Source organism: Pungitius pungitius, chromosome 3 (assembly GCF_949316345.1).
Source record: "Pungitius pungitius chromosome 3, fPunPun2.1, whole genome shotgun sequence".
Lineage (NCBI taxonomy): Eukaryota > Metazoa > Chordata > Actinopteri > Perciformes > Gasterosteidae > Pungitius > Pungitius pungitius.
In genome coordinates, this window is record NC_084902.1 from 21,474,454 (window position 1) to 21,618,632 (window position 144,179).

Sequence of the window (144,179 nt, forward strand, 5' to 3'; positions counted from 1 at the left end):
TACTCCTCAGTCTACCAGAACCATGTGATTGTTGAATGTTTGTTTGATTTGTCAAATACTAGAGAACATCGCCAGGTCCAGGGAAGCAGATGGAGAATTCCGTCCACTATGTCCCGAGCAGAGACCGAAAGAGGAGCACAGCTGCTGCTGCATCTACCTCCTCCACCTCCAGCAGCAGCACAACCTCTCCGTCGGCCGCAAGCCGGAGAGCCACGAGTGCATCACAGTACGTGTTCCTGAAGAAGTGCTATTTGTCTCATTGTTAATGTCCTTGTGTGTCATAATAGGCCTCTTGGTTCAGCGCGTACGGCAGCGTTCTCCAGCTGCTGGCCCCTAGGCCTGCATCTACAGGTCAGTCCAGCCTCAGTAATTTACTGACGGTTCACTTGATCTACTTCTACGTTCTGTCTTCATGTGTCTGCAGCCTCCCACTCGAGCCCCCTCAGACCAGCTCTGTCCTCCCCAGAGTCATCCGTGGAGCTTTCACATGAAGAGCTGGTCAAGGAGACGTGTAAGTAAAGAGTTATATTTAGGAAACAATTTGTTCATAACACAAGTACTTATATTGATTGTTGACGCTTTTATTTTACTTTAAAACGTTTATTTATCAGAAGAGGACGCTGACCCAGTGGTGAGACTTTAACATAAATGCTGCTCTGGTTCTGATCTGATTCATCGCTGGATGAAGAGCAGACTACATTCTGTGTTTGTCTCCCAGGTTCTCCGGACAGCAGAGGGGAGAGCTGCTGCCAACCCTGCAGGTGTTGCAGCCACTCCTCTTGTTCCCCTCAAAGGGCTGTCCTTTGTTCAGGTGGGACGAAGACAGCCCGAATGAGCAGCCAGGACCCTCATCCAGTGGCCTTCCTCCTCCTCTTCCTCTGCTCCTGGGTGTCCTCCCTGGTCCTACAGGTCAGCCTCCTCCACCTCCCAAGGTGTCCAGGACCACTGCCTGGAGGAAGAGGAAGGCGGCCGAGGCTGCAGGTCAGATGTTAACACCCAAGAAACCCCATCAGCAGAACACCTGCTCCAAGTGTTGCCAGCCCAAAACACTAGAAACTGGCCACACTCACCTGTATGTCTTTTTTTACTGTGCTGCTGTCAGGGGCTGTGGAGCAATCTTGAGGATTCAAATGGGATTGTTATAGTTTGTTATTTAAGAATTTCAGTTATTAAGGTCTATTTTCTACACTTGGTTGTGGAAATACTTTCATACATAACAAACTATTAGGGTGTATTGAACTATTCTAACTGACCATCATTTAACACTCTTTAGGACCTTCTACTTTGCCTGAGGCAGGACTCGAACCGCAGATCTTCTGCATCATATTGCACATCTGGCACCACTGGCCCCTCCCGTACCTCTTGCAACACGATCCCCCTTTTGCCCCACCTGCTTGTACAGAGAAGAAGGTCCGATAGGCTTGGGTGGACATTTTGGTTTTAAATCTATCCATGGCCCTTTCTCAATGCGAGAACAGACCTGCGTTCCCGCAAATATAGACTCGGGAGTCCTGACTCACGGGAGAACGAAGATTGTTCGTTTCCGCAATTGGAACAACAGACAAGTTTTTTACTATTATCAAGCTTTTTTCATTTCTAATTAAAATTAGAAATGGTAAATATAATATTGAGCACTGTATATATATATATATAATCAGGCAAAATATCTCAATGGATCAGATCAGAGGAGCAGCTGTAGTTTGTGGTGTATGGAATATCGTTTTATTCATTTCATAAGTACACATTTTATTTCATAATGGCGCTGTATTTCATTTCATGTTCTTATATGCAAATCAGGGGGCGTGGCTATCTATCACATTCAGAACAGACAACAGAGCCGTGTGCAAAAGAGGCTGGCTAAGGGACGTGAGAGTGTTGACATAATGGAAGACATCGGTGGGCTCCAAGATAGCATGCTAGCATTAGCGGATCAAATCGATCAACATGGGTTATCTGCAGATACTATTTTGACACAGATTGAGGGTTTTTTGGAAATACTAGGGCTCTCGGTTCCCACTTCGGCAGCTCTAGACTGCGGTCAACTCAGCCGACACTTGAATTTTAGTGCACGTTTATGCTGATTATGCTATATTTTCATTTTCAAGCATATACAAGCAGCTGACCAGACATTAAATATCTTACAGAAAAATATACAATAATTCATAAGTGGATTTTTATTTATTATTATTACAATTCAGAGTTTCTTTGATTACAAGAGTAAAATTGACTCAAATTGAAAAATGTGTTACTCTATTTTGGATAACATTTGGTCCCTCTCTAAAAAGAGTTAAGTTAAGTCTTTCGATAAGAGTTGTTTAATCGGAGTAATTTCTCTTCAATTTAGAGTAAAAATTCTACTCTTTAATAGTACAATTTCAATTGACTCTTACTCTATTGTTACGCCTACTAGAGGAACTACAAATTTACTCCACAGCAATTTACTCCCTTAAAAAGAGTAAACGTTCCTCAATTTTGAGCTCGTACATTTGTTAAAAATGACAAAAGATCAATTATTCTACATGTCTTTTTATTTGGCACCAAATATTTGCTCTCAATAGAAAATTGTCATTCCATTTGTGCACATGCACGCTGTTGAGATCATTCTAAACAAAAAGCATTACATAAAATAAGGGATTATTAACAAATCTGAATTGAGACCAAATGACATTACAATATTAAGACTTGTGGATTCACAAACTACATTTTCACATGGTTTTTACATCTTTGAAAAGTTCATCAACACAAGCCAATGAAGTTGAGGTCTTACAAGGTAGAGCATGTTTGTCGATCATGCAGCAAGTAGGTATGGCTGGAGACTCCCAGGGATGTTGCTCCCAATCTGTGGTTGAATAAGGAGGCATGGTCATTTATTAAGTTTTGGATTCCTTCAAAGTTACAATAAGAGTAAAAAGAGGGCACACTATGCATAACACTTATTAGCGCGTACTCTGAAGACAACGCCGAAACAGGTAAATGCAAATAAGGTCAGTGTTATGCACCTTTTGTTAGTTATTTAAGCATTACCAAGCCCTATTAGCATAATAAAAGAGGAAGTATTTTCCAACCCTTTTTGTTCCACACAAAGCTCACCTTGATGAATTTTATAAGATTGCCATATGCTTGTCTGGCTGAGATTTTCCCTGTTCTTTTTCGGCCTTGAACCAGCAACAGCATTGATGACATGTCATGACATGACAGCAGCCACTTTTGTTTCTCAAGGCAACAGGTTGATATGTACATATAACTCCAGTAACTTTGAGAGTGGCAAAATGTGCCTTAATGCACAATAAAATGGTTATCCCCATTCCATCTAGAATAGTCGAAGGAGAAGACATTACCATCATCTACTTCAGTGGCTTCAGCATTTTGGATGAGGTCTTGTACATCTCCGGTCAGTGTAAGCCCACGACACTGAGTAACAACCTTTGCTTGAAAGTTGGTGGTACACTTCTCCAACATCTTTGCAGAGGTTGCGTCACCGAAAAGACTCCTGAAATCTTGATCAATCTAGTACAAGACATGGCAAATATATTTAGTGTAAGTCTCACAGTAGATGGTCAATGTAGCTACAGAGATAATTTCTGAAGTCTGATCAGGTTCAGCAGATAGCAATCAAAACATGTAAAAGTAAACAAAACATGTAAAAGTAAACAAAGATAAATGTTTTTTTTTTAAATAGTATTACTCAACAAACCTGGACTGTCCAAGAAACGAGGAAAAACAGATAGGATGTCGGCTGAGTTCTGAGGATCGTGCAACAGCCTCATTTTCTCCTTCACTACAACTTCATCCGTAGAATGCTTCATCAGGGCAATTGCTTTTTGACACTGCTGTTCGTCCCACTGGATGTCTTCTTTCAACGGATCCCTGTGTGAAGTTGGCCCACCTGCATTCATCATGAAGTACGACCGTTAACTCTTTTAAGAGTAGAGTACACGCAGTGCACCTGAATCACAAGCCACTCACGTAAAATTAGTCTCCCCACAGTCAACCAATGTGTACTGGACACAAACCAACAAAAGACCATGTTCCATCTAGTCTGCTTACCAAGTTTCCTAAAAGCACAAACGTGAATTGCACTGCATCGGTGTGGTGCACAACCTGTGTTTACTCTTTCCAGAGTTACGTACATGTGGTGCTAAATCATGGCTAGCTAACGTGATACCTTAGCAGCATCTACATATAGCAATGACCATCGTAACTTACATAACATGTTTAAATCGTGCAGCTTCGTTGAGCTTGAATTTGGGAAATATTTTAACTCATCCCCCCTCTGCTTTAATAATCCGTGAATTTCCACTTTTATAAAAGGTGCAACGCGACTCGGCATGTCTTGCGACTGGCATGGTCATTTTAAGCCACACATTTGAAAATAACACAAACCAAAGATTACATGCATCCTGTACGATGAGAACAAAACAAAACTTATGCGGTAAAAAAGACAGTTGATGTATTACTTACGTTTTTATTTTCCTAGGAGACTTTTCTCCAGATCAGTTGTAGGTGAAATGACCATCGGCATAATGGTGGACAAAACGAAACTTAACTGCGTTGTCCTCTGGGAGGAGTAAAAAATATGTCTCCGTTATTCTGATCTAACTCTGCGTGTCTCTCAACTCTTGTTTCGTTCTTTCACCTCAAATCAGAGCAAAAAATACTATATTCGAGTAAAATAATTTTAACTCGGGGAATTTTACTCTTGTAATTTTAACTGTGTAAACTCCAACAGACGTAACGTTACCGGTGAACAACATCAGTCTTCCAGTTGGTCTCAGGAGCAGGTCATAGGTCCTCCAACAGGATAAACACACATCTAAAAACACTGAGTCTTGATCTTCAAACATGAGACAGCTGCAGCAGGTTCCTCAGATGGAGTGGACCAAAACACCTGTTGAAAGGTTTCCCTCAAAAGATTGTGCAACAATTGTGTGTGGAGATGGTAAACCTAAATGGAAAGTCTTCATCTATATGTCACTTACAGTATTTGTTTTTCTATTAGTGCTCATGCGGCACTGAAATGTCTATCTTGTATGTTTTGTAGAGCAGCAGACGATGATGGGATGGATTATTATCAAGAGACATCAACGTCTTCATCCTACAGTGCCTTTTGTACTAATAGTAGTAGTAAGATGTGGGTGTTTTGAGGTTTTAGAAACAGATCAACACCCAAACTTCAAGACGGAACCTCCTGGAGAGGCCTTCTGTAGTGGAAACACCCCACAAACAAATCCACCGTCTTTGGGGAGGTGACACAGGTGTTCTCTGAAAAGAGTTTCTCACAGGTAATGAGTGAAAGCCCCGTTATTATTGGACATGGCTACAATCCGAAGCCGAAGGTGCATTGGGTGCTCGCTCCTGATCTTGAATCTAGAATCGATTGCTCTACCTAAGTGTCCCGGATGTTGGTGTTTTTGTGGCTGAATTTTTGGGGTTGAATTTTTTTGCGGTGTTTTAATGTTGAAAAACATTCAGGTACATAATTTAAATGCATAAATATTCAGTGCTAGAAATTCAATCACCTTTTTATTTCAACCCCCGATGGCACAGATTTACTTCCATAGCTTTTAGGACTGATTGTCCACACTGATATTTATTCTATTGCAACTGGACAGGATGCTGCCGGCAGGTCGGACTTGTGAGTTCCGATGGAGCTCTCGTCCACACCATGTGACAGACCCAGGTTACCAGATTTAGCTCATTGATTGTGGACATGGTCAAACCCTCACTGGGGGTTCCTCCCTCACTGAAAGCAAAAACACTTGACTAGATCACCACTCTTTTCTAAATGGTAGAAGGAGCTCTCTGATGACATCAGGACCACAGAGAGCCTTTACATTTTCAAACTAAAGACACACCTCTTCAGACTATATCACCAACAGACTGTAGACCATAAACTGTTCTTATAATGGCTCTTATCTATAACTAGTTGTAAATCAGCTTATTCACTTTCTTGTTTCTTGTTCTTCTGGGTTTGTTTCTTTATGGTTGAAATGCACTTAATGTAAGTCTCTTTGGATAAAAGCATGAGCTAAATGACATGTAATATAACTAGAAAATGCATTGGAATGTATGAAGTACAGAAAAAGAGAAAAGCTGAAATTAATTTTAAAGAATTGGAAAAAAAACAGGAATGGAAGAAGCTCATATCAATCGGACATAACATACAGAAATAATAAAAGCTGAGAATAAAAAAAAGCTCTTTATTATTTGTGAAGACGCCTGAATCAGTGTGCCAGGTTGTATAAAATCATTGCCACGTTCATTTTACTTTTAGGAAAGTACCACATGGGTTTGAGGATCACTGTTCGGTTCTATAAGATTCTCCCCACCGAACGGGGCATCAGGAGAGGACACGTTGTTCTAACTCGTTTGTAGTTTTTTTATTAAGCCGATTGATTCCACAATTACAGCTGTAATTTTCCACATAGCAGGTTATAAACCTGTATAAATAAAAAGGGGTTACAGTGTAAACAACATTATTTCAAAAATGCAAAATATACCATGGTTCTTTAACATATAGTATCTGGTCTTATAAATATTATTATACTATATATATATTTATCTATTTATTATAAGTGTTAACTGAGTGACTACCAAACATTTAATCATAGAAACACATCAATCAAATTTACACATTAAACTCATAGTCCCAAACCACAAGGGTGTACATCAGTAAACGGGAGTAAAAAGAGTGTAGTTTTAGATAGTGGCGCCGTGCGTAGCAACCCATTAACAAAATAGACCGATTTACTACATTTCCCATCCAGCACCGCAACCAGGAAGTAGTGAGTGTGACAGCGAAACCGCTCCAATTCCAAACGCTTTCGAGCCGACAGCGATTATCATACGGAGCAAATAACATCTAAACCAGAGCAGCGTAACAGGCAAACACACATAAAACAGCTCAAATGAAACAACAGCAGCTTACCGGTGGCGCATCTCTCCTGACGAGACCACCTGCCAACAAATGCTCGCTTCCCCTTATAGCCCGTGACGTCAATCAATTAAGTGAACCACCCACCTGTGTTACCCCGCTGCCCGGTGACGTAGTCAACGCTACACCTCCCACTTGACCGACTGATCATGTGATTTAAGGCGGTCACAGACAACAATTTCATTATATATATATATATATTTTCTTTTTCTTTTTTTTTGGAAGTGAAACAAGAATATATTTATATACACAATTATATATACACATATGTATATATAATTTACATATGTATAATAATCATAATATATAAATTATGTGGCAACACAAAGGCATAAATGACTTGTAGCCATGTAAAAAGTGTTTAGTACAATAACAGTTTGAGTACATAAGCGTGGTCATCAACAGGTCTCGTACCATCACAGATGTTGAGTAGAACTGGTCTCACTAACATCACAAGGTTCGACATTGAGTTCCGGTATCCTAAAATGACTACTCATACACCGCAAAACACATACAGAGGACCGTCACTACTGCTGGTTCGTAATAGCCAACGGAGTTCAAATATTAGCATCAGTTGTCACACGATTAAAAACCTCTTTACAAAGCCCACTTACAGTATTTACTTACTTCCACTGACATCTGTGTCCGGAGTTCAGTAGAATCGTACATTTTATTTTATTTTATTATTATCACCTACACTGGCCAGCAGCCGGTCTACGTACACGTTTGCTGTCTACTCTTTTCCAAAGTTAGCAGAAAATGCAGACACAAACACCAGTTGGGATTTTAGAAGACAAAGCACATTGCAGACCTCACCAAGCGGGTTAATCTGAATAATATAATTTTCCAGGAACATGGAAGACTCTGCTCATTTCTAAAAAACCTATATGTTAGCTTCACAACCACGGGAACATAAAACATTTACAACATTTACTCACCGCGGCACGACACTGGAGACCGGACAGTACAGCTGCTTTACATTACAAGGGAAATTACTGAGTGTAAAGAGAAAAGAGTTGCTATGGCGATCCCATAGAGCAGGGGTGTCAAACATCCGGCCCGCTGGATGAGTGTAAAAATTTATATAATATCTCAAAGAACCATATAATATCCCAAAGAACCGTATAAAAACACTGTCAGGGTGTGGGGCGGCAAAAGATCCATACGCAGAGGGAAATCAAAAATAAGAGTCTTTAATGTTGGTTAACGATGGCACAAAAATAGAACAAAAATGCATTCTCTTGGAGACCAGCTAGGCAATAGGCAGAACAGAAAATAATCCTCTGGACAGGGGAATCCCCTCCATGAGGAGAGAAGCTTGATAGGAGCCCCGTAGGATGCAGCTCACCGCGGCACGACACTGGAGACCGGACATCAAGGCTTGGCTGTGCGCAAAACAAAAGTGGTTTAGAGGCTGCTTAACAGGACAAGGGCTTGATAGAACAAGGGCTAGACATACAATAATCCGACAAGACACAAAGGTAACACACGCTAGATATAGACAGGGTGATTAGACATGACGAGAAACAGGTGTAACAGCAAACGGCGCGGGCACTGATTGAAATGAGCGGCAGCTGGATGTAAAGGCTATGAGAGAAATGGGTGTGTGCTCTAAGGTGAGACTAATGGGCAAACGAGTGTGTCAGTGAATGTATATGGCAGAGGGAAAGAGAGAGAGACCCGGATCCTGACAAACACGTAGAACCATCCAATAGATGAAGTGGCTCTTAAGAAGGTGACAGTTCTTAAGAACCATTTAATAACCTTTTTTTCTTTGTGTTGGATTGTGTTTTTTTAAACACTTGGGAAATAGAGATATTAAGCTGTAAGAGACATTTTATAATGTTTTAGTTTTGTTTCACCTTCCACAACGTGGGGGTTTCGTGGGCCGCTGTGACTGCTGGGTTGAGGGTGTGTGGGTTTTTCGATCGCTCTTAGTCTGGACTCTACCCTGAGACCGGAGAAGGAGAAGGGGGGCGGGGAAACCCACAGGGGAACCCCCAGATGGCGGGTGGTGGGGTGGGGATGGAACTGTCAACCCTAGGTGTTAGTGGGGTTGAAGGGGGGGTTCTTTATTGCGGTGAAGCGTGGGTGGACGGGGACCGGGGGTAGATCGATCAGGGGATGAGGTGAGAGATGAAGGAAGGTGTTACTGGCGTCCAGTCTCAGGCACGTTTATGTTTCTTCTCTCTATTTCTTTGACTCCTGCAAAAATGCCTCTTCTTTTTTTTTAAGTCGAGGCAGATGTTCTCAAGGAGTGTTTTGTCCTCCTCTAAATCTTGCTTCTTGGTGATGAGGATCTGATCTCCTTTGACGATGATAGTCTCGGCCAGAGCCTCTTTCTCGATCTTGAGCAGTTTATGTTCTGCTTCCAACTGGTGGTTTTTGGCCCGCTGCTCTTGCAGCGCCTCTTGAAGAGAACTGTTGGTGGAGAGTAGGCCTGTTACTTTAGACTCCAAGGAATGTTGTTGGTAATTCAGTTCAGTGGATGTCTTTTCCTCCAGATCGTCACACTTCTGCTGGCAAGTCGTGTTGTTGACCGTGACCGTTATTGCGGAGCCCTCGTTGGGTTCATTGGTTAACCTGCGTAAGGTGGATTTGTTAGCGGTAGCGGACCACTACAATCTTACGGATGAAAGGCAGGCTCGTAAAAAGAAGTTGGTAATGGTGATTTATTGAGTCTGTCTAGGGCAGGAGTTATGGCTGTGGAGGATTTGTGGTACTAGCAGCAGTAGAAGAAGTAAGTACTAGTTTCAATAGTATTTGAAAGCAATTGTGGTGTACCTATTGTTGAGGTACAGATAATCATTGAGGCTTTTATTTTGAAATAATGGAATTGGGTGGGAGACAGAATGTTATTCAATCCAAATGGACTTGGTAAAATAGATTTGTACAGCGCTCTTCTAGTCTTCTGACCACCCAAAGCGCCTTCACACTACATATCATACACCAATGACACATTGACATGCAGGTTAGCCGGGCCTGGGATCAGACCACCAACCCTCTGATTGGAGGACGGCCGCACTCCCCACTCACCTACAGTCGCCCTAAGCTAAGAAAACTAAAAAGTTATTAATTGATGGGCCTCAAACATTCCAGTAAGAATTCCCTTCATGGGGGTTGAAATACTAGTAGTACTAGTAAAAGTCATTTTAGTAATAATAGCAGTTGAAATACTAGAAGTACTAGAAATATTAGTAGTGGTTGTAGTACTATTTGAATTTACTGAGAGCTTCGTGCTGGTCTCATAAAAAACGCCCCTGGGTACTTCCGGTTAAGTCATGTGTTGATGTCATAGAGGTGCGCCGTTTTGTGAAATAATACAGCATATACGCCAATACAGCGCCAACGACTAATATTAGTACTACATGTTTTACTTGGACAATTAAATGTCAGTGGACACACACAAATACTACAGCCTCCATCACGATTACAATTGTTCACTCCTCAGTGCGTAGTTTGCCCCACCAGAGGACCCCTCCACCCCGGCGGTCCGCCCGCAACTTTCAATGTGCTTGTTATCCGACGGAGCTTCTTGTGTTCTGCGAAAAAGGTTATTAATAGTATATATTAAGTTGACGCTTTGTTGCGTAAAATAAAGACCAAAAGAAAAGAAGCAAACGATCTGTCAATTGCGTAAGAAAGAAAACTCACGTGCCTGCAGCTTAATGACAACAATTCAATTCAATTTTATTTTGTATAGCCCAAAATCGCAAATTACAAATTTGCCTCAGAGGGCTTTACAGTCTGTACACATGCAACATCCTCTGTCCCGAAACCCTCACATCGGCACAGGAAAAACTCCCCAAAATATGAAGAAACCTTAGGGAGAACGTCAGAGGAGGGATCCCTCTCCCGGATGGACAGACTGCAATGGATGTCATGTGTACAGAATCAACAATGTAAAAGATGTACAATACATTCAATTTCTCTAACAGAAATGATACAAGTAATTGCAAGTAGCAGAACCACTGCAGGGACAACCACCATCAGGTAGAACCACCATCCACAGAGGCTTCTGTGGGGAGGGAGAGCAGAAAGATGTTGGTTTTTGATGACAGTAATATGAATCATATTTAAAGTAATGATGATGGCAGCAGCAGGTGTCAGCGGAGCCATGACAGGAGTCAGAACCGGGGTCCGCACGAAACTATGATCCACGGAGACCTGCTAGGCGAGAAAGCACAAAAAACTCCCGGAAAGAAGCTTAATTAGTAATGTACATTAATAAAACATGGATGATTGTGGGAGGAGAGAGTAAGAGTGTGAGAGTGAAAGAGGGGCTCGGTGTGTCCTAAGAAGTCCCCCGGCAGTCTAAGCCTAAAGCAGCTTAACTAAGGGCTGGTCCAGGCTAACCTGAGCCAGCCCTAACTATAAGCAATATCAAAGAGGAACGTTTTAAGCTTTATCTTAAATGAACTGACCGAGTCTGCCCCCCGGACTGAAAGTGGAAGCTGGTTCCACAAAAGAGGAGCTTAATAACTGAAGGCTCTGGCCCCCATCCTACTTTTTAAAACTCTAGGAACCACAAGTAGCCCAGCATCTACGGAGCGCAGATGCCTTTTAGGGCAATACGGTGTAACAAGCTCTTTAAGATAAGACGGTGCCTCAACAGAAAGTGCCTTGTAGGTGAGGAGAAGTACCTTAAATTCTATTCTTGATTTAACAGGAAGCCAGTGCAGAGAAGTTAATACAGGAGTTATATGATCCCATTTCTTAGTTCTTGTTAATACACGTGCTGCAGCATTCTGAATCAGTTGGAGAGGTTTAAGCGATTTACAAGAGCAGCCTGATAACAAAGAATTACAGTAATCCACTCTAGAAGTAACAAATGCATGAACTAGTTTTTCTGCATCACTTTGAGACAGGAAGTTCCTGATTTTCGATATATTCCGTAGATGAAAAAAGGCAGTCCTTGAAGTCTTCTTTATATGAGAGTTGAAGGACATATCCTGGTCGAAGAGAACTCCAAGATTTCTGACGGTGCTGTTGGATACCAGAGCAATTCCATCCATAGAGACTGTATCACGTGACAGCTGACTTCGAAGGCGCTCTGGGCCTATCATAATAACTTCTGTTTTTTCCGAGTTTAACATCAGGAAGTTGCAGGTCATCCAAGTTTTGATGTCTCAGAGACAATCCTGAAGTCTAACAAGTTGGTTGGTGTCTTCTGGCTTGATCGATAGATACAGTTGAGTATCGTCTGCATAACAATGAAAGTTTATGCGGTGTTTTCTGATAACGTCGCCCAAAGGAAGCATGTACAGGGTAAATAGAATCGGTCCAAGCACAGAACCTTGTGGGACTCCGTGACCAACATTGGTGGTCCTTGATGATTCACCGTTCACAAACACAAACTGGGATCCATCCGATAAATAAGATTTAAACCAGCTGAGTGCAGTTCCTTTGATGCCAATACGATGCAAGTAGAAGATCATTTGTAATTTTCACCAGTGCCGTTTCTGTGCTGTGATGCACTCGAAATCCTGACTGGAAATCCTAGAACAAAGCATTGTTTTGTAGAAAGTCACATAATTGATTCGTGACAGATTTCTCCAGGATCTTAGCGAGGAAGGGAAGATTAGAGATGGGTCTGTAGTTAGCCAACACCTCTGGAGCTAGAGTAGGTTTCTTCAGAAGAGGTTTAATTACAGCTACCTTGAAGGACTGTGGTACATGTCCTGTCAATAAAGACAGATTCATAATATCCAGTAGGGATGTGCTAATTAACGGAAAAACTTCCTTAAGCAGCTTAGTTGGAATCGGATCCAGGAGACAAGTGGAAGAGTTGGACTTCAAAATTGTAGAAGTCAGTTGATCAAGGTTGATGGAAGAGAAACCATCCAAGTAGGTATCAGGGCCCACACACCGACGGAACAACATCACGCCCCCGGTTTAAGTCTCCAGCCTCGTTAGCAGTTTAGCTAGCTAGCACTTATCGCTCTCCCATGTCCCAAATATCTAACCGTCCTGCTCATCCCGGGTCTCCGTCCCAACTCACGACACACGTGTCCATGTACGGTTAGCTAAACACTGTTAAACCTACACGTCCATGCACAGTGGAGGACTCCTGAGTTACGTCTTTATGGCCATCGATCACCAGCTGGTCACTAATGAGCTCAGAGCGAAGAGATTTAGACAGAATCCACACCTCCAAACGAATGCTTCCTGGAGCAAAACTATTTGGAGTAGCCAAAAAATAATAGCATTTTGAGAGACACAAGACTCTACCAAACGCATGAGTGTAGTTTTTATGTCTCTGTGTTTTAAAACTGCTCAAACAGCAGTTTACAAAAAGTGTACCTTCTGTGTATTTTTTTTAAATGTTGGCAGATTTGTATTTAAGCTTATGGGGCTCGGGGCAGACTTTGTCTCACTATCGGGCTCCTCACACAAAAAGTAAATAACTTTTTTTTTTTTTACCGGATTCTGAGATGGCTCCCTAAATTACGGGACATTCCGGAAAACTCAACTCTAACTTCCAAAGGGATGAAAAAACTGATATCAACAAGCTGTTTTTTAATGAAATTGTTAAGACTTGTGTCAACATTTTAAAGTTTAAATGGTGTCTCTAGCTGAAAGATTGGAAAAGCTGAAGAAGTTGAGGATTTGAAAATTGAATCCATGTTAAAAATGTTGATTTTAATTTATATTAAGAGCTTCAAAGCTGAAAAGTCATAGCACCCCTCCTGAATGAGCTGAACATTTTAATATTTGAACGGTTTAAATAGCTGAAAGTATGAAGGAGTTGAAAGGGGGCGCGGAAGAAATATAAAAATACTAAGTTGAATAAAGATGTGAAGACGATACTTGGAATGCATTCCAACAATAAAGAATAGAAGAACAATACTCGGAATGCATCAATGCATTCCAACAATAATGAGTGGAGGCCGTGTATGACCCGGAGCACACAAACATGTTGCTAAAAAGGTTCCTAAAGACTATATAATCCGAGCGCACTTTGTATTAAGCGCCCTTTCATTGCTGTTGCTAGACAGCTTTGAAACAGGTCCGTGCACGTAGGACCAGTGGCGATTCTGGGGGGTGGCCACCCCTGAAAGCTCATTGGCCACCCCTTTGGCCACCCCAGATCTGATAGGTAGTTGGTCAAGTTCGTCAACACAAGAAACAAGAGAAATGATGTCAATCAATGATGACAGCCGAACAACTGATTTAGGGCCAGTTTTACATTTTTAACTAACAAGGTAATGGTCGTACTGAGGCTGTGAGAGCTGATTTCAGTTCAGCGGACGTTTGGCCATGCAGGTCACGTGACCCATGAGATGAGCGCGCTGCATCTGCCGCTGGTCCGTGAACAGGGGCCTGTTTCAGAAAGGAGGTTAAGTGAAAACTCTGAGTATGTTAACCCTGAAATGAGGGAAACTCTGAGTTTTCTGTTTCAGAATGGGAGGTATGTTAAACCTGAGAAAGCAGAGTAAGTCAAGCCTGTTTCAGAAAGAGAGGTAACTTATACTCAGAGTCAGTTACCATGGCAACTTACTCTGTGAACCTAACCTGGTCGGGAGCAGGTTTTCTTCGGGAAACCCAGAGTTTATTTCGTCTCCTCCCCTTTTTTAAAGAGGAAGTGGTATTTAATCACCTCATTCATTCTTTCGGTATTCATTCATTGCGCACATTTCAGTCACGCAGAGCGCATCAAATCAAGTGAATGAAATGGCATGTCCTTTTATGGACGATCCTGTGGATGAAGAGGCTGCATTAATCCGTAGGGAGTTGCATTTACGTCGGGAGAGGATTTTGAGACCCAGAGTGGATTTTTTGTCATATCCATATTCATTTTTATTTGAGCGGTACCGTTTTTCTTTACAGTCAATAAGATACATCCATAATCTCATCCATCCTTACATCAGAAACATCAGCCATCGCGGCCGTGCTCTAACATCCGAGCAGATGCTTTGCGTTGCATTACGTTTCTTTGCAAATGGTAGTTTTCTGTATAACATTGGGGATGCAGAACATATCAGTAAGGCTACTGTTTGCAGAGTTGTATGGAAAGTGTGCCTCGCTCTTAAGCGCTTTCTCCAAATTTTTGTGCTGTTTCCTGGGCACAAACCCGTGAAAGCCATCAAAGAGGAGTTTCACAGGATTGCAGGTCAGTGATGTATAAATCGGTTTAAATGAGGCTAACCTGATAAATGACGTTCAGTTAAGAGCATATTGCTGCGACCCCTGGAAGTAAACTAATAATAGAATTCCTTTTAGGATTTCCGAATGTGGTTGGATGCATTGATGGCACACATATTCCCATCATTGCACCTTCCGAAAATGAAGCGGACTATGTCAACAGGAGGTCCATCCACAGTAATAATGTGCAAGATTGCACCTACATGAAAATTAAAATTAGGTTGAATAACACACTCTTCTTCCAGTTTCACTTCTGATATTATAACAGTTGGGCAAGTCACTTATATTACTAACTACAACTGGCTTCTTCAACAGTGTAATTAGATTAATGTAATAATGACTATCTCTAGAAAGTATTGGTCTACTTATTACTAATTACTTTCTAAATCCCATATCAACTTCAACCACTTGAACAATACAAGGAGAGACAAGAAACTGCACTTTTAATGCTTTCAAATAAACATTATACAATTGCATGAATTATTCTTGAAAAAATATATCTTTTAAAATTTGATGTTAAATCCACTATTGTTTTATACAGAATTGCTTTATAGTTTATGCAGCATTTAATGCAATTACATCAGATTTTACTTTAAATTACGGAATTAAATTACAGTTTTTAGATTACATAGAAATGAATTACACACAACACTGTATAACAGTAATTCAAATGTAAACTTACGCATTGACTCGAGCAGCTATTTTCTCCCAAGCTAACTCTCTGTCCTTCGCCGCTGCAGCCGTGTTGCTTTTTTTTAAAATATATGTTCGTACTCTCCATATGCTTGCATAAGCACATCCAGTTCTGCTGGTGAAAAATATGAAGACCTCTTTTTGTCTGGCGCTGTTGCCATGATGACTCGTAATATCTGCGCTCCATTGATAATGGCTTTTTATAGTTGTGGTGCACGCGCTTAACTCAGAGTAGGTCAACTCAGAGTTGATTGAACTAACTCATTTCAGCTGTTCTGTAACCGAAAACTCAGAGTTTCCCATCTCAGGGTAAGTCAACTCAGAGTTCAAGTTTTAACTCAGAGTTGGTTGAACCTCCTTATTGAAACAGGCCCCAGGAGGACGGTCACCGTTTACTACAGCGACAACAACAACGATAAAAACGCCGGAATCTGTTGATTGAGAGGTATGGTAATTTAATGTTTAGTTATATCATTGTTCCCTCTGAATGTGTAGGAAAACTTTATCTAGCACTAAGTAGCAGCTAAAAGTCGAACTACACTGCACTAGCTGGCTAGCTTAACAGCCTGCAAGCCAAGTTAATGAACGTTAGCATTTTATTTTTTTTAATTATTAGGATACCGCCATGAAATATGAAACGCTGTTTTCTGGACTGAAAACTGAGGGTGTTTGTTTGTAGATGTGTGTTCAATAGAGCTAACAGTGTCTGAAATATAGTGTGACAGTCTAGAATAAAGTAGCTATAACACAAGAACAAGCTGTAACTTATTTATTTGCTCTGTGATTTAATGGCTGTTTAAAGACTTTTTGCTCTTGGAGATAAAGGACTTTTTGTTTGTATCAATTAGCTCATCTTCACAGTTCACATATTTTTAGACGTTTAAATAAGCAGAGGCAGAGCAAATTGCATTCAAATGCCACAAATGCTTGAGATGCAATATGTTATTTGTTATTAAAAGTCAGTGGTAGTTGTGTAAAAAGAAACCTTTTGTAGATCCTATAAATACACATCATTAGGCACATTGTTGACACCTCCTTTATTTTTGACATTTTAATTGAGTCAAAGCTGTTATTTAAGGAGTTCCAGAGCCCCACAAACACCTGTATTTTGCACACTGATTCTAACCCAATTTGACAATGATCCGCTTGCTAGTTATTGCTATTACTTCAAAGTGAATTGACTGACTGATTGAGTGATTGAATTACATTCCCCCCATGGTTAGGGTTAAGAGAATAGTTATGAAGAGAAGCAGAGATATTCAGAGCTTCTTCAAAAAAAAAAGAAAAGAGTCAGAGCCAGCCACAGCTTCTACCAGCAGCAGTGAAAAGGCTCCGTCAAGTCAGCAGCCTAGGTACAGTAGTGATGAAGAGCAGTCAGATGAAGAGCAGTCAGTTCCTCCTTCACAGGATGGTAAGTCATGCTTGGATAGTTTGAATTTACCATGTCTTCACATTCAAGTTGTTTGTCACTCCAGTTATACAATTACAACTGTCTGAAACATCACTACACGAGAACAATAGTTAAAACAGTTTTAAAAGACAGAAGAACAATAATAAAATGTGCATAATACATACATACATACACACATAATCCTCTAATGTATGATTGTGTGAGTGTAAAAAAATAAATATAAGCCAGAACCTCCAGCCTATTGATGTCTCAAATTTCTCAGATATCTCTGTATCCCCACAGCTGACCAGCCACACCCAGAGGATGATCCAGCAGTGTCTGGAGCTCCACCTGCTAACCATGGTATGTCAAGTTCTGTTATGTCCAGATATGTCATTCATGAACAGTTACCTGAAGTTGTCGTGTACTCTCATACTTTACTTTAATTTAACACTGACACCAATCTGTCCACGTACAGTCTATGGGTGTAATGGTTATTGTTTTTACTACTTCAGGTACTTCATCTAGTGAGCAAGGTGATTCAGAGGGCATGTCAGTAGGTAGCTCCTCATGTTGCACAAGTATGTGCTGCCCCACCTGGACCTCACGGTATGTTGTGACATTTTATCTTTCACTTTACATGACATTATGAGTGCCTTCCATTTAAATATCATGGAAGTTGTAAAACTGACCACAAATTAACTTTGTAATTAAGAATTTGAATGAAACTTCATAAAAACTGAAGTAAGAACTGATCATGATTTTTTATAATTTACAGATGTTTCACAGTCCAGAGCAGTAGGTAACACAAAACATTGCACAACGAGGTCACCGTGAGACAGAAGAGGCAGATAACAGAGGAAACTTTTTAGAAATCTTGGAAATGATTGCAAAGCATGACCCAGTGGTACAGAAAAAAATGAAGGGAAAGCAGAATGCCACGTACACAAGCAGTGTAATTCAAAATGATATCCTAGAATGCTTGGCAAATATGGTCCGTGAGGAGATAATTCAGGAAGTGAAGGAAAGTGAAGTGTTCTCTGTGATTGCTGATGAAACCAAAGACCTGAAAAAGAAGGAGCAGCTCTCACTGGTACTTAGGTACTACTACAATGGGGCAGTGCGCGAAAGTTTTCTTGACTTTCAACAAGCCACACGATTAGATGCGGAAGGACTCAAGGACAAAATCATCCACTGTTTGGAAAGATATGGACTTGAGTACAGATCCAATCTTGTTGGACAAGGTTATGACGGAGCATCAATAATGAGCGGGAAACACTCTGGAGTGGCAGCCAGAATAAAGACTGACGCAAAACATGCAGTTTATGTACACTGTAACGCACATTGCCTGAACTTGGTACTCATTGATACTGTGAAGGCAGTCCCAGAGGCTGATTGCTTTTTTGCACTACTGCAGAAGCTTTATGTGTATATGTCTGGATCCTATGTTCACCAGAAGTGGCTGGATGTGCAAAATGAAATGTATGAAAGTCAGCCGAGGGAGTTGCAGAAGCTCAGTGACACGAGATGGGCATGTAGATACTTGGCCTGCAGGAATCTAATGGACCGATTACCTGCTGTACTTCGTGTTCTGCATGACATTGCCATAGAAAATAGTGGGGAAAGATCTGTAGATGCTCGAGGTTTGCTGACTCAGCTAGACCTAAGCTTTGTCAGTCTTCTTGAAACCATTCGAAGGCTCCTTGGGGATGCAAAGGTGCTGTCTGACACCCTCCAATCTCCTTCACTTGACATTGCCATGGCAGTGGATTTAGTAAGTGCACTCAAAGACTCATTTCAGGAGTACAGAAGTGAAACATTTGTTGACAATCTGTGGAAAAGTATTTTGGACACTGCCACAAAGTGCAATATAGCCATTGAAAATGCAGATAAAAAGAGGTCTCAAAACGTGAATTCCAGACTTGGTGGGTCTGTCATAACCTCCACATTGGGTCGGCGCAAATGGAACGATGGTGACAAGGATTCCTTTAGGAGGACGATCTTCTACCCCATTGTGGACACCATACTTGGAGAGTTAGACAGGCGCTTCTCCAAAGACAATTGTGATATAATGAGAGGAATACAAGCTTTGGACCCCAAAAGCAGATGTTTCCTTCAAGACGAAGCAGTCTTTCGCCTGGGAGAAATTTATAAAGGTGACTCGGAAGACCTCAGTCATGAACTCCACCAGACAAGGAGGCTTTTGCAAAGGAAACAGCAAAGTGGAATGCCGAACTTGTCCGGTATTGTTGACCTTGCAGTGTTCCTTGAACCTCATAAAGATGTTTTTCACGAGCTTTTCCGTCTTTGCAAGATAGCCATTGAACTTCTTAAACTGATCAAAACCCATTTGCGCACAACAATGGCAGATGACAGACTGAGCAACCTGGGTGTTCTCAGCATTGAGGCTAGAAGAGCAAAGTCCCTTGACATGGACAAATTTATTAAAATCTTTGCTACTAATCACCAAAACAGGCGAATTCATCTGATGTAACCATTGTCTAATGGTCTTGTTTTTGTGTTGTTAAGGTTTGCTTGGTTTATGTTACAACTGTTTATCTATTGTTCATGAGAGTTTAAAGGTTTACATGACATTACTTCATAGTATATACTTTGTTTGGGTTTTGTTACAATTGTTTATATATATGTAACGGATTGTATATAGGTTCTGTTAAATTGCTGCTTAAATGGGGACAGCGCCGTCTACCATGGCCACCCCACACTAGCTTTGTGTCCCATCTTGGCCACCCCTATAAAATTGTTCTGGATACGCCACTGCGTAGGACGGCATGACAAACATTGTCATATTGCTTTGATACACTACACTGCTGCGAGGACGCGGTCATTAGAGTGTGTAAAAAAAAAAAGTGTTTAAATTGGCTCAGGAACCAAAATCAAGCACCAAAATCTGCGTTGCTTTTCTGTATGGTAGGTACAGGTCGTGCTATATTGGTACCGGTTCTCGGGACCCAACCCTAGTGGGGGGTGCTGCTGCTCACGATTTGACCGGCAAACGGTCCGGCTGACGTGGGTCGCAAGTCTGGTGTATAGTGTAGAGATCTGCCTCTTCAGCTCTTTGTGAACCTCATGTTCTGGAGAAATGGTAATATGTGTTTAGTCCTCAGGAAACCCAAACCCAGAGAGGGAGACCATATCACCACAGCATTCATCTGAGCTACTGAGGCATCATAGCACAGAAACGGCACTGGTGAAAATTACAAATGATCTTCTACTTGCATCAGACCAAGGACATGTCTCTTTTCTTGTATTGCTCGACCTCAGTGCTGCATTTGACACCATCGATCACCGTATCATCTTATTTATCCGATGGATCCCAGTTTGTGTTTGTGAACGGTGAATCATCGAAGACCACCAATGTTTGTCAAGGAGTTCCACAAGGTTCTGTGCTTGGACCGATTCTATTTACCATGTACATGCTTCCTTTGGGCGACGTTATCAGAAAACACCACATAAACTTCCAATGTTATGCAGACAATACTCAACTGTATCTTCCAATGTTATGCAGACAATACTCAACTGTATCTATCGATCAAGCCAGAAGACACCAACCAACTCGTTAGACTTCAGGATTGTCTTGGAGACATCAAAACTTGGATGACCTGCAACTTCCTGATGTTAAACTCGGAAGTTATCATGATAGGCCCAGAGCGCCTTCGAAGTCAGCTGTCACGTGATACAGTCTCTATGGAATTGCTCTGGTATCGAACCGCACCGTCAGAAATCTTGGAGTTCTCTTCGACCAGGATATGTCCTTCAACTCTCATATAAAGAAGACTTCAAGGACTGCCTTTTTTCATCTACGTAATATATCGAAAATCAGGAATGCAGAAAAACTAGTTCATGCATTTGTTACTTCTAGACTGGATTACTGTAATTCTTTTATCAGGCTGCTCTTGTAAATCGCTTAAACCTCTCCAGCTGATTTAGAATGCTGCAGCACGTGTATTAACAAGAACTAAGAAATGGGATCATATAACTCCTGTATTAACTTCTCTGCACTGGCTTCCTGTTAAATCAAGAATAGAATTTAAGGTACTTCTCCTCACCTACAAGGCACTTTCTGTTGAGGCACCGTCTTATCTTAAAGAGCTTGTTACACCGTACTTTCCTACAAGGCATCTGCACTACGTAGATGCTGGGCTACTTGTGGTTCCTAGAGTTTTAAAAAGTAGGATGGGGGCCAGAGCCTTCAGTTATCAAGCTCCTCTTTTGTGGAACCAGCTTCCACTTTCAGTCCGGGGGGCAGACTCGGGTCAGTTCATTTAAGATAAATCTTAAAACTAGAGATGAGCCGGATACTCGGCTGAAACGAGTATCCGGTACGGATAAAGCACTTTTGCCGAGTATGAGTATTATACGAGTAATACGAGTCAATATCTGTGCTCGGATTGAATAAAAGTCCTCATTGGGTAGCTGTCTGTGTCTGCGCTCTGTGATTGGCTGGTAGTCAAGCGCCCCTCCCCTACACACATACTGTCTTTTGCTGTGTTCCGCTCGGCTCACTCACACACAGAACACTGAGAAGTGAACAGATCTCTCTCCCTCTCTGTCGTCAGGTTCAAGGGTCTTTGACGGGATTTCTTCGGCTTCAGATAAAACACTTTTACTTCGGTTGTTGTTAACTAGTAGAGTTTAGGTAAACGTGGGGTTTATTAAGACGTGGTTCGTAAGAATGCGACTCGCGTTGCGTCTCTGCCTGTCGGAGAGATTTTTTTTTTTAATTTGGCTCGAACCAGTTTTTAGTTTTTTTACTTCACGCACTTTCCTCTCTCTGCTGGCTCTCTTCACACACACACACACCACAATAATTAAGAAGGAATGCTGTTTTAACCGCAGAAATGCGTCAGTACAGTGCACGGTTTTCAAAGTTCATGTTTTATATTGGTCATATCACCTGTTAATCAAGCTCCCTGCGAAGGGTCAATTGCATGCTTAAAAAAGAGCATAACTGTTAAAGCCCAGCCCATTTCAAGACAACCCGACAATTTACGGGTAAAAGCCGTCCTACTTCCGGGTTAAGCCCCGCCCAATCCGAGTACAGATACGGATACAGATAATTCATATGGTTCAACAGATACTGATACAGATAATGCGGTACTCGCTCATCCCTACTTAAAACGTTCCTCTTTGATATTGCTTATAGTTAGGGCTGGCTCAGGTTAGCCTGGACCAGCCCTTAGTTAAGCTGCTCTAGGCTTAGACTGTCGGGGGACTTCTTAGGACACACCGAGCCCCTCTCTCACGCTCACACTCTCACTCTCTCCTTCCACAATCATCCATGTTTTATTAATGTACATCACTAATTAAGCTTCTTTCCGGGAGTTTTTTATGCTTTCTTGCCTAGCAGGTCTCCGTGGATCATAGTTTCGTGCGGACCCCGGTTCTGACTCCTGGCATGACACCTGCTGCTGCCATCATCATTACTTTAAATATGATTCATATTACTGTCATCATAAACCAACATCTTTCTGCTTTCCCTCCCCACAGAAGCCTCTGTGGATGGTGGTTGTCCCTGCAGTGGTCCTGCCGTACACCTGTTCTGCTACTTGCAATTACTTGTATCATTTCTGTTAGAGAAATTGAATGTATTGTACATCTTTTACATTGTTGATTCTGTACACATGACATCCATTGCCTTCTGTCCATCCCGGGAGAGGGATCCCTCCTCTGACGTTCTCCCTAAGGTTTCTTCCCTTTTTTCCCCCCATTGAAGGATTTTTTCATATTTTGGGGAGTTTTTCCTGTGCCGATGTTACATTACATTACATGTCATTTAGCTGACGCTTTTATCCAAAGCGACGTACAATAAGTGCATTTCCACATAGATACAAACTCAGAAAACAAGTAACAAGAAAGTACATTTTTCATCAAATAAGCAGTTACAAAACATGTTATAGAAAAGTGCCATTATAAGTACAATCATTTGTTAGTGCTACGGTTTGCTCGTGTTTTAGTCAAGGTAGAGTCTAAAAAGGTGTGTCTTGAGTTTTCGACGGAAGATGTAGAGGCTCTCTGCAGTCCTGATGTCATCGGAGAGCTCATTCCACCATCTGGGAGCCAGGACAGCAAAGTGTCGCGATCTTGCCGAGTGCTTTTCTCTCAGTGAGGGAGGAACAAGCCGCTTGGCAGATGCAGATCGGAGTGTGCGGGTTGGGATGTAGGGTTTCACCATGTCCCGGATGTAGACTGGTCCCGATCCATTCACAGCATGGTACGTCAGTATCAATGTTTTGAACTGGATGCGGGCAGTCACTGGTAACCAATGAAGTAAACAGAGAAGCGGTGTGGTGTGGGAGTATTTCGGAAGGTTGAAGACCAGTCGAGCTGCGGCATTCTGGATGAGCTGCAGTGGTCGTATGGCGGTACCTGGGAGACCCGCCAGCAGAGAGTTACAGTAGTCAAGGCGGGAGATGACAAGCGCCTGAATCAGGACCTGTGCCGCCTTCTGAGTGAGAAGGGGTCGTATTCTCCTGATGTTGTAGAGCGTGTATCTACAGGATCGTGTCGTTGCTGCAATGTCGGCAGTCAGGGAGAGTTGGGAGTCAAGTGTCACGCCGAGGTTCCTGGCACTGAGTGGGCGTTAACACGGAGTCGCCGAAGTTAACGGTCAGGTCCTGAGTGGGCGAGGTTTTTCCAGGGAAGAAAAGTAGTTCGGTCTTGTCGGGGTTGTTCTTTAGGTGATGAGCGGACAGTCAGACATGCAGAGATCCGTGCCGCCACCTGAGTGTCCGAGTCGGGGAAGGAGAGAATTAGTTGGGTGTCGTCGGCATAGCTGTGATAGGAAAAACCGTGCGAGCGAATGACGGAGCCAAGGGAGTTGGTGTAAATTGAGAAGAGGAGGGGACCCAGGACGGAGCCCTGATGAACTCCAGTTGTAAGGATCTGGTGGTTTACTGTGTCAAATGCTGCAGAAAGGTCCAGTAGGATGAGCACGGAGGAGAGCGAGGCGCCTCTAGCAGCGTGGAGAGCAGTCTCTGTGGAATGGCCCGCCTTGAAGCCTGACTGGTGGGGGTCTAGGAGGTTGTTACAGGGGTGTGAAACAGGGAAGTGAGGGCGATTGGGGCGAGGTCTGTGCGATATAACTGGAAGGAGGTGGGTTGGAGAAGGAGGAGCGTATGTTATCTATTTTTCTGGTAAAGTAGGTGACAAAGTCTCCTGGGAGAAGGGTGGAGGGGGAAGGAGGACTGGGAGGTTAGTGAAGATGGAAAATAGTTTTTTGGGGTTGGAAAATGAGGACTCAATTCTGGATTGGTAGAAAGCACTTTTTGCAGCGGAGATGGAGGCAGAAAAAGATGACAGAAGCGACTGAAACGCATGCAGGTCATCAGGTTGTTTGTATTTTCGCCATTTCCTTTCAGATGCTCGCAGAGTGGCTCTCGTAGCACGCACCGGTTCAGTCAGCCACGGAGCTGGCCAGCCCGTCGAGTCTTAAGCGGACACAGCAATGTGAGGGTTTCGCATGTGTACAGACTGTAAAGCCCTGAGGCAAATTTGTAATTTGCGATTTTGGGCTATACAAAATAAAATGAATTGAATAGGCGAACAGAAATATGATACAGACCCATAAATAAAGAAATGTAGAAATAAATATATGGTATGCATTTGTTTATGATCGGTTTTATCATCAACCTTTATTTATGGTTACGTTCATTTAAATATCGTCAGGACACAGATGCCGGGTGTTGGCAAGACTGTAGTCCTCCAAGGCAGAGTAAAAAATACAGGCGATGAACCTTATCTAATACACACTTCTTCCACTAAATAGGTTAGGAAGAAGTGTGGCTTTAAAAATGATCAACCCAAAAGTCACCCCACTCAGTGTTAGATAATTTAAAAAGAGAAGGATCGAAGGAACGTGTTCAAAAATTGGAAGCCTGGATGGGGACGTCTGGAAGAATTCAGCCAAACAACATCTCGTTCTGGTAGATTTATTCGTCAGATCACAGGTCAAGTATAAGCGCTGCGTTTGCAAAGGCAGGAGCAATCCTGCCGGCTCGCAGGCCGGAAGAACATCATGTTTTATAACCCTTGAAAGACAGAAGGAAAGATTTCTATTGGCCCTAAGCTGGCGTAGAGGAGGATCTTCCACCCCCCGCATCTAAAGATCCGATCATATCCAATGTCCAGAACTCCTGACTTAACGTAAACAATGAACAGAGTGAGCGTTGTATTTTGTGGTGTGACTTCCAACCCCCCTCATCTGGCACATCTGCTGGTTGACTCGCTATCTAGACCTACAGAGAAGCTTGATTGTCAGTGTGTGTCCTCGTGTCGGCCTGCTATGCACATCCTGCTTCCCCTTACTCTTAAACTCTTAAATCAAGACGAGACAGCGAACTGCCAACTAAGCACTTGAAAAAGAACTTTTGTTTATCACTAGAAGGAAAACAAAAAGGCTTTTAACTTCATCAAAATAACGGGTACGCACTCTTTCAACGGAGGTAACGTCACTAAATAAATCACTCCTTACGGAGGAAACAAAAAGGACTATGTAATTTTAACCTTACAACTAAACCTATAATACAAACTTAACAAAATCAAAATCACTCGCTTGAAGGTAAAATCCATCCAAAGTTGGATCCTAATCAGACCAGGCACTCCCCAAAACGTCTTCCAGTGAACAACGTCTTACTGCATTTACGTTTATCCTTAGCCAGCAGTTTAAGATAAGACTCAATGTCGCCCGCTTTGGCCCCGGGTATACAAGTGACTATGGCCCCTGGTTTCGCTAACTTCACGTTCCTCAGAATGGAGCTACCTATCACCAGAGTTGGCTTCTCAGCGGGTGTGTTGCTGAGTGGGGAGAATTGGTTGGTGGTTAACCGTGTGCTTCGACTTAGACTTATGCTTACTCCGGACAGTCACCCAGCCTCCCGGCCGCTCGGGGGTTGCCGGGGGACGGTTAGCAGGAGCAATCGATACGTCTATGTGGTCCGCACAGACTATAGGAGATGGTGGTTAACAGCAGCTACTGACTGAGCCTCCATGGTGCGGAGCCGTGCTTCTAACTCACTAAGCCTCGCCTCCAACCGATCAAATATACTACACTTCTTACATGTACCATTATCCGTAAGGGAGGCAGAGGAATAGCTAAACATGTGACACACCGAGCAAGAAAGAGCAGGGGAGGTAGGGAGGGAAGACATCACAAGGTTAGCTGCTAAGCTAAAAGAGGTAGCGTTAACGCTAAACAACGTCTAAGCAACTATTCGTTTGAACGACAAAGTGCTGGACGGTGAGGCGTTTAACAATGCCTCACGTAGATAATTTGCCGCTTGTACTGACAATATCACGACAGAATCAGCTTGGTATCACTAGAGCTTTGAAAAAGTTCAATGACATCAAACACGCTGTCGACAGGAAGTGACGCAACAGACTCACCGCACCCGTATTAGTGATGAGGACTCAGATGCAGAGACAGAGAGAGACGAGTTGTTGATAGGGAATCAAAAAAGGTTTTTTGACTTGAATAAGGCAGATGATTCCATAATGTATGACAGCAACACAATACTTCCAGACAACTAAAAACAAAGTCTGGGCCATTAATAAAGTAAATAAGGGTGTCCTAAAAAGGATTAACAGAGGTAAAGAATCTAAGCAGCAGTTCTCTTAACAACTCATGCGGCTCAGATCAAGGGGTCATCTTCCAAAACTCGCCAAACACAAAGAAACTCAGGTGGCTTTTAAAGGCTAGCAAATAAGGCACAGGTAAACACAATGAAAACAATCAAGACAACACACATGACAGGAATAACTAACACTGAGGACCCCACATGGTCCTTCAGGGAACTGCAGTCCAAAAACCATGAAAGAAGGCACAATCCTTTCAGGGTTTTTTTGTCCTGCAACAGAAAACTGTTCGAAAGTCAGCCTTGGTTTTACACTATGGTGGTGCCCAACAACTATCTAGCTTCACTCATCAAAGTAGAACTTTCCATGATTACAGTCTTAGATGAGTTTTTAGCATGGTGCCTCCATATTTTACAGAGCTAGATTAGTTAGGGATTTCTTTCAGGTGATCCTTTTCAGGCGATTTTTGTTATTGTTTGTCGCTTCATGCCCAAAACTCTTGATCAGCACTCAGCATTTTTATTGTTGTCATTAATCTCTTGTAAGTGTGTAAAGCTCCCTTTGTGTGAAAAGTGTTGCTCATTGTATATACTAGTGCAGAGGTGTAAAGCTCCACCGAGGACCATGTACCTTACCGCAAAACTTCCATTTAGCAAAGCTTTTGATATGGCCAACAGAAATGTCATGGTCCTTTATTTTTTCCACTGTGAAATTGCTTGTACCAACTACAAAAAATCCGACATTCAGTTTAATACATTATTTTCTTGGTTGGATCATAAACCAGCCATTCTCAACTGGACCTCTGGATTTTAAGGGGTCTGCATCTCTAGGCCACATCTTATCCATGGCTAGAAGGACTGCTTTACCTGCCACAGCCGGACTATAATTTCTACCTCTAGTCATGCTTTTCTACTTAAATTCCTTTCAAAATTCAGTGACCAACATTGGTAGTCATCGAGCGTTTACCGTTTACAAACAAAATAAATAACCATGAACCAGTTGAGTGAGGTTCCTTTACTACCAAATTGTCAACTTGTGATAAGTGTAATTCGGGTCGGCATTTCTTGTCTCTGAAATCAGACGATTTAATTATTTACCAGTCTCCTCATCGAACATGGATGGAATTAGAATATTCCCCTATATTCTGTCTAAGCAACAACTGCAGGGGGGTTATATTTAGAAATAAGCACACCACACACTCAGAAAATAATGTCCTTATACCATAATAGTCTAGCATTCTTCGGAGCTCAGGGCCAAAAACAAAGGGCGGATACAGCTGCTGTAAAATACACATACAGCATGAGAAGGTTCTCATTAGTGCACAGAAATGAGGCCAGATGATGGACACTAGAATCGGATAAGGTCTGGGGAAGCTGTTTTCAGTGACTGAAAAGGTTTCAAAGTAGTAATTGCATCAGTTTTGTGTATCATAGCCCCACAAGTCAAAATGAAAGTCACCATCAAGCTGACACTTAGAGCATGCTGCTTTATTAGGCTGCATTTTTACAAAGGACTTGAAAAGGCACAGAAGCACATGAGTAAGGTGAGTGCTCACACACACAAGGCTCATACTGAAACCCTCTCTTGACTGTAGTGGGTTGTGTAAGAAGATAATGGCTGAGCCAAAATCAGCACACTTCAATCCATAATGACACATGTGGTGTGTGTGTCAGAGGGGAGGAGAGTATACCACAGCTGTCCTTCTGTAGGGTTGGTAACACACACAAATACAATATTACTCTTCTCATGTTTTTTTTTTTTTTACATACACTCCAAAAAATGGCTGGCTGTCCAATTTACTTGATTGCAAAATGTTACGTTAGTTTTATGTTTGCAAGATAAACGTGACCACATTGTGTTCGTTTTACAAAATATTCAATCACAAGGATATTAAGTGATAGATTTGCGTTTCTGCACAAGGCCCCCGGTAATCACCGAGAGAAGTTGTTGCTTTCAATTGAGTGACACTTCCGTTCCACGCATTTTTAACCACGTGGGCATCCGCTCCACGTGTGGAAGGATGCTGTTCTGTAACAATTTTACTGCGCTGTAAATTTATTTATTTAATTTTAAGTCATTAAGCTAACGCTAGTGGTTTTTATTACGTCGTCAAGTTTTCAGTGTTTCTGTGTCAAGCTAACCTAGCTAGCAAGTATTGGGATTTTCTAATCCCTCCGAGTTGGTTGATGACAAGAATCCAACACTTTAATGTTAACGTTTAACATTTAGAGTAGAAAACCATACATTGAGCAATTCCCCCCAGGTATACCTGAAGACTCTTCCTTTGAAGAGTCTGCCTGCTGTCCAACTCTGACCCTATTTATAATCTCTTCATGCCCTTGAAAACAATTCATGGTAAAAAAAGGCAGGCTAGGTCAGACCAGAATATCAGGGTAATTGCGAAACCCTGGAAACCTTGACATACACACAAGACAATCTGGAAGAGGGCAAGTGCAAGTGTGCGGACCTTAATAGTGAGGGATTATTGAGGGAATGGGCTGCAGGTGGGAAGGGCATGAGGACCAGGTGAAGAGAATGAGAGATGATCTGTCACGGTTTGGGTTCATGTCCGGTTTTATTTTGTAGTTTCATGTCTCTCATGTCCCAAGGGTTAACTTCACTTCCTGCCATGTCCCGTCATCCCCTGTGATTGTCTGATCCATGATTGTTTCCACCGGTGTATTTAAGCCCTGTGTGTCATGTGCCCCTTGTCGCTTAATTGTCTGAATTTTGTCACGAATGAATCTTGCATGTATCCACTGCCTGAGTATCCTTGGATTTTCTTATTGGTGGTTTGGAATTTTGTAGTGATGGTGAGCTGTAGCCTCACGAGGCATTGAACCACTATAACCGATTGGTTCGAGAAAGGGTTCATTTCTCGAAGCTTCATGTGCACACGAAACCACATAATGTGAAGCATGGAATTGTTGTGTCTGTTATGGCTGTTGGCAATGACTATGGATTACAAAAATGTGTGACCAAATAATTTCTGTGCATAAATTATCACATGGTCGTGTAATAATGTTATTCAGACACTTTAGAAAAATGCTGGCAGAACAGTGAAAGTGCTTGTGGAACTAGGAAGAGGGGACTGAATATTCTTGTATAACTTGGACAATGATGTACGGGACATTTTATTCAGAAATAAGTTTCTCAAGAGTTTTGGGTTTTAAACGATTTGTTAAACGAACAAAAACACAAGAGCAAGTCTATATACATTTTGATACAGTAATTTCTGCCTCTCCGAGTACTGCAGAGGGTTTTCCAGCCTGCTTATATTTGGCTCTGCCTTCCGCTGGACCTCCACAGTGGCATCTGCTGTTACATTTTTAGTCTTTCGTGCGTCCATGACGCTAGTGTCTAAACGATAGGAATAACTGATCTTGAAATAATAATAATAATAATTAAAATAAATCTATTACCTCCTGTGTCATCACGAGAGGTGGATGCCTGGGGGATTTCCTCTCTTTGTTTTGACCGTATAATGGTGGCACGCATGTTGTAACCCAGCTAAGGCTGCTCCTACTGGTTCCCTTTGCTCCACCAATCGTTGCAGCATCAAATATGTGATGTTCCATCTGGTCTCCACTTCTTGCATTAGCTTCATGTTTGCCATCCCAGATGAAGTTGCACTTATGTAAGCTTCTCCTCCTTCTCCGCAATTAGTAGGGTTGGATATCGTTTGAATTTGAGCGATTCCGATTCCTGGTTTCGATTCCGGTTCCCAGCGATTCTCGATTCAGATTCTTTTAAGAGGCAGGGTCAAAAAAAGTTTAAGATATTTTTTGCCCACTTTTACCAATTGACTTGAACTTTTGCACAGAGGTGCTCTTGGATGTGCTCTACAAAAAAGTCGAACATGATATGCAAATGCCCGTACCGATTTTTTCTGCTATTTTGAATTTTGTGAAAAACTTGTTTTTGCAAACTACTTCCAGACGCTAAATGAGCAAAATGATCATTGGCTCAATGCCATTAAAGTTATAGACCAATGAAGTTTGTAAGGGGTGTGTCCTAAAAAGGAAAGACCTAGCACTTCAAAAGTATAAGGCATGTTCTCACCAAATCATCAGGACATTTTCACATTGCATCCTAGAACATCCCCAAATCATTCATATTTTTTTTGGTGTGAATATTCCCTCTATTTTTGCACTTCACAACAAAAACTATATTGACAAAAATAATAACCTAAAGAATTAAAAATTAACATTTAAAGAACTAATAGCTAAATAACTGCAAATAAATAGTCCCGACGAATGGAGATGATCCAACCTGTTTTAGTGACGTTTTGATTTCAATCACAAACGCTGATATAACAAAGGAAGCCATTTCACTCTCCTTGGGGAGGTTAATGACTTGACTTTACTAAGTCTTACAGTTTAAACATACAGAGCTCTCTGTTCTTCTTTATCTTTAAAAGAGAACTACACACATTGTAGATATATTTACCCCCAATATACAATACACAACGACATGCTGTCCATAAATATTACAAATTGAATTACTAAATACACAACAACAAACCGCAGCAACAGTAAGAACAGGAACATTGAAGTACAAAAATAAAAATCTTCTTGAAAGATCTCCTCTGTATCAGGATCCGCCTCAACCATCTCGGTGTCCGTCAAAGCATCTGCACTGATTAAAGAGGGAGAATTTTACACCCACTCTTTGATAATGCCATTAACAAAAATTACACCCTTACAATTCACACAGCCATCAAAATATTCAGTTCATGAATTTTCATTCAACTTAACTTATCGTTCCTACTCTTTATAATGTAATAATAATAATATCACATGGTTAACCTGTCTTGGAGTTTTGATAGTTTGAGATGTAACAAATAATATGACATGTTTTTGTCTTAATCCTAGTACTTGTTATAAGTCACTTTGGATAAAAGCATCAGCTAAATGAAATATTATGTAATGTAAGAACTGCTTTTGAGCTTCAGTCCACTCCTTTTGAGCACCATGTGTACTGCTCAAATAAATAAACAAATTCAAATTCAGTTCATTCATTGCAGATTGTCACACTTACCATCACCATCACCACAGTGTTCCTTCTCTTTGAGCATCAATTTAGCCTTTGAGGCTGCTGCCTCTCTTCTCAGGTCCACCATTTCCCTCTTCATGGCCTCCACCTGCTGTTCAGCAGCTCACCGCCTCCTGACCTGCCTCACCAGGACCTGCATGACTTTCAGATTGCAATTTAATGATTGCACATACTGTCAGAGAGGATTGCTGGTGCAGGCAGAAGGGAGGACTTAAGCGCAGGATTCAAAGTTCTCCAAACGGTGCTCTTTATTTAGCACAAAACCAAACCAATCCACAGGACCGTGCACCAACGATGGGAAGACATAGACAATGACGTGACAAAGGACACCTGGCACACAGGGCTTAAATACACAAGGGAGGTGCAGGTGATTGGACACAGGTGGAATCAATCAGGCAATCACAGGACAAGGCAGGAAGTGAAGTTACCCAGGAACACAAGAGACATGAAAACTACCAAAATAAGACAAGAAGACCCAAACCGTGACCCATACAGGTCCTGGCGAGATACCGCCTGATCAAGGCACGCATACTGAAATTAAAAACAAACAAATGTACATATTGATGATTTGGAAATACCAACTTTGTTCTATGGTGCATATTATATCATATCAAAAGGATTATTATGAACTACAATATCTGTGTTCTATATTGAAGGATTTCTTGCAAGAAAAATATGTTTAAATATGTTAAATGCATAACTTCTACCACGATGCCAATGAAGTATCATTATTACCCCTCAATAGATCTATAATGTTATACAAACTCAAATAAATATCAACACATGTACTTACAGTTTGAATTTGGCAGGCCTGCCTCCTCTTCTCCACCTTCTCATCATTAATTTGGGGGAATCTTGTTGGACTTTGCATTTTCTAATGAACAACAAAACATGGTACATAAAAGATAACTCAATAGGCCAAACACTACATACCACATTTTCAACATTCATTTCCACAGATTCCAATGGATAAGAGAGGTACTACAATTTCAGGATTAACTACTTTACCTAACGAAAAAAAAAGCGAGTGAGCCTCTCACTCCAACCACCGTAGGCAGACAGCTAGTTGCACGATCCGGCTGCTAACTGGATTGTGACAGAGCTGCATACACAATTTAAGTGTCACCATGTAGAACGCAGTGGCGGCTGGTGATGGAAAAAGTAGGGGGGGCTGAGGGAGATTTCTGCTGTTTATTTATTACATTAACACCAAAGTAACGATTTAAAAACAAATAGCATCTAATGTAATTATTAAACTATGAATTTAGAATGTCCTTGTAGATTTCAAATATTGTTCTTTCAAAGACAAGGTCATACCAAGTCATACACATCATATTAGGAAACCAAGACATACAAGGTGAACTTATAATTGCTGTAATTTGCGTCAATATTCAATATACACAAAGAGGCAAATAGTCGCTGTTATTACATGGAGTAACCACTAGATGAAGAAGACTGTGCATTACCAATTGTAATGGTGAGCAAGTCAATAAAAATTATTTACATTGTCTCCAGTGGCACCCCGCATAACGCTCGCTCCGTCATAAACTTGAGCTATTAATTTTGTCTTGTCTTTGGGTGGGATCAATGCACTCATCCTTTCCAAAAGTGCTTGAGCGATGTTTTCAGCATTCGCGTTTTCAATCGGCATGAACTCATAAAAGCGCTCTTGAATGACGTTGTAGCGGTCGATGTAGCGAAGTACAAGGGCAAGTTGGCACTGGACAGACACGTCAGATGTTTCATCGGCTTGAATGGCAATATAATCAGCCGCAGTCACCTCCTCGTGAATGTACTCCTTAACAACAGTCAGCATACAGTCCAGCAGCTCATTCTGAATCGTTTTGGACGTACCTCTGAACACAGTAGCTCCCTCCAAGTGCTCCATCAGAGCAGCGTCCAACGACGAGGCGAAGTTAACAAGGCCCCTAAAAATGCCTGGGTTTTCAGAGGCTTCAGTCTCGTCGTGGCCACGCAAAGCCAATTCAAAGGCACCACAAAATTTAACACAGTCAATCAGTTTAGAAAGAATATATCGATTCTTGTCCACTTCCTCATTGTGCCTTCTTATACAAAGTCGATGGCCATCATCCAACTGAGTAGCAATGTTAGCCTTCCCCAGCAACGCAAATTTCAGGCAGTTGTCCATATGCGTCTTTGTGTGTTCGTGTTTTTTAATTTTTTCCGAAAAATGTTTCATGTCCTGAACACCGTTTTCACACCAGGCTCGATCGGTCGCTGCAGTTTTAAAAAGCAAACAAGGGAAGCAAAACAGCGAGTTAGTTACTCCACAGCCGGTTAGCCACGGCTTCCTAGTGTACCATGTCCGCGAAAAGCCTCTAGTGTACGACGCTTCCTTGTCTTTCACCTGCTGTCTGATGTTAATTTGTGGCTGGTCCGGTCCCATTTCTTTTATTTTTTGTTTTTCAGCCAGTGGTCTTCTTTCAAACGGAGTTTGAAGAAGAGATTGCACGGTTTCTTTCTCGTGTGACGCCGGCGCCATTGTCAACTCGAATCTCACTGCCGCGTGACCACACAAAACTCATGTTATTCTCCGATGGGCGCAGAGGCAAAGCGCCCATCGGAGAATTATTACTGCGCGTCACTGATTGGTTGAATTGATCATATTTAGTGACGTGTTATAGCATATCAGAGCTCCATTGGTTAGATAGTGAGGGCGCCCTTTCTCGGCGCCCCGAGCATAAAACTACTATAGACTGTAAAAAGAAAACTACACATTTATGATGTTATGCGGCACATGATGAAGCTGGCAAACAAAAAGACCCCCCCCCCACCCCCCACCCCCTCTCCCTCATTCTAGTGTGAAAAACACGTACAGAAGAAAGTCATGTTTTTTTTTTTTTTTTTTTTTTTTTTTTACTTGGTAGGAGGGGCGGCGCCCCAGCGCCCATAATAGATCAGCCGCCCCTGGTAGAACGGTAAGTGTGTCTTTCTCAACATTAGATATGTTGTGTTCAAATAATGAAGAAACACCAGACGGACGGGAGAAATCTTGGAATGAACAGTTAAAATCAAAAGTATTTAATAAAGGAAAGGTTGTTGTGCTAAAAAGAACATCTCAGCTGAGGAGCCACTGGTCTCCGCAACCAACAATCCAATCCACTTTATTTGTATAGCACAGTTTAAACAAACAGCAAGTTTACCAAAGTGCTTTACAGAGATACATATATAACACTAAAGAAAGACAAACAAACCTCGATAATGATAGTGACAGCGACCCCAAAGACTACATCAGCTCTCATGGTGAATCAAAAGCCAGGGAATAAAAATATGTTTTTAATCAAGATTTAAAAGTGTGGAGGGTGGGCGCTGCTTTAAGGTTAGGTTATTCCACAATTTGGGCGCTACTGCTGAAAAAGAGCGGTCACCTCTGGTCTTCAGCCTGGTCCTGGGCACAATCAGCCGCAGCTAATCCCCAGACCTCAGTGACCTTGACTGGGTGCCAGTGTGCAAGAGTTCAGAAATGTACTGAGGCGCCAGCCCATTTAATGACTTAAAAACAAACATTAAAATCTTAAAATGTATTCTAAAATATACCAGGAGCCAGCAGAGCGAGGCCAGAATGGGAGTAATGTGCTCATGTTTCCAGGTAGCTGCATTTTGGACTAACTGAAGGCGTGATATGGAATTTTGGTTCATGCCGATATAAAGTGCGTTACAATAAACAAAACGGGTCGAAATAAAAGCATGAATCACTCGCTCAAAGATATTGAAAGATAAAACAGGTTTAATTTTAGCTAAAAGCCTCAATTGATAAAAACAGGATTACCACAATGTTTATCTGCTTGTCAAGCTTGTCACTGTCAATTTTTATGCCAAGATGGTAACTACTGGCTTTACATATTGCTGCAGGGAATCAAGGTTTACAAAAGTGCAGTCACTAGCCCGGCTAGGTCCAAACACAATGATCTCAGTTTTATCTTTGTTTAACTTAAAAAAATTACAAGACATCCAGGTTTTAATATCCTTGAGACATTCAAGTAAAGGAGTCAGGGAACCGTTTGCGTCTCTTCTCAATGGTAAATAAATTTGCCAGTCATCCGCATAAAAATGGTAAGGAATACCATGTTTTTAAAAAATATTTCCAAGAGGGAGAAGGTACAAGGAGAACAGTAGTGGTCCAAGAACTGAACCTTGAGGGACTCCACAGAGAAAGGGGGCACTAGATGATGTAAAGTCACCAGGTTTTACAGAAAAAGATCGGTCAGATAAATACGATCTAAACCCCTGCAGGGCAGTAGCTTGTATGCCCACACTGTTCTAAACGAAAGATCAGAATGACGTGATCAATTGTGTCGAAAGCAGCAGTGAGGTCTAAAAGTACAAGAATAGCCTCCTGGTCCTAAAGTCCTCCCCATCTGAAATTAATAAAAGATCATTAAAAACTCTTAACAGTGCAGTCTCGGTACTATGAAAAGCTTTAAAACCAGATTGAAAAATGTCTAAAATACCATTTGTGTCTAAATAGGATTGTAATTATGTATAAACAATTTTTTCTAAAATTTTAGAAATAAGTCAGACTGCTGTTAATAATTTTTTGAAAAGAAACAGAAAACTGAGCGTCAGTGGTTGGCTTAAACCGGTGTATTTGATTTAGATTTGGGACAGGACAAGTTCAAATCAAATAAAACCGGCATGTGATCAGAAAATTTAGCATCCTGTGTCTGAATATTTAAAATAGGGAACTTGTATTATCCTATGGTTTGCCTATCAGGGAACTCGAGCTGCGTAAAGACGCTGTGGGAACGCCCCTGCGTGACCGCGTCATGAAGCACGTGTGAAACCCAACCAATGGCGAGCTGGTACGTCATAGCGGGGACGCCGGACCAGGGCGCTATAAAGGGACCCGAAGGGCAGGACCATTCATCTCTGTGCCTTCATCTAGTGCGTGTGAAGTTTTTCCACTGAGATAGAAATGGCTGAGCGGTTTGTCCAATGTGTTCCCCCTTGCAGCCGATTTATTACGGGCAGAGACTCACACGACCTGTGTGCCCCGGTTGCCTTCCTGGGGATCACAAATGGATCTCACGGAGGATGCCGGGACGGCTGACGCCTTTTCCCCGCCCTTCACCATGGGATCCAGGCGCTTGTTTCCGGTGGCGGAGGCACTCTCCGCGGCTTCCTCCACCCCGGACGAGGCGCCGCTCTCACGTTTTTCCGGCCCCCGAGGAGCTGGACGTGGTGAGCGTAGAGGCAGCGGAGGCTGACGCCGAGGCGACTCATTCCCTTGCTGCCGCAAAAGAATTGCTGGAGGTCCTCACCTGAGCCGCTGACAGATTACTTATCAGCTGGCCGGCGGGTGAGCAGGAGCGGTTCTTACCTTCCCGCAGAGCGCCTCCGCGCCGGTGTCTGCCGTTCTTCCCAGACGTCCACACTGAGGTGTCGGCGTCCTGGAGTAGGCCGGTGTCTGCTCACGTGTACAACCCGCGTACGGCATTGTACTCGTCTTTAGCTGAGGCTAAGCGTCATGGCTACGGAAGTATGCCGGCCACGGCGGGGCCCTGGCGGGCCATGTTTCCCCCACGGCCGTGTCGCTGAGGACACCAGTACTGCCCACCAAGCCTTCGAGGACTACTTTGGTTCTAGTGGGCAGGGCTTACTCGGCGGCGGGGCAAGCGGCGTGCTGCGTGCATACGATGGCGCTTATCCAGGCGTATCAGGCAGAGCTGCTGATTCCTTCCCCGACGACGCGGGGCCGCTCATAGGCGGGCCCGGCCGTCAACGAGCTCACACCACCTGGCGCAGCAGGCCGGACTGGTCTGAGGACGGCCGCCAGCGAGCGTGAGCCCGAGGGCCGTTCACCCCCTCTAAGGAGGGTTCCGGCTCTACTACATCAGCGCTTCCCTGCCAGTATGCTGTTGCAGGGTGCGGTGTCTGTAGACCCGGGATTTCCAGAGACCGGCCCCGAGGGGCCGGAGCCCCTGAGAAACTTTTTGGGTGTGAGGCAAGCCCTCCCCAACGTATCTCAATGGGTCCTGCACACAATCGATGTCGGCTACGCCATCCAGTTTAGGTGGCGGCCGCCTCGATTTCGGGGCATACTACCCACGGTGGTAGACCCCCAGCAGGCTCTGGTCTTGGGACAAGACGTACAGGGCATCTGTATTTTGAACTACTTGGACGACTGGTTGATTTTAGCGCCCTCCGAGCGCCTGGCGGCCCAACACCGTGATGTTGTGCTCGCTCACATCAACTCGGGGCATACTACCCACGGTGGTAGACCCCCAGCAGGCTCTGGTCTTGGGACAAGAAGTACAGGGCATCTGTATTTTGAACTACTTGGACGACTGGTTGATTTTAGCGCCCTCCGAGCGCCTGGCGGCCCAACACCGTGATGTTGTGCTCGCTCACATCAACTCGGGGCATACTACCCACGGTGGTAGACCCCCAGCAGGCTCTGGTCTTGGGACAAGAAGTACAGGGCATCTGTATTTTGAACTACTTGGACGACTGGTTGATTTTAGCGCCCTCCGAGCGCCTGGCGGCCCAACACCGTGATGTTGTGCTCGCTCACATCAACTCGGGGCATACTACCCACGGTGGTAGACCCCCAGCAGGCTCTGGTCTTGGGACAAGAAGTACAGGGCATCTGTATTTTGAACTACTTGGACGACTGGTTGATTTTAGCGCCCTCCGAGCGCCTGGCGGCCCAACACCGTGATGTTGTGCTCGCTCACATCAACACCAGGAAAAGCGTGCTGTCCCCAGCACGTAGGACCACCTTCCTGGGCTTAATTTGGGATTCGACCACGATGCGGGCACACTTGTCTCCCGCTCGGGTAGTTTTCGATCCTCTCTGCTGTTCAGCAGGCTAGGCTAGGCCAGCCACTCACTGTGAAACAGTTTCAGAGACTGTTATGTCCCCTGGCAGCGGCATCCAATGTGATCCCTCGCGGCCTGTTACACTTGAGACCTTCGCAGTGGTGGCTCAAGACCAAGGGGAAACCAGCACCACTTGATCAAGGTCACTCGGCGCTGCCTGAGGGCCCTGGTCATATGGAGGCACCCTGGGTTTCTAACCCAAGGGCCCGTTTTAGGGGTGATCTGTCGTCAGGTCATCCTCACGACAGGCGTTTCCCTCACGGGCTGGGTGCGATCATGCAGACACCCTGTCGAGGCAGGGGCCGAGGACCGGGGACTGGAGACTCCACCCAGAGGCGGTGGAGTTCCTTGGGGTCACTTCGGCCGCGCCGATGTGGACTTATTTGCTACCGCAGAGACAACTCATTGGCCCTTTCTCAATATGCGTTCTTGTGTGGACTTTTGTTCTCGTGGACTCGTAAAACGTCATCACTCGCAGCCCGAGTACTGTTCCAATTCTAGGTCCGCATCTGTCCGAGAGCGGTCAGAATACCCGAATGTGACTCTCCCCGCCCATTTTACCGGGCATGCATCCGAGCAGGTTTGTCTGTTCTTGTGAGAGACAAATATCCCAGAATGCATTTCACCTCAGCAACAGGCAACAACGACAGAGGAAAATAAACTGTGTGCTAGCAACGCCATCAGTGGCGGATCCCAACTGCTGTGTGTTCCAGATCTCTAGACTCAGACTCTATTACGCAAGTATGACTTTTCATATGGTGGCTATTAGAGATGAGCGAGTACAGCATTATCTGTATCTGTTGAACCAAATACAAACTGTATGAGAATGTGTTGACTACTCAAAATCCCTCCTCCCAGCTGTAACTCAAACCTGGGATCACGAAAGTTGAGCAACACACCAAACCTGGTAACTGAAATATAACATGCCATACTGACTCAAGGAAATGTAATTAGCAACTCAAGTGCACTAGAGATGTCATATAAGGAACAATGCAGATTCATCACAGTTTGACTTCACAGAAAATAAACAGCAGTGACCAAAACAGAATACAATTAACGTCACTGATCAGTGTCCTCGCGCCCAGTAGTTTTAAACCAGGAAATGGTGTCAGTCCAAGCAATGAAAAACCGGTTCCCAGTGAAAATGTTCTTTGACAGTCCGGCAAAATGTTCAAACCCCGTTCTCTTGGTCCACAGGAAGACTGCAAAGTAACAAATAAATCGGGCCAGCCAAAACGGTCCAAGCACAACAACAAAAAAGTCCGTTCAGCACGAGCAAAGCTATACCTCCCAGCTATACCTCCCTGCTTAATATCGAAGTTGGGTTACTTCACCTCAGGTCCTTCCCTGTGCACACTCTGTACCTGGAGCACACAAGCCCAAGATACATTTGTTAAAAAAATCACCATACTTGTAAACACATGTCGACCGGCTTTTAGCGAACATCATGAGAACGTATCGAACAGATATAACAAGATCTTAAACAAAACGTACCTCACTGGCTGCACACATCCAAGAGGGAATGAGAACACTAGTTCAGAAACTATTACTACTGTGAGAGCTACCTTAAAATGATGATCCCGTTGCTGAGTTTTAACTTAAGACTTCACATACTTGTTGGCTCTGCGACACTAAAACATGCCCCCCGAAACTAACCACGTAAACATAGTTCCTACCCCACAAATAAAACAAATATTTCTGAGCACAAACCACACAAAAACAAATATTTCTGAGCACAAACCACACAAATAAATCAAACAAATAAACAAGTTCATCAATATATAATACAAACGACACAAATTACATTCACCTCACCAAGGAGAGTAAACTGAATCCCTTTGTTCGTTAGATCAGCCGGACACGCAGTTAAAAAGAAGAAAAACAAATACACACTATGCCTCTATCGGGAATCAAACTCGAGTCAACCAAATGAAAAACCTGTGACTATCCAACTCGGTCACGGTCTCTACTGTGATTGCGCATTTAAAATGTGACCTAAAGAGGTTAATTCACTTACATTCCGTCAGGGCAGAGTATGCGATCTGTGGAGAGCATTTTTTGCAGTCATTTAGCTATTCATTCTTAAATGTTATTGTTTAATTCTTATCCATTTCTGTATTCTGTATAAAATATATATATTAAACCGTGAGAGCCTTAGTAAGATAAGGCTGCCCCGTCCAGAGCATTCCGCCAGTGCCCCCCCCCCCACCCCCTTTGTCGTTGCTGCAGTGAGCAGAGCAGAGACAGTTTATGGAGATCGTAGAGTAAACGTGTTTGCATCTCCACCCGCATGTGGCAGAATACTTGTATTGAAACCATAGATGTAATTATTAGGGATGAGCGAGTACAGCATTATCTGTATCTGTATCAGTATCTGTTGAACCATATGAATTATCTGTATCCGTATCTGTACTCGGATTGGGCGGGGCCTAACCCGGAAGTGGGCGGGGCTTAACCCGGAAGTAGGACGTATTTTACCCGTAAGTTGTCGGGTTGTCTTGAAATGGGCGGGGCTTTAACCGTTATGCTCTTTTTTAAGCATGCAATTGACTCTTCGCAGGGAGCTTGATTAACAGGTGACCAATATAAAAAATGAACTTTGAAAACAGTGTACTGTACTGACGCATTTCTGCGGTTAAAACAGCATTCCTTCTTAATTATTGTGGTGTGTGAGTGTGAGTGTGTGTGTGTGTGAAGAGAACCAGCAGACGGTAAAAAAAACTCCGGCAGAGAGAGGAAAAGAGTGAGAGGTCAGTGCGTGAAGTAAAAAAACTAAAAACTTGTTCGAGCCAAATGAAAAGAAAAAAATCTCCGACAGGCAGAGACGCAACGCGAGTCGCATTCTTAAGAACCACGTCTTAATAAACCCCACTAGTTAACAACAACCGAAGTAAAAAAAATAAATTTGAAATCCTTTAAATTTATGGCGAAAGACCCGTGAACCTGACGACAGAGAGGGAGAGAGAGAGCTGTTCACTTCTCAGTGTTCTGTGTGTGAGCCAAGCGGGACACAACACAAGCAGTATGAGTGTAGGGGAGGGGCGCTGTGACTACCAGCCAATCACAGAACGCAGACACAGACAGCTACCCAATGAGGACTTGTATTCAATCCGAGTACAGATATTGACTTGTATTACTCGTATAATACTCGTACTCGGCAAAAGTGCTTTATCCGTACCGGATACTCGTTTCAGCCGAGTATCCGGCTCATCTCTAGTAATTATATTAAACTGCCGTGTTATTTGTCTAGGTTACATGTGTCGAACTCGCAACGTGCGCCCCCGCCCCCTCTCCCCTCGTCAGCTGTTTGCATCGATCGTCTGTGCCCGGCAGCAGTATCTGGCCCGACCCTGAAATATGTTTGACACCCCTGCTCTAAAGTGTGAAAATTTAAGTCAATCAAAGCTGCGAGCAGCGATGAACGGGCCTTCGCCTCTCCTTGCATGTCGGGGGGGCAGCGGTCACCAGGACACGCGGTCAAAAAGAGACTAAAGAGACAAAATAAATCACTCTTCCGGCTGGTATTCAAACCTGAGTCTGTTGTTTCATAAACGGAATCCACCAGCGCTAGGCTATTGCCGAGCTTCAAAAGACCTGCAAAAAGTAAGTGAAATGTAGCAGAGACAGTTGATGGAGATAGCAGAGGAATTGTTACGGGTCTCAGGCACGATGACCACAATAACGAAAAGATGTATTCCCGTAAAATAAAGGTAGTCAGAAGAGCAAGAATCACAGCAACACTTGTCTCGTTCTTCAGATTGCATCTGTATAATTGATTACACAAAAAGGGTTTACGCCTCTTACAGGGAATATTCACGCCAAAAAAATTATAACTGACTTCCTGTTTTATAGCATAGCCCTCCGAGTTTTTTAAGTCTCCCTGTAATACATTTGTTCAAAAATCACCGTACTTGTAGGTCAAACAGGGTGCCGGTGCTGTTTCGTCAAAAACGTCCAGGGGGCGCTATGGAGGCAATTTTTCACTTTTGATCCAAAACTCCACATCAGGTCTGTAAAAGTCAGCACCTAGGACAATCACGGAGCGTTTTCCAGAAGCTCAGAAGATGTGCTTGAACTTTCATGTGAAGATGGTGTCGTCACGGCAACAAAATTGGTCCAAAACTCCCAATATTCACTGACCTATCATCCCAGTCCTAAGGCTTATATTCACAGATTTGAAGTGGATCAGATTAAAGGGCTAGGAAATGGACATCTGACTGTAGAAATTTTGCATTGACCTAAGCCAATAGGTGGCGCTATACTTCACTGCAACGGCAATACTTATAGGCCTACACAAGCATCATGATTAAACATTTCAAGCCAGAAATATCAATGTTCTTTGGAGTTATAACATTTTACATTTTGAAGAAAATCGTCCAAACTGGACGCAAGATCACGCCCAGGTAGTTTTATGAAAACTCTTGATTTTAATAACTTTTGACCCCACGTTTGTCAGGATCAACTTGCCTGATTTTGAAATGGATCGGATTTAAACTCTCGGAGGAGTTCGTTCGTTTGTAAATGCAAAAAATGAAGAAAAGTGCAAAAAAATATAATCACTATAGCGCCCCCTAATGTTCAAATATTCCTGGAAAAATTGGGGATGTTCTAAGACTAAATGTCCTATAGCTTTGGTGAGGACTGACCTTATATTTTTGAAGTTATAGGTATTTCCTTCTAGGCCACACCCCTTACAAACTTCATTGGTGAGTAACTTAAATGAAAAATGAGATATCAACATTCTTTCAAAAACTCTTGATTTTAATAACTTTTGATCCCACGGTTGTCAGGATCAAGTTGCCTGATTTTGAAATCGATCAGATTTAACCTCTCGGAGGAGTTTGTTTGTTTGTAAAACCAAAATACGGTGAAGATTGGAAAAAAAAGCAAAAATACAGAGAATCACTATAGCGCCCCCAAATGTTCAATTTTAAATAAAAAATGTCAGGGGTTGTTCTAGTACCCAATGTGAACATGTTCTAAAGATTTGGTGACGACAGGCCTTTTACTTTTAAAAGTTATTGGTCTTTCCTTTTTAGGCCACATCCCCTACAACTTGATTGGTCCATCAATTACAGCATAATGCGTCTGGAAGCCGGCCCTTGAGGGGGGAGTGGGGTCAGGGGTTGGGCCTCAGACTGCCACGCAGCCGTAAGCCGCAGAGCCCGGCGCCCTACGCCTCGCAGCCGGAGCCGCACAGCCCGGCAACTTCACTTCCTGCCTTGTCCTGTCTTCCCCGGTGATTGTCTGCCGTGCCTGATCGTTTCCACCTGTGTCCAATCACCTGCACCTCCCTTGTGTATTTAAGCCCTGTGAGTCTCTTGTCTTGTGTGGCGTCATTACATGTCGACGTTCTTTCAGTCGGCTCAGGCCCTAATAAATACATTATCACAGGCCTACCACTGAGAGAGGAGCCTGCTTACAATTTCAGTCTGGGGGGCAGATTCAGCTCATTTAAGATAAAGTTTTCCTCTTTGATATGGCTTATAGTTAGGGCTGGCTCAGAAAAGGGGCAAAAAAATGCCCCCATAATTTCCTCCAACAATAATGACAATTTAGTTAACCTGTCAAAAACATGTAGCCGTAATAACACGGTCCATTTGCCACAGAAGGTTTTGATTCTCGCCTTGACTGATATTGTGGGAAGAATCAAATGTTCTTTAAAAAAAAGCGCTTCTTGACTAGACCTCTAAGTTCTGGAGAGCAAATCCAGCCTGCGTCACCATTTCTTGTTCAAAAGAAAAAATCCACGCACCTATCGACCATTGAAAAATGGAAGACCACAAGAGAATCACTCGCACTTTTTGCAGGGCTCTCGAGGCAATCGAACTTTCCAAAAACGAACTGACAACGTCGTTGTCAACCAGTACCACAAATTATTCTGTTAACTTCATCACGGAGAGCGAAAACATCAAGAAATACGTGTCCTTTTGTCACCAGACGACCGAGCAACATACCATCGCCTACGGTGAGTAAATTATTTCAATGTAATTAACACTTAGTTAACTGTCTGGTGGTTTCAGCATACAGTGCGATGTACCACCCCCAGAGGAAGGAGTCCAGGTTATTTCCACGGTGCGAAGGTCTGCAGGAATCTTTTCTGCCGATTTCCCGACTTTGAAGCTGTACAGGTCGATGAAGGGCAGGCTGGGGCCAATGGTCACGATTATCTTCTGATAATATTCACCGTTTTTTTTCATATATATATATGGCATCCACCTGATTCGTCTCCTTTGTCTAAAAGATGCCCTGGGTTGTAGCTAGCATTTCCCAAAACCTATTACATGCAATGTTTTTAGACTTTTTTTAGACAATAGCCACGAGCTAAAATCAACTCTGAACTGAACACTGATATGGAACACTCAGGAGAATGTAAACAGCTGTACAGTACATTATGGCTCAACACAGTACACCCTGTGACTCGCTCTAAACCAATCAGAATGCTTTATTTCATCTAAGTGTATTATAAAAATATACAATACCGGATATGAAACATAACCACTAGTCAATGTGCAATTAGCCAGTTGAAAGGTGAATTTGTTGCTACTATGCTTGATTTCATATTCGTGAATGTGACTTTGAAAGAGTGAGTGCTTTCCCAGCCACAAACCTCACATAAATTAAGAATGTAAATTTAGAGAAGCAGGATTGTGAGGAAATGCTCAGAAACCTAAACAGAGATTCAGTCACTATGGATTGGCTGAGGAAAATGACATCACAGTCTCTCTCTCTCTCTCTCTCTCCACCCCCATCCCCCTCTCTCTGTCCACCACTCTGTAAATAAGTGCACCGCGTAAGGATCAGAACAGATTCCTCATTAAGAGAGAAGACAGTTGATCGAGGTTTTCTCGTGTTTTTTGCCTGTTCTCCATTTTCTTTTCATTTGAATCCTGAGACAGAGAGGAAAAGCAAAGAGTACAAACTGGTTGAAACCCTCTTAAAAAAAGGGAACAACACACAGTCCACGCAGACTCTCCAGTCCTCCCCGGGAAGGAGGAGAGGAGATAGAGAGTCAAGAGTAAGGACTACGGGAGAACCGCAGGTAGAACACTTGGAGCACAAAAAGCAGGGGCGGGATTGGGAGCGAGCAGTCTTGTCTGCATCTGTTTGTGCTCCAACATGCACCATGAGTAACGGCAGTAACGGGGTCGAGGAGCTTCGGCCCCTCTGGAACTTCACCGGTGAGTGACAAACTATGCATTTCATAAACTCAAAGCTGTCTTAATCACTCAGACAAAGACATGTCCATATGCGCATGAGGTAAGTTGTGAGTTCCATCCCTGTCACTCATATACTGCTCCATGATCCTCATTGATTGAAGTAAGGCTGTTGATTGATTGATTGTGAAAAACAAACAAATTGACGATTTAATAAACATTGATACGTTAATAAAAATTTCAATAAAGAAACATTGTGAAAGAAATCCAACTATCTAAGGCAGGAGTTCTGAGATGTGGTGTCTTTGGGAATGTTTGAATAGATACATGACAACTGTTTTTTGTCCATGATATTTCGTCATTATTAACCAATAATATGTTCTTGGATGAGCGATGTGAGTGATGATTTGATTTATGATAATCAATAGTCAACATTCTTCTTCATTACCAAGTAACAACAATTAGATCAGCAGCAGCTTTTCCTCAGGAGGTGCTAGATGATGAGAAAGAGGAGGAAGGTAAAAGTGGTGACAGTATGACACAGAATTCGGTTTCTCGCCCTTCAAATATTTCTTCTCCTCATTCTAGGAAAGCAGCACTAAAGCTGAGAAGTAGCAAAGAGGATTAGTTCCGAGTGTATGGACTAACCATCCAGCATAAATGTGAAATTCTGTGTATAAAAATACTCACTTTCTGTGTTCTTTTCCTGACTGGATGACAGCTCAGTTATTGATAACATGATTATACAGATACAGAGTGGAGAAATAAATATCATAATGCAGATCTCAGTACATCAACATTAAGGGGTGATGGTGGGTCCCGGAGCCAGACCAGTTGAGAACCACTGCGACACCTCATAGCTTTGTTTCAGAATATTACACTATCATGGTATGTGATTGGAGCTATTATTCATTACATATTTACATTTACATTATCCCTTGCTGGATATTCTGTGACAGACTTTAGAAGCAAGTCAATTTGTGGTTACCCATAAAAAATGAATCTCGCTCCGAGAGGATGTTTGACAGCGGTGAGCTGTAGAGAAAACAGCTGATGTTACATTCCTCCTCTACCCCATTTTCTCTTCTTTCCCTGTCTCCTCCTTTCTGTCACCCGTTCCTCTTTTTTTACTCACTTCCTTCTCCCCCACTGCTTCTCCTCCAGTGCTCTCCCATTTCAATGTAATGTAATATTCACATCCAGGACCCCTCTGGTTACATGGAAGGTTATTTGTTTATAAAGAACGTCGAACATAAAATCATGTTTATGATTTTTTTCTATGTGCTGGTTTAATGTCGGTGGATTAAATCAAGTCGTCTATGTCCTGCTCCACATCACTGCATTTGTATTGACTGCCAGTCCTTGCTCCACTAGAGGACACTGTATCTTCATTCTCTGTGAAAAAGAGGGACACCTATAGCCATTGAGCTACAGTGTACCTCCCCCGCTGGTTATTGGGAGCTAACCCATTAACAGATCAGTAGTGATAGAATGCGCTGGTGTTTTATGCCATGAAACACTTGTCACTATATGAGGTGATGACTATGCTCTGACACTAATTGGGCTTTTTGGAAAAACGCATCGCAGAATGCAATCCTCAATGTTGACACATAATTCTTTATAACACCACTATATCATTATAAACTACTGCTTCTGTATTGGATTGAACCAACAAAAACAACATTTTAATTTCTCAGTTCAAGAGATACCAAGATATACTTCTAGGTAGATTATCTTGTATTGTTAAGCACTTTGTAACTTTGTTTTGAAAGGTGCTATATAATCATTTATCTTTCACTCCTATTTCCAGTTGTTATGCTAGAGGGCTGACATGAGAATCATGTGATTTAACTCAAGGTCACATGTTGAAAAGAATATAAATAGACACATTTCCTTAAACTTCTCCTTGTTTCTCTGGTTAACTCGATAGAAATGTAACACCTTGGTAGCCTCAAACAGGGGTTTTCCTGATTACTCATTCATCTCACCTGTATCAAGTCTCTACCCCTGGTGTCCCTCTGTCAAACCCACACATATAAACTTGCCTGCTTTCCCTGATCCCCTGTCAGATTGTAATTGTTCTCCCCAAAGAGTCCCCTGCTTCAAAACATTGTTTATCCTCAGCCAATAGACCCCCTGCATTATGGACCTTTGCCTGTTTTTCCAGATTTGTTTGCCCTGACTGATCACACATGTATGACATCCTGCTCTCCATTAAATAAGAACTTGCCTGCTCCCAAGACCAGGGCCCTGTTCCTCGTACGTGGTTAACTGAGTTAGCCGAGTAATTTTCAGGATGAGATGACGTAGATCAGGCTTTCGGTTCCCCAAAGCAGGTTTCGCTAAATCACCATAGCACATCGAAAAACTTGAACCTGCTCCAGCACAGGTTTATTTGTGCTGTTGGATTAATTTACCACTCCCTCGGGAAAAAGGGGCAGCTCACTTCCTCATTGATTAAGGAGTGATATCAGTAAGATTGATGTTTTAACAATGACAAATCTGAATAATGGGAAGACACCTATCGGGAGACAGAGGAGGAGCCTCCCCCGGGATGGACGGACTGCGATGACTTATAGAATGAACAACGTAAAAGATGTACATTGTGTTCAATTCATCTGACAGAAATAATTAAAAAACACATCTCATATGCGTCAGAGAAGAAATACGCTCTTCCTTTAAGTTTATTTGCCATTGTAATGTACTGCAAACATCCACTCTAGGGCTGTCAATGAATATTTCATATAATCGAATAGTTGTTAAAAACAGATATTTAAATGTATAAATTTGTTGATCGGCTGTAGGTACGGTCCGTAAAAAAACTCTGTAAATTTTAGCTGCCACTTCCACTATGAAATAATGACATAAACCACCGCTACCGCTCTCAGCTCTCCACCTGCACGCTAACTCTCAGAGAGAGAGAGAGAGAGGTCTGTGGTCGTGGCCATTAGTTCATTTATTTTTGTGTAGGTAATATTTTGTTGAATGTTTAAAATTACCTATACAAGTTATGTCTTGTTGTATTAATTGGTCCTGTTATTGGCATGCCTAATGCGCTAGGTGATATTCTAATATGTTTGAATGTGGTTTTTTTTAAAGCGAATGTCATTTTTGAGCAATTTTGAAAGCCCTAATCCATTGTAACTTCTCAAACTACAGCAGAGTAGTGCTCCTCCTCATCATATGTGGCTATGAGAAGAAGTGCCTAAGACAATGTATTAAATGTAGAATGAAGCATGTTGGATAAACAGTGAATTTGGCTGCGGTACAAAGTATCTTATGTGTTAACAGTCAAAATCCACTGGACATGCTGCTTTTTTTTCTAGAAGGAATACAACATCCATTGATGAAGTGAAAAAAGAGGCTACAGCTTTGGCTTCAGTAATAACATACGCTCTTTCATGGTAGAAGCCAATTAATTTCCATCAACTGAAATAAAGAAACTGCTTTGATATGACGCACAGCCACATCCATAGAATAACATTAGGGTGTACATTTATGAATGTACTCACGCCACACCATGAGACCTTGTCTGCTGTCAATGCTCATAGTCTTACTAATCTGCAGACAGATGTAGTCACATTCCAGAAGTTGGCTCGTAGGTGATTGATCTTTATTCATCATTCACTAGTGTGAAGTGACCTAGGTTCACTTAATTTAGCTCCAGACTCTTGCTAATTTGTGAGAGAGGTCTGCAGTAGAATGTCACCACTGTTCTCAGATGTGATGCAGTTGCCTGTAATTGGTTTGTATGCTACTGGATGTTAATTACCTGTAGAAAGTTAGAAATAGGCCATACTCTCTCTCTCAAATATATATACACGCACACATTAGAGAAATTGAATGTATTGTACATCTTTTACATTGTTGATTCTGTACACATGACATCCATTGCAGTCTGTCCATCCCGGGAGAGGAATCCCTCCTCTGACGTTCTCCCTAAGGTTTCTTCTAGAGTTGAGTATCCGGTACGGATAAAGCACTTTTTCGTACGAGTATTATACGAGTAATACGAGTCAATATCTGTGCTCGGATTGAATAAAAGTCCTCATTGAGTTAGCTGTCTGTGTCTGCGTTCTGTGATTGGCTGGTAGTCACAGCGCCCCTCCCCTACACACACACTGTTTGTGTTGCTGAGTCCCGCTCGGCGCACTCATACACAGAACTCCGCTCTCCCTCCCTCAGTCATCAGGTTCGCGGGTCTTTCCCGATAAATTTAAAGGATTTCTTCGGCTTCAGGTTTATTTTTTTTAACTTCGGTTTGTTGTTCTTAACTAGTAGAGTTCAGGTAAACGTGGGGCTTGTAAGACGGGGTGCTTAAGAATGCGACTCGCGTTGCGTCTCTGCCTGTCGGAGATTTTTTTTTCAGTCGGCTCTAACCATTTTTTTTTTTTTTTTACTTCACGCACTGACCTCTCTCTCTCTCCGTCTACTGGCTCTCTTCACGCACTCAGTGTCTGACGTTGACTAGTTGTGTTAAATAACAAAATATTAATATTACAAATTAAGCCACACACACACACACACTTCCCCTCTCTCTCTCATGATCATCAGTGATCAGAATAATGAGTGATAAACATAAAGGAACATAAGAATTCAGAAGGAACGCTGTTTTAACCGCAGAAATGCGTCAGTACAGTACACTGTTTTTCATGTTCATGTATGATTGGTCATATCACCTGTTATTCAAGCTCCCTGCGAAGGGTCAGTTGCATGCTTAAAAAAGAGCATAACGGTTAAAGCCCAGCCCATTTCAAGACAACCCGACAATTTACGGGTTAAATCCTTCATAATTCCGGGTTAACCCCCGCCTACTTTCGGGTTAGGCCCGCCCACTCCGAGTACAGATACGGATACAGATAATTCATATGGTTCTACAAATACAGATAATGCTGTACTCGCTCATCTCTAGTTTCTTCCCTTTTTTTCCCCATTGAAGGGTTTTTTCATATTTTGGGGAGTTTTTCCTGAGTTTTTAGGGTTTCGGGACAGAGGACGTTGCATGTGTACAGACTGTAAAGCAGTGTTTCTCAACTGGTGGGTCCCGACCCACTAGTGGGCCCACTAGTGGGTCGCGGACCCGTTTGTAGTGGGTCGCGGGCCATTGCATGGAGAAAAAAAAAAGTTAAAAAAAAAAATAATTCATCCTGGGATTTTATTTTGAAGGGACTTTCTCTAATGCAGCGGAGCGTCGGGGTTTTTCCGGCTCGTCCGTCCATGTTTTCAGTCAGCGCGGCAATTAGAACGCGGAAGCACCCCCCACCAGCACACCCCCCGTTGACCGATCGAATTGGGTCGCGGCTTGTCATTAAGGGGTAAAGGCAGCCAGACAAGTTGAGAACCACTGCTGTAAAGCCCTCTGAGGCAAATTTGTAATTTGCGATTTTGGGCTATACAAAATAAGATGAATTGAATTTAACATACAGCGGGTGAAATAAGTATTGAGCACGTCACCATTTTTCTCAGTAAATATATTTCCAAAGGAGCTATTGACATGACATTTTCACCAGATGTAATGTCACGGTTTGGGTTCTTGTCTTGTTTTACTTTGTAGTTTCATGTCTCTTGTGTTCCTGGGTAACTTCACTTCCTGCCTTGTCCTGTTTTCCCCTGTGATTGTCTGCCATGCCTGATTGTTTCCACTTGTGTCCAATCACCTGCACTCCCCTTGTGTATTTAAGCTCTGAGTCTCTTGTCATGTCATTGTTGTCTACAGGTCTCGTCATTGTCTTGCCAAGTAGTTCATGGTTCATGTTTTCTTTTGTAAGGTGTGCGTTTTTACCCTCCTTCCCCTTTTTTCGGCGGGGAGTGGTGGTTGAGTTTGATTTTTGGACTATTAAAGTCGTTTTATTTTGCACACTCCGCGTCTGCGTCCTCCCTCCATGCCCACGATCCTGCCCGTCCTTACATGTAACAACCCAAGTAATACATACAAAGAAACCAAGACAAAGAAGTTCAGAAATAAAGTTATATGTAATGTGAAATGACACAGGGAAAAAGTATTGAAGAGAGGTGCAAAAAAGGTATGGAAAGCCAAGAAAACAGCTGAAAACTATCAGTAATTAAAAAGCAATCCAGACCTGTCAGCAGAACCGTGCAAATTAATATAATCTGGTTCAGTTCCAACTGCTACAAAAAGGTCTCATTGCCAAGGTGTCACACAAGACACATCCCATGATGAGTAAAAGCAAAGAGCTGTCTCAAGACCTTAAAACCTAATTGTTGCAAAACACAATGGTGCCATTGGTTATATATGCATTTCAAAGCTTCTGAATGTTTCAGTGAGGACATTGGGGCCATAATACGGAAGTGGAAAGACAATCCTTTCACCATAAATCTGTTTCGACCAGGTGCTCCTTACAAGATTTCTGACAGAGTGAAAAGAGTAATCTGAAGAGCCAAGGACCACTTGTGGAGCGTTTCAAAAAGACCTGCAATTAGCAGGTACTATTGTCTCAAAGTATGCACGTTCACCACGCAAGACTCCATTGCTGAAATAAAAGCTGAATCTCGTGGTGCACAACATTTGGAAAAGCCAGTGAAATACTGGGAGAATGTAGTGTGGTCAGATGAGTGCAAAATTAAACTGTTTGGTTTCAGCCAATTACGCTCTCTGCAGAGCGGATGACATGCTGCAGCCTACCCTTGTCCTTGGCTGTGGCTGCAGTGTACGACACGGTGATAGAGGAGCAGAGGATAGACTCCATGATGGCCATGTAAAAGTGCAGCATCATTGTCTTTGGCAGGTTGAATGTCTTCAGATGCCTCAGGAAGAACAACCGCTGCTGGGCCTTTTTGGTGATGGAGCTGATGTTCAGCTCCCATTTGAGGTCCTGGGTGATGATGGAGCCCAGGAAATGGAATGAGTCCACAGTGGTGACAAGGGAGTCATACAGGGTGAAGGGGCAAGGTGGGGCTGCATACTTCCTGAAGTCCACAACCATCTCCACTGTCTTTAGCGCATTGAGCTCCAGGTAGTTCTAGCTTCACCAGGTGGTCAGACTCCCAGCTGTAGGCAGACTCATCCCCACCAGGGATCAGTCCAATGAGGGTGGTGTCATCCGCAAACTTCAGGAGCTTGACGGACTGGTGACTCGAAGTGAAGCTGTTTGTGTACAGGAAGAAACGCAGAGGGGAATGAACGCAGCTTTGGGGGGAACCGGTGCTGGTGGTCCGAGAGGTAGACATATTTCCCCAGCTTCCCCAGAGCTGAAGTCCACAAACAGGATCCTGGCGTAGGTTCCTAGGGAGTCCAGATGCTGGAGAAATTCCCACATTTACCCATCGAAAAGTCCAACATCAGATTAAAAGCTTACTCAGAAGGAACAATTCCCCTTCTTGGCTATGTTCAGGTCCCAGTGCAGTATGGCAGACATTGCCTCATTACAGTGAAAGGAAATAGGCCTGCTTTCTTTGGCCGAAATTGGTTGGAGAAGCTGAAGCTGGATTGGAAAAACATCTTCATGCCGGGAACTGAAACTAAGCATGGCGACCCGGAATTGCAAGCACTGCTTCAGCACCATAGAGGATTTCAGGGCAACCATATGAATGCAGCCTGGAGCCCAGCCAGTCTTTTGCAAAGCCCGCCCTGTGCCATATTCACTGAAAGAGGCTGTAGAAAAAAAACTGGATAGGTTGTAAAAAGAGGGAATTGTTTCCAAAGTTGATCGAAGTCAATGGGGGCCCTCCGATTGTGATGGTACCAAAGGCTGATGGCACCGCATCTGTGGGGACTACAAGGTCACATTAAATAGCCAATTGGAAGTAGAGACATACCCCCTGCCCAACACTGAGGATTTATTTGCAACCCTAGCTGGAGGGAAATGGTTCTCAAAGTTTGATCTCTCCCATGCTTACCAGCAATAGATATTAGATTAAGATTCTGAACAGTATTTAACCATAAATACCCACGGATGATTGTACCGCTACCATCGCCTTAGCTATGGGTTTGCCAGTGCACCATACATTTTTCAATCAGTGATGGATCAAGTTCTGCAAGGCCAAGAAGGGGTGACTTGTTTTTTGGATGACATCTTAATCACAGCCAACACTAAAGCCCTGCACTTGGAAAGACTGGAAGCAGTGTTGGGCTGTCTGGCGCGTTATGGCTTGAGAGCAAAGTTGGCCAAATGCAGATTTTTGCAGACGAGTGTGGAGTATTTGGGGCATCGGATAGACCATGAAGGCCTGTACCATACACAGCCTCCAAAAATTGCCTCCAAAAAGTGGAGGCAATTGTGAATGCCCCTAAGCCCACAAATGTCTCAGAGTTGTGGTCCTATTTGGGACTGTTGGACTATTATGGCTGTTTTCTGAAGGGCTTGTCCAGTGTGTTACAGCCATTTCATGCTCTGCTAAAAGGGGAGGAACATTGGAGCTGGACACAGGCATGTGAGGAAGCCTTCAAGAAAGGACAGAGTACCTGTCAGATAATAATTCAAGCAGTTTCTGTCCAAAAATGGAATAAAACACTGGTTCCACCGTATCATCCAGCCTCCAACGTGCTCATGCACAGGGTTATGCCTCACTCAGTCACAGGTCGCGCTCCAGCTGAGCTTTTCTTAAAGCGTGAGATACGGACCCGCTTCAGTCTGTCGAGACCAGACCTGTCACACACGGTAGAAAACCAGAAGGAAAACCAGCAACGGTATCATGATAAAAAGAGACTGAAATTGAGAGAATTTCAGGAGAAGAACGGACCACATACAATTTTCATTAAAGAAGCGGTTTCAAAACATGTTATAGAAAAGTGCCATTATAAGTACAACTTAAGTGCTACGATTTGTTAGTGTTTTAGTCAAGGTAGAGTCTAAAGAGATGTGTCTTGAGTTTTCGGCGGAAGATGTAAAGGCTCTCTGCGGTCCTGATGCCTTCAGAGAGCTCATTCCACCATTTGGGAGCAACAGAGTTGCGATATATTATTTTCTCAGTCCTGTTACATGAAATCGAATCCTTTTTAGATCCCAATGTTGGCATGAGTGAATGAGCTTGAGGTGAGACAGGCTTGAGTGTCAGGTGAGGGTGATCGTGACAGTAATTTTGTGCCAACACAAGATTACAGCAGCAAATATTATATATCTTCTGTCTAGATATAGAGAAAACCCTATCACCGCAAATTAAGGCTGTGGACCCAAAAGCACGCACACAACAGTGTGCCAATTAGTTTCATTTTTCCGCCGTACCAAGGAGGTGAACAAAAAACAAAACAAACTCAAAAGGCAGATATTCAAAAAGGGAAAACAAGGTGCTCCTCAGGCTCAACAGAAGTTGGGAGGGCAACTCCACCGACGTCTTGTCAGAGGGGATGGAGCAGGGTTCTGGTGTGGAAAACCCAAGGTCCGACACCATAATCAAAAGTCTCATACAAACGTGTACTCCGTGGTACTCCATTGTTCTGGCACTGCAGTACCCGAAAACATAAAAGGTGAACAAACTCTACTTGATACGAAAACTCACCTTGCACCAGCCTGGAAGAACTGACGACAGGCCTGGGAACACTGAAGCCTTTATACCCACCACAGGTGATCTCTGCAATGAGCCACAGCTGAGCTCTCAAGAGAGGGGCGGGGCCGAAGGCGGGACACAGAGGTGGAAACTAGGGCCCTTTCTCAATACCTAAGACGGCGAGAACGGACTTGCGCTCCCGCGAGAATAGACTCGGGAGTCCTGACTCGCAGGTTTGGGAGAACGGACATATCCGCAATTGGATCAGCAGCTTACTTGATGACATCACCACGTCAGCTGGTCCTGCTAATACGTTTTAATTTAGTTTTTGACTCAAGTATTTTACTATTAACAAGCTTTTGTTTCATTTAAAATTAGAAATGGTATATATAATATTGAGCACCAGTATAATCAGTCATAAAATAATTAGCTTAATCATTTTAGGAGGAGGAGGTTGGATACCGTAACAAAAAATAAACTATTATACTAAAATATTTTAATGCACACACACCTACCGTTTGTCTTGTTACTCAAACATCAAGAGGCTGATAATCAGTGTAGTGGTCCTCGTACAGCAAGCAGCTAACCACACATCAAAGATCTTGGAGAGAACTATACAATAATTCTTATGTTGAATTTTATTTATTATTATAATTCAGAGCTTCAGAGTTTCTTTGAAGCTGAAGTCCTGCTGCCGATATAGAGTCTCGATGACGGTCTCCTCATGTCCTTTAATTAAAACATCGTTTTATGAAGACTTGTTATAGTACAGTTAAATATGTATAACCGCTACGGAGACGTGAAAACCGGCGGAGCATTTCACAAAAGACTCGCCGAAAACAGGCTGCTCTGTGCGGGCTGAGATGAGCTGACCGCCCGGTGCTGGTGGCTTTAACTCTGTACGCCATCAGTGTGGCAACGTATGAAGAAATACATAGAAGAACATATAATGTTCACCCTGAACCAAAACGTTTGCTTGCCACTGGCGATATACAACTGTATTACAAGTATACAAATCAGCAGAACATCCTACAAGCTTGGTTGGCTGAGTGTGTAATGCAGCCGCTTTGTGGCACAGCGTTGTTTTGCTCGACAGGGTTCGAATCCAGGTTGTGGTGAACTTTTAATAAATGTTCTTTTATGTATTTCTTCATACGTGGCAGTGACGTAGTGCTCACTTATACAATCGTAATCGCTGCAATGGATATGGGATGCATTTTTGAACATTTTCAACAATATGTTTGCAAATGTGTGACGACTCAAGTGACGGAGGCAGACAACATGTGCCTGTCGGGGGAAAACAAACAGGCACGCGTAGGAAAACCAGTAGTTCAAAAACCAGTAGGTTCAAAAACCAGTAGGCATGTAACACCGTCACTGAAAAATGGGTTCTCGTTTCAGACTTTATGAGCAAATACAGTATCCCTCTGAGTTAAATTCTAAAGCCTCGCATTAAGACGTAGGCTACTTCCTTTTATTTAAGACTCTGCGCCACTTGCAGGTCGCTGTGTTGTGCCAGATCCTCAATAAAGTTTACCCATAGTCATGAAGATACTCATTTAATGTTACGTGGACTTTGAATGCCGCTTAATACCCAACTGAGATCGGCTTGTGCCGCTCAGAAAAAGAATTCTTCCACCGACCACTTTCCACACTCGGCGCTACTGCGGTTATTCCTGCATGTCCTGTCGGGTTTATGCATCTGCACGCTCCGCTAAAGCCGCTGCCCTCGCCCCCCCCACTACGCTACAGCGGCTCGTGTGCCTCTTCAAGCGTGTTCCTGGTTTCAAAACTCCGGCAATCACTCCTAACAGCTTGTATCCTAAGGATCTCAGCATCATTAAATTAATTCAAAACTAGAAGAAGAGGCATATTCTGACCAGCTGTACGCTCTCGTTTAACTTCTGCTTAGTTCATGTCCAATACAGTCTGTTAATGTACAAATGTCAGCTGTCTATTATGGAATCTTAGACACAAACCACATTGATGGCATAAAGAAGAGTTAAAGCCCCGTTATTATTGGACATTGTTACAATCCGAAGCCGAAGGTGTATTGGGTGCTCGCACCTTTTGCTTGACGCACTCTCCTGATCTTGAATCTAGAATCGATTGCTCTGCCTTAGTGTCCCGGATGTTGGTGTTTTTACGGCTGATTTTTTTGGGCTGAATATTGTAACCATGATTTTTTTTGCAGCTGATTATTTTAACAGTGATTTTCTTTAGGTTGGATTTTTTGCAGTATTTTAATGTTGTAAAACATTCAGATACATTATTTAAATGCATAAATATTCACCTTTTTATTTCAACCCCCGATGACACAGATTTACTTCCATACTCCAAGGAATATTCTCATTTCTGGCCAAAATGTTGCTAGTGTAGGCCTGAAGTATTCCCATGCATTGATTTTCAAAAAATTATAGCGCCACATATTTGCATTGCAAAAGTTTTACATTTTGGTGTGCATCTCATATATATTTAATCTGATCAACGTCCAATTTCTGATGGAAAGCCTTAAGACGTTGATGACAGTCCACCATGAATATTAGGAGATTTTGAAAGTAGAGATCTGTGCAATTAGGAAGCCACTTACATTGTCTTACAGATTTAAATGATGGTGTCCTTGCCAGACATATTTAGTGTGTTCAGTTTGCATAATATATCTGGCTCTTTTCCTTGACTGCATGGAGTTGATGACTTAAATGATTTAATTACTTTTTCAACATAGTAAGATGTGTACTCCAGTGCACTGTTTCTCAACTGGTGGGACCCGTTTTTAGTGGGTCGCGGGCCTTTGCATGGGAAAATAAAAAAATAAGTTCATCCTGTGATTTTATTTTGAAGGGACTTTTTCTAATGCAGCGGAGTGTCGTTTTTTTGCCGGCCCGTCCATCCATGTTTTCAGTGAAGCTGAACGGGTATTTGAACGGGAAAAGATAAGACTAGCGCCGCAAAGAAAACCGCTAGCACCCCCCCGTTGACCGATCGATTTGGGTCGCGGCTTGTCATTAAGGGGTAATGGTGGGTCCCGGAGCCAGAGCAGTTGAGAACCACTGCTCTAGTGACTATATCTGGGATTACCAAGTGGATGTCTTGTGTTTACATACTATACTGGACTAAAATATATATTTTTTCTGAACGTTGGTTCAGAACCAGAATACACTAACAAATTTTAGCACTTAAATTATTTACTTACTAATAATGGCTCTTATTTATAGCAAGTTTTAAATCTCCTTATTTGATAAAATTGCACTTTTTTGTTGTTCTCCTGAGTTTTCTTGGGAAAGTTCACTTTCTACATGAACTAGTTCAGTTCATAGTTCAAACTGCAAGCTATTATTTTTCAAAATTATTGCCACAGCCCATATAGAACTACAGACAGCAATTATTTGATCAGTTTTAACACTGAAGCTATGCATCAGATTTAATCTTCATATCCAATTTTGAATCCTTATCCAACCAGGGTTTACATTAGCATTGAGGGGACAGCATTTCCCCATTGTTGCTTTAATGTTGCTGTCCATTCACTCCATACTAGCAGCAGCTGCAGCGTTCACCCCTACAGTACATTCTCAAACACATGCTGCTTGAATGGTCTTTTTTAAATAAGCAATTATTAAAAGAAAAACAGGAGAGTAATCATTAAGGTGCAAATGTTTGCAAAGAAAGGTCAGATTCCTCCCATCCTCACCGACCTTGTCAGTAACTTCATAAAACTCATTTAAATTATTATACGCCGCCTCTTTGCTACACGCAGCTGTCGCCTCCATGCATTTTTTTTTTGATGACGCATGCGCGGTGCGACGCTGGTGGCTGGTGTTGCAAGATTGGGTGTTTTTTCCGCTACTTATTAAGGCGTGTTTTCTATAGAAATCTGTCACCCCATTGAACGATGTTAACCTGAAAGAAGGCGCCGTTCACAGACACCAGAATGAACGAGTTCACAATGACGTTTATCAGGCATTAATACAGTACGTTCAGTTAACGTTCGCCCAAAATATGAACGAGTTCATGAACTATCGTTCAATGAACGCGTTCAGGCACAACACTGCTCCTGAGTATCCTTATGGTTGAATGCACTTATTGTAAGTCACTTTGGACAAAAGCGTCAGCTAAATGACATGTAATGTAATCATCATCTTCTGTGTGCAGGAGGAGTTCTCTGTTCAACTCGGGTTCACTTTGGCTCCGAAACAGGCATGTCCTGAGTTGGTCTTAAATAATTTAAGGAATTTTTGAAAACAACACAGTACAACAATGTGTTTGGCTGAATGGTAAAGTCTGGCATCAGTGAGTCTCGGACCATGCATCCCATTATTTTTTTTGCCCATTTTTCTTTTTATTCCCACTGTGTGTCTGTCCGTCGGTCCGCTTTTTCTGGTTGTAACTGTTCAACAAACACATTGGAAAAGTTAAGAGTTGTTTTATGTCAGGGAGAAGCTCTTTCACATTAAAAGGAGACCAAGTTGCTTTTTAAGAAAGGAGAAAAGGGAAATACAATCTACTGTATATGTCATCAGCATTAATAACTGGTGCTTGCCTTTAAATTAAGTTATAGGTCATCTGCCACTATGAAGATGACGACTCATATTTTGGTTTGTCCATTTTTTTATCTCTCACTTTCTATCTTCCTGCAGGGTCATCGGTCATCCAATCAGCTGATCTCTTTTCCAACGGTTCATGCAACACAACCTCGAATGATTCAACATTCTGCACTGTTGTGGACAAAGAACAGAGTCCAGGGGGTTCATATAAAGCTCTGGAGATGTTTTTCATTGCACTGGTTACTGGATCGTTGAGCTTTGTGACCATCACAGGGAATATTTTAGTTATGCTTTCCATTAAAGTAAACCGTCACCTACAAACTGTCAATAACTATTTCTTATTTTCCTTAGCATGTGCTGACTTGATCATTGGTGCTTTCAGTATGAACTTATACACAGTTTACATCATTGTTGGCTACTGGCCACTTGGGCCGGTGGTCTGTGACCTGTGGCTAGCTTTAGATTATGTTGTCTCAAATGCCTCAGTGATGAATTTATTGATCATCAGCTTTGATCGCTATTTCTGCGTAACTAAACCCCTAACATATCCAGCAAGAAGGACAACTAAGATGGCAGGGCTGATGATCGCAGCTGCCTGGATCCTGTCGTTTATCTTGTGGGCTCCTGCTATCTTGTTCTGGCAGTTCATCGTTGGACAGCGAACAGTGCCGCCTGGAGAGTGTTACATTCAGGTACAACAATAAAAAAAAGCCAATATCAAAGTTGCAGCCACTTAAGGTCAGACGCATCAGTGACATTTAGTTTGCTTAGGCGATCCAATTACATATCATTTACCTGATGCTTTTATCCAAAGAGACTTACAATAAGAGAAGAGGTATTAGACTGGTAGTTATCCAGAATCAATGTAACATATCCGCATCAAATCAGAATCTTTAAAGTTTGCGACCGACATCTTTGACTCCATTTTTTTTTTAGCCCTAAGGCACCAGCTTTTCTATTTACTAGTATGGTTACTCTAATACCTCAAATATATATCTATGGATATTCATAACACACTTCCAATATGATGCAGTAAAACACAACACTTTGAACAACCTTGACAGTTGTAAGAGAAATGCAGTGTGAACATAAACCACAAAAGCCATGATTTATTTTATTTGAGTGTTGGATTCAAATAGACTGTCTTGAGTTTATAAACTAGCGATTCAGTGTATGTATTAAATGCATATGTATAAATTTTTCCTATGAATCACAGAAGGGTTTCTTTCTTTTTTTCGCAGTTTCTTTCGAACCCTGCAGTGACTTTTGGGACCGCCATAGCAGCATTCTATCTTCCTGTTATTATTATGACAGTCCTGTACATCCACATTTCCCTTGCCTCGAGGAGCAGGGTCTCCAAACACAAACCAGAGAAAAAAGAGAAGGGAATAAAGTAAGGAAAAAAATGCACTAACCAATTCTCAATTTAAAGTTATGGATATAACCATGGATCAATCAGATAGAATCATGACCATCACCCTGAGTTGTGTCATCCTCTCGAAAATGTATCTCAAGAAAGAGTTAAGACAGACCTTAGCGCTTAAAGCTTGGCTCGCTATCTAAGAGAGCATCTAGCCTTTTTTAAAGACTTAACTGCTCAGTAATAAAGCTCATAGTCAGCAGGGGGGTGTTGGGACAACAGGTGCACTGTTCTTGACGTTGAAACCGCACTAAAGACCGCACAACGTACTACAGAATTACAGTTTGAATATTAAAATCACACATTAATATAAACTAGAAAATATATATTTATATATAAAATATGATTTACCTTAAAATTGCAATGAAAATTGTTAATTTGTTCGTATAGACACACCATTATATAATGGTCTAGATCACATGTTAAACTCGCGGGCCATGGGCCAAGCCCGGCCTGCCGGGTCATCCACTGCGTCCGCCGCTGGTGATCGTCGCTGTTCGCCGGATCGTCAGCGCTTTCCCACCCTGTGATTGTAATGGGCTGGCCCGCGTTCGATTGAAGTGGGCAGTATCTGACCCAAACCTGAAATTAGTTTGACACCCCTGACCTAGATATTTAATCACAGGTAATTTTTGTCATTTTACATACATTTTTAGTTAAAACAGTAAAATACTAAATAAATAATACAGTAATTGTTTTGAACAAATTACAAAAGGACCATTTGCAGAATTATATTTTTATTTATATATTGTGGATGCCTGAAAGTCAGTGATTTTCTAATGCTGTTTGCTTTCTGAAAAATGCTTTTTTTCTAGAACTCCCAGCTTGATGAAGAGTCACCTATTTAAGCAGAACAACAACAATGAGACCAGTCCTCAGGCCAGTCCCCGCTCTACTCCCAAGCTCAGTGTAGATTCCTCAACCACTGCACTCGAGGCTGTGAAGAACGGCAGAGTGCAGGAACCGAAACTTGTTCAGGCTCCAACACAACCCAGTCCGGGAACCACACAGGTGCTAACTCACGAACCATTAACTTGAATTGTGTGTTAGCTGTAGTTAATCAGAAGCTTCATAGTTAGTGTGCTATTCATCTATCTATCTATCTATCTATCTACCTACCTACCTAGGAGGAAAAAGAGAGCTCCAACGATTCATCCACAGCCTTTATTCCTCCCACAGAACCAAAGGACAACACCAACAATTCTGTGATATCTGAGGTGGGTATGCAATGGTTGGATATCTGCTTTTATACCCTGACGGTCCCCTTAAGAGGGATGGAACTGAGCCAGAACCGAACTATCGTATACTCATCATGAACAAATGCTTCACCTGGTTTGAAGTGTTAGAGTCTTGGCTATTTTTTTTTCTTCCACTTTTCGAGGGAGGTTGACCTCTGTTGTGACTTGCGGAATCACAGTCTTAAAACATCGGGGATTGATACAATCGCACCCTTCACAAGTTCATTTGCGGGTATTGTACCCCTGTCCTTCATCTCCTCTGGTATGGAAGTAAATCTGTGTCATCGGGGGTTGAAATAAAAAGGTGATTGAATTTCTAGCACTGAATATTTATGCATTGAAATTATGAACCTGAATGTTTTTCAACATTAAAACGCCGCAAAAAAATTCAACCTAAAAAAAATCACTTAAAATATTCAGCCGCAAAAGAAATGACGGTTACAATATTCAACCCCAAAAAATTCAGCCGTGAGACACCAACATCCGGGACACTAAGGTAGAGCAATCGATTCTAGATTCAAGATCAGGAGCGTGCGTCAAGCTAAAGGAGCAAGCACCCAATACACCTTGGGCTTCGGATTGTAGCCATGTCCAATAATAACGGGGCTTTAACTCTGTACGCCATCAGGAAACAGGAAACGTTTATTGCCATAGTATGTTGTACATACATGGAAATTGTCTTGGCGGAAGGTGCATGAAGACAGTACAATAAAGACAACATAGTGCAAATGAGATAAAAATAGAATAAAATAAAAGTATAATAAAATATAAAATATAAGCTATGGGTTAGTACGCTAAAAACTAAAGCAAAAGCTATGGGTTAGTAAGTTAGAGGAGATAAGATAAAATTAGGAATAAAAATAAGGATAAAGTGCACCAGCTAAACAAAGTGACGGGTGACAGGTGAAAGTGACACAGTGATGATGAGCATGGGAGTCAGAGTCAGTTAGGGGGGGCCCGGGCTCTGTTGATGAGCCCGACTGCCGAAGGGAAGAAACTGTTCGTGTGGCGGGACGTCTTAGTCCTGATGGACCTCAGCCTCCTGCCGGATGGAAGGGGCACAAACAGTTCATGTCCAGGGTGGGAGGGGTCGGCTGCAATCTTTCTGGCCCGCTTCAGAGTCCTGGCAGCGAACAAGTCCTGAAGAGACAGAAGATTGCAGCCAATCACCCTCTCTGCAGAGTGGATGACACGCTGCAGCCTGCCCTTGTCCTTGGCTGTGGCTGCAGCGTACCACACGGTGATGGAGGAGCAGAGGATGGACTCGATGATGGCTGTGTAGAAGTGCACCATCATCGTCTTTGGCAGGTTGAATTTCTTCAGCTGCCTCAGGAAGAACATCCTCTGCTGGGCCTTTTTGGTGATGGAGCTGATGTTCAGCTCCCACTTGAGGTCCTGGGTGATGATGGCGCCCAGGAAACGGAAGGAGTCCACAGTGGTGACGGGGGAGTAACCCAAGGTGAGGGGGGAAGGTGGGGCTGCGTTCTTCCTGAAGTCCAAGACCATCTCCACTGTCTTCAGGGCGTTAAGCTCCAGGTTGTTCTCACTGCACCACGTCACCAGGTGGTCAGACTCCCACCTGTAGGCGGACTCGTCCCCACCAGAGATTAGTCCAATGAGGGTGGTGTCATCAGCAAACTTCAGGAGCTTGACGGACTGGTGACTGGAGGTGCAGTTGTTGGTATACAGGGAGAAGAGCAGAGGGGAAAGAACGCAGCCTTGGGGGGAACCGGTGCTGATGGACCGAGAGGCAGAGACGTGTTTCCCCAGCTTTACGTGCTGCTTCCTGTCGGACAGGAAGTCAGTGATCCACTTGCAGGTGAAGTCGGGCACGTGCAGCTGGGAGAGTTTGTCCTGCAGTAGAGACGGGATGATGTTATTGAAGGCAGAGCTGAAGTCCACAAACAGGATCCTGGCGTAGGTTCCTGGGGAGTCCAGATGCTGGAGGATGAAGTGGAGGGCCATGTTGACAGCATCGTCTACAGACCTGTTGGCTCTGTAGGCGAACTGCAGGGGGTCCAGGAGGGGGTCGGTGAGGGACTTTAGGTGGAATAGGAGTATCCGTTCAAAGGACTTCGGTCAGTGCGACGGGCCTGTAGTCATTCAGTCCTGGGATCCTGGGCTTCTTGGGAACAGGGATGATGGTGGAGGCCTTGAAGCAGGCTGGGACGTGGAGGTGTTGAAGATGGCGGTGAACACAGGAGACAGCTGGTCAGCACAATGCTTCAGGGTGTGGGGCGAGACCGGACCGGCTGCTTTCCGGGGGTTTTGTCTTTTGAAGAGCCGATTGACGTCACTCTCCAAGACAGAGGGGCAGTGGGGGAGGGGAGAGTAATCCAAAGGTGTGTGCACCTGATGGGTCGGGGGAGGTGGTGGAGTTGTGGGGTATGGAGTCAGTACATTATTTTTCAAATCTGCAGTAGAACTCATTCAGCTCATCTGCCAGGCGGAGGTCATTCATGGAGTGGGGGGTTTTCGGCTTGTAGTTTGTGAGGTGTTTAAAGCCTCTCCAAACCGAAGCAGAGTCGTTAGCTGAGAACTGATGTTGGAGTCTCTCTGAGTACAGTCGTTTAGCGTCTCTCACCGCCTTGCTAAACCTGTATTTAGACTCTGTGCACAGGTCTTTGTCCCCACTCCTAAATGCCTGATCCTTCTGCAGACGTAGTTTCCTGAGTTCCGCTGTGAACCAGGGTTTGTCGTTGTTATAACTCACCCTGGTGCATGATGGTACACAGATGTCCTCACAGAAGCCTCACATGTAGGAAGTTACAGCCTCTGTGAACTCATCCAGTTTGTCAGAAGCAGTCCTGAAACCATCCCAGTCTGTGCAGTCAAAACACGCCCGAAGATCCTCTAGAGCCTCGCTGGTCCACTTCTTGGATTCCCTCACCACTGGTTTACAGAGCTTTAGTTTCTGCCTGTATGCAGGAATCAGGTGGACCACGACGTGGTCGGAGTGTCCGAGGGACGGCGTGATAAGCCCTGCTTGCTGTAGTGTAGCAGTGGTCCAGTGTGTTCTCCTCTCTGGTCGCGCATTTAATAAATTGTTTGAACTTCGGAAGTTCATGGCTGAGGTTTCCTTTGTTAAAGTCACCGAGGACAATAACCAAAGAGTCCGGGTTGGTCCGCTCCACACGTCAGTGTGGCAACGTATTAAGAAATACATAAAAGAACATATAATGTTCACCCTGAACCAAAACGTTTGCTTGCCACTGACAATATACAACTTAATTACAAGTATACAAATCAGCGGAACATCCAACAAGCTCGGTTGGCTGAGTGTGTAATGCAGCTGCTTTGTGGCACGATGTTATTTTGCGCGACACGTTTCGAATCCTGGTTGTGGCGAACTTTTAATAAATGTTCTTTTATGTATTTCTTCATACGTGGCAGTGACGTAGTGCTCACTTATACAATCGTAATTGCTGCAATGGATATGGGATGCATTTTTGAACATTTTCAACAATATGTTTGCAAATGTGTTACGACTCAAGTGACGGAGGCAGACAACATCTGCCTGTCGGGGGAAAACAAACACGCACGTGTAGCCAAACCAGTAGGTTCAAAAACCAATAGGCACGTAACACCGTCATTGAAAAATGGGTTCTCGTTTCAGACTTTATGAGCAAATACAGGATCCCTTTGAGTTAAATTCTAAAGCCTCGCATTAAGACGTACATACCTTTATTTAAGACTCTGCGCTACTTGCAGGTCGCTGTGTTGTGCCAGATCCTCAATAAAGTTTACCCATGGTCATGAAAACTCATTCAACGTTACGTGGACTTTGAATGCCACTTAATATCCAACTGAGATCGGCTTGTGCCGCTCAGAAAAAGGATCCTTCCACCGACCACTTTCCGCACTCGGCGCTACTGCGGTTATTCCTGCATGTCCTGTCGGGTTTATGCGTCTCCACGCTCCGCTAAAGCCGCTGCCCCCCCACTACGATACAGCGGCTCATGTGCCTCTTCAAGCGCGTTCCTGGTTTCAAAACTCCGCCAATCATTCCTAACAGCTTGTCGAAGGATCTCAGCATCATTAAATGTATTCAAAACTAGAAGAAGAGGTGTATTCTGAGCAGCTGTACGCTCTCGTTTAATTTCCGCTTAGTTCATGTCCAATACAGTCTGTTAATGTACAAATGTCCGCTGTCTATCACGGAATCTTACAGACACAAACCACACTGATGGCATAAAGAAGAGTTAAAGACCTGTTTCTATTGGACATGGCTACAATCCGAAGCCCAAGGTGTATTGGGTGCTCGCTCCTTTAGCTTGACGCACGCTCGTGATCTTGAATTTAGAATCGATTCCTGTATACACCTGGCCCCCCTCCTGGTGAGGCATTGAGTCACCCAGTTCTCCACGGTGGTAAAGTCGTATTTTAAGAACACTCTAAACAGAACTTTAACAAAAGAAAACATCCAATCGAAACAAGTCCAGAAATTGTGAACTTGGCGGTGTAAAAAGAACAATCCGTTGATGCTAAATGCGGCAAATAGCATGAGGGAATGTGTTGGATCCATGCCCCATCCTTACGATTTTTCTCAGGCAAACAAAGTTTAGACTTTTGCCTATGTAAACATTGTCATGAACTGAAGGAGGACTCTCTCTTCACAAGTTGTTGCAAATGCTGGCAACATTTCCTGCATTTGCTTCTTCTATGACCAATTCAACCTAAGGATGTTCCACTTGACACAAATGCACCTCCTTCCATTTGTGTCAGTGGCTGCTATGTTGAGAGATAGTTTGCGTTTGGCCTCAGAGTTTTAATCTCTCATCTTTCAGTCCCCTGCAACCTAGAACCCCTTGTTATAGGTACCATTCTCCTGAGCGTTGATGGGCTGTAATGTCCAAATAATCCCCTCAACAGTTGTGATCCTAAAAAAAGTTGATTTGTTTTCTAGCCATCATGCTGTTCCTACCTGGCAAAAACTAAATCCAATTTCTGGACCAGTTCATCCTCAGGCCAGTCCACATTCCTGTTTATCACAAAAGCATTGCTAAGTTTATTCAATTTTTCGTTCCATGAATTCAGACGCTTTGAAGATGGCCCGTCAGTTTTCAGCCAAACCCCTGTCTAACTACTGGCTGGAATCAGGATCAGGAATCACGAAACATTTATTACCATATGTCAGACATACAAGGAGTTTGACTTATCGGTCGGTGCATGACAGCAGACAGTTCACCGGACAACAAAACAACATAGTGCTATGGGTTAGTTTGAAAATAAAAAATAAAGTGCACCAGCAAACAGAAAGTGACAAGTGTTTGTGCATGTGGAGTTTGAAGAAAGTAAACATGGGATGATAAGTCAGTCAGTGGGGGACAGGAAGAAACTGTTTGTGTGGCGTGACGTATTAGTCCTGATGGACCCCAGCCTCCTGCTGGTTGGAAGGGGCACAAATAATTTTTGTCTGGGGAGAGAGGGGTCGGCTACAATCTTTCTAGCCCGTTTCAGGGTCCTGGAATCAGTCCTCAAGAGACAGAAAATTACAGCCGATCACCCTCTCTGCAGCCTGGCCTTGTCCTTGGGTGTGGCTGCAGGGTACCACACGCCAACACAGGATGGACTCGATGATGGCCGTGTAGAAGTGCACCATCATAGTCTTTGGCAAGTTAAATTTCTTCAGCTGCCTCAGAAAGAACAACCTCTGCTGAGGCTTCTTGATGATAGAGCTGATGTTCAGCTCCCACTTGAAGTCCTAGGTGATGATGGAGGCCAGGAAACGGAAGGACTCCACAGTGGTGACGGGGGAAGGTGGGACTCCGTTCTTCCTGAAATCCACAACCATCTCCACTATCTTCAGAGCGTTGAGCTCCAGGTTGTTCTGGCTTCACCACGACACCAGATGGTCGGACTTCCATCCGTAGGCGGAGATCAATCAATCAAATGTCATCCGCAAACTTCAGGAGCTTGACTGTGACTCGAGGTGCAGCTTTTCGTGTACAGGGAGAAGAGCAGAGGGGAACCGGTGCTGACTGTTCGAGAGGCTGAGACATGTTTCCCCAGCTTCATGTGCTACTTACTGTCAGGAAGTCAGTGATCCACATGCAGCCGGAGTCGGGCACGTGCAGCTGAGAGTTTGCCCTGCAGCAGAGACCGGATGATTGTGTTGAAAACAGAGCTGAAGTCCCCACAACAGAATCCTGACATAGGTTCCTGGGAGTCTAAATGCTGTAGGATGAAGTGGAGGGCCATGTTGACAGCATCGTCTACAGACCTATTGGCTATGTAAGCGAATTGCAGGGGTGGGACAGGACTATCCGTTCAAAGGACTACAGGAGGTCAGGGTGACGTGTCTGTAGTTATTCAGTCCTGTGATCCTGGGCTTCTTGGGAACAGGGATGATGGTGGAGGCCTTGAAGCAGGCTGGAAGGTGGCATGTCTTCAAGGAGGTGTTGAAGATGACAGTGAACACCGGAGACAGGTGGTCTCTGCACAATGGACAATGCTTCAGGGTGCGGGGGGAGACAAAATCTGGGCCGGCTGCTTTACAAGGGTTTTGTCTTTTAAAGAGGCTCGTATGGTGCGTTTCAACCAAGCGGTGCGGTACGGTACGGGTCGCTACTCTTTTGTTTGTGTCTCCACTGCCAAAAGTTGAGAAAAGTACCAAAAATCCGAACCGTACCGTACCACTTTTGGCTTACCCTTCCGTTGGGGTACCTGGCACAGTTGTTTGGTACTAAAGGGTGGAGCTAGACTCACTGCAAAACGTTGATTGGTTGAAAGAGTTTCGTCATTCGGCTGTATGTCGTCCATTGTTGTTTGCGGTTAGCTTTCCGGGTGATCAGAGGCGTGAGCCCCTTATGGGCTGGGGGAGGGAGGTGGTGGAGCTGTGGGGCATGGAGTCAAGACATTGTCTATCAAATCGGCAGTAGAACTTGTTCATCTCTTCTCCCAGGCGGAGGTCATTCATGGAGTGGGTTTTTTTTGGTTTGTAGTTTGTGAGGTGTTTAAAACCTCTCCAAACCAAAGCAGAGTCACTTGCTGAGAACTGTTGGAGTTTCTAAGAGTACAGTCATTTTGCTTATCTCACCCCCTTACTAAATCTCTATTTTAACTCCGTAAAAATCGTTGTCCCCACTCCTAATTACCTTATACTTCTGAAGTTGTAGTTTTCTGAGTTCTGCTGTAAACCAGGGTTTTTTGTTGTTATAACTCACCCTGGTGTATGTGTTACGCCCCTGTAAAAGAGGAAATATGAAATAGGATACGGACAGTGTTGTCCATAGTTGTAATGTACATGAAAAGCATAATAACACATTTATACACTCAGTATCGCACTTAAACATGTTATTTTCCCTTTGCGGTAATATGAGATTATACAATTAAGACAAATACAATTCGATCAGTTATGGCTCCATATTACTCAAATGACCTGAGCCAGCCTTTAAAGTGAGTTACCAAAATATCAAATATGTTTGCAACATCGTAAAAAAACATGGGAAAATAACCTTGAAAAAAAGTACAAGACTCTTTCCGTTTCACATTAAACACTCTCTCTTTAGCTTATATAACACAAATACACACAGAGAAACCGGCACTTGCAGTGTTCTATTAAGTCCCGCTTTGAGCCCAGGCTGCAATTGCCGCCATCTTGTCTACCTGAGGACGTACCTGCCCACTCCCCAAGTAATACCCCAAATACCGTACCTCCCTCCATCCAACTGCAATCTTCCCCGGGTTGGCGGTGAGCCCGGCCCGCCTCAGCGACACCAGCACCGCGTCGCTCCGCCGCACATGCTCCGTCCAGGTAGGCGGCCGCAAATGCGTCGTGCGGACGCAGCACCCTGTCCATGAGCCGCTGAAATGTGGCCGGGGCACCGAATAAGCCAAAGGGAAGCTTGGTGAATTGGTACAAAGCACACAGAGTGGAGAAAGCCGTTTTCTCGTTAGACTCTGACGACAGAGGAATCTGCCAGTAGCCCTTAGTCAAATCCAGGGTCGTAAAGAAGCGTGCAGTGCCCAGCCGGTCCAGGAGTTCGTCAACCCGGGGCACTGGGTAGGCGTTGAATCGTGATACGTCGTTAACCTTGCGATAGTCCACGCAGAACCGTACAGCCCCATCTTTCTTGGCCACCAGAATGATGGGACTACACCAGGCGCTGTTGGACTCTTCTATTACCCCCATCTCCAACATAGCCAATTCCTCCCGAACCACTTTTCTTTTGTGCTCGGGCAGTCTGTAGGGTCGTGACCTTATAGTCACCCCCGGGGGAGTCTCGTTTCGGTGCCTTATCAGGTCGGTACGGCCTGGCAGGGGGGGAGAACCCATCAGCAAACCGCTTCTGCAACCGGGCAATGTCTGCCCTCTGGTCCTCACAAAGACAGCCCTCACACGGGAGCGGGGTGGGATTGACCGCTTTTGGCACCTCCGGCCCCAGGTCCTCTCTTTCCGATAATGTGGAAACCAGAGAAACAGACTCCGCAACGGGGCCCGCGGAATGGCTGGTGAATTAACCAAGAAAGCGTTAATCGTAGACAAGCTTGTGGAGCGAAGGAGCCGTAGGGTTAGTTTCCTGTTGGTGATTGTGTGGAAGGCTGGAGAATATAAGGCCTGGAGCCGATTGTCGAGATGCCTTTCATCCGTGCAGGTCAATTGGTGGGAAGGACACCGCCCAGACCACGACAAATATGACAAAGAAAACCATTTTGCAGGACAAATTAAGCGTTGGGCTGCTCTGAATAGAATGATTGTTCTTGGTGTTTTCAAAATTAGAATGGTGTTTCGGAACATATGTTTAAGCAACTTATAAAAAGTTTGAATCTAATGGTTTTTTACTCCTTTTTTTAAATGGTGCACAATAACTGGCTAGAACTTAGAACAGGTCACTGTAAATATGGAAGTTTCTAACAAACTATTTTGGTTTTGTTTCAGGCTGCAGCAATTCCCATCCCAGTTGGTACTACAAATCCTGAAGAGTCCAAGATGACCTCTACCTCAAGGTGGTCCAAGATAAAGATCGTAACAAAGCAGGCCGGAGACGAATGCATCACAGCCATAGAGATCGTCCCCCCTGTAGAGGGAGCCGAGAGGCATTCAATTCCAATCAGCCGACCCCGGACTGTTGCAAGAAAGTTCGCAAGCATTGCTAGAAGCCAAGTGAAGAGGAAAAGACAGATGGCTGCCAGAGAAAAGAAAGTATGTTTATGCACACTGCATGGCTATGAGGCGTTACAGGATAAATAATATGCGGCTTGCTAACTTGAGAGATGTTTATTACATGAAACGTCTGCTTATAGTGGGGACAACATCTTCTTACGGTTACATTTTTATAGTTTACATTGCAATTAATTTATTGCACTGGCTGGACATTCCAATGATAAATAATTATGTGGATATTGGTTTATAATTTTGTTGATGGATTATCAGACAAATATACAAAATTTAAACTGCTGTTTCCCTAAATGCGAAAATATGAGCAATACTTCTCCATAAAGCAAATTATTTCCCCACTAATCATCCATATAACGGGAAGTATTATGACAACAAACAAAACAAAAACTGGGGGTTTTGCATGACGGTGTACAATATTTTTGTTGATTACATGTGGGACTACCTAGTTCACCTCTGTGTAAATCGTACAAAACCGCTTGAGTTGGAGTTGAGTCTCAGTCGCCTCATTAGCTATCAGAATGACAGATGGCATTTGTAAAAGTCTCCCTACGCTTAAAAAATTAAAAATGAGCATGATCTCAGACCCCAGTTTTTGAAAAGTGTTTTAGAAAATAACCCAGCAAGGATTCCAGTAGGAGCCAGCCCTAATTGTAATCAATTAGTTTACTAGAAATTAAATGAAATAAGAAATTCAATTGTTGTTGCAGAATAAGATTATTCCATTGCATACAGTAGAAAGTACTAAATCAATATACAAAATTCTTAAATTTGACGGTGCCTGCTTTGTGGGCCTCTTCTCAAAACAAGAGGCCCACGAACCCCCTCGAGAAGCTCCCTCATTATTTTAGCATGAGCAGAACGAGGAAAAAATATGGATTATACCTCATTGTCTCACAAGCAACTGACAATATGCCCATTCAAATTGTCATTGTGTTGTGTCTCTTCCGTGAGAGTTTCTACAATTAAGAGGTAAAAGATGCAGGCCCGCCAGGGGGTCCAGCTTGTACGATGGAAGCCAAAGGCCAGACTCAAGCAACGATGAGACCGGTAGATTTACTCTAGGCAGCGTAGTGCAGTCTCCATTTCCTGCACTCCACCTCACCATTTGCCTGCAGATGGACTCCAGAAGACAAGCTGACATTGGCCCCAGTGGCCTGCAAATTCAGACCAAAAATGTGAGGTGAATTATGACCCCCGATCGGAGACCACATCAATGGGTAGACTATGCAGGCAGAACACCTGTAGCAGTAACTCAGCTGTCCCTATAGCAGAAGGCATATGGCTGGGCAGATTTGGAGAAGCGATCAATAACTGGCAGAATAACTGTTACCATCAAAACCCAAGAACATCATTTACCAGCCCCTGAAAAATGGCAGGGGCATTGAGTGAGGCCAAATGGCATGACCAGATACTCATACTGTCCACTGGGAGTATTGAAGGCTGCCTTACACTCATCCAACCTCCCTAATCCTGACCAAATGTTACGCATTATGTAGATCTAGTTTAGAGAAGATTTTAGCCGCTTGTAGCAACTCAAAAGCAGAGGAGATAAGTGGATACCTGTTTTAATGGTGATGTTATTGAGTCCTTTGTAATCTATACATGGTGGCAGGGTTTTGTCCTTACTCACAAAAAAGAACACAGCCCCTGCCAGGGATGACGACAGTCTAAGTCCAGCAGCCAAAGAGTTGTTAATATACTTCTCTATTGTCTTTGTCTCCGTCTCTGGAACAGACTTCAGGGAAAACAGTTGGCCTCTAGGAGGCGACATGCCCGGGAGGAGCTTATTCGCACACTCATACGGGCGGTGAGGTCGTAGTGAAGTGGCCTGGGCCTTGTTACACCTCCATCAGGTCATGATAGTCCTTGGAAACGCCGGTGAGATCTGGGTACTTAGAAGCCAGACGGACTAAGAGCAGGTGAAAGAGGCCTAATATTTTTCCAGTAGCTCAGTCAATATCGACAAGGGTACAGCCCCCCTCACATATCACAAACACCTGATCACTCTGCATGTCCATAAAGTAGTCCCATTACATTACATCACCCTTTCTTTGAGTCATTTAAGACATGCTGCAAAAAAATGTAAACATCTTCTGCATGACTAACTGTCCTTCGTAAAGTCAGAACAAATGTTTTATTAAGTAACAGTTTCATAACATATTTACTTGCAAAATGTATTCACGATTTAAACGTTTACTTGCACTTAAGTTTTATTTATTTAAGGAGAGAACCATTTGACATAAACCTGAACTATTGTTATCTGGGTGGACTACCAGTCACCAACATAGCTGCAGTGGATTATTCTGCCATTTGATGCAGGCTATATTCTAACTACTGAACATACTCTCCGTATTGGTATAGTGGTTTTACAACTCTGCCGCTGTAGGTTGTGCGTGTTGCAGTCTGTGTCGTTGCAACAGGAGGTGTGTCTGCATCAGGACCAGGTGTTTGATTCTCAGTCGTTCACCATACATCTATTCCTTCCTTCCTAGAAAGTCTCTGGAGGACTGTGGAGAGGTCTCGAATTCTCTGCAGTACGCCATTATCCGTCTGGACTAGATAGAACCGCGGTGTGTCACCTCGCTCAAGGACGAAGTGGGGTTGCTCTGTAGACCAAGAGGGCTAAGAAAGCATCAGCTTGTTTTAGGATCCGTTTGGCTGTCTGCCCAGCTCTTTCTGCCTCACAGGGTGTAGTGAGGGCTGGAAATGATGTGTCTGAAATCATACTCCTTAGAAAATTGCATGAAAGCCCTGCCTGAAAATTGGGGACCATTGTCCGTAATGAGTTCGTTTTGGCATCTCCATCTAGCGAAAATGTTCTTCAGATTAGCTCTTGTGGTTTCACCCAACATGTCATTGAGGTAGGCTATTTCTAATTATCGTAATAAATAGTCTACAACCACGAAGTAGTTCTGTTTGTTCAGCTCACATATATCAGCTGCTACTCTTTCCCATGGGCGATTGGTTAGCGGAGTAGTCATCAGGTTCCTTGTTGGTTCCTTTTTCTGTGTCAGCTTAGACTCGTGACAGTCCTTACATGTGCTGACAGCATCCTGTATATTTTTGCTTACTCCAGGCCACCACACACTACACCCAGCCCACTCCCGGCATTTCACACTGCCTTGATGTCAATCATACTGTATATGCGCTGTAATAACTCAGACCTTATCATTCGTGGCACTACTATTCTATCATTACACCGGTCCTTCTGAAACTGAGAGGTGATGTCTGGAACTGTAGTAGTCTTTACCTTGTCAGGGACCTTAACAGCATACCTGGGCCATCCCGACACCACGTAGTGTTGAACCATCTGCAGTTCGGCGTCCTCTAAGGTCTGCTGTTTGACCAGGTCCAGTTTGCTGGATGAAATGGGCCAAGACTTGTAGGTTGCTTCCTCATAGTCTTCTGATTTCCTGTGTGACAGCAGCCTGGGGATGTCTGGACAATCTATCTGCTATGATAAATTGTTTTCCCAGCACATAAAGCTGTGGAGTTGTAACGCATCAATTGCAGTAACAGTCTTTGACACCTCATTGGCACAGTTGAGATCTTTACAGTTTATTAAGATAAATAAGTGGCTTGTGATCACTCTGTATAGTAAAGGAATCTAATTCATAGAGGTACCTGGAAAACTTCTCACAGGCCCACACTACAGCGAGACACTCAATTAGCGCATAGCGATACTCAACATCTGTGAGTGTAACGGTATGCCGGGTGGATTTGGTTAAGTCTACATGATTTGATTCAGGTTATTGTGAGTCAAGGTTGTTACTTGGACAACCATTTCACAGGACACCAAAGAAACCAAAGAAATCGGATCTGCCCGGCCAAGAATTAAAATCCCCTTTTTTTGCCACTTCATTCGCACATTTGAGGACTTCATATTCAAAAACTTTTGCATACGCTTCAGAAGTGCAAACATTTTTAATATTCTTGGGGTTACTCAATTAGGGGATACATAAAAGTGCTCTCTAGCGCCCCTGTAAGTGCTCTCTCTGGGGAAATTTTTGCCCACTTTTACCGATTTACTTGAACCTTACCACACAGGTGCTCTTGGATGTGCTCTACAAAAAAATCATAATATGCAAAGAATGTTGATTCATTTTTCATTAAAGTTATGGACCAATGAAGTTTGTAAGGGGTGTGGCCTAGAAAGGAAAGACCTATAACTTCTATAGTATAGTAGAGAAGGCTGTTTTCCACTCATCAGACCGCGATAGTCTATGCATGGGCGAAGGCCCCCATCTTTCTTTCAACAAAAAAGAACCCGGCCGAAGCGGGCGAAGTAGAAGGCGTAATGAACCCCTTAGCCAGCTGCTCCTCAATGTACGCCTACATAACCGCGGCCTCCGGTTGGGAAAGTGAATAGACTCTACTTTGCGGTGGTGCTGCCCCAAGTAAAAACTCTATAGCACAATCACCTGTACGGTGGGGGGGCAGGTGAGAAGCCTCCTTCTCGCTGAAGGCCAGAGCTAAGTCGTAATACTCCACCGGAATCTCTTGAAAATCCACACCCTGGAGCGCCGCGCTGATTGAGTCAGGACCATGGACAGCGGCTTTGCAGTTCGCCTGACAGAAGGGAGACCAACGAGTGATTCCCCGGTCTGACCAGGAAATCTGAGGGTCGTGTCTCTCCAGCCACGGAAATCCTAGGATTATGGGGTGAGTTAATCGTGAAGAATTGAATCGTCTCCGTGTGCTGAGTCCCGAAGCTGAGCGTGAGGGGTTGCGTGATGTACTGCACCTCTCCGGACCCCAGAGGTGGGACAAAGTCATTGTTATGCAAGTCACAAGTAAGCCTCAAGTCGTTGCCCTCGAGTCCCGAGTCAAGTCGAGTCAAAGATGAGGCAAGTCCCAAGTCGAGTTCAAAGTCTTACCATTTTAGTTTCTAGTCATTTAAAGTCCTCTTATTATAGTAGGGACGGGGAACCCTGGGTGATGGTGCGCTGCCTCACAGACCTAGACTACGAAGGGAAGGGTAATGGCGGATCGACTGTGACTGTGTTATAGTACTTTAAAACGGACGTTGACATAATGTTGGCGAGGATTTCCATCGGAGTCTGAATCCGGGTTCAAAAATCCTGATTTTTGTAAGCATGAACGAGCTGTCTCGTTGATACGGTAAAATGGACTGCAGTGATTGGATGTCGCGCGCTCTCTGCATACAGGTGGCGCACATTTTTTTGACAGCAGATAAACAGAGCGGCGCGGCCATGTGAAAATGTTTTCCCCCAGTTTTCATGGGAAGTAGCAAGTCTTCTCGAGTCAAAAGGCTCGAGTCCAAGTGAAGTCACGAGGCATCGATGTTAAAGTCCAAGTCGAGTTGCAAGACTTTGTACGTTTTGTCGAGTCGAGTCTGAAGTCATCAAATTCATGACTCGAGTCCACACCTCTGGGGAACGCCCATCCAGCGCCTCCACGGTCACACCAGCCTCACATGCGAGGAGAGAAACATGATGAGATTTGGCAAAGGAAAAGTCGATAAAAGGTGGCCCTCAGATGTCCCGCCTCACCACAGTACATGCAGAGATGATTACGGAGTCTCCTCTCCTGCTCAGCCGTCGAGAGGCGGGTGTAACCAATCTGCATGTGTTTTGACTCGGCGCTGGGGGAGACACACTCAAGAAGACGAGGTCCGAGTGGTATGCGTTGTGAGCGAATCAGGTTGTCGAGGCAGATGGCAAGTTCCATTATTTGGTTCAAGGATTTACCATCGTCGCGGCACGCCAGCTCTCCCTGAAGATCCGAGTTGAGGCCCTTGCGATACAGGAGCTTTAGAGGTTCGTCCTCCCATCCGGTTTGGGCTGCCAGGGTCCGAAAGGAGAGTGTGTAGTCCGCTGCCTCCCTGGCGTAGCGTGACCAATAATTCTCAAGGATCCCTTCCTGCCGCTGCATGCTCGAACACCTCTCTAAATTGGGTTAAGAAGTCATCATAGGAGGGGAAAGACAGCTGACCTCCATACCAGAGGGCAGTGGCCCACTCCAGAGCCCGGCCAGTGAGAAGGGAACAGATGAATGAGACGCGGCTCGCGTCAGTGGAGTAGGACCGACTCTGTTGGTCAAAATATAGGCTGCACTGCAACAAAAATCCCTTACACGCAGAGGTTGAGCCATCAAACTTCTTGGGAAGGGATAATTTGGGTTGGTTAGAGTCGTTACTCATGGCAGGTGGAGCAGGGGGCGGTGCAGCTGGACTCGGAGCTCGATCCTCAGCCGCGTTTGACGGAGAGAGGGTTCAAACGGATCTCACCAGTTCCTTAGTGAGTGCGGTTAATCTCACCAGCTGTTGCCGATTCGCGGCCAGCTCAGACCCTTGAGAAGTTACCTCGGTGACTAGTTGATCTGCTGGATCCTGTTTTGGTGAAGTCTTCTGTGACAAAGAGGCATCCGGATCCATTCGCAGCACTTTATTCAAGCAGGCAGCGAAATACCAAAATAAAACCCAAAAAGCAGCCAAAGTGCAGGAGCTACCCCGTGGTCAAAAGGCAGAGCACACAAAGACCCGGGGTTCCAAAACTATAACCGAGTCCCAGTCGAATTCACAAGCTCCAAACAGAAAGTACTCTCAAGACAGGGCATAGGTACGACAAGACTTCACAAATGAACAGAGGACGGGGGAGTCTAGATAAAGGGGAGCTGGTGGCACACAGGTGGTTCTAATACAGTGATTAGGGAGGGTAACGAGAGCAGAGGTGGATGATGGGAGATTCAGTCCTAGTACTCAGGAGAGAGGGATCTAGTGGAACCAGGAGGAGGCGTTGTCGGGCGTTCCGTGACATTTACAGACCTGATGTGGAGTTTTGGATTTAAACGTGGAAAGATGCCCCCATAGAGCCCTAGTGATTTTTGAACAGATGTATTACAGGGAGACTTAAATACAGCTCTTGGGACTATACTATAAAACAAACAGGAAGTCATTCATAATTTTTGTTGGTGTGAATATTCCCTCTATTTTTGCACTGCACATTTATTGCAACAAAAACTATATTGACAAAAATGTTATTAAATTGACTATGAAAACTCTTAGTCTTAATATTATATCAACCTAAAGAATTAAACAATAATATTTAAGAATGAACAGCTAAATAATTGCAAATAAATAGTCCCCACAGATCGCATTCTCTTCCCTGATGGAATGGAGGGGATCCAACCTGTTTTAGTGACGCTTTGATTTCACAATTGCAAGATGCCCAAGTGGTTAGCTACAAGCCTTCCATTTAGTAGACCTGGGTTTGATTCCTGTAAGTCATAGTTTTTTCTTTAACTGCGTGTCCAGCTGATATAACAAACAAAGGAAGCCAGTTTACTCTCCTTGGTGAGGTTAATGACTTAACTTTCACACTTTAGAGGTTCACTAGTATCTTACTAAGGCTCTTGTGGTTTTATTTACAGTTTATACAGAATACTGAAATAGATCAAAGTGAGCCCCGGTAGACAAGTTATCAACCTGAATTGACAATCCATTGACAACGTTGCTGGAATCTCCTCTGCCTTAAGATTGCAAAAATTACTTTTAGCTGAAAGTACATGCACTGCAAAAAGCCAGCTTAAAAAACAAGAAAAAAGTACCTAAATTAGGTGAATATTACATAAAATGATCCAACAGAACAAGACCATGACTTGCAAAGATTTTCTAAAACAAGAAAAAATATCTAACCTCAACAAACTCACAGATACCTTAAAATTAGTGTGTTGTCACTGATAACAAGTGCATTTGCCTTAATACAATTAAAATATATAAGAATTATTTTCTCAATATGTTGGAAAATGTTCTTAAATAGAGAAATTCTGGTGCCATAATCTTGTCATGAAGCAACATAATGTAGCGACCCTGTTGGGGACTCGGTCAGGTAGCGTCACTCTCGGCGCTCCGGCCAATCAGACGGGACATGGGAGGGTCTGTCCGGGGAAGCATGACGTAGTTCCGGTTGTTGTGTTGTTGGAAGTGTTGACTGAGTGAGCTGGAGTTACTGTGTCGGACGCTGTGGTGTTTCGCTAATAAAAGGATCTCTGCCCGGCAACTATTCGTCTCAGCGTGTTAAGTATTCCACCACGCCCGGACGTTACATTGGTGTCAGAAGTGTCTTCGTACGGACGATATCGTTGAACCCGGTGGAAAGCTAGCGGTTAGCCTGCTGTGGGCATGGATCGTGTCGGCGGGACGAGCGGCTACGTTACGGTAAAGGAAGAGAGGAAAGAAGCGGAGGAGGGAGCTAGCGGGTGGTCGAAAGACATGGCCAGAAGTTTCGACGGAGCTACTAGGGGCGCGAGGGCTCGTTTGAGAGAGTCTGCAGTGAGGATGGCTAGGGACGCTGGCATCAGTCCCGCGGCGGATTTTCCCGCGGTTTCTCCGGGGAATGTAGCGTCAAACTACAATGGCGGCGCCCATCGCTCGGCAGTCCCTACGGTAAAAACACCGAAATACGACGGTAGGACGCCAGGGGAGGCTTTCCTGGCTCAATTTGAATTGCTGTCGCATGCAGGGGAATGGTCCAATGAGACTAAGGCACTTCAGCTGGCGTTGTGTCTCACGGGGGATGCGCTGTCATGCCTGCTGCTGCTGAGCCCTGAAGACAGACGTCGTTACCCAGCGCTGGTAGGGTCGCTCCAGAGGCGTTTTGGACAATGTTTGCAACCCGAACTCCTGCGGAATGAACTAAACAATCGCTGCAGAAGACCGGGAGAGCCGCTGCGGGCGTTGGCAAACGATGTGGAAAGTTTGTCACGGAGGGCTTATGCCCACATGCCCCCTGAAGTGCAGAGCGAGCTGGCGCGGGACCAGTTCATCAGGGCAATTGTTCCCACAGAGCTGCGTGTCCAGGTCCAGCTGCAGCACCCACAGTCATTGCAAGCGGCTTTCGAGTTGGCTGCGGAGAGAGAGCATGTGTGGGGTGCAGCGCCTGGAGGCTACCATAGTGAGGGAGCACCTATGGCCAGGGCGGCGATGGCGGTCCCTCCAGAGGCAGAGAAACCATCGTGGGTTACGGAAGTGACTGAACTGATCAGGGCTGTGTCACTACAACAATCACACCGGCCGCGACCCAGAGTCTGCTGGGGGTGCGGGCAACCAGGGCATTTGGCCAGAGAGTGCCCCAAACCAAACAAGTACCAGGGAAACGGCCCGGGGTCCGCATAGAAGGGGATACGCGGACCCCGGCCGTAACCCCGACCACAGCGCCACGAGCCTCGGCAACAGAAGATGACAACGCCAGCATGGAGCCCGTCGTGGCGGTGGGGCGCACTGGGGAAGGTGACTCGTTCTATGTGCCGGTTACCGTGGAAGGACTGCCCTGCTTGGCACTGGTGGACACCGGTTCGACAGTAACTCTGGTAAGACCAGACATGATCACAGACTGGACTCATCTTGACCCCACCTCAGTGCGACTTCGCACTGTTACCGGAGAGCTGGCACCCATGAAGGGCAGAGGTCTGCTGTCTTTATCGGTGGGAGGGGTGACGGTGTGCCACCCGGTGTGGATAGCTGCAGTTCAGGACCCATGCATTCTGGGTTTGGACTTCTTGAGGGCCACGGGCTGCCATCTAGATCTACAGCAAGGCACAGTGAGTCTCCAGGGAGGGCCTTCCGTCACCTTGCTCTCCACCCCCAACCCGTCCCTACCCCCCGGGCCTCCAACACCAGCGGCGAGTACGGTGGTGACGGTCCCCTGCAACGCTATCCCCCCCGCCTGCCCACGCGAGTCATCTAGGGTCTTTCTCCCGGACGTCCACACCATGAGCCGTGCAGTGGAGGCGCCAGCAGCGATAAAGGAGGTGTGGAGAAAGAACTGTGTCGGCCTGCAGCCGCAGCAGCAGGAGCAGCTGTGGCACCTTCTCCTGGACTTCCAAGGCAGTTTCGCCAAGAGCGAGGATGAAGTAGGGCAAACTCACCTAGTGCAGCATGAGATTGACACAGGGGACGCGCGTCCCATCAAGTGCCGCCCCCGCCGCCTGCCGATGGCTCGTCAACAGGCTTGTGATGACGCGGTCACCAACATGCTCCAGGCAGGTGTCATCGAGCCGTCCGACAGTCCCTGGGCAGCAGCAGTGGTCATGGTCCCCAAGAAGACAAAAGGATGGCGACTCTGTGCGGACTACAGGCCAGTAAATGGGGTGACCAAGAAGGATTCTTATCCGCTGCCCCGCATTGACGAGTCCCTAGACCTGGTCTCCGGGTCGTCGTGGTTTTCGTCCTTGGACCTCCGCAGCGGATATTACCAGGTGCCACTGGCCCCGGAGGCCCGTCCCAAGACTGCTTTCTGCACTGGGCGGGGGCTGTGGCAGTTTAAGGTTCTCAGTTTTGGACTTTGTAATGCCCCTGCCACTTTTGTAAGACTGATGGACAAAGTACTGGCGGGGATCCCCCGGCAGCAGTGCCTGGTCTACCTGGATGACATTCTGGTCCATGGTAAAACATTTGAACAAGCCCTGGCGTCGCTGCGGTTGGTGCTGGAAAAAATAAGAGCGGCAGGCCTGAAACTGCATCCGGAGAAGTGCCATTTCATGCAGAGGGAGGTGTCTTTTTTGGGGCACCGTGTAGGTGGCGAAGGCATTGGCACCATGCGAGAGAAGGTGCAGGCCGTCGCAGATTGGCCCACCCCCACCAACCAGAAACAGTTGAAGAGCTTTCTTGGCCTGGCCTCATACTACAGGAGGTTTGTGCGGGGGTTTGCTGGCACTGCTGCACCCCTGTTCCATCTGCTGCAAAAGGACCAAGAGTTTTCCTGGACGGGGAAATGCCAGGCGGCATTCAACAACCTGCGGTACGCCCTAGTAGAGGCCCCGGTGCTAGCCCCAGCCGACCCCAGCTTGCCCTTCACGCTGGACACGGATGCTAGCGGATCAGGCATCGGCGGAGTACTCTCTCAACCTTTCCCCGAAGGCGAGCGAGTGGTGGCTTACTTCAGCCGGGCGTTCAACAAAGCCGAGCGAAGATACTGCGTCACCCGCAGGGAGCTCTTGGCGGTGGTGCTGTCAATCCGGCATTTCAAGTACTACCTAAGTGGCCTGAACTTTACGGTGAGGACAGACCACTCTGCCCTACAATGGCTCATGTCATTCAAGGAGCCAGAGGGGCAGGTGGCCAGGTGGTTGGAGGAGCTCCAAGCGTTTAATTTCAAGGTGGTGCACCGGGCTGGGACACGTCACACTAATGCCGATGCACTCTCACGACGGCCTTGTGCCGCAGGAGGGTGCCTCTACTGCGACCGGAGAGAGACCCGCGAGCGGGAACTGCAAGAGGAGGAGGGAGTCGGTCCGTCCGTGCGGCGGTTGGAGGAGGTTGTGATCCAGGATCGTCAGACGGTGGAACTGTCAGAATGGAGGCGACACCAGAGGCATGACGTGGACCTACAACCGGCAGTGCAGTGGGTGGAGGCACAGCGGCGCCCCCCCTGGGAGGAGGTGGCAGTGTTCTCCAGGGCAACCAAAGGGTTATGGTCACAGTTTGAGTCTCTACGCCTGAGCCAGGGCGTGCTCCAACGGGCATGGAAGGAGCCAGCAACGGGGGAGGAAAGGTGGCAGATGGTGGTTCCCAAGGTCCTGCGGGGTTCGGTGCTGGAAGCCATGCATGGAGCTGCAGGGGCGGGACATTTTGGAGTCTCAAAGACACTGCGGCGTCTTCGGCAGGGATTCTACTGGGGACAGTGCCGAAGGGACGTGGAAGACTTCTGTCGCCGCTGTGACCCCTGTACGGCACGAAAGGGGCCCTCAAGTCGCTCCCACGCCCCGCTGCAGCAGTTCCCCGTGGGGGGCCCAATGGAGAGGGTGGCTGTGGATGTGGTTGGTCCGCTGCCACGCTCAGACGGAGGAAACCGGTATGTGCTCACCGCAATAGACTATTTCACAAAGTGGCCAGAGGCGTACGCTTTACCAGACCAAGAAGCAGAGACTGTTGTTGAGGCCCTTGTGGGTGGCATGTTCAGCCGGTTTGGCGTGCCGGAGACCATACACAGCGACCAGGGAAGGAACTTCGAGTCGCGGGTGTTTGCCACCATGTGTGAACGGCTGGGCATGCACAAAACACGCACCTCCCCCCTGCGGCCACAGAGTGACGGACTTGTGGAAAGGTTCCATCGCACTATGGGCCAACAGCTAGCCATCCTCACGTCACAACACCAGCGAGACTGGGACAGGCATTTGCCACTGGTGCTCATGGCTTGTCGCTCTGCAGTCCAAGAGACCTCCTCCTGTACTCCCGCCCTGCTGATGCTGGGAAGAGAGCTCCGCACACCGGCAGAAATGGCTTTTGGGCGCCCCCCGGAATCCTCAGAGCCCCCCTCAGGCTCAGAATATGCCAGGAGGCTACAAGACCGGCTCGATTCAGCTCATGTTTTTGCCCGTAAGCAGCAGCAGAGTGCTGGCGTGAGACAGAAACGCAACTATGACATGAGAACAAGAGGAAAGCATTTTCGCGCTGGAGAGCTGGTCTGGGTCTACAACCCCCAACGAAAAAAGGGCCGGTGCCCGAAGCTGGACAGTCAATGGGCGGGGCCCTGCACAGTGTTGGAGCGGGTGGGTGAGGTTGTGTACCGGGTGCAGCTACCGCCCAAAGGCAGGAGAGTAGTGCTGCATAGGGACCGGCTCGCCCCGTACAGAGGGGTCGCCTCCCCGCTGCCAACAAGTGCCCGAGGGACGTCCTCACGGGGTGTTCCCCTGGGGCAGCCCCCGCCAGGTGCCTCGGGGACAACGGGAGAAGCTGTTGGGCCCGAGTTTCCAGCCGGCTTGGCCCTGTCGCCACCCACAGATAGACACGGACTCCTGGGGGGTGAGGTGGGGCCTGACATCGCCACGGGTTCAGGGGGCACGACCCCCCCGGCGGCGAGGCCGCAAAGACAGAGAAGGCCTCCGGTCCGGTTCGGAGACAGCGGAATTTAGGGAGGGGAAATTAGGGCTAGCATACACCTTGGGTCTTAGAGGTGGCTGTATTCTTCTGCAAAAAAAAAAAAAAAAGCGGTGTTCTGTTTTGTTCTGTCCTGTGTTCGATTGTAGGTGCATGGTTCCATTTTTCAGCAGTTCCTTGGGGGCAAGGACCTTTGTAAGGGGAGGGTAATGTAGCGACCCTGTTGGGGACTCGGTCAGGTAGCGTCACTCTCGGCGCTCCGGCCAATCAGACGGGACATGGGAGGGTCTGTCCGGGGGAGCATGACGTAGTTCCGGTTGTTGTGTTGTTGGAAGTGTTGACTGAGTGAGCTGGAGTTACTGTGTCGGACGCTGTGGTGTTTCGCTAATAAAAGGATCTCTGCCCGGCAACTATTCGTCTCAGCGTGTTAAGTATTCCACCACGCCCGGACGTTACAATATTTTCTTGATACAATAAAAGCAGTTAGGTGTTTTTTCTCAATATGGAGTATAATTTGCTTGAATTTAGCATCTACCTCTTTACAAAACTCTTAAATTAGGCAAAAGAACTGAAATGTATACATCATATTAATGCTTAATACCAATAACTTTACTAATAGTAAATGTGAAAGGCTTGCCTACAAGATAAAGATAAGAGTCAAATATCTCATCACAGCTTTATTTTTTTTTAGGTGCAAGTAAGCAGAACATACATGAAGACCACTGGTCAAGGCTGAAAAGCTGAATGGGCAAAATTAAACAATAAGCATCTGACAGAGTAACGTGTCTTTAACTTTCCAAAAAACATCAGCTCCACCAAAACACACATGTATCTGGGCTGGACATCTACATTAATGTCCACACCTATTCAGTGATGAACTTCTTCCACTCAGCCATAGTTTTTTTATAATGACAAAGTCATATCTCGGTCATGGATGGAGTCCATGAGGACTTGTCTGCAGCACAGAGAGGAGTGTGGCAAGGCACTTGGGATATGTAAGATGAAAGGTGTAGTAACACGCAAGGATGTACATCACACTGACAGAAAGGTCCACCTTCGGGAAGATCAACACAGGCATGTTTCCAATGGCCATTATGCAGTTCGTTTCACAGACAATCACAACAGGGCGGGAGATTGGTCTCGTCTGAAGGAAGGTGTTGCGTTCTTCTGTAGACTGAAACAAAAATAATGACTTAGTCAATTCACTGTTAAGAGCATATGATCAATTACCGTATTTTCCTGACTATAAGTCACAGTTTTTTTCATAGGCCTGTGTTGATAACTTCAACACAGCCGTTGCAGCCCGTGGGAAGATGGCGGAGCGCTCCCGCAGGAGGTGGTTGTTGCGAGATTGTCTTTTGTCCATGTTAAGCTACCGTGGTTTGGGTATGCTAATCATAGATGCTAACTGTTGGAGTCTAACGCATAGCTTATGTTACTCTGGGCTGTTCATATCATGACAGTGGTGAAACCAAAACCTGCAGACTTCTCGGATTTATCGTAGGACACATGCAGGCCAAAAAACGGTACTTAACTCTGTTCTCTGCCGGCGCGTGTCTCATTCTCAAAAAATGCGACTTATATATGTCTTTTCCTTCTTTATTATGCATTTTATGGCTAGTGTATTACGTTGGTCTGTTTTTAGTTTTCATTTCGTGGTTTCTAAAGGAAAAGGCTTTAATGCAACCAGAACATCAGTCCATAGTAAAGTCTTACTAATTCACTTTTGATAACATAAAACAACTGTTTCTCAAAAATTCTAATACTAATAAAATAAAAGTACTTTTTGACTGCTCCAGCTCTGTGTCTGTGTATACAACATACTGTGGGCTTACAAGTTGTACGGTTCTGCTGGTACCATGTTAGTTTCTTGGGTTTGAAGAGAGGAGAGGGGTGGAGGAGGAGGATGGGGAGTTCAATGGGGTTGAGATTGAGGGAACTGTGTTGGCATCACAAGTTCCAGAGGAGGAGCCTCGTCTAAGCTGACCTGACTCTTCACCCTAAAAAAACATTTAATTATAAGTGAAGAGCATTGAACCACAACAGGGCCAGGATATGGGTTGTTGATATCAAGCTGATATCACAGTATGGTTATCTCACATCCCAAAATGTTTAAATCGAACATTACCTCATTTTCATCATGTGTAATTCTCCAAATGTCTCTCCTTTTGAAGAAGTGCTCAGGCCCCGGAAAGAGATCACGCAAGTCCTCCTTGGAGAGACTAGGAAGCATGTCTGCGCTTATGCTAGCAGCTGGAAAACACATTCAACCACACTGTAAATATAAAATCTAATAACATTAAAAAAACTAATTATTAAGTTACATTCTGTATTTGAATGGATCAGAAGCTACTACAGGATGGTGGCAAGAGAGAAGCACCACACAAGCAGGAGCAATGTTAGTATTTAGCTAGCCCTTAATGTTACACTAATGACAATTAATATAAGGTAAAGTTAGGCCTTCCCTTTCCACTAAATTCATGAAATCATTTTTAAAACACCAACCATTCTGACATTAGCCAAAAACAAAATTGGCTATGAGAATGCCTAACATCATATCATATATCCGGCAGGTTATATCATTATGTTGACTGATAACATTAGCGAAGCCACAGTAAGTTACAAATAATAATGAAACTGCGCCAACTAGCTAGCGTTAGGCCAAGCAAAAACAATGCTAAAATTAAGGTTAACTGAACAAACTGACTAACTTTAAAGTTACCATTTGCTCTTTAACACAGTTTCTGTCCATAAAGTACTATTAATACATTTAAGACATGGCTTTTCTTGTGGTTATTAGCTGCTTACAGCCAAAATTAACACGATTTTAAAATTAGCATGCTATGACTTAGCTACCCAACTTCACAATGAACATTAGCTAGCTTAGCTAGTTTGCTAAAATGTGCCAGAACAAATAAACAAACTAGAAAATGCATTTCCTGCTGAAAATGCGTTGGAATGCAAGCTGAAAATAATTTCTAAAAGTTGCTTAAAGTACAGAAATGAAACCAGCTGAAATTATTCTAAACATTGCTGAAAGAATAGAAAAAGCTGAAATACACTTAAAAATGGCTGAAAATACAGAAATGAGAAAAGCTGAAATGAACTTGAAACAATTGCAAAAAAACTGAAATGGGAGAAGCTTCTATGAATTTGAAATCACAGAAATAATAAAAGCTGAAATTAATTTCAAAAAGTTGCTTAAAATGCAAAAAGCTGAAATTATTCAAAACATTGCTGAAAGAATAGAAAAAGGTGAAATACATTTAAAAATGGCTGAAAATACAGAAATGAGAAAAGCTGAAATGAACTTGAAACAATTGCAAAAAAACTGAAATGGGAGAAGCTTCTATGAATTTGAAATCACAGACATAAAAGCTGAAATTAATTTTAAAAAGTTGCTTAAACTGCAACAAGCTGAAATTATTCAAAACATTGCTGAAAGAATAGAAAAAGCTGAAGTACATTTGAAAAGCTGAAATGAACTTGAAAGAATTGGAAAAAACAGAAATGGCAAAATACAGAACGAAAAAAGCTTAAATTACTTATAAACATTGCTGAATCTTTTTCATTCAAACTAAATGAACTTGGTAAATGGACGTGTACAACGCTTTGCTAGTCTTCTGACTACTCAAAGCGCTTTAATACTAGATGACATCTCTCACCCATTAATACATTGATGTCACAACCTACCATACACAGTGGCACCTGCCCATTTGCACAGAATAAACAAGACAGGAGAAGATCCTGGCAACAAGTCAAAATAAAATATAAAAATCTTTTTGCAAATAGTGTAGAAATTACCAAGAGCTTTGTGGCGGTCCCATCAAAAACGCCCCTGGATACTTCCGGATAAGTTAACAGTCATGTCTTGATGATGTCATAGAGATGCGCGGTTTTGTGAAATAAAGATGGACGCATACAGCGCCAATGACTAAAATAAGTACTAAGTGTTTCACTTGGACAATTAAATGTTAGTGGACACACACAAATACTACAGCCCCCATCTCGATTACAATTGTTCACTCCTCAGTGCGCAGTTTCGCCCACCAGCGGACCCCCTCCTCCCCCCCTAACCCCGGCTGGCCCACCGTAACTTTTGACTTGCTTATTAACTGACGGACCTTCTTGCGGTCCGATGAAGGTTATTAATAGTATATTAGGTTGACGCTTTGTTGCGTAAAATAAAGACCAAACGATCTCCTGTCATTCGCGTAAGAAAACAAACTCACGTGTCTGCAGCTCAATCACCGAAGGAACAACGTCACGCCACTCCCCGTAACTTTTGACGTGCTTATTAACCTACGGACCTTCTTGCGGTCCGCGAAAAGGTTATTAATAGTATCACTCGCGTAAAAAAATAAACTCACGTGCCTGCAGCTTAATGACAACACCGAAGGAACAACGTCACAACCACGGTTTAAGTCTCCAGCGGGGAGTAGCCTCGTTAGCAGTTTAGCTAGCTAGCAATCTAGTACTTATGGCTCTCACATGTCTCAAATATCTTACGGTCCAGCCTCCACATTACTTACGGTCTGCTCATCCCGGGTCTCCGTCCCAACTCACGACACGCACGTCCACACGTACCGTTATCTAACCACGGTTAAACCTGCACGTCCCTGAGCTGCGTCTTTATGGCCATCGATCAACAGCTGATCGCTAATTAGCTCGCAGTGAAGAGAGTGAAGAGATTTAGACAAAATCCACACCTCAAACAAATGCTTCCTGGAGCAAAACTATTTGGAGTAGCCAAAAAATAATGACATTTTGAGAGACACAAGACTCTACCGAACGTTTGAGTGTAGTTTTTATGTCTCTATGTGTTTTAAAACTGCTCAAACAGCCGTTTACAAAAAGTGTACCGGCTGTGTTTTTTTTTTTTAAATGTCGGCAGATTTGTATGGAAGCGTATGGGGCTCGGGGCAGACTTTGTCTCACAACCAGGCTCCTCACGCAAAAAGTAAATAACTCTGACATTCCAAACTTATACGAGTCCAACCAGCACAAGCACGGCTAATGTTTTCTTTTTAAATGAAGGCTGAAAAGTGAATATTGTGGCCGTAAAGATAAAAGTGCCTCTTTTTTTTTTACTGAATCCTCACACGGCGCTCACTCTAAATCGCGGGACAATCCGGAAAACTCCACTCTAAATTCGAAAGAAACCCCAAAACTAATGAAACATAATTAGTGTTTATGAAAAAACTATAATAGATATCAACAAGCTGTTTTTTTTATAAAATTGTTAAGACTTGTGTCAACATTTTAAAGTTTAAATGGTGTCTCTAGCTGAAAGATTGGAAAAGCTGAAAAAGTTGAAAGTTGAAGAAGTTTTGAAAGGATTTGAAAATTTAATCCATTAGGAAACCATGTTAAAAAGGTTGAAGATATTAATTTATATTAATTCAATTATAAGAGCTAAAAAGCTGAAAAGTCATAGCACCCCTCCCCTGAATGAGCTGAACATTTTAATATTTGAATGGTCTTAATAGCTGAAAGTGTGAAGGAGTTGAAAGGTGCGGCGGAAGAAATAGAATAATATGAAGAAGATGAACTAGAAAATGCATTTCCTGCTGAAAATGCGTTGGAATGCAGAAAGCTGAAATAATTTTTAAAAAGTTGCTTAAAGTACAGAAATGAAAAAAGCTGAAAGTATTCTAAACATTGCTGAAAGAATAGAAAATACATTTAAAAATGGCTGAAAATACAGAAATGAACTTGAAAGAATTGAAAAAAAAAACAGAAATGGGAGAAGCTTCTATGAATTTGAAAACACATAAATAATAAAAGCTGAAATAATCAAAATAGGAAAAGCTGAGAATTAAAAATTACCTTTTTTGTAGTAATATAAGGTTTAGTACTATAGTTGTAATTGTGCTACTAGTGGTACTAGCAGCAGTAGAAGTAGTAAGCACTAGTTTCACTAGTATTTGAAAGCAATTGTGGTGTACCTATTTTTGAGGTACAGATAATCATTGAGGCTTTTATTTTGAAATAATAGTACTAGTGGTACTAGCAGCAGTAGAAGTAGTAAGTACTAGTTTCACTAGTATTTGAAAGCAATTGTGGTGTACCTATTGTTGAGGTACAGATAATCATTGAGGCTTTTATTTTGAAATAATGGAATTGGGTGGGGGGGGGGGGGGGGTTGGGAGACAGAATGTTTGTTATTCAAAGCAAATGGACTTGGTAAAATAGATTTGTACAGCGCTCTTCTAGTCTTCTGACCACTCAAAGCACCTTAACACTACATAACATCATTCACCCATTCACACACCAATGACAGGACCTACCATACACAGTGGCACCTGCCCAACCAGTAACTAACATTCACACACACTGTAGTCACAGCTAGAGGAACAATGCTGGGATTAAGCGTCTTGCCCAAGGACACATTGACATGCAGCTTAGCCGGGCCTGGGATCAGACCGCCAACCCTCTGATTGGAGGACGTCCGCACTCCCCACTCACCCACAGTCGCCCTAAGCTAATAAAACTAAAGTTATTAATTGATGGGCCTTATCAAACATTACAGTAAGAATTCCCTCTATTGGGGTTGAAATACTAGTAGTACTAGTAATATTAGTAGTAGTAAAAGTAATTTTAGTAATAATACCAGTTGAAATACTAGAAGTACTACTAGAAGTACTAGAAATATTAGTAGTGATTGTAGTACTATTTGAAAGAGCAATACGTATTCAACAAAACAGCTTTATCCTAAGCTTCATGTTTAAATAACATAATCATTGCAGCTTTCATTTTGAAATGATGGCATTGGGGGAGTGGGTGGGGGGGTGGGGGGTCTAGAGACAGTATATATTATTTAATAGGCCTCATCAAACATTACAGTAAGAATTCCCTCCATTGGGTTGAAATACTAGTAGTACTAGTAATATTAGTAGTAGCAAAAGTCATTTAGTACTAATACCAGTTGAAATACTAGAAGTACTACTAGAAGTACTAGAAATATTAGTAGTGGTTGTAGTACTATTTAAAAGCCCAATAAGTATTCAACAAAACAGCTGAATCCTAAGCTTCATGTTTAAATAACATAATCATTGCCGCTTTTATTTTGAAATGATGGTATTGGGTGGAGGGGTGGGGGGGTTGAGAGACAGAATATATTAATTAATAGGCCTCATCAAACATTACAGTAAGAATTCCCTCCATGGGGGTTGAAATACTAGTAGTAATAGTAGTAGTAAAAGTAATTTTAGTAATACTACCAGTTGAAATACTAGAAGTACTACTAGAAGTATTAGAAATATTAGTAGTGGTTGTAGTACTATTTGAAAGCGCAATAAGTATTCAACGAAACAGCTGAATCCTAAGCTTCATGTTTAAATAACATAATCATTGCAGCTTTTATTTTGAAACGATGGCATTGGGGGAGTGGGTGGGGGGGTGGGGGGTTGAGAGACAGTATTATTTAATAGGCCTCATCAAACATTACAGTAAGAATTCCCTCCATTGGGTTGAAATACTAGTAGTACTACTAATATTAGTAGTAGTAAAAGTCATTTAGTAATAATACCAGTTGAAATACTAGAAGTACTAGAAATATTAGTAGTGGTTGTAGTACTATTTGAAAGAGCAATACGTATTTAACAAAACAGCTTTATCCTAAGCTTCATGGCTAAATTACAGATAATCATTGCAGCATTTATTTTGAAATGATGGTATTGGGTGGGGGGGTTGAGAGACAGTATATATTATTTAATAGGCCTCATCAAACATTACAGTAAGAATTCCCTCCATTGGGTTGAAATACTAGTAGTACTAGTAATATTAGTAGTAGTAAAAGTCATTTAGTAATAATACCAGTTGAAATACTAGAAGTACTACTAGAAGTACTAGAAATATTAGTAGTGGTTGTAGTACTATTTGAAAGCGCAATAAGTATTCAACGAAACAGCTGAATCCTAAGCTTCATGTTTAAATAACATAATCATTGCAGCTTTTATTTTGAAATGATGGCATTGGGGGAGTGGGTGGGGGGTGGGGGGTTGAGAGACAGTATATATTATTTAATAGGCCTCATCAAACATTACAGTAAGAATTCCCTCCATTGGGTTGAAATACTAGTAGTACTAGTAATATTAGTAGTAGTAAAAGTCATTTAGTAATAATACCAGTTGAAATACTAGAAGTACTACTAGAAGTACTAGAAATATTAGTAGTGGTTGTAGTACTATTTGAAAGCCCAATAAGTATTTAACAAAACAGCTGAATCCTAAGCCTCATGTTTAAATAACATAATCATTGCAGCTTTTATTTTGAAATGATGGTATTGGGTGAGTGGGTGGGGGGGTGGGGAGGTTGAGAGACAGAATATATTAGAAGGCCTCATCAAACATTACAGTAAGAATTCCCTCCATTGGGTTGAAATACTAGTAGTAAAAGTATTTTAGTAATAATACCAGTTGAAATACTAGAAGTACTACTAGAAGTACTAGACATTTTAGTAGTGGTTGTAGTACTATTTGAAAGCGCAATAAGTATTCAACGAAACAGCTGAATCCTAAGCTTTATGTTTAAATAACATAATCATTGCAGCTTTTATTTTGAAATGATGGTATTGGGTGAGTGGGTGGGGGGGTGGAGGGGTTGAGAGACAGAATATATTAATAGGCCTCATCAAACATTACATTAAGAACTCCCTCCATGGGGGTTGCTTTGAAATGATGAGAGAAGATGGAGAGAAGGAGGTCATGTCAGGCTGCACTAATCAGCTAATGAGGATCAGCTGTGAGTCACAGAAAGAGCCCCAGCTCGTTGGCGCGGCAACGGAGCAAGGTGCACTTAGCTCACAGAGAGTTACTGAGAACCCACACCTCAAACAAATGCTTCCTGGAGCAAAACTATTTGGAGTAGCCAAAAAATAATGACATTTTGAGAGACACAAGACTCTACCGAACGTTTGAGTGTAGTTTTTATGTCTCTATGTGTTTTAAAACTGCTCTACCAGCAGTTTACAAAACATGGACCTTCTTTTGTTGTCTGACTTTCTCCTCACTCTAGCGCGCACTGTAAATTCAAAAAGAACCCCAAAACTAATGAAACATAATTAGTGATTATGAAAAAAGTATAATAGATATCAACAAGCTGTTTTTTTAATAAAATTGTTAAGACTTGTGTCAACATTTTAAAGTTTAAATGGTGTCTCTAGCTGAAAGATTGGAAAAGCTGAAAAAGTTGAAAGTTGAAGAAGTTTTGAAAGGATTTGAAAATTTAATCCATTAGGAAACCATGTTAAAAAGGTTGAAGATATTAATTTATATTAATTCAATTATAAGAGCTAAAAAGCTGAAAAGTCATAGCACCCCTCCCCTGAATGAGCTGAACATTTTAATATTTGAATGGTCTTAATAGCTGAAAGTGTGAAGGAGTTGAAAGGTGCGGCGGAAGAAATAGAATAATATGAAGAAGATGAATAAGGCGGAATAAAGATTAGAAGAACAATACTTGGAATGCTTGAAGCATTCCAACTAATAAGTCGGAATAAAGATTAGAAGAACAATACTTGGAATGCTTGAAGCATTCCAACTAATGACGTATAAAATAAAAACAATTACCTTTTAATACTGCAATTGTTGTAGGATCCATACCCGGATAAGCCCTTGTATTTTCATCCATAGTTTGTTAGTGTCCAGATGACTTGCGGAAGCTTTAAAGTACAATTGCATGCAGAGAAAAGCTAATGTCGGGTGATAGCTATAACTGACCGCCCGGCCTTGACGTTTTAGCGCGCAAAAAAAATAGTTTCAGCGCGTCCCGTTTGGAACGTACCATGTCATAAAATGGGGGTGACTTACATACTAGAAACAGTGTACAAACGGAGAATGTGATGACTTGAACGTCATTATTTACAATTCATAAAATATATAACTATTTATCACACACAAGATATTTTACAATAAGGATTATGATAAAGATAAATAAATCAGACTTAATTCACAGATCAACCCTATGCTGGTATACATTTTTCATGGACTGCAGAGGAAACCTCGTTTTGTAAAGTATTTTGTAGAACATCAAGATGCTTTGGCGCTGCTATCTGCCTATTAAATTATTAAAAAATTTTAAATGGTCAAATCATTGTACTGCTAAGGATATTGCCATTTGTTTTGGAAAGCTTAAAAGCCAATGCATATGTGCATCTGATCATTGAGCTAATAGAGATCGTGCAAATAGTGTTTGCACCTGTTCTTACGATTGCAACAGTTTTTAGATTGAAGTCAATAATTGAAAATCATTTGAAAAAATGGAAGGAACTTTTTCCAGCAAACAATATCACACCTAAGCAGCATTATATGGTACGTTTGCTATCACAGATTAAGTCAATGGGTCTGCGATTTGAGTCTAAACATTGTTTCTTTAAACAATGGGCTTCGAAGCTCAATTTTAAAAATATTTGCAAGTCTTTGATTAATCAGAATCAAATGTATGAAAGCTACCAAAATGCCGACGCCTCAATGCACCCAATCTTTTCAAATGAAAGAGAGATGAGACCTGTATCTGAGGTTAAAGATCCACAATATTTACATGGAAAAATAAGAGACTTCCTAGGTTATGATGAAATAAGCATTGCTGTATCAGTCATATGGCAATAAATACATAACTCAAAAGTCAATGATTCTTGCCAAAGTAGTAAATGATAATATGCCAGAATTTGGACTAGTCAAAAACATATTTCTTGTTAATTCTAGGCTTTATTGTTTAGAATACCAACCATTTCAAACTATACACTTCGATAGAAATATGATGGCATATCAAGTTGAGGTCCCGCATCTTGCACAGGATACTGAGTTAGTGGATGCTGAAAAGCACATAATTGAGTACATAATATATATTGTCTGTTTGACAATAAAGCAAAAGATTCCACTTGGATGTTTTGTTTGTAATATGTGAAGAGTTCAAATTATACATAATAATGTCATCATTTTTAAATTTCTTGCTTAAAATAAAAATAATAATAAAAAATATGACTTTTGAGAGGATCAAATTGATGGACATTCTAGTTTCAAGCATGCAGATACACAGAACAAGTCATAACATCTCACTAACAAGTTAAAATATCTTATTAAGATAATTTAGGACCTCAACACTTAAAACAAGTAAAATACTCAAACATAAAATCTGCCTGGTAAGTAAAATTTCTTATCAGACAAAAATAAGCATATAATAACTTGATTTAGGATATTTCATCTTACATAGATTTCTGTTTTTGCAGTTAACGACAGCAGTGGAGGTAAAGCTGATGACTCAAGCAGGAAGTCCGACATTTGTAGACATTTGTAGCTCCGACCGTCCCATTGCAGTGTCACGGTTTGGGTTCATGTCTTGTTTTATTTTGTAGTTTCATGTCTCTTGTGACCCTCTGGTAACTTCACTTCCTGCCTTGTCCTGTCTTCTCCTGTGATTGTCTGCTATGTTGATTGTTTCCACCTGTGTCCAATCACTTGCACCTCCCCTGTGTATTTAAGCCATGTCAGTCTCTTTTTCTTGTCGCGTCATAGCATGTTGCCTGTGTGCTCGTCTGCATGCCGTCTGTTTTATCGTGTCCTCGATTTTTTATTAAAGTAATTTTTGTTTAAAACTCTGCATCTGAGTCCTGCTTCCAGCCTCTGCCCACACCCGCCCTGACAATCAGTGTTTACCTTTACAGTTACCTTGCTTGTCCACACAGCCGATATTGAAAGTAAATTCATTGCTGCCTTTCTATCTGAGGATTATCGGGAATCAGGAAATGTTTATTGCCATCATATGTCAGACATACATGGAATTTGACATGGCGGTTGGTACATGACTAAAGACCGTACAATACTGGACAACAGACAACGTAGTGCAGCAATAAAATAAAAAATATAATAAAAAATAAAATGTATGCTATAGGTTAGTACACTAAAGCTATGGGTTAGTAAGTTAAGAAATAAAGATAAAGTGCAGCAGCTAAACCGAAAGTGACAAGTGAAAGTCACTGTACATGAGAGTGAGAGTCAGTCAAGGGGGGACCCGGGCTCTGTTGATGAGGTAGACTGCCGAAGGGAAGAAACAGTTAGTGTGGCGGGAGCTCTTAGTCCTGATGGACCTCAGCCTCCTGCCGGATGGAAGGGGCACAAACAGTTTATGTCCGGGTTGAGAGGGGTCTGCTATAATCTCTCTAGCCCGCTTCAAGGTCCTGGAACCAAACAAGTCCTGGAGAGACGGAAGATTGCAGCCAATCACCCTCTCTGCAGAGCAGATAACACGCTGCAGCCAGCCCCTTTCCTTGGCTGTGGCTGCAGCGTACCACACGGTAATGGAGAAGCAGAGAATGGACTTGATGATGGCCGTGTAGAAGTGCACCATCATCGTCTTTGGCAGGTTGAATGTCTTCAGCTGCCTCAGGAAGAACATCCTCTGCTGGGCCTTTTTGGTGATGGAGCTGATGTTCAATTCCCACTTGAGGTCCTGGGTGATGATGGAATCCACATTGGTGACGGGGGAGTCACACAGGGTGAGGGGGGAAGGTGGGGGGCGTACTTCCTCCACAACCATCTCCACTGTCTTTAGGGCATTGAGCTCCAGGTTGTTCTGGCTGCACCACGTCAGCAGGTGGTCAGACTCCCATCTGTAGGCAGACTCAGTCCAATGAGGGTGGTGTCATCCGTAAACTTCAGGAGATTGACTGACTGGTGACTGGAGGTGCAGCTGTTGGTCTACAGGGAGAAGAGCAGAGGGGAAAGAACACAGCCTTGGGGGGAACCGGTGCTGATGGACCGAGAGGCAGAGACATGTTTCCCCAGTTTGACGTGCTGCTTCCTGTCGGACAGGAGGATGAATTAGCTGAGAGTCCGGAGTTGGGTACGAGGAGAGATTTCTAGACTTTGCATTCATGTACAGATCTCTGTGTATGTGTTGGAAGCCCGATAACAGAGAGGGGCGTTCTTAAACTCATTCTAAAGAATAGCAATCCCAAACTGACAAGCCAACTCCAGAGCAGCGGAGTAAATACAGTCGATGAATTGGTACAACTCGGTCAATAGTTTGAAATTAGGCAGAATGAACCTGGACATGAGCAAAGAACCCAACCGGGGACGAGACCGCAAATACGGCCGGACAATTGTCCAAAATCCCCCACTACTGTTGATACCCCCTCCATCTCCAACCCCCTGGCTGGTTCTGCTGGCGATACAAAGGGACCCACGCTCCGGCTTCATGTTCATTTGCTGATGATGGGAAGAATGGAAAGGGAAACCAGCCTACCGTCAACACCCTAACACACGCTGAGAGGTATCCCGTAACAACTGAAAATTACCCAGGCCAGTTGAACTCTGTCTCACCCCCACTGTGGCACCACGATGGTGCCCTTGAGACTAGGTCCGTGAAAGGGTAAAGCTATTGTGGATACTGGTTCCTCTTTCACTGTGCTGAATCAAGACCTCTGGACAGAAGTTAAGGACACATGGAAACACCACTTGATTCCTAGGTTAAGAGGAAAAGACTGATGAACAATGACAGACGCCAACCTTCTCTTCTGACCGTACGATCCGTTACTCTGACTTCTCATGGACTCTTCTCCACTTCCGCTTTTGTCAGTCCATTCATGCCAGTGAAGCAAACGGATTGGTTCCTGGTGAGTGTGTGTGTATTTTTATTAGGGCTTTTAGTAGGGATAGCAGATCTCTGCAAAAGGCAGAATAAACCTTTCCCTCTTCACTGCTTTATTCAGGTATTTAAGATCAACACAAATCCTTAGTGGCTCTTTGTTCTTTTTAGGTATGCCAACCATCGGAGCACACCTATATTTGGGCTCCTTGATCGGCTCTATCACCCCACTGGCTACGATGTGGTCCAGTTCCTTTTTCACCTTAGAGAGCATTGGTACTGACACCCGGCTTGTTGTAGTCACACTGTAGGGTACAGCATCCTCCTTCAGTCTTATTTTGATTGGCTTAATTTTCAGTCTCCCTATGTCTGTTGGGATGGCTTCGATCCAATGCACTTATTGTACGTCGCTTTGGATAAAAGCGTCAGCTAAATGACATGTAATGTAATGCTCTGTGCCTTTGCTCTCTTCTATTTGCTTGACTAAGCCCATGGCGATAGCTCCATTACGGCTCAACATGTTACTGCCACGAGGCCCCTTGATCATGTTTACTTTAAACCTGAACATTTGCTTTTCCACCTCGTTGTAGCTGTGAAGTAACCTTTGCTGTTCACTCTACCTCCTGGGCTGCCTAATTTGGTTATGGCAGTTTTCAGTTGTGGCTTATTTCTCAGCAGGTTAAAATCATTTTCTGAAATGACACTTAAATCTACTCCTGTGGCAATTTTAGATTCAATTTGAATATCTTGCAGCGGCAGTTTTACCATTCATGCCTTGTTTGAGTCGTCCATGTCTGTAATTTCCCCATAGGAAGTGAACGCGTCTTTTGTCTCCTCCCTCGTAGGGTGCCGTGACCTGCCAAATGTCCCAGCTTCTTACATTTGTGGCATTCAGCGTCACATGCAGCACATCTTCTTTAGCATGTACTCTGCCACATCTAGAACATTTGTGTCCCTTATTGTAAACACCTTGTTTTCCTCTTATCTCTTTTGTTTGCTAGTGTTTCTGTTTTTGATTACTGTCACCTTGCGCACACGGCTTGTAAGCTACTTGAATTACTTGAGAACAGTTAGCATTAGCTCTCTGCTGCCTAATGTGCCCTTTTACTTGCTCTGAATGCCTAACTAGCGCTACAGCTTTATAGAGCGTCAAGACGGGTATGAGCTGTAGCTTCGCTGATTTGATCTATTATGATTATATCACTTTAATCTAATATCCCTAAGAATAACCTGTCACAGATATTTTCATCTTTCACGTTTGCAAATGCAGAGGTATCAGCTAGCTCATACAGGCTTCTCCAAGGTTTCTCCGTGCTTTTGTGTGCGTTGATGAAAACGTCCTCTTTTGTGAATCGTATTCACCTTGGGTACCAAATAACTGTTCAGTTTCGCCATTACAGTCTCATAGTCATCTTCATCTTCCTCATCCTAAACGTGAACGTTTTTGTTACGTTCCCACCTAAGTTGGAACTTGTTGGAGGTGGGGAACGTAAACGCCTGGGCTGGCACACCCTGTGTAACCAGTGGTGGACAGTGAAGTAGTGTGGGGGGGGGTGCAGCTGACACAAATCAAGAGGCATGACACCCCGAAACTCATGTTTGGTCCTCGTGGGAAATTTAGTAATTAAGACAGAAAAAATCAAAAAAGTACACACACAACCAAGGAAGGGAGAAGGGGATTGTTGGGACTGGGGTCAAAGTAATGAAATAAACAAAAGGTCCCTTCTGTTCTACACACTTTTCCCTGCCTAACATAATCTATCCCTAACCAGCTTACCTCTCTTTGGCCAAAACTACAGGGGTGACCCCCCACCCAGCTACCATAGTGTGCGTAACAAAGATTTACCTACGTGATGGAAATGTACACCCATGGGCAGAACTACCTTCCCCTTCTCCAGAACTCAGGTAGAGCACAACGGGGTCTCAACCGACAGGATTCAAAACAATATTTGACAAGCCATACAAGGCCTCTCTCTCTCCTTTCTTTTTTTTCTCTGCAACAACCAGGCTGGTTTATATAGGCCACCAGCTCGTTAGCCGATTACTCCCCAGGTCTTCCCCAGCCACGCCTCCTCGCCAACAGCCAACCAGCACTGCACACCTGTGAATCGTGAAAAAAACACTCACCCCACTCACACAGTTAAAGGCACAGAGCAAAACATGGGAACATGTAACAGTTTTGGCTTCCTTTCCCAACGAGTATAGAAGCATACAGAGCTGTACTTCTCCGTGCTCTTTATTGAGCTTCGTCGCTATCCTGAAGCGATGAAACTGTTGGCACCACTCCGGCCATTCATCCGGGCGCGAGAAGTCAGAGAAGTTTTGGTGGGAATTTCACCTTCTGTCACCATGTCCTGTTATGGGTTCATTACGTTTTCAGGCGGTAATATCTTTAGCTGACTTTATTGTATTAGTCGACATTAACATAACACTGGGACTACGCAGGTTCGTACAACTCCAAGTGCCGACCGACAACGGTACACGCCCCGCTCACATATCACAAACCCCTGATCACTCCGCATATCCATAAGGTAGTCCCATTACATTACACCGGTGAGGGCAATGAACTGATGATGTGGCAGGATCTGAAATGACAGGAGAGTTAGACAACATGCAGGTAAGATGAAAATAAACTATGATGTAATCAAATGTGGCGCGAAGTAAGCAAAATAATTACAACTGGTCGGGCGAGTAAAGCTTTGCGAAAATTCGCTTAGCTTTTGGTGTGAATGCAGCATTAGAGCACAGCGTTCCGTCAAGCAGCAGGAGCGCCCCCCGTCTACCGGAACATCGCCCATGATTCCACCAGTCTGGCTCGCTTTTATGTGGCTTCCTACATCAAATTAATTTGACACCCCTGCTTTAACCAGTAGAGAAGTGTAGGGACATGGTCATCAAGCAAAATCAGCTTTATGTCTGCTTATCAACAAGATACATTTTATTTTTCAGACTTATATATCTGATCTTACACTTGTAACTCTCCCTGTCATATTTGAAAGCAATTAATCATTTTGTACCTTTACAGTTTTTATATGGACTTCTCAATAGTTGGGCAGAACATTTAAGCATTACCAAGATAATGAAAATCTTCTCTTTTGTATCTGCTGTCTTCTTCAAAGATTGAAACCATGACTTCAGACATCTACTGAAATCAGTTGTACATTGTCACGAACCAAAGCTCCTCTTCCCCAGAATATGGAGGCCTGAAGACCGGGATCCCAAATCCCCCTCTGTTTACGGCTGTGTTGGTTTGTGCCATTCGGGATCAGCCCATTGAGTGGGCATGGCCACTGCTCCCGACGCACCTGTGTCTCGTCACCCATCAAGAGGGCCTGTATATAAGCTCCTGACTCCTCAGAGCTCTTTGCGAAGTCTCGTGCATGTTATTATCACATTCTGAGCGTTTTCCTGATCTCCTGTTCTTGCCTCTCGTTGAAGACTCCTCGTTCCCGCCTGGCTGATCCCTGATGGTGCCTTTGCCCATCTATGCTCTCCTGGATTTCGACCATCTGCCTGTTTACTGGACACGACTACTCCTAACCTCTGTTTGCCTTTGTTCAATAAATCGATACAATTTCGAAGGGTAAGGTCAAGGCAGTGGTGAACTGGCCTGAGCCCCAGACCATTAAGGAACTTCAACGGTTTCTGGGCTTCGCAAACTTTTACAGGCGCTTCGTTCGCATTTTTAGTTCAGTTGCAGCACCCCTAACATCTCTGTTAAAGGGGTCCCCCAAGAGGCTCTGCTGGAATGAGGCTGCCGAACTGGCCTTCAGGAAGTTGAAGAGTATGTTCACCTCAGCGGCTGTCCTCAGGCACCCGGACCCGGATCTCCCCTTTGTTGTGGAGGTGGATGCATCAGAGGCAGGAGTGGGAGGAATCCTCTCCCAGTTCCATGGTAAGCCCGCAAAGTTACACCCGTGTACGTTGTTTTCTCGCAAATTGACCTCGGCAGAAAGGATTTACGATGTGGGAAATCGAGAACTCCTAGCGGTCAAACTGTCCGTCGAAGAATGTCTGCATTGGCTGGAAGGCACCAAGCACCCCTTTTTGGTGCTAGCGGACCACCGTAACCTAGAATACATTCAGTCTGCAAAACGGTTAAATCCACGCCAAGCTCGTTGGTCTTTGTTTTTCACCCGGTTTGATTTTACTCTGACCTATAGACCAGGTTCGAAGAATGGGAAGGCAGATGCACTCTCGGCTCCATGTCTCTGCTTCCTCTTAGAACACCCCGAGGCCGATCCTGCCAACTCAACACACTATCGCCCCCATCAGATGGGATGTTATCGTACAAATTCAACAGCCTTGCCAGGTGATCCTGCCCCCCAGGGGAGCCCCGGTGACAAGACCTATGTCCCCACAGCGGTTTGAGCCCAGCTTCTTCAGTGGATGCACTCGTGTCCCAGTTCAGGGCATCCAGGTATCCAAAGCACCCTTTCACTAGTCAGAGATCAATTTTGGTGGCCATCGGTGCAACAGGATGTCATGAACTACGTCAATTCGTGTGCTGTTTGTACACAAACAAGATCTCCCCGGAAACTACCCTCGGGTCTCCTGGAACCCCTCCCCATACCTAACAGGCCTTGGTCCCACATGGCTGTGGACTTTATTACTGACCTCCCCTGTTCTCAGGGTTTTACCACCATTTTGGTGGCGGTGGATAGGTTATCCAAGGCATGTCGTTTGATCCCTCTCTGCCTTGGAGACTGCGGAATCCCTATTCCACCATATTTTTCGGACCTTCGGCCTACCTGAGGAGATCAAGTCGGACAGAGGGGTCCAGTTTACCTTGAAGATATAGTCATCGTTTTTTAAACTGTTAAACGTGCAAGTGAACCTGTCATCTGGGTATCATCCGCAGAGCAATGGGCAAACAGAGAGGTTAAACCAGGAGATTGGCCGGTTCCTCCGCGCCTACTGCTTTCAGCAACAGGGGGAGTGGAGCAGGTTTCTGCCATGGGCAGAATATGCTCAGAACTCGCATAGGAGCACAAAGATCACGCCGTTCCAGTGCAAAAATCATCGGAAATCATGGCGGTGGATGACTGGTTTAGATGGTCTGGGACGCTGCTCACGTCCAACTACAATGGGCCGTTCGACGTCAGAAGGTGCCGATCGGCACAGATGCTTAGCGCCTCGGTTCCAACCCGGTCAGGAAGTATGGCTCTCCACGCGGAACATCCGTCTTCGCCTCCTGTCCAAAAAGCTAAGTCCTCGATTCATCGGCCCATTTAAAATGATCAAGCAGGTCAATGCGGTGTCATATTGATTACAGTTGCCCTCCCATTACAGGATCAATCCGACTTTCCATGTCTCCTTGCTCAAACCTGGCAGGGCGGCCAGTCGGGACCTAAGGTTCAGTTGGCGCCACCCCCACCGCTCCTGGATGATGGGGTGACATACGCAGTCAGGTCGCTGCTAAACTCTCGTCGTCTCCAGACTAGCCTCCAATACCTCGTAGGTCCTGGTGTCCAGCCTCAGACATTCACCCTGCCCTCATAGCGGACTTCCATCTGGCCCATCCCGAGTGTCCTGGCCCACGGCCACGTGGTAGGCCCCCCCGTAGAGTGGAAACATTCGGCTTCCGTAGCCACCTGTAGAGGGGAGGGTTCTGTCACAAACCAACGCTCCTCTTCCCCAGAATATTGATTCTTGAAGACCGGGATCCCAAATCTCCCTCTGTTTACGGCTGCGTTGGTTTGTGCCATTCGGGATCAGCCCATTGAGTGGGCACGGCCACTCCTCCCGACGCACCTGTGTCTCGTCACCCATCAAGAGGGCCTGTATATAAGCTCCTGTCTCTTCAGAGCTCCTTGCGAAGTCTCGTGCATGTTATCATCACATTCTGAGCGTTTTCCTGATCTACTGTTCTTGCCTCTCGTTGAAGACTCCTCGTTTGTCCCAGACCTCGTTGCCGCCTGGCTGATCCCTGATGGTGCCTTTGCCCATCTATGCTCTCCTGGATTTCGACCATCTGCCTGTTTACTGGACACGACCACGCCTGATCCCTGACGGTGCCTTTGCCCATCTACGCTCTCATGGATTTCGACCATCTGTCTGTTTACTGGACACGACTACGCCTAACCCCTGTTTGCCTTTGTTCAATAAATCTGCGCTCTGCACTTGGGTTTTCTCCTGTCTCTTGTGGTGCGTTACATACATGTTGAATCAATCTGTTGATCGATAATCCCAGTTGTAAAATCATGGAAGGAAACCTAATGACTGCTAAGAATCAATCAAGTAGTGAACGCATCCTCAGTGTAAACAAATGTTTTAAAATGGAATTATTGTGGACATGGCCTTGAGACTGAACTCGGAGAAAGAAATCTGCACTGCAAGAAATGTGCACTTAGTTACACTTAGTTTTTTTTAATTTTCTATACTTTCTGAATGATATTCTTCCATTATTTTCTATTGTCAGTTCAAGTTTATTGTAGTGTTTAAGTACTTGAGGTAATCAGTCTGTCTGAGGCAACCACTACATTGTTTTCTAATCAAGTTATTGCTTTTAAAACTAGTAAACACTACAAAACAAGAGACCCAATGTTCCTCTCATGAAATGAGTACCTCACATTTGAATTCTCAACAAATGTTTTTTTTTTTACCACAGTGAAATTAATAAAACTAAATTGCTGCACAGGTAGAAGTGTTTTCTCACATTCCTTCTGTCTCTTGTCTTTCCTTTCTCTATAGGTGACCAAGACCATCTTTGCCATCCTGCTGGCTTTCATCATCACATGGACACCATATAATGTTATGGTGTTAATCTCCACTTTCTGCCAGTCATGTGTCCCTGACACGGTGTGGGCTATTGGCTATTGGCTGTGTTATGTTAACTCTACTATCAACCCAGCTTGTTACGCACTGTGCAACGCCACATTCAAAAAGACATTCAAGAACCTGCTGCTGTGCCAGTATAAAAATATAGGGACAAGATGAAATGGAAGGAGTAGATTGGGGTGGATGGGGAAGTGGTAAAACATTGCAAGACCATGCGATGGAGGAAATATTGTGGAAAGCTGAAGAAGCTGGACAAGAGAAATTGATAAATGGGTCATTTTAAAGAAAAGGAATAACCTCAGGGGATGAGCAACTCTTTTTAGTCTTTAAATGAATGACGGTCATATAACAGCAGCTTAAGCCGAGGCATTCGGCTGGTTAAGATAAGCTCCAATTATTCATATTACCACTTCAATTATTGCACTCACACTCAATTATAACTTAGCATAATTCATAAAATGTAATAATGTATCAATGTTGTCTTCATGTTTGCCTCTTCTATGGATCCATTTAAATGCATGAAGTATTGCGATACTACCAATGAACATAAGGTAGGTCAGGAAGAAAACAAAATGTGCCTTTTGGTGGTCATTTTTATTTACAGTGGGGCAAAAAAGTATTTAGTCAGCCACCAATTGTGCAAGTTCCCCCACTTAAAAAGATGACAGATGCCTGTCATTTTCATCATAAGTAAACCTCAACTATGAGAGACAAAATGAGGAGAAAAAATCCAGAAGATCATATTGTCTGATTTTTTAAGAATTTATTTGCAAATTATGGTGGAAAATAAGTATTTGGTCAAAAACAAAAGTCCATATCAATACTTTGTTATATACCCTTTGTTGGCAATGACAGAGGTCAAACGTTTTCTATTAGTCTTCACCAGGTTCTCACACACAGTTGCTGGTATTTTGGCCCATTCGTCCATGCAGATCACTTCTAGAGCAGTGATGTTTTGGGGCTGTCGTTGGGCAACACGGACTTTCAACTCCCTCCAGAGATTTTCTATGGGGTTTAGATCTGGAGACTGGCTAGGCCACTCCAGGACCTTGAAATGCTTGTTACGAAGCCACTCCTTTTTTGCCCGGGCAGTGTGTTTAGGATCATTGTCATGCTGAAAGACCCAGCCACGTTTCATCTTCACTGCCCTTGCTGATGGAAGGAGGTTTTCACTCAAAATATCACGATACATGGCCCCATTCATTCTCTCCTTCACACGGATCAATCGTCCTGGTCCCTTTGCAGAAAAACAGCCCCAAAGCATGACGTTTCCACCCCCATGCTTCACAGTAGGTATGGTGTTCTTTGGATGCAACTCCGCATTCTTCTTCCTCCAAACACGACGAGTTGCGTTTTTACCAAAAAGTTCTACTTTGGTTTCATCTGACCATAGGACATTCTCCCAATCCTCCTCTGGATCATCCAAATGTTCTCTAGCAAACTTCAGACGGGCCTGGAGATGGACTGGTTTAAGCAGGGGGACACGTCTGGCACTGCAGGATTTGAGTCCCTGGTGGCGTAGTGTGTTACTGATTGTAGGCTTTGTTACCTTGGTCCCAGCTCTCAGCAGGTCATTCACTAGGTCCTCCCGTGTGGTTCTGGGATTCTTGCTCACCGTTCTTGTGATCATTTTGACCCCACGGGGTGAGATCTTGCGTGGAGCCCCAGATCGAGGGAGATTATCAGTGGTCTTGTAGGTCTTCCATTTTCTAATAATTGCTCCCACTGTTGATTTCTTCACACCTAACTGCTTACTGATTAGAGATTCAGTCTTCCCAGCCCAGGGCAGATCTACAACTTTGTTTCTGGTGTCCTTCGACAGCTCTTTGGTCTTGGCCATAGTTGAGTTTGGAGTGTGACTGTTTAAGGTTGTGGACAGGTGTCTTTTATACTGATAACGAGTTAAAACTGGTGCCATTAATACAGGTAACGAGTGGAGGACAGAGGAGCCTCTTAAAGAAGAAGTTACAGGTCTGTGAGAGCCAGAAATCTTGCTTGTTTGTAGGTGACCAAATACTTATTTTCCACCATCATTTGCAAATAAATTCTTAAAAAATCAGACAATATGATCTTCTGGATTTTTTCTCCTCATTTTGTCTCTCATAGTTGAGGTTTACTTATGATGAAAATGACAGGCATCTGTCATCTTTTTAAGTGGGAGAACTTGCACAATTGGTGGCTGACTAAATACTTTTTTGCCCCACTGTAAGTGTAGGGCAACTGCTGTTTTAGAAAACATCCAACTGGAGGTGATGTTTCTTTTAAATGTACCTATTTCAACTGCGATACCCCCAGACACCATAAAAGTGAATGATCATCAATATCAAACAGTAGATGAGATCCACATATAGAGCAGCAGAGAGATGACTGAGACCAAGCGAACAGTTGATGTGGTGTAGAGTTCTGAAGTAGCACACCACACAATGTTGCAGCCATGTTTACAGGCTACAACAGCAGCTAATTGTAGATGAGCTAATTATGCCTTTTCTCCAATGTTTTTAGATTATTCCAGTTCACAAACCACCCTTGATGCTAACCATCAATGTCTTGCTTTGAATGAATTTGATTTTATTACTAACGTGTAGAACAATAGAAGTTAGAAAAAACAGGAGCAAAGCTCTGTGTCTTATAGCAGGCTACTTTGCATTACTAACATCAAAACTAACAGTTTTTTGTAATAGATCATCAGTTCTAAATTCAATTTGAACAGTGCTATAGGTGCTAACAGCGAAAAGATCAGCAGACTGAGTTGTTCGTGTGTCACTTGTGACGACATCATTAGCTCTACAAGAGCAGTGGAATGTGACGACCATGAGGCAACCAGTAGAGCACCCTCACATGCTCTAAAAGACAAGCGACCCCTTGGGTACAAAGCAAGGAGAAGCTGCGATGTCACCGCACACAAACAAGGAGAGACTTCTTTCTCTACTTAGGTAGACGTTAGATGATAATATAATGAGGCCCTGAATCTTTTCATTTGAAAAGTATAGATTTTTTTTTAATTCGATTATTTATTTTCTGTAAATTAATGTTATTAAAAGCATCAGAAGCATCATGCTACTGCCAGTGTTTGGGTGCGTTCAAGTACTCCTTCGTTTAGGAAGATGACTCTGCTCTCACCAGTGTTCTGATTGGGACGGACATACTGGATATTTGGATGTCGTTTACTATTCTAGAAAAGCTTAAGAGTTTGGTGTACAGCAGTTGGTTTGTTTTTTCCCCAAACTAATGAGCCTCTCTTCTAGTAAGCATGTATCCATTCTTGTCATCAGAAGCATCTAAAGATAGCTTAGCGCTGTATGAAGAAATTATGTATCTCTTCTCTCATGGCAGGGCCAGCACGTCTCTAGCACTTTTGCCTCACAGCAAGAAGGTCCTGGGTTTGAAATAATCTCCTGTGTCTATGAGGGTTCTCTCCGGGTGCTCTGGCTTCCTCCCACAGTCCAAAGACTTTTGGTGGTTAGGTTCATTGGTGACTCTAAATTTCCCATAGGTGTGTGGATGTGAGCGTGAAATGGTTGTGTGTCTCTGTCTGCCCTGCGATTGACTGGAGACCTGTTTCAAGTTGTTGTCAACACATCTGAATACCATCTGAATACCGTAGTTTATTGTGATTGCGGGTTTTTTTTGGTGAACTTTTTTAAATGTTTTGAAAAAATATACATTTTATTTAAAAAAATTACCAGATTCTTTCCCAATTACATGCGCTTGTCCCTCTTCTCACTCATTTAGAAAACAGCCCTGGATATTCAAGTAAGTAAATTCTAAGCTTTTTTCTATAAATACACAACCCATTAATTATAATTATGAGTACTAATACTATATTGCATATATTGCTTCTGATCATTCCAAAAAGTACAAAGAGAGGTCCTTTTGTCCTTTTAAAGTAGAACTTTTACACATTTCCCAAGCGTTTTTTGTCGTATGCACCAACACTACCCCCCTGCCGGACGGCTATTTTGTTGTTTGAATGACCGCTTCACTCAACATGGTTTTCAAAAGGCAATCAATCTTATAAGTGATCTTAAACTGGACTGTAAGAGTGCTAAACATACATCAAACTCCTTCGCATCAGATGAAACTACTGGTAAAACTAAGCAATTCTCATGTCCTCAATAACATTATGCACCTAGACAGTAAAATATTAAGGGACTTGTATCATTTGGCTTGAAAATGACTTACTATCTTAGGGTTGGGGAATAGTTGTGGTCTTGGCCCAGAACAACAACATGAGGTTGTCGTGGTGGTCCACGGTTTGAGGCCAAATCCAAAAAAAAAAAATCTCTGGGTAGAGCTGTCTTCAGATTCCTGACTGCTGAGCAGAGGTGGTGAAGATGTGAAGGCCCCCAGGGAGCATGGAGAGCTTTGTTGTCGCGGTACATTGGCTCTAACATGATGATTGAGCTTACCTCAACTCGTATATTGAGAACTGATTGCCTCCCATATCTCAAAACAACGCTACATGATTGGTTTGCCATGGTTCATCTTTACGAGGAATTCTTGCTTATAGCTGGACTCAACATTTTCTGAGTATTTGTCACCTGGATTGCTTTTACTGCACCAAAACCGGAAAAATATTTTTTGATTTCATATAACTGGATGAATCAATATTCTTTTAATTTCAATGTACATTAAATGTGATATGTATCGTGAATATTGGAAATTATACGGAGGCTGAGACAGTTGTTGGATTTCTCTGCCTGGATGAACTTTTAGACAAGCCAAGATAGACAGAGAGGAGCCAGAACTCTAGCAGACAAAGTAAAAACGAGCAAACAATATCTCAGCTCAGTGGCAGCATAGAGAGGAGAACGTGATTCAATAAGCAGCCCGCTTTGATAGGAAGAACAGTTGAGAGACATGTACATACAGAGGTCACCTTACTTTTGACAGTTTAAAGAAAGACAAGGCAACACAACACAAGGAACACAAGGAAGCCATAACTTTGGTGAGGACAGTATTATGTGAGCTGACCTCACCCAAAGTTATCACATGTGGACGCTTTATCATAACCCTTTTTATACCTCTCAAAGGCAAAACCCCTTAGTTAAACACAGATTGGGTCTCAAACACTGGTCTCCTGGTTTAAAGTTCTGCTTATGTTTGACCCATCACACTGAGAGTCTTTTACAGAAATGGATGTTTTCGCCTGCTGTGTCTCATACAGACACTAAAGGAGGCCGTGTGCAACGCTTTCAGGTGCAGAGAGGCAGTAGAAAGCTTCGGTAATTTCATGGCCTTGAAATGTGGATGTGCTGGTGCCAAAAATAAATCCAAGTTGAAGTAAATTCATGATTCTGGATGCTTGTTTGCCATGTATTTCAAAAAAGTATGTAAACTGTCCTCTTAAAAATTGCAGTAGAAAGAACAGTAACAATAATACATCCCAGCAGCAGGAAAAAGTGAACTAGAAGTAAGCCTCACCACAAGATGGTAAACAATCTCTCTCCGATCCTTGTCAAAACAGGGAAGCTTTCATTGGCCCTGCTGCTGAAGCTTTCCCCATGACAGTTCACACAGTTGCTTGTCCTTGCCACATTGTTTATGCCACCTCATCTCAGAGAACCCCAGACTTAATTAAGTTGTTTAAAAATAATGTAGTCAGGGGGAGACTCCCAAAGGTAGTAAGATATTTTACATGGCTCAATGTCTCCATAGTCATGATCAACACTCTTCAGTGGAAGTTTTATCTCCTGATACTTGATTCTCTTCTGATTTTGAGGATTTCAAAAAGTTCAGAAAATACCTATCATGACTTAAAATCCTGTATTATATGGGATGAAAGGTCACAGGAAAAAACCTTCACTTGTCAAGAAAGCTCCATTCGGTAGTTTCTTGTGAAGCAGTCTAGATGTAAAGAGAAATGTATTGTACAATTCAAAGGTTGTGACACCTTACTCATTTTGAAAACAGCATCGTATATTCAATGTAAATTCTAAGTTAATTTCTGTAAATACAGTGAACACCCATTAATTATGATTATGGGTACAAATACTTTATTTCATACTGAATCATTTCGAAGAGTACAAACAGTGGTCCTTTTGTTCTTTCAAAGTTTATGAAATCTATTTACCTCCTAGTATACAGAGCATGAACCCATAGTGATCTAAAGACATTGTGAAATGTAGTTACTTTGTCAGAGTATTGCTTTTACAACTTCAGCTCAGTGGCATCATCTAAGTGACAAAAACATTTTCACTATGTGGAGGAAAAACTGATTTGTTCTTTTCTATGTCATAAAGAGTACATGTGTTTGATATTGATAGCTGGAAATATATATTATAAATGTCACACAGAAACATCCAAAAATAACGTTCATGGAATATTTCCTCTATGTTGATAACCATCTGTATATGTATGTGCTGTATATGCTTTAAACAGAGCCTGTCATTCACCCAGAACTGGGTTCCCAGCCGCACACGGGCTCTAACAGAATGACTCTTTAAAACGGTAAATCAATCCTAAATATATCAAGGGTTAGATTCTGGAAAAGGGCGTTTAAACAAGACTGAATCATTTGGGTTCTCATTTTGGTCTCTTGCAGGCAATCAAACAAATCCAGCAATATCACCATGCTGTTTACCTGTAAGCCACCAGTCGGCTGGCCAAGTGTTCCAGTGTCCGTATACACCCAAGGGGAAACATTGAAACATATTGGACTAAACAGTGAAAGAGTATGAACGCAGTACGAACTACTTAGTATCTTATTTAACTGTCTATAAAACCCTTTGAGTGGTAGTATTGGTAGAAAGAAAAATTCAAATCAAAACAATTTGTCATCTCCTCCTTGGGTCAGAGGGCAGAGTAACAGTATGTTACAGTAAGTCGTTATGAATTGTGGTGTACTCTGAAATATTAAGTACCTTCTTTTGGCTTCCGGTGGTGGCTTTTGGGAAACCAGTCAGGAGATTTTTGTCTGTATAATGCTTCATGGCTCTTTATATTTTCTCACTTTTTCATCTAAATAGTATTTGAATACGCACATCATTTTCAAAGCATTATTGAGCCTCGCCTGGCAAAGCTACTAGTTCGGAAATACAATGTATTGAGGATATATTAGAAGCAACTTGTGTTGATACAAAACTGTAATGCTAATAAACACATACTGTTGAAATTTGAATGATATGTCTTTTTTTCAGCTATACATTCAATGAACTAATCTTAAAACAGGCATTATGCCTCTTGTATATTGTAACGGTTACTGGTACCGGTGCACTGTGGAACACAAAAGCATGACTCAGACAACAATAAAAGAGGCGTGTAGATTTACTCAGAGTTCAGGCTAGGTCAAAACCGGGTGATCAGTTAGAAGGCATGCGTTGACGAGAACAGGCAGGGTTAGATGTATGTCGGGCTTACTGGGAAAACGCTGGAAAACTTGGCAAACACACACAAGACAATCTGGCTGGGAACAACAAAATGTGACAGGCTTAAATGGTGAGTGGCAGATGAAAGGCTGTGCTGCAGGTGAGAAGGGCAAGGAGAACCAGGTGAGGGTAAAGAAATGATAATGTGGGAAGATCTGAAATGACAGGAGAGTTAGTAAACATACAGGTGAGGTGAAAACAAACTAGGATGTGGTAAACATTGATTACCCACAGGATTATATACTGTCACACGTATATAATCCTGTGGGTAATCAATGTTAACGTGTTCTTGAAAACGTCTGGTTAATATGTAATTACCGTATTTTCGCGACTATGAGGCGCACTGGATTATAAGACGCACCTTCAATGAATCGCCGATTTTAGAACTATTTTCCTATATAGGGCACACCGGATTATAAGATACTGCAGTAAAACGTTTGACTGGGGTTGCGTTATGCATCCACTAGATCGGGTTGTGCTAAATCAAACGTTATTAAGCATTCACTCCCATGGTAACGTTGTTCAAACATTAATGTGGATATTAACAATATCTCTGAACCTCCAACTTTCGTTCTTGATTAATGAAAACATTCTTGGCAAATGCTTCCTTGAATCTTGCACCGAGTGGCAGCGCTGGAACAGACGATGGCGCCTCGCGGCGGACCGTCAGCTTGATCCCGAGATCCAACTACGAGCTTTAATATATGCTGTTGGAGCTGGAATTACCGCGGCTGCTGGCACCAGACTTTCCCTCCAATGGATGCTCGTTAACCAGTATGGATCAACCAATTGATCCATATATATGGCGCTCCGGATTATAAGGCGCACTGTCGTTTTATGAGAAAAAAAAGGATTTTAAGTGCGCCTTATAGTCGCGAAAATACGGTAAGTTTGAAAGCTGCATTTGGGACATCCCATGTGTGATGTTCCTGTGACTGAGATTTAATGTGAGCACAAATCCAAAAGGTGAAATACACATTCTGCTCAATGTGAAGCCCAAAAATGATACACTCATTCATGCTTTTAGTATTAAAAAAAGCTAAGATCAAAAAAGTATTCATGCTCAATTTGCAATGTGATGTTGTGTAAGTTTTATTGTTCAATAAATTCTCATCTTGCCTTTTCCATATAAGCAATTATCCATGTTGCAAACCGCAACTCCCTCCTATTGGCACTGTAACTATGGTAACACAGATCATCTGAGCTGACCTAGATTGAGTGTAGCAGGTTGTTAACATTCAAAATCAAATGAAATATCAGACAGCAAAAATCAAAACCACGATCACAAACAATCACTTGAGAAAGTATTGAAATGACATGAATTGTGTTTATGGGTCAGAATTTGATCTTGTGCTCACTACAGCAGTGTACCTGCTTTACATCAAGCAGAACACTGAGAAGAACATTAATGTACACTTGTAAACAAGCAAAAGCAAACAATAGAAGTCACCGATATTCAGCATACAAAAGAGGGGAGGCTGTGTGTTGCCATGGTGAGAATGTGATCATTATCATAGTCAGTTGAACATCTCTGTGTCTTATAATGAGGATGAATAATCCCAGCGAGGACCATGAAATGGCAACTCACAAACTCAACCCAGTCTCCAAAAAAAAAAGTGAAATGGCTACGTTGGTCCACCGTAATAAACGTAGTTTAGTTACCTTTCCCCCCAAAATAACGTTACTATGTCACGTTACTATGTCATATTTATGAAAGCAAAAGGTTTATCTTGAAATTTCTTGTTGTCATGATACAAGGGAACATAGGTGAGTGTGTTTAGATGTGAAAATCAGTATATATATATTTTGATATTTGTATGGGACACACAAAAAAAAGAAGAAACTACTTACAGGGGCTTTACTCCCATAAAACATAAAGGACGAAGCCTGGAAGTCTCCTTTATGTTAGCCTAGTGTGTGGACAGTATACTGTATATTTAAAGGTTTTACTTTGATTGAGTAAAGCCAGAGATGCTCACGAGTCCCAAAGCTCGAGTCCGAGTCGAGTCTGAAGTCTTTCGAGGACGAGTCTGAAGTCGAGTCTGAAGTCACCGTGTGTGCGACTCGAGTCGCACTCGAGTCTGAGTCTCCAACTCGAGTCCCCATCTCTTATCAACGTCCCTTTTACCGTAAAAAAAAACATACCAACAACTTTTTACTCCTCCTTTACTCTTTACTTAATGTTTTTTTTGTGGTTTTTCCCATAAAATGAAAATACGAAGCGTAGCCGCTAAACCGGAAGTACGTAGATTTTCACAGTAAGAATCGACGCAACCGTCTGTAATGACAGCGGTTACCAGGGTAACGAGGAGAAAAGTTCATGAACGGATATAAATAAATAATCCTGGTCTGACGGGATGTGTTAGCAGCAGTAGTTGACTACACTCGCTGCTCTTGGCTCTGATATTTTTTGTCCACGTATTGTTTTGCTTCAGTGAGCAGAACAGAGACAGTTAAAGGAGAGTAAACAGTCCGCCGCTGGAGTGCATATGTCCCGACGTCAGCGAACCGTCGGTCGGACCGCCAGCGGCACCAGCGGCACCCCCGCCTTCCCGTCAGCGCCACCCAGCAGCGGCATTCGACATCTTTCTCGTGTGTGGCCGCGCGTGCGCAGCCAGCAATATGTGTCAATGTACGTGTTAAGTAGGCAGGTAACGGAGGGAGCGATATAGCGAGCTCATCAGATTTTTCCTAAAATTAAACATTATTCACGAGTCCCAAAGCTCGAGTCCGAGTCGAGTCTGAAGTCTTTCGAGGACGAGTCTGAAGTCGAGTCTGAAGTCACCGTGTGTGCGACTCGAGTCGCACTCGAGTCCGAGTCTCCAACTCGAGTCCCCATCTCTGAGTAAAGCACAACAAATAAAGAGATACTTTAGTGGAGGCCTCACGGCCACTTCACGCACAGGGCAGGCAATGCAGCTCATATCTCACCATTTGCCGCCAAAATTATAAGTCCCGCCTCTCTCTGGAATCGTCAGAGCCAATGGAATCGAGCCAGACCCAGGTGGGATAGAGCGCCCGCTTTCCTGGCCAGTAAAAGGAGGAGACGGTGGAGCGATAAATGCTAAGCGTTTAGGATTCGAGCCCCCGGGAATTATGCATTCTTTCATTGAAAACTCAAAAAATAAGGCAATTTATGTTTAAAAAGTCATGATGTGATTCGAGTGCTTTGTGTTTGTTTTGTTTGGTGATTAGTGGCTTTAAGGCCCCAGTAGAAGGGCTTTTTTAAATAATAATGCGGTCAACATGACCGCCGTTAAAGGCGTTTCCCAAAGAGACACTCAAATCTTCGCAGAAACGAATAAACGGAAGGTCTTCTACAGTCTCTGATAGAAGATTATGAAAGAATAACGCATACCTCTCACTAGAAATGCCATCGAAATGCATACAAATGCTGATGCTTTCTTAAAATATTGTGATTTTCACAGATAATATGCCGACCGTCCGCCATGATTTTCTTTTCGCTAACGAGCAATTTTGATATTTACGTGACCTATTTGCAAAGCAATGTAAATTAAAGCTGCGAGCAGCATGTCGGGGGGGGCAGCGGTCAGCCGGACACGAGGATCAAAAAATCAAAAATCACTCTTGGGGCTGGAATTCAAACCTCAGTCTGTGGTTTCATAAACGGAATTCACCAACACTAGGCTATTGCCGAGCTGCAAAAGACCTGCAAAAAGTAAGTGAAATGTAGCAGCGAGAGTTGATGAAGATCGCAGAGTAATTGTTATGGGTCTCGGGCACGATGACCACAATAACGAAAAGATGTATTCCCGTAAAATAAAGGTAGTCAGAAGAGCAAGAATCACAGCACTTGTCTCGTTTTCCAGATTGCATCTGTATAATTGATTACACAAAAAGGGTTTACGCCTCTTTGCAAAAAATACAGGGAATGTTCACACTAAAAAAATTATAACTGACTTCCTGTTTGCATAGTCCTCAGAGACTTTTTTAAGTCTCCCTGTAATACATTTGTTAAAAAATCACCGTACTTGTAGGTCAAACAGGGTGCCGGTGCTGCTTCGTCGAAAACTTCCAGGGGGCGCTACGGAGGCAATTTTTCGCTTTTGATCCAAAACTTCACATCAGGTCTGTAAAGGTCATCACGCAGGACTCTCACAGAGGTTTTCAAGAGTTTGAGTGTGCCGAGGCTCAGAAGATGTGCTTGAACTTTCATGCGAAGATGACGTCGTCACGGCAACAAAGTTGGTTCAAAACTCCCAATATTCACTGTAACCTATCATCGCCGTCTTACGGCTTATATTCCCAAATTTGAAGTGGATCAGATTAAAGGGCGAGGAGAGGGACATCTAACTGTAGAAATTTACATTGACCTAAGCCAATAGGTGGCGCTATACTTTTTCATAAATCACTGCATGGCATTACTTATAGGTATACACAAACATCATGAATAAACATTTCTAGCCAGAAATATCAATGTTCCTTGGAGTTATAACATTTTACATTTTGTTCAATATTGTTCAAACTGGACGCACAATCACGCCCAGGTAGTTTTATGAAACTCGCCCGACTTTCAGTCGGCTCAGGCCCTAATAATAATAATTCTTGCAATGACAATAGGGCTTTCACCCGACTTTCAGTCGGCTCAGGCCCTAATAAGAATTCTTGCAATTTCAATAGGGCTTTGCCCGACTTTCAGTCGGCTCAGGCCCTAAATATGTGCTAAGTCCGGACCGGCTGCTTCCCCCAGGTTTTGTCTTTTGCCAGTTTCTTATGTTCCTTAAGCCAGTTGGTTAAGGAACATAATGCCTGTTTGAGTGTGGGTTTTCTGGAGGCAGTATTTATTAGTACCGACCTGGAAGCAGTATTTATTAGTACCGACCTGGAACATGTTAATACAGAGTAACATGTTTGCTTCCTCTCATCACAGATACCATTCACTATGATCTCAAACACCAGACGGTTTACAGAGTAAAATGGTACAAAATGACCATATAAAACTCCCATGTCTCACATGCCACATTTTTTCCATCAGAAACAACTTGTCATTCTATCATGGCCATGAAGGAACCTTATCTCTGTCTACATTCATGTTCATGAGGAAGTGAGTGTATGGTTTGAGGACTGGTGTACTGTGTATATGTTTCTTATGTCAAGGCTCTGAGAGAGAATTGGAACAGAGAGAATAACGTCTTTTGAGGAATCACCCCAGGACCTATCTGTGTGTAACACATCCTCACAGAAAATACAGTAGATTTATTTATTCCTAAAATCAAATATTTCCCTTCATGCCTTCATCTAGGGCAGGGAAATTGTTTCATGAACCTTTTCAAAAGTGTTTCAATGAAGCATTATTGCTAAATATGCAGAAATTACAGCAGAAAGTATTAAATTATGAGCAAAGCATCATGAGTGTGGTTGTATAACTAGATAATAACATAACTGGTAATGATACATTATGTATGTTATACATTAATAAGCAAACTAAGCCACGCAGACGGTGCTCTGGAGACGAAGCGACTGAACTGAAGTCCTGTTATTGAAATTCACTGTTCTATTTTTTCACCAGGATTCATATCTCTTCGATTAACCTGTTAAGCTGCTTTGCTAACTGGAAAGTACCTTGAAATATTTAGAAAAGGCATATGCTGATACCCAGAAAACCCAAATGTTGTTGAGAGCTAAAGAAGTTAAAGATCAGATTTTGAAAATTTATGAAGAAGAAATATATGTTTTAAAGCAAACCTGTTATGAAAAAGGCCAAAAAGCTACAAAATTACATACTAAGAAAATATGGAAAAAAACGATCTCCACACTTCATATATTAAATAACCCACCCAGAATAAGGTCAGATGTGATTGACTCCTCATTCCAGACATACTACAAGACGAGAGCAGGTATCTAAAGAGAATATAACATTGCATTACATGTCATTTAGCTGACGCTTTTATCCAAAGCGACTTACGATAAGTGCATTTCCACATAGAGATACAAACTCAGAAGAACAAGTAACAAGAAAGTACAATTTTCATCAAATAAGCAGTTTCAAAACATGTTATAGAAAAGTGCCATTATAAGTACAATTTAAGTACTACCATTTGTTAGTGCTACAGTTTGCTAATGTTTAGTCAAGGTAGAGTCTAAAGAGGTGTGTCTTGGATTTTCGACGGAAGATGTAGAGGCTCTCTGCAGTCCTGATGTCATCGGAGAGCTCGTTCCACCATCTGGGAACCAGGACAGCGAAGAGTCGCGATTTCACAGAGTGCTTTTCTCTCAGTGAGGGAGGAACAAGCAGCTTGGCAGATGCAGATCGGAGTGTGCGGGTTGGGATGTAGGGTTTCACCATGTCCTGGATGTAGACTGGTCCCGGTCCATTCACAGCATGGTACGTCAGTACCAATGTTTTGAACTGGATGCGGGCAGCCACTGGTAACCAATGAAGAGAACGGAGAAGTGGTGTGGTGTGGAAGTATTTCGGAAGGTTGAAGACCAGTCGAGCTGCTGCATTCTGGATAAGCTGCAGTGGTCGAATGGCGGTAGCAGGGAGACCTGCCATTAGAGAGTTACAGTAGTCAAGGCGGGAGATGACAAGAGCCTGAATCAGTACCTGTGCCGCCTCCTGAGTGAGAAGGGGTCGTATTCTCCTGATGTTGTAGAGCATGTATCTACAGGATTGTGTTGTGGCTGTGATGTTGGCAGTCAGGGAGAGTTGGGAGTCCAGTATCACGCCGAGGTTCCTGGCATTCTGAGTTAACAGTCAGGTCCTGAGTGGGAGTTTTTTCCAGGGAAGAAAAGTAATTCGGTCTTGTCGGGGTTGATTTTCAGGTGATGAGCGGACATCCACTGGGAGATGTCAGTCAGACATGCAGAGATCCGTGCCGCCACCTGAGTGTCCGAGTCGGGGAAGGAGAGAATTAGTTGGGTGTCGTCGGCATAGCTGTGATAGGACAAACTATGCGAGCAAATGACGGAGCCAAGAGAGTTGGTGTAGATTGAGAAGAGGAGGGGACCCAGGACGGAGCCCTGATGAACTCCAGTAGTAAGAGGACAAGGTTCCGACACCGATCCTCTCCAAGTTACCCGGTAGGTGCAACCATCAAGGTAGGATGAGAGAAGAGAGATGAGAGAAGAGAGAGTCTCTGTGGAATGGCCTGCCTTGAAGCGTGACTGGTGGGGGTCAAGGAGGTTGTTACGATGGAGATAGGAGGAGAGTTGGTTAAAGATGGCTCGTTCAATAGTTTCTGACAGGAAGGGAAGAAGAGATACCGGTCTGTAGTTGTTTTCTTCAGAAGGGTTGAGGGTGGATTTCTTCACGAGTGGGTTAACTCTTGCCTCCTTCAGAGTGTTGGGGAAACAGCCTGATAACAGAGTATTGTTAATGAGACAGGTGAGGAAAGGAAGAAGATCGGGGGCAATCGACTGAAGAATGTGGGATGGAATGGGGTCGAGGGGGCAGGTGGTGGGACGGGCAGAGGTTACCGAGGTAAGAACTTTGTTAGGAGACAGGGGTGTGAAAAAGGGAAGTGAGGGCAATTGAGGTAAAGTCTGCGGGGGCGGTAGTATCTGCGGGGGCGGTAGTATCTGCGGGCAGAAATTCGAACAGGTACAGGGATAAAACACATAGTTACGAATGAATATGTAAGGCGCCGCACTCAGCCGCCCCGAAAGACTCCTTTGTTGTCTTCGTGCAGAGGGTCTTCGCTAACGCTTCACCTAGTCTCCAGTTAAATACTCCATCGTTAGTGGAAGTTGGCTACGGCTGCGCTGACCACTCCCCCGTCATTAGGAAACAACAGGTTGATTGCCCTCAGCCGAAACTCGTCCAAATGCAAAGCGACGAGCACAATATAAGATCATTCTTAAAAACTATAGACCTACTCTCAATAGGAAAACATCAGAATGACTACTTGACAGCACAGATTACCAATTGTTACGGCTGCCGAAGGCAACCTCAGGTGAACAGGGAGTCTGGCTGCAACCTCCCACGACGCAGAGGGAAGACCGAAGCGGATCCGCCTGGAAGACTCCCAGCCAACCAGAAGAGGGCATTGGAGTGCGCGCCAGGCTTAAAAGGCCAAACGAATTGCAGCTGGGGGCGGCTACCAGACCCAGAGAATGACTGTGAGAGCGAGGAAGAGGGCCAGGGCAAGGCACCACTGACACTCTGCACCTCACAGACTTGTGTCAGCCACATTAGGAGTAGGGGCGCCGTTGGAGATGTATTTTTATGTTTTGGTTAACGGAAGTAAGGATCTTTGTTACTTGTTGGTTTTGCCATAGTCTTCCTTCTGAAGGCCTCCTTTTGTTCTATTTGGTTTTTGATTTACACGGCACCCCAGGCCCTTTCCCTCAGTTCATGCGCCCTTGTGTTTGTTTCTTGACTCCAAGAATAAATATTCTTTTTTTTCACCCAACAAAAGTCTGGGTTTATGTATGCGTCCGTCTCCCCCTAGCGACTGGACGTAACACCAATGAAGAACTAGATGCTGTAATGAAAAAGACCCAAGGAAGCAATGGATTACCAGCAGAATGGTATAAAGCTTATAAGGAGGAATTGACCCAGGCAGCCAAAATGACCTGGTCCAGATCCAGCTTGAGCTCGGCATGCCGGAAAAAACGCCCCGCGATCGGGCCGAATACACTGGCCCGATTCAGTTGTACAACACTGCCCTCAGTGGGCCATAATCGAAAATATATATAAACATTTTTTTGCAACCACAAACAAACGAATGCCAAATAACATAATATATTATATGATCTCATAGATCGTTAGAAAATATGATATATATAAAAATATTTTACATTGTTTAAATTAGACAGACCAAAATGTTACAGTGAATTTGTAAAAAGCCCACTGTTAAAAGTGTCAAATTACATAAAATTAAAATAATTAAAACTCATACCGGGTAGCAACCTTTGATTCCGGCCAGAGGTCGCAGCCTGGTAGAAACAGAGACAAGAAAGAGTTGTGAGATCTCATAATTTACAAAACAAGAATAGGGAATCTATCAACAGTATTACTCACCGTTCTCACTCCTTATGCCAACCACTGTCTGGGAGAGCAACAGTTTGGTACTCTTCAGACCGTGTGCAGTGCAGGGTAGATGTTGTCATAGAGGTAGCCAGTGTTTCCCTTACCATTATAACAGTGGGGCGTACCCCCCGACCCCCAGAAAATGTGTGGAATAAAAAAAAAAAATCCACGCACGGCAATTCCGCTACAACACGCCGTCAACGCCCCGTCAGCTGTACCATTCGCCGGTCGAATCGTCAGCAACCCCCCCCCCCCGGCAAGCCAAATCTGCCCGACTCGACTACCCTGCCCCCCTGAAGTTGTAAACACATTGGGGAAACACTGCGTAGCCTAGCAGCTACCTTGTAAAGTGTTCCGTTTACCACTCATCCCCGTTCTGTTTGACACATGGAAGAATTCTTCTCCTTGTTTCCCTTCCAATGCAAAAAGCTATCTCCATCTTCAACTACCGCCTCGGATTCTACGATCAAAGATAACTGACTGCAGCTAGCGGCAGTTTCGTTTCCGGGTCATCGTTGTTTACTTCCGGTGGATCCCGGCAGGGTAAACAGGTCTGCCTGTGCTGGCTAGCAAAGTGGCAGCCAGACTGACCGCTGTGGCCAGCGGGCTAAATACTCTTCTAAGTTAAGTTGAAAGGTGCATGAGTGTTCTAGTTTTCCCCTGGTGAATGCAAACAGAGATAATAGCTAAATACTGCTAAAACCTTAAAAAATAAGAGACAGCAACATCAAGGCTGCCATCCACGGTCGTCTTAGATTTGAGAACAGTGCACACTGTACTCACAAAAACAAAAATCTTCCGTCCATGTCCCTTAGCAGCCTGACAGACAACCAATTCTCTTTCTCTCAACATGTCTTAGTCTGAATAGGCCTGATTCTGTAGTGCCAGATCTGGGCAGCCATCATTGGACCAGAACCTGTTTTTGTGCTGGTTGCCGATAAACCTGGCTCCCATGTAGCAACCAGAATAAGCCTGAATCTATAATGCCTGATTTAGCCCATGTTCGGCAGCCATCAACGGGCCAGAACCTGTTTCTGTGCTGGTTGCCCATAAATCCGGCTGCTATGTCCTAACCTGTTTTAGTGCTGGTTAGAGATAAACCCAGTGGCCATGTCTGAAACAGCTACATCTGGGCTAGATATGGCATGAATGAAATGGGCCAAAGCTGGCTCACATCTGGCTTGACGCCTCAAGCCGGAACACAGTCGAGCTAGCCGTCACTCTGGCTGGCTACCTGGGGACTCCAGTACTCCTCAATTCCTTTACAAGAAAATGTCTCTTCCACCCTCCTGGAACGAAGCTCTCATCTCTGTCATCCCAAAAGAAGGCAAGGACAGAATGCCATGCAGCTCATACAGGCCAATATCTTAAATCAGGACTACAAACTGTATGCGTCCATAATTTCCAGGAGACTAGACTCTTTTATTCCAGATCTAATTGACACTGATCACAAACTGGTTTTGTCCGGGGACGCCAAACTCAAAATAAGATCTTTACACATCACTGAAGATATTGGTAATACCAAATCAAACACCATGGTGATCAGTTTAGATGCAGAAAAAGCGTTTGACCGAGTCAGCTGGGAATATGTTACGGTATGTGGTGGCGGACCCAAATGCAGAGACTACTAGGTACGGAGGAAAACCAGTTTATTGGCAGGGACACGGCTATGCAGACAGTGGGGGATGGTAGGGAAATCCAGGCGGGGGAATCTAAGCAGGGAGCGGCAGACAGACTGGGGAACCGGGGGAATGGATAACTGAAAAGACACAAATATAGGGTCAGCGGAAAAAGCGGGCAGACAAACCATAAACATCTATTTGCTGAAAACACTCTTCAAAGAGCAGCCAAGCGCAGTCACTACCAGGTAGGTTGGACAATGATCTGGAGACAAGTGGATGAAGAACCGGGGTAGATATTTTGCAGGATGATTTGTTGATTGAGGGCAGCTTGGTTACCTGAGCAGGTGAGGTGACTTCTCATAAGGTTGTTTGAATAGGCTTCAGACCGTAGCCCCTACGACACAATAACGGCAGAAGGCATGGCCTCGTCATGACAGAATATATGTTTTTGGTCCTAGAATGTGCGCACTGCATCACTGTGGTGGAAGATTTTGCACAGACAATCGTAAAGTAAGAAACAAAAGGCTCTGAGTCAAATATGTCTTTCTCCGTTTATTTCCTTGCAAGGGAAGAAAGGTCACAACAGCTACGTGCTCTGCAGACTGTCATGAACCTCCTTGCCCCCTAACAGAACGAGGCAGTTCTTATACCCAAGTTCAGTTATCGGTGGCGTCAACAGAAACCTTGACCACCTTGTTGAGTATCTACAGCCAGGATACTGGGGACATCTAATCCAGTGTTTCTCAACTGGTGTAAAAATATCTACCCCGCTTTTTCGTTTGTGGTGGGTCGCGGGCCTTTGCATGGGAATATAAAAAATAAAAATTCATCCTGTGATTTTATTTTTGACCGATCGATTTGGGTCGCGGCTTCTCATTAAGGGGTGATGGTGGGTCCCGGAGCCAGACCAGTTGAGAACCACAGATCTAATCCATGTAAGACACATGTAAGACTCTTTGACCATGGACTTGCCCCCCAACACTTGAAAAAAAATCTGGTTATACACATATGACCTACTTTGTTTAGTGTCTACAGCTTTGGCCCTGAGGACATTTATCAGTGTGGAATACATCAGCTCTTATACCATGGCCTTTCCATCTCAGCACTTGCAATTAATAAACTGGTTATACAAATGAAGCATTTTAGAAGAGTTACATATATTTTTGCCATTACACCACCCCCCGCACTCAGATCATCCTGGGCGGTTCTACATTACTAGTAGTCTAGAGAAAAATAGTCCCTCGTATGTGCATGTAAACAGCAGAGGTGGGAAAAAGTCATTGTTATGCAAGTCACAAGTAAGTCTCAAGTCGTTGCCCTCGAGTCCCGAGTCAAGTCGAGTCAAAGATGAGGCAAGTCCCAAGTCGAGTCAAAAGTCAAAGCCAACAAGTCTTAAGTCGAGTCTAAAGTCTTACCATTTTAGTTTCGAGTCATTTCAAGTCCTCTTATTATAGTGGGGACGGGGAACCCTGGGTGATGGTGCGCTGCCTCACAGACCTAGACTACGTAGGGAAGGGTAATGGTAGATCGACTGTGACTGTGTTATAGTACTGTAACGCTCACCCCAATGCTGCAGCGTAAATAAGGAGGCGATGACTGGCTTGCAACTCCGGTGCATTTATTTATATAAAACAACTCAACTTCGACTTCCACGCCGAACGAACACTTCCGCATACACGGCCCCCCAAAACTCGGGTTGTCTCGCGTAACTACAGCTGGTAACAGAGCATAACGTGAACACATGCAACATCTGCATAACTGATTAACTAATAACATTAACTCAGCTCATTACAGTACTTTAAAACGGACGTTGACATAATGTTGGCGAGGATTTCCATCGGAGTCTGAATCCGGGTTCAAAAATCCCGATTTTTGTAACCATGAACGAGCTGTCTCGTTGATACGGTCAAATAGACTGCAGTGATTGGATGTCGTGCAGGCAGCGCTCTCTGCATACAGGTGGCGCACATTTTTTTGACCGATGCAGATAAACAGAGCGTGTGAAAATATTTTCCCCCAGGTTTTCATGGGAAGTAGAAAGTCTTCTCGAGTCAAAAGGCTCGAGTCCAAGTGAAGTCACGAGTCATCGATGTTAAAATCCAAGTCGAGTTGCAAGTCTTTGTACGTTTTGTCGAGTCGAGTCTCAAGTCATAAAATTCATGACTCGAGTCTGACTCGAGTCCAAGTCACATGACTCGAGTCCACACCTCTGGTAAACAGCATTGGGTCCTGCTCCACCTCATTCATTCATATCGCTCATGACGTCCACCTTAATTGTTAAATATATTTTCTTAAATGTTTTCATACGTGGTTGTCATGTAGTGCTCACTTATACAATCGCGAACGCTGCAATGGATTTATGATGCGTTTTGTAGATTTTCAGCAATATGTTTGTGAATGTGTGACGAATCAGGAAACAGACGCAGACACATCTGCTGCTGTCGGGTAAACACAAACACGCACGCGTAGGGAAACCAGTAGGGGTGTAACAACGGGTCTCGGACCTATGTCTGCTGTTAGCTGGCAGACTGTTTGGCTTCATACCTATGCTTCATACACATACAGCTAGCAAGAAACGTTGACAAACGCACTCTTCTAATCATTACGTTACACTGGGTATCTAAGTTAGTTAATGCAACTTGTGATATAGGAACACCAACTCCCAATATTTTACTACGATAAAAACATAATCGAAGCACTTACAGGATTTTCATTAGGGATTGCACTCTTTGTGAGGCTTCGTTTTTGCCATATTCAACAATAACATACGTGTCTGCACTATAGACTGTACTGTTTACGCCGGAGGACCACAACAACAATCTGTGATGCTATTAGCTGCGCTGATTGCTGCCCAATCGCGCTAGGAATTAAATAAATTATTGTTATAAATATAAAACGTCACTAAAGACCGATCATTTTCACACTCATTTTTAATTTTAAAAATATTTGTCAGGGACCCCCCAAATTCTAAAAATAAATTCTTATAGGGGGTCCCTAATGACTTATAGGGGGTCTGGGACCCCCCCAGACCCCCCTCATTTCGAACCCTGCGTCTCTACAGAAGCGTGGTATGTGCGGCTTCCCTGTAACGCCAGTCCGTTTTCTGATTGTGAGGTCAGAATGATCTGGGTCCAGCTGTTTTACCTCTAGTTTCTCGAGCAAAGTTCTTCTCTCATAATGAGTTTGGGTCGGGTTTTCTTGGAAGCTGCCGGTTGTTATCTCCTCAGTCATGCTCCACTATCACTGACATAAAATCATGGATGCAACAGAACTTTCTCAAACTCAACTGCAAAAAATCTGAAATACATCATCATCAGCCCTACCTCCCTCATCCGCTCCCTCATTACATCAGCCCTCTCTCTCAACATTGATGGCCAGATCATCAGCCCCTCCACCCTGCTCCGCAAACCCCTGTATCATCCTTGACCCCACCATTTATTTCCTACTCCATACCAACCACATCACCAAGACTGTCTTCTTCCACCTCAGGAACATTGTAAGGCTCTGGCCCTCCCTCTCCTCTGCCACCACAGAAATTCTCATTCATGCCCTCATAATCTCCAGACTCTACTCTAAATCTACTACTAAGACAACATCCACTAAGCCTCTACCAACAAATTCCTCAACAAACTCCAATATGTTCAGAACTCTGCCACTCTACTGCTCACCTCCTGTTTTACCTCCACTGGCTCCCGGTCAAATACAGGATATATTCATAATATTACTCACCACCTACAAAGCCCTAAACATCCTGGGCCCTACCTCCCTTTCAGACCTCCTCCCCCTCCATGCCTCAGCCCATTGCCTCAGTTCCACCAATGCTAACACCCTGATGACCATCAGGACCAAGCGTTGTGTTGGACCTGGGGCGACCTGGAGGCGACAGGGCCTCCTCAGCTGCTGCACCTCCCCATCCAAATCCACCAGGTTCCCCCCTATCATCATTCAAACAAGGCCCTCAAAACCCACCACTTCAACTGCAAACTCATTCTGCACAGTTTTCTCCCGTTCTTTTTTCTGTTCTGTTTGTTGTTCTTATAGTTGTCTGTCTGCTCGTTTCTCTTTCATTTTCGCCTGGTTTTGGTTCTTGTCAACCTCTCAACCTGAACTAACACAGGATTTAATTATGTGGTAAGTGTCACAGCGCTGTCAGTCCTACCCTGTCATTTCCACCTCTCACTCCACCTAATCAGTTCATTCTGTACACCTGCTAGTCACATTCACTCGTCAGCCCAATCACACTCACCTGTCTTTTTTCAGGATGAGGCCTGCTTTCCTGATGTTGCTAATGGTCATTACTATTATTGCGGTCAAGAGTATAGCTGGAGGGAAAAACAAGAAAGGTAGGATTCTTTTTCCATGCTTGTCATGTTAGGATATACTTAATGTTCCTGCAAGTTGCTGAAGCCCAAATCTCATTGACGGTCTGACAGATACTAACAATAGATATTGTACCCATAGGACTGTTTATAACATTCTGTATTTCACACGTAAAGATATGGCATGTTAAAAAATGTGCAAATCATTCAAGACGCATAGTATCAAACTTGTTATAAATGCAAGTTTTTCCCCGTCCTTGCTGAAAGCAGCTTACTGTAATACTAATGCTAACTCACCCTGGCTGCCACAGGAAGCACATTCAGCAGGCAGATCAGAGTAATGAGGTGTTGTCACTGAGCAACGACTTCCAACTGCTCAGACTTTCAAACTAGCTCCACCAAGCTGCTGTGTCAGGATTGGGTCATCTTTGCACTCAAACAGAAATTCTAAGCAGCGCACTACTTGAAGGAATTGTTTGAGTGTGAGATAATAAGATGAATAAAAACTGGAGGCTGGTTTCCTTAGAGCAAAGGTTACTAACTAGTGGACCACGATCCGGACCCAGAAGCTGTCCCATCCGGACCTAAAGCTAAAAAGAGACTTGTGATTTCAACGTGACAGCGCACTTTTTGACTGCACGGCTTTACTCGTCTTTATAGTAGTGGCTTAAAGCACTGACCAATTGCATTAGTTAAACCATCCCACGTAATACCAATCAATTCTTTACATTCAAGGCAGGACAATGATATTGTCTCAATACTGCGGGCAGACGATAGAGATAGCGGCAAATTAAAAATAAAAAGACAGTAAAAAGAAAAGAGATAGCAACGTTTTGAGAAAGGGACGTGTGACAAAACCAGTGTCTCTTCTGCTCAGAAACGGTTGAAACATCATAATGGGGCTCAATGAGCACCTCCACGTGTATAATTTGCTGAAACAGTCAAGTCCAAATGTGAAACGAATAAGGGAAAATTCAAGCTCATCGTCCCGTCATTTTATTTTTTCTGAATTGAAGAGCTTTATTTGAAAATGCAGAAATGTTCACTTTTTTAAAAATGCAGCCCTACTTTTACTTTATTTCGTTAATCAAGAGAACATTATTTGTATTTGCAGTCACAGGGGTCGATTTCAAGTAGGAGATTATAGATTTACCCCGAGATGCGAAACTGAGTTTTGAGTTTCAGAACAGCTGTTTAGAGTTGGTTCATGCAACATCACAGTATAAAGGCAGCATGAATGGATCCTACGATTTACCATGGCAACAACCACAAACAATCGGTCGGCATACTTCAATCCTATTGAGCTGGAAATATTAATGCAAGTGTACGGCGAGTATGAAACTGTAATTAGAAAAAAAAGCAACACCACTACTGCAGCAAAAGACACGGCGTAGGAGAAAATTGATGCTCTGTCAACACGTAAGTTCCCATAAAGTGTTGTCAGTTAGTATTTAATGTACACACTAATCGTAATCCTTACGTTTTACTAATTCCCAGTGGAAAAATTACATTTTACACTGTTAGAAGCCTGGACTGGTGTCAGAGGGAGGAGACTGTGACAGAAACTCAGGGTTAATTGAAGAAAACCTGCTCCTGACCAAGTTAGGTTCACAGGCTCAGTTACCATGGTGACAGACCCTGAGTTTCCCTCATCTCTGGGTTAACAAACTGAGTTTCCACTAAACCTGCTTCTTGAAACGAGTCACATTATGATCTTCCGAAACTTTGCTTTGAGAAGTTTTGTCTAACTGGACCTCTCTACATTTTAGTTGAAGACCCCTGCCCAGTGGTTCCCAAACTTTTTAGGCCACGCACCCCCTTCTACATTTCAACTGGGTTCATGCACCCCCCATTTCCCACAACAGCGCACAGGTGATGTTTGTTCAGAATATTTAGTCTGCTGTTGAATGTTGCAGCCGAACAAAGGAGCAGCAACATTGTATCACATTAATTCTGAATTGGGACAAAAAGTACATAAATACTCTGAAACACTGCAACAAAGTTTCAATGAACTCCAGTTACGTCACTTTAAAGGAGCAATAAGGATGAGGACACACTCACAGTTCCATACATAGCGGCCAAATTATTTAAAATTAAAAATGTACTCATCACGACTGATCATCAGGTAGGGGAATTTGAAATGACAAACAAAGTAAACCACAAGATAAATCTATAGAAGCGTCTATCTATCCCGCTCCTCTCACGATTGAGAGTGTCCCGATCTCAGCCAGCTAGTATGTAAGTAAATGGACGAGCTGAAGCGTATTTATTTATTAAATTGTACATTTTTTATTTTAATTGTGCAAAGGGTAGTTTTATAATGCATCTTTTATGTAAAAACCCTATTGTTTTTTTACCATGTTTCCTCTCGCGCAGCCCACTTTTGGAATCCCTGCCCTAGAGAGTAGCTTGGTAGATGAAGGCTCTGGTTCCGTTTTACCCACATGTCACATGTCATGTGTACTTGGGCAAGACACCTAACGCTGTTACCAACAAAAGCGAAGCAGTAAGCGAAGAGTAGATTCTATGCAAAATCGAATGCACTTTTTTTTTTAAAGCTGTGCGAATGAACCGACTGGCGGCGATTGGTGCCAAACCACTTAGCACTTTGTAGGCGAGAAGAGGGATATTAAATTCATGTCTGAGATTTACTGTGAGACTACAGGAATCATAGTATTGTATTAGTACCTGGTTGTTAATAACTCTTGTCTAAGTCTTTCAAAGTTGATTTGACATTACACAGTGGAGGTTGATGCATACAGATCATATCTGTTACACCAGTACTAATGGAATAATGTTGAACAAAGCATGTCTGATTGTTCTGTCCTTAGAGAAAAACCAGCCCTCCCAGTCGGGGTCAGAATGCACCGACTGGCGCTATGGCAACTGTGTCCCTAGCAACGGGGACTGTGGAGCAGGGTTTAGAGAAGGATCATGTGAGCAGCAGAACAAGAGGATGAAATGTAGAGTACCTTGCAACTGGAAAAAGGAAATTGGAGGTAACACACACACACGCACACGCCCAACGCTTCATTGGATGCTTCTGGTGTAGGGTAAACTATGTGTATCTAGGTATGAGGTAATGTTAGACAGGGAAGACCGGGACAGAAAAGGGCAAATCAAACACTAAATGACCTTATAGTACAGTATGTGAACACAACATCATCGTGAACCAGTGATGCAACCCTGTACAGCAGCTGTAAGTGTAGACTTGGGAGGTCCGCATTCAAATTGATTCAGAAACAACGATTCAGTAGACAGCCTGTAGCTTTTACTCTGAAGACAAAAAAAATGTTTAACCATGGTTCTCAGAGATTCACCACGTGTTCTCTTAAAGGATACCTGCACTGTTATGTATCCACTTATTTGTTCCTCATCATGTCTGAATCGCAGTAAAAGTGACTAGACAGGTGTAAAATGAGTTTTCCATTAAAGCAGACAACGTAAAAATGACTTCATCAGTGATGGTCTGAACCGTAGTGGTTAGTTAGGAGTCAGTATTGTATTAAATATTTAGAAAAGACAAAACATTTATTTGTTTTTAAAAAGATCGAGGACAAGTAGAGGTCGACTTTGAGTCAGGCTCAATTGGTGCAACGCTATACAAAGTTCCATAAGATAACTATGGTTGTGATTTGGTGAGACAGTACATTGTCTTACTATATATCCGATAACTAGGAAGGCAGCTGTTGAATGAATGGAAGGGTGAGAAGTCAGATTTTGTCGTTATGACTAGCAGATAATAAATGAGATCAGACTAAAGATTAGACTTGCAAAATTACGTGAATATTCAAAGTTGGAAACTTTCTACGGGAATTAACGGGAAATTTTGGGGTAATTGAATAATATTTACCTTGTCATAAGCAGACATGCATGCAAACATTTCTAATACAACTTTTAAAAAGGACATTTTGTTCTTTTGTGAGAACTAATTCGTTCATCGAACAACAAAAATATGAACGTTAAATAAAAGGTGTATTCCCTATGAACACCACCCCCATATTAAGGGTTTTCGAACACAGCCAGTGCCTCCACTCTACAGTAGCCATGACCAACTCCCTATCGGCTCAAAATTGATACATACAGCTTTTCTCCAACAATGAGCTGTCCGTTTGTTAATGACTAGCAGCTTGTTTGTCTTCTCAATAATATATTAACCCCAGTAATATCTTCAAAACTTACCTGAGTCAATTTAGTCATTGTGCTTGCTGTAGTGTGATAAGTTGCCCACTCACGCTTTTTGATGGACCCCGAAAGCTGCGAGTAATCATGGTGATGGTGTACTTTTGTGTGGGCATACATTCTACTCACTGCTATAAGAAGTTAGTCTACTGTATAAAAAAAAACTTGGTATTAAAATGAACATAGCTTTAGTTTACCAAGGAATGAATATGCTATGACAAAGACGTTCAAAAACAACAAAACGTTTTTTTCTTTACGTTTATGTTCCCAACCAGCTGCATCCAGGGTCCAGCTGAGCTAGTCGTGCATAGTCTCCACTACATTCAAGTTCCCTGTTCTATGATTTTGCAAAAAAACTTATATTTGGCATATTATGTTTTTTTTCAAAATACCTGAAGATTGCCATGTATTGTTATGAAAAACAGTAGGTACAATGTACTTATTGTCAAAAGGTCAGACACATTGGTTTTAAAACATGCATGATTGTGTTGAGGAAGAATTAACTTGGTTAAACTTTCATACATGTTTTAAAGATGTGATAGGTCTGCTTTACTGGACCATGCATATATTCAAAAATGCATGAGTTTATCTTCTGTGTAACTTCTCTTTTAGCTGACTGCAAGTATCGCTTTGGTAGTTGGGAAGAGTGTGATCCTAGCTCTGGCTCACAAACCAGAATGGGGACATTGAAGAAGACTGTTAAATGCGGAATGTCAACAGGCTATTTCTGCCTCCAAACCCTGCACTGAAAGCAAAGGTGAGACTGAGCTCCTAATGGTGAGGTAAGATGATAATGTTAAGCTAAGAATGAGATGCTGACAATGACCATAGTAACATCTCTGTGTATTGCAGGTATAATGTTCATCATGCTCACCATCTTAATTGATTTAATGTCTTTGCACGCTAAACTCTGCTTCCCAAGTGTTAATCACAGTAAAGTGCTCGGGAGGCTGACAATAATGTCACCAACTTTGTGTATTTGGCCATGTATCAAAGAATTGAAGGTGGAGGAGGACATGGTAGAAGTCCAGACATTTCACTAGAAGCCATCCCGATCAGGTACATACGTGTCCTGTGGGGACCATGAATGTCTGTACAGTTTCATCGCTCATCTCATCTTCAACTGCTCAATGGGGTCGTGTCACAAGAGAAACAGTTCAAGCAGGGGCCCTGAAATTCCCTTTACCGGGCCCCTACTACCAGCTCTAACTGGGGGATCCTAGGGCGTTATCAGAGTGTGCATATAATTTCTCCACCTTATTCTTCCCAGTTGGCCGTATCTTGAAAAGCTCCCTAGGTGCCCAGGGGGCATCCTTACCAGATATCAAACAACCTCTATACACGCAAAGGAGCAACAGTTCTACTCCAAGCTCATCACAGATGACTGCGGTTCTGACTCTATCGCTAAGGGAAACGCCAGCCACCCTTCAACAAACTATTAAAAGAAATTGCCATACCGGCCCCCATTGCTCAGATTCTCTGGTCAAACTCATACTCCATCTTCCCCTCACTTGCGAACAAGCTACTAGGTACTTTAATTCCTCCAGACTCAGATTTAGAGGTGCTGATCCCAATCCCTGCACGGCCAGAGTCAGAGCTGTGTTCGGGTTCTCTGCAGTAAGTCAGAGACAATTTAGTTGGGGGTTGGCCTTCGCCAGGGCTGCGCCATGTCACCAATCCTGTTTGTGGTTTGGACAGGATATTGAGAAGTAATCGGGGAGAGGAGTCTACAGTTCGGGGGGGCTGTGAATTCATCATTGCTGCTTTTGCAGATGATGTGGTCCTGATGGCATCTTATGTCTGTGAACTCCAACTGGAGTGGTTCGCAGCAGAGTGTGAAAGGGTTGTGATTGAGGCCGTGGTTCTCGGCAGGAAACCAATGGATTTCTTACTCTGGGTTGGGAATGTGTCCTTACCCCAAGTGAAGGTGTTAAAGTACCTCAGCGTCTTGTTCACGAGTGAGGGGAAGATGGAGTGAGTTTGGCTGGAGAATCCGAGCAGTCGGGACGGTATTGCACTCTCTTTACCGCACCTTTGTTACGAAAAGAGAGCTGAGCCAGAAGGCAAAGCTCTTGATCTACCGGTCAATCTTCGTTCCTACCCTCAACTATGGTCATGAAGGATGGGTTATGACCGAAAGAATTAGGTCATGGGTACAAGTGGCCAAAATGGGTTTCCCCAGGAGAGTGGCTGGCCTCTCCCTTAGAGATTGGGTGAGAAGCTCAGCCATCCGTGAGGAGCTGCTCCTTTGCATTGAAATAGCCAGTTGAGGTGGTTTGGGCATCTGGTAAGGATGCCCCCTGGGCGCCCCCCTAGGGAGGTGTTCCAGAGACGGCCACCTGGGAAAAGGCCCTGGGGGGGGAAGACCCAGGACTAGGTGGAGAGATCTCTGCACTGGCCAGGGAACACCTTGGGATCTCACTGTCATAGCTGATAGATGTGGCTGGGGAAAGTGAAGTTTGTGGTCCCCTGCTGTAGCTGTTGCCCCCGCAACCAGACTCCGGATAAGCGGTAAAAGATAAATGGATCCCAACCGCTTCACACTCAGCTGCATACCACTCCAGTGAGAGTTTGGTCATAGCCCGAAGATGATCAGGACCACATCATATACAAAAAGTCAGATGAGATCTGCAGCACCCTGAACTGTAAACCCACCTCCCCCTTGACTGCGCCTTGATATCCTGTCCATGGAAACTCAAAACAGGATTGTTAACAAGTCACAGCCCTGGCGAAGGCTAACCCCCACTGGAGGAAATTACTCTTGCTTTGGGCGTACAGGGATTATGGCGACAAGTAGGGACCACCTCAACCTGTCCTCATGCAGCACCTTCCAGTTCCGTTTGGGGGACCCGGTCATGCATTCTCCTGGTCTACAAAACACATGTAGACTGGATGAAGCATACTGAAAGGCCCCCTCCATGTACCTTGAAAGAGAGAAGCTCTGGTCCGTTGTTCAACGACAAGGACAAAATCACCATAGTACCTCTTGGTTCGACTACCTACCAAACAGTTCTTTCCATCACCTTAGAGTGGACTTTACCCGGGATGTTTGCGCATGGGAAATATGTTAACTTGGAATAGTATAGAGCTTTTCTATTATTCACAGAACACAGAACTCTCCATGTATACATAGGAAATATTCAGCCTTCTATCAGGACCATCTGAAACTTCTGTTATGTTCTTAATTATAGACCATTTTGTGAATCAAAGTTACAATGTTTGAAACTGTCTGTCTTTCTTCCCAGGAAAGAAGAAAAAAGGCGAGGGCAACTAGGAGTCTTTTTGTGGAAAAGAGTCAGAGAGCCAGCTGACAGCTGCACAGTGAACCAAACACTTATAGAATCGTGTCCTGATTCCTTCAGACAAATTTGAATAGAGGTTTCTTAGCCTTAACAAACTCATTATGTATGGTTTTTGAACAAATAATCTCTTTAGGACTAATAAAAGGAGCATTGCCTAAACCCAAATCTAAGTGCATTTGGAATATTAATATGATACATTTTACAAAACCACCACCTTTATGAATTTGTTTAACCTGTTATATTACATTTTCCCTGTTGAGGTGTTCTCATTAAGTGACTCATCATTGCCTCCAAACCTTCTTGTCCTCCACCATTGCTTCACTGGGAACGTCAACTATTTAAACTCCCCGTTTTGTTATCCGTTCTGAATCAATTCATTTTATTTTGTATGACCCAAAATCACAAATTTGCCTCAGGGGGCTTCACAGTCTGTACACATGCAACATCCTCTGTCCCGAAACCCTCACATCGGCACAGGGAAAAACTCCCAAAAAATGAAAAAACCCTTACAACGTCAGAAGAGGGATCCCTCTCCCGGAATGGACAGACTGCAAAGGATGTCATCTGTACAGAATAAACAATGTAAAAGATTTACAATACATTCAATTCTTCTAACGGAAATGATACAAATAATTGAGAGTAGCAGGCCAAGTGTAAAAGCAAGGGGGGTGCGGAGAAATTGCGGGCCAAAAAAAATAAAAAATAATCTAGAGGTTGATGCCTCAACATGTCCAAAAATAACCGACATACTTAGTGCTGTAGCTTCAGTTGTCAAAACTACTACAGTAACTGACGACATGTTGCAGAAACATAGGGTTGCCAAGTCTCCCAACCCCAAATCAGGGACACTTTCGCGGGGGGTGCTAGCGGTCGGCGGCCGGGCTTGCACAATCTATTTTTTCTTTGCAGCGCCAGCCTCACTGCTCATTTCAACAGATAGGACAGCTCTCACCCGCGCACACACTGGTCTGATGCGTCACAACAACCGGGAGTTTTTCGCGCGTCATTGACTTACCAGGCTGTGATTGGAAATCGGGACTGGAGCTGTTCCCCGGCCGGGACAAATCAAAATTGCCCATAAATCGGGATGTCCCGGGTAATACGGGACGGTTGGCAACCCAAAGCAGAGGAGAAGGTGCAGCAGGTGTCTGAGTCTGATAATGAAGTCAAGGAGGGACAGAGTGAGCAGGAGAGTGTCATTGAAACTGTAAGCAAGCAGGTAGCTACATGAACAGTGAGGGAGTGTTAATCAGGGCTGGTGCATGAGGATAGTGTGTGTGGGCCTGGCTGGGCCACAACAAAGATGATGACCATTTAACAGTTACCTCAATTAATGAATATTATAATAAGGCAACAAACATAATCGTTGTCGGTTGTTGCTATTATAAAGTCTGAGTGTTGGTGTCAGGTTGTCATTTGTCAAATTGTCACTTAAAAGTCACTGCAATGGCCACTCAGTTAGCTAAAGTCAAATAACACAGCATAAGCTATTTTGCACTGTTTTTGTAGCTAGCAGAGTTGAGTTCACTTATTTAATTGCAACTTTGGATATTCTAATGTAACCATTTAAAACTCATAACGGCCGCCGACGGCCCTTCTTCTCTAGAAAAAAACCTTAAATGATGCCATTTGATTATTTTAATTATTACTCGCCCACACGTTACACGTTAGAAGAGGTAGCTAACGAATGTTATTTGGGGGTTAAAAACCCGCTTTGAATTTTAAAAGCTATATATTCAAATAACTAGATATTTTCTAATGTTTCAATATGCAATATTACGGCAAGTGAATACTCTAAATGTTAAATATATATTATCAGGACGTTTTGTGTGAGTAATTTGTTTGTTGAGGATTTTTATGGTAAGTATCTCAACAATTAGAGGTGAATGTTGTTTGGTGTCATATTAAAGAGGGGTTTGTGCTCTTTAAAGGGATAGTTCACCCAAAAATGATGATTGTGTCATCATTTACTCACCCCCAAGTTGTTTCAAACCTGTATGAATTTCTTTATTCTGCTAAACAAAAAGAAAGATATTTTGAAGAATGTTGGTAATCAGACAGTTGATGGACCCCATTCACTTCCATAGTATTTTCCTACTATGGAAGTGAATGGGGTCCACGGCACTTAAAGTAGTTCTCAGCTTTGTATGGGTTTTTGCGAACGGAACAGTAGATATGCATATCTACAGGGACCGCAAGGATAGTGTATTGTTTAGTGGTTGTGTCTTTACGCACATCGGTCTCTGAAGTTCCGTGGCTTTAGCCTGCCAACAGCTGAGCTAAACCAAGGATGCACACACTCGCGCATCCTTAAAATAGTCGTCGCGGTCCGTATCGGTGCACAAGAACCACTGCTGCCCCCACAGTGACCGAGCGGTCTGGGTTCGTGGATGATTTCATCATTACACTAATAACCGCCGTACGGGTCCAAGTATTGTGACTTCGTCACCGCCAACGTTTTCGTCTCGTCACGTTAATGAAATTTATCATAGATTTAGTCATAGTTTTTATTTTTTAAGATCCATTTTCGTCTTGTCTTAGTCATGGAAAAAAGGTTGTCAATGGATATTTTTTGTCATAGTTTTCGTCAACAAAATTAACATTGCATCACATGCCATTTAGCTGAGGTTTTTTTTATCCAAATGTGACCCAATGGACACTTAGAATACTTTGAGCAATGTCTCTCTTTGAGGGGAGAGACCCTGAATTTGATTATTTACGCTTATGGCTAAAAGTCCCATATGAGGTACACCATAGACGGACAGAGGCTTCTGCGTGTATAGTCCAATATCACTTTTATTTAAACACATGAAAAGAATTTATGCCAACAGTGATTGACCAACGACAATAACACTACACACAATTTAAAACAAGGCTAAAACAACCACCACTGCAAACTAATAACACTGAGGTTTGAATACCAGCCCCGAGAGTGATTTATTTTGTCTCTTTAGTCTCTTTTTGACCCGCGAGTCCGGCTGACCGCTGCCCCCCCGACATGCAAGGGGAGGCGAAGGCCCGTTCATCGCTGCTCGCAGCTTTAATTAGGGCCTGAGCCGACTGAAAGTCGGGCAAAAGCCCTACCTTACTCTACAAAAAAGTCAATTATGGTATGGAAATGCGCCTGGTGTTTTTTTCCGCCATTTTGAATTTAGTGAAAAACACGTTTTTGCAAACTCCTCCCAGACGCTTGGCCCGATTCTTACGAAATCTTCGGCAAAATGATCATTGGCTCAATGCCATCAAAATTTATTGAAAGAATGTTGATATCTCATTTTTCATTAAAGTTATGGACCAATGAATTTTGTAAGGGGTGTGGCCTGAAAAGGAAAGACCCATAACTTCAAAAGTTATTAACGTCGATCCTCACCAATCTTTAGGATATGTTCACGTTGAGTCCTCGAACATTATTCAATTCAATTAATTTTATTTTGTATAGCCCAAAATCGCAAATTACAAATTTGCCTCAGAGGGCTTTACAGTCTGTACACATGCAACATCCTCTGTCCCGAAACCCTCACATCGGCACAGGAAAAACTCCCCAAAATATGAAAAAACCCTTCAATGGGGAAAAAAGGGAAGAAACCTTAGGGAGAACGTCAGAGGAGGGATCCCTCTCCCGGGATGGACAGACTGCAATGGATGTCATGTGTACAGAATCAACAATGTAAAAGATGTACAATACATTCAATTTCTCTAACAGAAATGATACAAGTAATTGCAAGTAGCAGAACAGGTGTACGGCAGGACCACTGCAGGGACAACCACCATCCACAGAGGCTTCTGTGGGGAGGGAGAGCAGAAAGATGTTGGTTTATGATGACAGTAATATGAATCATATTTAAAGTAATGATGATGGCAGCAGCAGGTGTCAGCAGAGCCATGCCAGGAGTCAGAACCGGGGTCCGCACGAAACTATGATCCAAGGAGACCTGCTAGGCGAGAAAGCACAAAAAACTCTTAATTAGCTTAATTAGTGATGTACATTAATAAAACATGGATTATTGTGGAAGGTGAGAGTGTGAGCGTGAGAGAGGGGCTCGGTGTGTCCTAAGAAGTTCCCCGGCAGTCTAAGCCTAGAGCAGCTTAACTAAGGGCTGGTCCAGGCTAACCTGAGCCAGCCCTAACTATAAGCAATATCAAAGAGGAACGTTTTAAGCTTTATCTTAAATGAACTGACCGAGTCTGCCTCCCGGACTGAAAGTGGAAGCTGGTTCCACAAAAGAGGAGATTGATAACTGAAGGCTCTGGCCCCCATCCTACTTTTTAAAACTCTAGGAACCACAAGTAGCCCAGCATCTACGGAGCGCAGATGCCTTGTAGGGCAATACGGTGTAACAAGCTCTTTAAGATAAGACGGTGCCTTACCAGCAAGTTCCCTGTAGGTGAGGAGAAGTACCTTAAATTCTATTCTTGATTTAACAGGAAGCCAGTGCAGAGAATTTAATACAGGAGTTATATGATCCCATTTCTTAGTTCTTGTTAATACACGTGCTGCAGCATTCTGAATCAGCTGGAGAGGTTTAAGAGCAGCCTGATAACAAAGAATTACAGTAATCCAGTTTAGAAGTAACAAATGCATGAACTAGTTTTTCTGCATCACTTTGAGACAGGAAGTTCCTGATTTTCGATATATTACGTAGATGAAAAAAGGCAGTCCTTGAAGTCTTCTTTATATGAGAGTTGAAGGACATATCCTGGTCGAAGAGAACTCCAAGATTTCTGACGGTGCTGTTGGATACCAGAGCAATTCCATCCATAGAGACTGTATCACGTGACAGCTGACTTTCGAAGGCGCTCTGGGCCTATCATGATAACTTCCGTTAGAACATTAGGGGGCGCTATAGTGATTCTCTGTATTTTTTGCACTTTCCTTCATTTTTTGCATTTACAAACGAACGACCTCCTCCGAGAGTTTAAATCCGATCCATTTCATAATCTGGCAAGTTGATCCTGACAACCGTGGGGTCAAAAGTTATTAAAATCAAGAGTTTTCATAAAACTACCTGGGCGTGATCGTGCGTCCAGTTTGGACAATATTGGACAAAATGTAAAATGTTATAACACCAAGGAACATTGATATTTCTGGCTATAAATGTTTATTCGTGATGCTTGTGTAGGCCTATAAGTATTGCCATGCAGTGATTTTCGAAAAAGTATAGCGCCACCTATTTGCTTAGGTCAATGCAAATTTCTACAGTTAGATGTCCATCTCCTAGCCCTTTAATCTGATCCACTTCAAATCTGGGAATATAAGACGTAAGAATGTGATGATAGGTTACAGTGAATATTGGGAGTTTTGGACCAACTTTGTTGCCGTGACGACACACATCTTCTGAGCCTTGGCAAACTAAAACTCTTGAACCTCTGAGTTTCTTACGTGATGACCTTTACAGACCTGATGTGGAGTTTTGGATCAAAAGTGAAAAATTGCCTCCATAGCGCCCCCTGGAAGTTTTCGACGAAGCAGCGCCGGCACCCTGTTTGACCTACAAGTTGACTTTACACTTTAGAGCAGGGGTATCCAACTCATTTCAGGTTCGGGCCAGATACTGCTGGGGGGCACATACGATCGATGCGAACAGCTGACGAGGGGAGGGAGAGGGGGGTGGGGGGGCGCTGGCGGTTCCTAGTTCAATATAATTACATATATGGTTTAAATGCACATATTCTGCCACATACGGGTGGAGATGCGAACACGTTTACTCTGCGATCTCCATAAACTGTCTCTGCTCTGCTCACTGAAGCAACGGCAAAGGAGGTGGGGGGTCACTGGCGCTCTAGACGGACAGCCGGTCGGCCAGCTGTAACTGCTGATATAAGCAACAAAGGTGCTTTTGAGGTACTAAATATGCTCGTTCACAAACGCAATGTTGTATCCCTTAGGCTATTGAATGCTCTCATTGTAGTAGGATATACACCATTAGGAAGATATGTGCATAAAAACAGCTGTTTCAGGGACAACGCGACTAGTTTGCTACGGAGGTAATTGTCAACATGGCTGTTTAGCATTAGCCATTTGGAGGAGTCTCCGTGTGACCGTGCTTCACTCGGTTGTATGGCGCAGATGCAGTTCACAACAATGATATTTTTACAGGCCAAATGTATCTTATTTAGGGCTGTCGAGTTGATCCATGTGATTAATGTACCTGTCATGATATGAGGCAAGACGTGAGTCGTGTTCCCAGGGCCGGCGCTAGCCATTTGGGTGACCTAAGCACAAATGGTTGCCCCCCCCAACCAACGAACCAACAACCATTCAGAATGTCTTAGTTAGGTTCTCTTTATTCCCCAAATAACTTCTAAACATAAATAATTTACATAAAGAAACATTAAAAGAAATAAATGATATAAAAGATTATAAATACCAAATACAACCACAATTACTAAAAACACAGATTTGGAACTGAACATTGTAAACGCAGAAGGTATTCAAGTATATAACCGTGTAAGTAATAATGTGCACATTTCTTCAGTAAATAATATACATAAGTACAAATAATAATAATAAAGTGCAAATTTTAAAGTGCAAATAACCATACATAAGTACAAACTGCACAGTAGAATTTACTTTGCCATCTCTATAAAAGAGACCATTCTGCTATCTGATAGAACTATATTAAACATTTTGACTACCATCAGTTGTCAAAGGCCCTACAGAGGCACACGCCTGCATTTCCTAGCTGCAAAATCAGCTATCAGTTCATATGACAGTTTCTGAGCCACGTCCCCATTGATGCTGATGACAGCCAGACCACTTAAACGTTCCCTAATCACATCACGTTCAGTCAAAGGGTTTTTCCAAAGTTAACCTTACCAAGTGCCGTTTCCCACTCATCATTTCATTACGTAGCTAGGCTACTTTTTCACAACACAATAAGATTGTTTGAACATAATTGATAACCAACGCAAAAAAAGCGCCCTGAAGTGCAAAGCAAACAAGGCTAATAGGCTAACGTTACCTGACTATGATGGCTAAAAGAAATAGCAGGCCCATTTTAAGCATAATCAGAAATACCATTGCTAGCTAGCTAGCAACCTAAGAAATGATTGCTAGTCTTATTGCTAACGGTAACAGAAACGATAACGGTAACGTCAATGATAATAAAAACGGTAACGGTAACAGAAACTTGGGGCGGCCCGCGGACGAGTACCGAATACGGCCCACTGGCGATCCGTGCAGACATTATGAGGGCGAGTATATGTGGCCAGCCGGCCGCCCGGTGACCACTAGCAACGGTCCTCACAAGACAAAGTTTGGGGACCCCTGATTTAAAACATTGTCTTATCTGAGTGCAACGCGCGAGCATCATCCCGCTGTCTCTTCTTTTTTCTTTTTTCCGCCCCCCGACTTTTCGAAGCCGTTTCAAAGCTGTCTGCCACATTTGAGATTTGAGGCATAATCGAAAAAACCACTGTGAGGTGGGGGGAGGGGGGCCGCACAGGAGGTTCCCCCTTTTCTCCCCTAATTTGGTCTAGGCCAGTGGTTCTCAACTTGTCTGGCTCCGGGACCCACCTTTACCCCTTAATGACAAGCCGCGACCCAATTCGATCGGTCAACGGGGGCTACAAACGAGTTGAGTAGAGAAATTCTGGTCTAGGCCTATTACTTTTGTATTGCTTTTGCATATTAACATGCTTTAGACATATTTTATTTGTTATTTATACTAGTAGCCTACTGTGATGATTTTTCACGTCCCAGATTTTTTATGCCCCCCCAGGCACTTGGTGCTCTACGCGCAGTGCGTGATGTGTGTGTGTGCGGAGCACCGGTGCTGGATGTTCCACATTCAAGAGGGTTTTTATTTAGCACAGCCCAGAGCAACCTAAGCTATACGTTTACTTGAACAACAACTAGCATACGTCAAACTACGGTAGCTTTAAAGGGACAAAAGACACCTCTTCATGCTATTAACGCCACTTTGTTTACGTTTCCGTGTGCCCTAAATAAGTTGGAATAAGTTGGAAGTTGAAACACTTTATTTACACACTGTGATGACACCGTCCTCTATAACTAGTTAATTGTCTATAATCTGCACGCAGCGTGCGTCTTCAATGTTTTTCAATATGTTACATATATTTAGTTCCTTCACAATGAGCATGAATCTAAGATTAAATGATATGATTAATATGCCCCAAATTCCAATGAAATAATATATACACGTCAAGCTCTTTATAGAGGGGAACTCCAAATTACTAAACTGTAAACAGTTAATATAAGAGAAAAAAATATTTTTATCAAGATAAATGTTTTTCAAAATGTGTGATTAACTAGTAAATTGTCTATAATCTGTTGACAGCCCCTAATCGTTCTGAAAATACACGTTGGTGCTCAAATACTTTCAAATGCCCCGTGCAAAGTCATGCCACCAGTCTGAGGCCATCAATGGGAATGGCACATGGGACACGTGGCTTTCAACTCCAGCGAGGTGGGAATGGCATTTCTTTATATATATATTTTGTTCTGTGTGCATAATTGTAAAAGACTTCTTCCTGTGTTCTTACAACAGCATTCCATTACATATCGTGTAACTGTCGATGGATGTAATAATTTGGCCTTCTTTTTTTCTTCCAGCACACGGCACAGGTTGGCGTCACCGTGGGCAATCATGGCAAAGACCCAAGTCGACTGGACCACAGCGGAAAATGATCTTTCCAGACAAGTCTCCAGAGAAGAAGAAGTTATTTACTTCTACAATGAATGGAAGAATTACATCTTCCAGATGACAGCTCTCCGCTCATCCTTCTGGGCAACTTGAACATCCAGACAGAACTTATGTGACCTACTGCGTTCATTTTCTTCTTTAGCTCTTACATTCACTTCCTCCCCTAAGCTGGCAAACACGGACTACATCTTCACCAGAAAGGGCTCCACCTCTTACCTGCCTGAAGCTCCACACCCAACATTGATTTATTTTGTTTCTTTATTCTCTTTTTGACCGCGTGTCCGGCTGACCGCTGCCCCCCCGACATGCAAGGGGAGGCGAAGGCCCGTTTATCGCTGCTTGCAGCTTTAATACTTTTATTTGATTTTTATCTTATTGCTTAACTATGTTGTCATTACTGTACTGTCTTCCGTCATGCACCAATCGCCAAGACAATTTCCATGTATGTCTAACATATTATGGCAATAAACGTTTCCTGATTCCTAATTCCTGATTCCTTTGTGACCACGGTGTTGAAGTTTAGCTGGGAGCAGCTTGAGTGGTGAATGGCTGAGTTGTGGGAGAGCACTCAGTACTACAAACCGAAATATTGGTCCCAGCTGCTGTTGGTCCAGTATCTGTTCTACAGGTTGCCTGGATTGAGTGGTGTGGTTTGATTATGTGACACTTCTTAATTCATGCCTTTCATGAGTATATTTACTACATAGTAGAGATGAGCGAGTACAGCATTATCTGTATCTGTATCTGTTGAACCATATGAATTATCTGTATCCGTATCCGTACTCGGACTGGGCGGGGCCTAACCCGAAAATGGGCGGGGCCTAACCCGGACGTAGGAAGGATTTACCCCGTAAATTGTCGGGTTAAGCCTTTCTGCGGTTAAAACAGAATTCCTTCTTAATTCTTATCACTGATGATCATGAGAGAGAGAGGGGAAGTGTGTGTGTGG

The 144,179-nt window shown here is 43.5% G+C and overlaps 2 protein-coding genes, 1 long non-coding RNA gene and 1 pseudogene across 4 annotated transcripts in view; 2 read left to right on the forward strand and 2 right to left on the reverse strand.

The window, feature by feature from the left end:
• Nucleotides 1–22,942: 22,942 nt before the first annotated feature.
• On the reverse strand, nucleotides 22,943–23,869 carry LOC134126964 (uncharacterized; annotated as a pseudogene).
• Nucleotides 23,870–45,418: 21,549 nt separating this feature from the next.
• On the forward strand, nucleotides 45,419–105,452 carry chrm4a (cholinergic receptor, muscarinic 4a). Its single transcript, XM_037459113.2, has 7 exons — nucleotides 45,419–45,832; nucleotides 59,887–60,485; nucleotides 61,035–61,186; nucleotides 62,029–62,224; nucleotides 62,341–62,430; nucleotides 71,333–71,596; nucleotides 104,691–105,452. The coding sequence occupies exons 1-7, from the start codon at nucleotides 45,778–45,780 to the stop codon at nucleotides 104,934–104,936; spliced, it is 1,602 nt and encodes a 533-aa protein (XP_037315010.1). The 5' UTR covers nucleotides 45,419–45,777; the 3' UTR covers nucleotides 104,937–105,452.
• Nucleotides 105,453–125,840: 20,388 nt separating this feature from the next.
• Nucleotides 125,841–134,563, forward strand: LOC119210265 (midkine-B-like). Its single transcript, XM_037460116.2, is given in 5 exon segments — nucleotides 125,841–127,104; nucleotides 129,912–130,079; nucleotides 131,875–131,956; nucleotides 131,958–132,019; nucleotides 134,508–134,563. Coding segments are annotated over 5 exon segments (423 nt in total). The 5' UTR covers nucleotides 125,841–127,022; the 3' UTR covers nucleotides 134,537–134,563.
• A 772-nt stretch (nucleotides 134,564–135,335) lies between these two features.
• Nucleotides 135,336–144,179, reverse strand: part of LOC119210328 (uncharacterized) — a 10,200-nt gene continuing 1,356 nt past the window's right edge. The window contains exon 3 of one of the 2 annotated variants that reach the window (XR_005119654.2): nucleotides 135,336–138,499. This is a non-coding gene — a long non-coding RNA (uncharacterized LOC119210328). The remainder of the gene's footprint in view (nucleotides 138,500–144,179) is intronic. The other variant, XR_009955932.1, reaches the window with a different exon arrangement.

What these genes read in the sequence shown, in the direction of transcription:
- chrm4a (XM_037459113.2), top strand. Translation starts at nt 45,778, where the DNA reads ATGAGTAACGGCAGTAACGGGGTCGAGGAGCTTCGGCCCCTCTGGAAC. An exon ending in AAAAAAGAGAAGGGAATAAA is followed by an intron (nt 61,187 to 62,028) that starts GTAAGGAAAAAA and finishes CTTTTTTTCTAG; the next exon opens with AACTCCCAGCTTGATGAAGA. An exon ending in ACAATTCTGTGATATCTGAG is followed by an intron (nt 62,431 to 71,332) that starts GTGGGTATGCAA and finishes GTTTTGTTTCAG; the next exon opens with GCTGCAGCAATTCCCATCCC.